The sequence below is a fragment of the Ixodes scapularis genome, unplaced genomic scaffold (assembly GCF_016920785.2).
Source record: "Ixodes scapularis isolate PalLabHiFi unplaced genomic scaffold, ASM1692078v2 PGA_scaffold7__128_contigs__length_106722199, whole genome shotgun sequence".
Taxonomy (NCBI): Eukaryota; Metazoa; Arthropoda; class Arachnida; order Ixodida; family Ixodidae; genus Ixodes; species Ixodes scapularis.
The window spans coordinates 5810127-5934348 of record NW_024609882.1 but is presented as its reverse complement, the minus strand read 5'-3'; the positions used below and the strand labels follow the sequence as shown (position 1 = coordinate 5934348).

Here is a 124222-nt window from a genome sequence, read left to right as displayed (position 1 = left end):
ACCGCCCTCACGGCCCTCACGGCCCTCACCGCCCTCACAGCCCTCACGGCCCTCACCGCCCTCACAGCCCTCACTCACCTTCACACTCATGAATTTTCCTGGTTCAGAAACTCACTCACCGTCACCTCACCTGTGAAGATGAGGGTGAGTGAGGGTGAGTGAGGGCCCTCATGAGTGAGGTTTGCCGAGGTATGGTTACGAGTAACTGATTGCGAACGAGGGAAACTAACTGACGAGAACTTCGAACGACAACTGCTGTTGAAGCTTAACAAACCACTTTGAACATATGTATGTATTTCTTTTTTAAATTTCGTAATAAGAAGTTAGAAAAACTAGCGTGAAAAATAATCAATCACTTGCTGGTATTTTTTTCAATTACTTTTGTGATGCAGTAATTAATTACTCTAATCAGTAACATTTTTCAATAAAATAACTGTAATCGGTTACTTTTTTTCTTTCACTAACGCGTACAAGACTGGTTATGGGCTGTTTCTTTATGAAAGAATTTACACGAATGAGCGACACGCTGGAAACCTTACACGACATAAAAAATAAATAAGAAAATAAAACATGAGACGACCCGGCGGTGCTCGAACCTGGGTCGGTGCGTAGCCCAGCAGCTCTGGGAGCATTGCATTTTCGGAAAAAATTATACAGTGGCGCATGGAAGAACGTGCCGGCAAAAGCAGTGTAATGTCAAGCCATGTGGTGGAATGTTCGACACATTCTGAGGTCCCTGGTCTTTGTCAGCATGATCAAGGTTGTGTATCTTTTGTTTCTTTTTTTCGTTTAGAAAGAAATATAGAACTTTACAAACGTGTTATTATAGGGTGATTACTATTTATCTTGCTGTAGTGATGAGCATAACTAAGTGTAAGGTATGGTCAAGTTGTCAGTGACGTGATTGCCTCGCAAACCTTTTCCTAGGCTATCCCCGTCCGCAAACTGATACATTTAATCAAAATGGGAGAAATGTCCACAAACAAACACCGAGCCAAAAGTTATTATCTCTCCAATAACGAATCTAGTAACTCTTCCCCCGGGTACAATGCTGGATCTTACAGTGCAAGTTTAAGATTTGCCGTTATAAATTCCGCCAATGCACTTTTAGATTGCACCTCCGTTTAAAACCCTGACAGCACTCGGGTTCCACAATATTCCTCATTTGTTCGAGATCTCCTTGGGCGGGTTAGGAAGCTCTGTTAAGTGCGCTTTTCCCCGCTCTCCCGTGCACTGCGGAGCAGTGCAAGGGAGCGCATGGAAGCTTGGAGTCATCGCGTTCTTAAAACATCCCCGTCAATATTGACAACCTGACATTACTCTTATTTCGGTTGATGAAACGAGAAGCAATCCTAGTCTAACTAATCTTGGAAAGCCGACCACACCGACGCTTTTGCTAGCCTACGTGGCCAATAGTCATTAATTAGAAAAGCAGTGAAATAATTTCATCTCTTCGATGGGGGAACAACTGCCCGGAGGCGAAATTTGCCCGAAAGCGGACAACGCTACTCGGCTGGTTCTGACCTAGCCACGTCAGGCTACACATTGATTATATTCAAAAGGCCGGGAGAAATGAAAAGGACAGCAGGGACTTTTTGCAGAAAATTCTGTTTTATCGGCGGAGATGAGAACGATATCAGACTGTCAACTTCGACGGTGTTGATTTTAAAATGCCATTATCCCAACCCTAGCTCCGCCGTGCTTTTTAGAGACTATCAGACCTGTTGGTATCAGCTGATAATCATTCTCGTGATGTCACACTTATGAACCTCGGTTGTCTTTGCGCGCTCTCTCGTGCTGTACTTGTTCCGTGCCTAGAGAGTGATAGGGATTTTTTGCCCCTTTAATGTAAAATATCACGACGATAAAGAGATCTGCAGGTTGGTGAGAAAAGAAAACTTCGCGGAAATCTTTCGGCTCCTCCCCCCACTATGTCATAAGAATCTTTGTGTTTGACGAGTTTAGCGGCCCAAGAACGACAGGTTGGAATGCGCCTGCGCACGCTTATGTGCGCACACCTAACATGCAGTGATGGCGGCCAAAATAGGACAGCACTGAATCACGACGTCATGTAAACAGGGTCGTGATTCCGGTTTCGTGCGTCTGTCGCTGCATCTTTGTGTTGTCCTCTTGCATGTGACAACTGTGCGTGTTGCTTGTAAACTTGTTGCTCGTAGAAATATATCTAGTATGCTGAGAGGATCGCTAGCACTCCGGTTTAAGGATGTTCACCAAGCCCCAATGGCATGGCTGTGTAAACCTTCAGGGCACTGTAGCAACACTAAGGGTCAAATTAATTCACACCTGTAAACGCCTTTTAGCCTGGGATCAACATGCTTCACAGATCCTAAATGCACCAGGTATCCGCACGCGCACATCGCTTTTATATGGAAAGCGCAATAATGATTCCCTTCATCAAGTTCTCCCAGACCCCAAGTAAAAAACAACTCTGTGTACCTTCAAGACTGTTTGGTGTTGGTCTGCAAGTAATCCATTCCCCGACTGATCTCAAGGGATGCAGAGAAGCAGAAGTGGGCGCATCTCGAGCGCTGACCTCGTTTTATTGGTCGCATTCTCGGTACATCAACAAAACCGTTCCTCGGGACCGCTGCCCGTCCCGCGAACGGGACCATACAGGGGGCTCTGGCAGCCGCTAGTCGATTGAACGACCAGGCAACAGTAACAGCGTCAATGAGAGCATGAAATGGATGGACTTGAAGGCCAGTGGGCCTTGGTGGCTTTAACAAGGAACAGAAGCAGCAGAGCTACACTCAGGACGGAACCACTCGCAGATGCAGACCAACTTCAGAGTTACAAACGACCATCAGCTTGACTCAATGAAAGACCTTCGCACACACTGGTGTACCGCGCGTGCTGGGGTCCCTGGCAAACGTGCGACTTGCCGGCCGTTCCCGCGTCATGAACGCTAAGCTTACTTCGCTTTACACTCATTTTGTGAGCCGTCGTTGATGTATTTGAGCTCGCCAAGTTACCATCTAAAGATATGTGTGTGAGAAACTGCGCGTCGGTCCATTCATCCAATGGCAGTTCCCTGTCCGGGTTGCAGAGACCAGTGGCGTAGCCAGGGGGAAGGCTTATGGGGCTTCAGCCCGCACCCCCCCTCCCCCCCGCCCAAACATCCAGCCAACCCTATATTAATTATACACGTGCATTTTTAACCCCCTCCCCACTCCAAGTCATGAACATATCCCAGTCCCTTTAACCCTTCCCCCCCCCCCCTCCCCTTCCCCCACCCCCCAAAAAATGGCTACGCTATTGGCAGAGACTGCAGATGGAGGCACAAGTCCCGAACAGCTACTACTATTACTTCGTTCATCCAGTTATCGAAGTTGAGAAGCAGGACGATTTCTTACCGATTGGAACAATGAAGTTGGTCTACAGACACAGTAAACGTGCCATCAGCCACTGCATATCCATAATCTTGGGAAAGATGCCTCGAGCTGGTAAGTTTGGGTAAGCGCGGAAAATTAAAAAGAAAGGAAGCTAGTCCTAATGAAAATTGTACTAATCAGAATTTAAAAACAGATTGACGACTGATTTCTAAACACGTGACATAATCACATTTTTAACGCACCAACCTATTTGGTTCATATACACTATTCAATAGGATTACAGGCTCGGGGCTGTTTTTCCCTAAAAACTTTGGTGCAGGGCTATGTGTTGACAAAAGACGCACACTGTGTCGAGTGAACAGAAAGCTCACACAACAAAGAATCAAAAGTGGAGAAAGATGTGCTTACTTTGTGCTAGCCCCTCACTCCTCCACTCGCAGAAATCAACAAAGGTTCTTTCACTCAAAGAAATGAGCAGTACAAGACTTTTTTTTTTTTTTTCATGAGCTCCTAGTCAAGTGGGCGGCTTCTTTGCTTTGGAGATCGACACTACAGAGCAAATATGCGGTGAACAATAAACAAACTTCATCGCAGAACGAAAGCGGCCGGGTGAAATTCGTCACTCGTTCACAGCATACTTGCCCCACAGAATCCAGTGGCTTGCGACGACTGTAGTCAAACCAAGTTCTCGATGGCTATCAATCACCGTATTAACGCGTTGTCGGACCCAACGGCCTCGTTTGGGGGACATATTTGTATACTTTGATTCACCAGGCAATGCCAGCCTCCAGAAATGCTAGTAAGCACAGGCGCTCTTTGTGTGGCACGCTGTCGCAAGCAGGTACGCAGCGTCCTAAATAAAGGTTTATATGTTGGCCCAGACTTTCTGTGCCATCTCAGAAACATTCTACCAGTTTCAAACCTAGCCATCAAACTTGCACATACAATTGTGCCTCTGTGATGCAATATCAGCCAATGGCAATGGGGTTGTTTTGTTCATGGCATCAGAGCACTCAATATATTTAGTGACAAATAAATGGAGGGGGGGCTTGCGATGGCTGTGTGCCAAAAGGTTCTAGCAGCTCTCTGTACCAAAGTACCTGGTGACAATCCTAGTACAAGTATTTGACTAACTAGGAGTACTATAAAAAAAAACGTCGAGTACTCAAAATTTTTGCTTTTAATATTATCATACTGTTATCTTGCTGTCAATGAGGAAGCAATTAAAATCAGAGTGAAAGTAGCATGGAATGACATTTGTGATTAAAATTCTGGAACAAAAAGCTGTTATATCTACTTACTATGCAGCTTTACCAAAAGTCACGGAGTACTGCCCACTTTGTTCATTTAACTGCGTAGGGGTGCATATATGAAGTAGTTAAAGACTGCTGTGCTATGCAGCATGACAAAAGGTCACATATGTATCAGCATTCCCCAGGGACACAGGATAGCATCAAGTCGTCTCATGCACTAAATGACACTTGACAATAACAGCCTTATGCAATACATCAACTTATAGACCAGTAACAGTGCTATCATTCTGCCATTTCTTCCAGGAGTTTCAGAATTTAAAAGGAGCTATTAAAAATTTTCCAGACAAAAAGCTAATCTGGCAGCAGCGGGTATGCCACTAGAAAATAATAGAGGTTGCATGTGAAAACGAGGCAATGACATGAGCATCCCGATGTTGCAATGCAGAACAGTTTAACTGAAGCAACCTGCAATACTGACATTTCTAAAGTGCACAGATTGAAGAAACAAATAATTTTGGGTAGATGCAAATCTAGATCTCTCACACAAACCGCCTGAGCCTTTTGAGGCAATTTGAGGCGGCATTCAAGCTGTCCTTGTTGCTCATGCTTTCAGAAATTGAAAACATTAGCTGCGGTATGAAAAAAGGTCTCGGTTCGTGGCGTTTAAATGCTCTTCTATGCCCTTATCTTTGATTAAAATAGATACAACAGTTGTGACTGTTACTTAAACCAGAATTTTAAGTTCTGCAAAAGTCAATTTAGGTGTTCAAGCACTGCAACCCATTTCAAGTGCCTGTTCAAACAAATCATTGAGCTAATCTTTTAAGCTCTAGTAGAACGAGAGCTTCATTTTAAGGTTGACCCTGCCGGTCATAAATTCATGTTGATTTTCCTTGGTAGCAAACGTCCCATTGCTTTTCCAATTGAAAAAAGAAAAGAAAAAAAAAAGAAGCTACCAGCAACAATGTCAATTAAAATGGTGCAAAGTAACAAGTGACAAACTTAACCAAACCGTCTGGCATCCAGTGCCAGTTAATGTAGCCTGGCTTTACACTTTCTACAAACACAAAAATGGTCACTGCTGGCAGAGTACAGAGAAGTTGTTAACAAGACTGTTGAGCTCCATAATTTAGTTTGACTAATCAAGGATTAGAAGTAACCAGAAATAGCACTGTTAAGGTTGATGATAGAAGCAATATATGTGGCACGGTCTGTAAAGTCAATCTGGCATTTACAAAAAAACACAGAAGCAGCATGCTTTCACTTCCAGTCGAAACCCTCTTAATTTTGTAATCTACCACGTTGAAGGTACCCCACACGAATGACCAATACTGTTACCCCGCGATGTCCACTGAGGAATGCTGTCAAACAAAACAAGCAACGTGATGCTGCATGCACTTTCGAAACAACCAGGTGGATAGCTAACAACGTTAACAGCAGAGTACTTCACTTGCACGCTTGACCCGTTATTGCAAACAACTTCCTAGCCAAGACCCTCACATTCGAAATGCTGCTACTTTGGCACTATGGGAGGGCCGAGCAATCCACAACTGCGCTCGGGTCGGCGAGCCTCCGTCCGAACCGGCAGGGGATAACGGGGCTAGCAAAAAATACATATTGGCAATGAGACGGTGCCTCTCGCGGGGTGCTTATAGAGTTGCATAATAGTGCCGACATGTTCCCGCTGTCCCGCACTTCTAGGCAACGACGAAACTTTTTCGTCGCATTGCTGCGCTCTTCTATAGTCACCGACGAATTTCGGATAGGAACGTCAATTGGCTGTCCCGCCCACCCTCAGTAATACTCCGACCTCGAGTGTGCTTCCTGCAAAAGCCTTGTCCACGAAGGCAAGACAATTAGAAAATGTCGCTCCGAACCTGTCGGCAACTCCTGCATTCAGCTATCGCAACAAACCTCGAAACGTTTGCACAGAAGTGCGGGACACCGCGAACAAGTCGGATGGCAGGAATTTACTCTGAGCTGTCGCCAGGGACGATGCGTCGAACCGGCGTTCCCTGATATGCAAAACCTTCAGACGGGGGAAAACACACTTGCACGGGAGGAGATATGTCAGAACACGAGGAGTGGCACGTGCACGTCGGACACTCCGTGGGGTTGTGGCGCACGACACGCCTCGGGGCAAAAACGCAAACATGGCCGTCGGTTCTGGTCCTGTCTTTCAGCGGCACAAAAATAGCCTTGTGACGACGCTCGAAGTGGTGCGACGATTTGCAACGGAGTTTCGCCTCGACTTTTACAACCTTTCTTTGTTCACTTTGAAAGTGCATTTTCAAGCACAACCGGAGCAGGTATTCTTGAGAGTGGCAGAGTGAAACGAGGTGAGAAAACATAGTTTTCGTACGTGCCGGCCTAGTGCCGACGTCGGGCCGGCCAAGTAGCGATACTGGAAAGTACTCGTAGGCGTACGGACGGGCTGAGCAGAAAATGGCGCTCGGCAGCGATTGGCACATAGGATTTAGGTTGGGGCTATTGTTTCTAAGGTAAGAACAATGCAGACATCTCTCCAAGAAGAGTATTGCTGCAGTAGATTTCTGTTTGGCAGCTGTCAGAAAGCGTGAGCAAATATGTCCAATAAATAACTGGCCGTCCTTTTTGCAACCTTCCTTTACTAACAACTACTGGTTCTGCAAGCTTTTCCCCTTAAAAACTTGTCACTGTTGGAACGAGAGAGGCCAACCTCGAAGCTGCAAGGACTGGAAGCGATGGAACCTTCACTCTAACAATAGAACAGATATTGCATCCACCGGACCAGCCTTGCAAAATAATGCCAAAACATTTTTTTTTTTTTCTGGAAATCTACACTGATATCCATCTCTAACACGTGAAAACTCAGCCCAAACACTTTTAGAAAGCAGAACTTACCCGGCCATGTAGTTACTGCCTTGTCAGGAAAGAAAAGGCAACATAAATGTTGCCCATCAGCATCCAGTAGAAAACGCAAGCAACTCTACTTGCTTAAAGAAGCCGCAGTGAAACAAGGCAAAACCAACAGGAATGCTGGTGTCGACGACAGCAAGTAGATCCTTTACATTCTAGATGCACGAAACCATTCAACGGTGAGCTAGCTGATATGTTCTGCCGACAAAGGCTCACTTTGATATGGACAAAAACAGGCGTCGTAGCAATGCAAACAACCAGCACCCCAACGATCAAAGAGCTACAATGGGCAAGGTTAGCTTCTTAAAGAGAAAAGTTGCTTAAAACTTGACTGCTTCGAATATGAGCTACTGCTTCACAGTATGAAATCAGTGCAAACAGGTGACAGGGTAAGACTGGAACAGGTGTTCTTTCTGTGCCAGAAAAAAAGTCAGAGACTTTGCCTCCATTTCTGCTAAGCTTGTGTATATGGAGGATACCTGCACTTCGAAGAAAGGATGCCAGTATGACAAGTCTGTATGGTCTGCTGCATTAGCAGTATAACAATTCCTAGCTGTTGGAAGCCCCCAGGTAACCACATTTCCATAAAACGGGCAATAACAAAGCCCAATTTGCAACACAATATACATAAAAAGGCTGTCAATCGTTTTCACTCGTCGACACGGCGCGATAAAATGATGCTGAGCGAGAACTAAAATTTGCTATCATACATAATATGGCAATGTAAGAAAATGATGATACATCAAATAAGAAAGTCCCATTGCTTACATTTCCTCGTAGGATCCTGAATTCAATCGGGAAGCAAACTGCGAGGAAGTTTTCTCGCCAATAATGAAATCTACGGAACAGACACCATAATGAAATCTATGGAACAGACACGGAAAAGCTAAAATGGTAAAGCAAACGTTCGATCGAACTAACGATACCAAGAAAACGGAACTGTATCGACGATCCGTCTGTCCGGTAATAGCCAAGCATCCCTGCAAGATCGCCCGAGGAATCACGGACTATTTCCACCTTCCTCCCCCTCGTAGCGTCTAGCGCCCACGAAACTCGCGGAAGAGGCGTGGCAGGTCATCTTCCTACACAACTACAATCGCCGACGAAATCCAGATTTCGGCCAGACGACACTTTGTCGTCCCAAAGAGCTTCGCATCCTTTCGCTCCGCAGCGTTGAACGAGAATGTGCGGCAGTGGCACGTAGATTCGTCTCGCTACGTCGACGCCCTCCGTGCTCCTTCGGCGGCCGGCGGCGGCGAACTCACTTCCGCGTAGGGCGGGAGCAAGCACTCCGCCTCGTCGTCCTCTCGCCGGGTCGACACGGGTGAAGCCTCCCCAAACGACGGCGGTTCCTCGACCGGCCGGCGTCGGCCCGGCTTGGCCGAGAGGTCGTCGGTGCTGCGGTAGGGGGGCGGCGGGCCCTCGGCCAGGGGCGAGTACTTGGGCGGCCGGGGCGGCAGGTGCGGGAAGAAGTGCACCTTGGCCTCTCCCGGGGCCCCCGTGCTGTACGAGGCCACCACGTAGCTGCCGTGGGCGCACGTCACCGTTCGCAGGTCGGGGCCGCTCCCGGACAGGTGCGGGCAGGGCAGCTGCGGGAGGGGGGGTTGGCCGCCTGGGAAGCCCACCTGCGCGGAAAAGCCGGCGTGTTTACCGCATCTAAAAAAAAAAAAAGTGGTCCCTCGATTTCTGCTTTACGACCTCGTAAAAACGTCACGCTGTAGGTGATTGCAATCCTGGCAGTGTCGCAACAGCGTTTGTGGATGTGGTGGACGCCCGTTCTGCTGTAGGTCGCCGTCCAGCTCGACAGTCTACGGAAGCTTCGGCACCGTGACGACGGCGACGCTTGCTCGTGCTTTTTGGTGGAACTTCTATGACCAACCGCCAGGATCGCGACATCCGGCAGCGTGACACTCCGGTTTTTGTGACGTCATTTGTAGCCACTTTGGGACCACTTCCGAGGGATGGGCAGAATAGGACGTGAAACACGCCAGTCAGAGTCGTGTTCCAGGCACATCGCTACGACTGCAGCAATAGAGCAACCATCGGAAAAAGGCAATTTCCAATATTGTTTTTCCCTTTCAGTCAGGAGCACTGACAAGTGGCTAATGGGGGTTTCGGAACGACATATCCAAGTTAGGGGCACGTTGGTGCTAAACTTAGCGTGTACGTTTGCGGATGTTACCGGAGAGTTTCGGAACAGCATTCCTCCGCAGCAACTTTGAACACAAATTTTTTTTTTTAATTACTTCACATTTTCATTCATAAGCATGCACGTATGATTGTTGAAACCACACACCTGTTTTGAGCTAACCAAAAATTACAATAGCGAAGAAACTTTATTTTCTGAGGTTCGACTGTATCTCAATAGTTAGGTTTGACCTTTTGTACCAGGTCCTGTAGCAGACAAAATATTGGTTTGGAGCAGCCACTGACGCTTTTGAAGCAGATGCCAACATCTGTTAGCACATCACTTGAAAGTGAAAAAGTGACTGCGCCTCTAAATGAGTTCATTTAGGATAGTGATCGAGGGTTCCTCTTCGATACTTGAGCATACTTATTACCGTTTGTGATAAGAATAAATAGGGCATGAAGGAAACACAGTCGTCCTAAATAAGGTTGTAGTCTGAGTAAGTTTCTTTTACAATGGGTATAAAAAAAATGGTTGAAAAGCGAATCATAGTGCAACACTTTCTTAACATAAATCCCCATTTTACACTCGGCAGTTTGCTTACCCCGTAAATATAATTTCTGTAAAATGCCAGCAAGAACCAGCACGTCCACTAGCACATCTACCAATAAAAACGTGTCCCGTAAGTTTAATGAACCTGCCAAGCTCGAGACTCTAATATGATAGACTGCAAAAACCACCACCCAAAAATATTATGAAAGCCTACACTTGTGTTTTAAAGGTGACACTGCACTTTAACGGCGTGGAAACTAGAGTTACGTCTATGTTTGCTGCTCTTTCGATAGGAGCACGAGCAATGTCACAAAGAGACAATGGTGTAGCGTTATCTGTTTCCATACAAAACCCAGCCCTAGGCACCGCCCGGACAAAGGGCACCACCCACTCTATAAAGCTACCAAATTTAAAAGCATTTGGCAGAATGACCAAACAAGCAGCCAATTCATTACTTCGCATTTAGAGCGCCTTTCGGATGACGTCACAGTTTCACGTGACACTGATATCATCGAAGCTACATGCTACGAACACAAAATCCCCAAGGCTGACCCCAGAAATGTTACGCATTTAAAAAGCGGCAAAATCGTGCCGAGGCGAAGCCACTCACAGTGGTGGCGGGCGGGTGCAGCTGCCGGCACCAGGGCAGGCAGCGGGGAGGGCGGAAGGCAGTGGCCATGACGGAGCGGCGCATGTGGATGCGGCAGATGGCAGCCACCATGACAGTGGCCACCAGGATGAAGACCACGGCGCAGCTCACCACCGTGTACACCGAAGACTGCAGGTACTCCACGCCCGGTCCGAAGTGCTGATGTGGGACCAGCACGATCCCCACCGACGCGTTAGCTGCACGGAGGGGTCCAGGGGTGTGAGTCGTCCGCCCCGGTGACCGCTGGCGAAAGCGTCGGCGCTTCACTCGCGCCTCGACGAAATTTAGGAATTAAGGGGCCTCCGACGAGGCAGCTACGCAAGCCTGAGCTCGACGAACGAGAAAAAAATATTTACGACCCAACCTTGTTTTATACAATATGTGGATTTGGCACTTCTCACGGTTTCTCTTCCTCGGTCACACGCTACGATGGTGACATAGAGCTCGGTCTGTTGCAAAGTAACGAGCCAACTCAGGTGCATGTTTGCCAATCAAATTGATCGAACCTAACAAACATTATTTTGGCGACTGCAGCAAATGTCTCGCTTGAGAGAGACACAACCCGAGCGACGTCCAGAGTCTCGCAAGTCGGGTCCCTCTGTGCCGATCCTTTGAGTTCGGTCCCACTTTGTCCATCCTCCCCGGGAAATACGAGACTGCACTGAATGGCTAACTATGTGGTATTTTCATAACCCTCCACAGTTTTGTAAAAAAAATATTAATTTCTCGCTGGCCCTCAACGACTTTTCTGCCATTGCCATAAGAGGGGCGGAGGCCAGGCGTACTGCACCATGACGAGTGGCGACGACAACGGGTGCCCGCAGTCCGCATCTTTCGTGGCCCGAGCCGCACTCACCCACACTGGCCAGGTACTTCCTGCAACAGGGCAGCATGTAGGTGAGCCTGCAGCCCAGCTGGGTGGCCGGGTCGCAGCACGTCGCCCGGGGAAGGCAGCGGCCGTCTTCACACAGCACCTTGTCCTCGCACGGGTCCGTCCCTGGGCAGACAAGGGCTCCGCTTGGTGGCTCACCCTTACGCCATCCGGGGACGTTCCGCCACGCTCGACGATGGAGACCGATTCGCGTGACGGACGCTCTGTCTCGTGGTTAATGTGTCGCGAGCTCCATGGTATTGCTAACGTTGAGGATTCGTGGGGTGAGGAATTGCCCATCCAGACCCAAAGTAAAGCGACGAAGAAGGAATTAGCATATGGGACAAACGGTACAACTCTTGCGGCAGTGTACCGTTGCACCACTGCATGAGCGTGTGGCTTCGCCTTGCACTTCTTTTGCGCTCACTCTGGTGCGAAGACGACGCGTCGCGGCGATAGGAAAACTACGGTAGCCTCGACGATATAGCGCAAAATGGCTGACGCCAAGTATAGCGAAGTCGCAAAAACAGCATCCATTGTTCCCGTCCAAACGAATGATTCAAGAAAGTTTTTGCCCGTACCTAGAACTGTTCCTTACGAGGATTCTAGTCCCATGAAATCGTGTATTCCATGGACTTCCCTTAAAATTAAACCTTGCTGCTGGTTGCCGTTCTATCTGTCCCCTACTCTTTTTTCGTAACTTACCATTAGCAACAGGCTCTTTAGTTCATTTGATCGCAACTTGGCTTAGAATTGCCTGGCATACTTCTGCAAAACATCTTAATTACAAAATGAAACCTCAAGATTAACTCCAGTATTCTCATAATGAAGCACTGCACTCTCAGAAAACATTTTTTCAACTGCCCAGATAGGATATGCACATCCCAAATTGCACTTTCCTCGAAAAAAAAAAAGGAGCTCATTAATACATTTAAGCGGCAAAATGCATTTTACGTTCACCGCGATTTCATTTACTCATGTGTGTTTATTCGAAAATGCCTTCCATTTCAAGGCCAATGCTACGGTGACTTCAAAATGCAAGTCATTTTGTGAGCCTCCCATCGGCTAAAAGGAGCACAGAGGAAAGCTGGCCGAATTGCTTCATCTTGAATTAAATTACATTACTAATTACTTTGATAAACACTATTTACATGAAATTAAATTACATTACAAATTATCAAAACCATAAAAATAATTAATTACAGCTACAAATTACCTCAAAAAAGTAGTGACATTGCTTTCAGATTACTTTTTTCATAGTCGAAACATTTGTGAACTCTCATCCTGCACTTACCTAATCATCTCTTGACAAGTGAAGAGAGTGCGGAGTTTGCTTGTAGTACTTAGGAGTACGACCCGCTCCTGCCCTATTGTCTAGCTCTACTAAAGCCTCTTCCGATTCTATGGCTCCTTTAAATAGCCGACAACATCCTCTTCCTATATTGTACCAATATCTGCATCCTGATTTCTTGGACAGTTCCTAACTTGTGCTCTAGGAGCAATGACAAAACTCATGGCAGGAGCCCCCCCATAAAATAACTTCATAATGGTTTCGGGAGCAAAGATTCGGTCTCTGCACCCTTTCCTGCGTATTAATTTCTAATTTGTAATTAAATTGGATTGTAATTAAAATTACTGCCCAGAGTAATTCATTGAATGACTAAATTACCTACAGAAAAATATAATTAACTACATTACTCATTACTGCCAAATGTAATTAGATCACTGTAATTATATTACACTATTTTCATTACTGCTACCTTTTGGTATGTACACCCCATGCCTCCTCCTTTGCGCCTTTGGACTCTGCAAGCTGGGAGAAGGAAAGTGGAGGTAGGATGGTTCGTATGTCGAATCCGCAGTCCCCTCTAAATCACGTCTCGTGGCGAAAATCATGCTGGTAAATATTTTCTTTTTTTTTTTTGCCAGGGAAGAATGAAAGCCGTTTACAACTCCCTGCAACGCCGAATTGGAGCGCAGCTCTTGAGGAGGAGGAGGGAAGGGTACTGAGGGGAGGGTACTGAGGGGAACGGTACTGAGGGGTCACGTGACCTTAGGGTTACGCCGACGGCGCCGCCGTTCAAGCCGGAAAAAGGCGCCTAAGAGCAGCGCTCTAAAAGCACATTTTGTGATTTGCATTATAACTGGCCAGTTCAAAAGAAACCTGTTTTGGGAGTCTTTGGACATCCACAAAGAGAGTGTGGCCAAGGTGTGCTGATGGCCACACTGGCAGAGGGTGCTCACCACAGGTGCCCGGCGCCTCATCGGTCCCGTCGGGGCAGTCCATGCGGCCATCACACGTGTACCGCCGAGGGATGCACAGGCCATTGCCGCACACAAACGAGTGCTCGAAGCAGGGCAGCTTCCGACCAGGGGACACCGCTGACGGAGAAAGGGTTGGCAAGGTGAGCCCATTGCTTGATTATGCACATGCACAAGCTGCGTTCATGTCACATTTATCCTAACATTTCTGCATCCAGCCCAGACTGTTTACACGCCAAAATAATCTGGTAAACGAGTCAAGTACGAAAAACTGTCCTTTTGTAACTGTTCAATTATTGTAGAATAACCGGGACTTTTCTACTATATCTTTTTGCAAGTCTTTTCCGCTTTTTATTTCGTCGTTGTAACCTCAAAATATTGTTTTTCTTCTTTTTCTTTTTTTAATAAATCACTTTTTTTTATCAAAGCAAGCGTCTACCAGAGGGAAAACTGGTGACAAATATGTGTGACGACCCCCATGTTTGTGGAGAGACATAAAAGTAGAGATTGCTTCGTTCAGCTTATCTCACGTTAATGCTAGCCGTATAAAGCAGTGCACTTCCCGATCTTGGCCAATCAATTTCTAATAATCTGACTACACCGCAGTGTCGTTCTTAACCCATACTGTACCGTTCTTGAACAGGAGCGAATGCAGGTGTTTCAAGGGTGAAGGGGGGAGGGGGGGTTAGGACATTTGGACCCCCTTCTAAATCAGCCACTGCTCTTGGACCTGTGAAACTGCAACTGGAGAACTCGAAGGGGGTAGGAAAATGGTGTGAACACTCACGCTGCACTGACACGGAGACAAAGACCCTCTTTTTGAAGACAGTGTCGCGGTGTTGGGCGACGCACGTGTACACCCCAGTGTCGGCCTCTTCCAGGTGGTAGATGGTGACTGACTGCTCGTTGGGGCGGTCCTCCTTCTTGATGCGGTGCACCTGCAGCTCCGGGTCTTGGGGCATCATCCACATCATCGAGAACCTGATCGGGGAGACCAGTAAATTCGCTGCAAGGGCATTTTCGAAGTTTTGGGTGCTTTCTTAACAATGATGTAGTAGACAGCAAATTTAACCACCAAAGTATTATAATGTTTTTGTGTCTCCTCTCCAGCCGACGAAAAAGACCGACTGGGAGTGACTAATAAAAAGAACTTGCGTTTTGTCGGATGCAATCTTGCACGTCAGGTTCAAATCCTCGCCAACTCGGCGGGTCACCCTGCCGGACGGGACGGTTATGACTTGCTGATTCCCTGAAATTCAACGACGATAGAACCGTTATCAGTGCACTGACGAAGTAATGCGTTCAAAGCGCCCCTAGTTTGTTTCGCTTTCCGTGCGAGCAAAGTCGAAGCTACAAGCACGAGCATGTTGCTTGCACTGTAGGAGGGACGCTGAAACTCCTAAGCGTGCTCTTATAGCTCCTGCTACGCTCGCACTCGAAGTGAAATGGAGCACAGTCGTTCGTTTTGATCGGCAACCTTTCCTAATGTTCCGCCGAGAGTGCAGAGTTGCGACTTACCTTCGGACTCGGCGGACTCTCGGAGAACACCCAAAAAGACAAAAAGCGCGAGAAACTCGCGGAAACTAGAGAAAACATCCATTTGTGCAAACGCATTAAGGCAACGCTCGAAGGAACGGCAGGATCCGAGAGAATTATCAACTTAGGCTTCTTGCGAGCCAGCGATTCGGTCGGCGGCGCCCGTCGTCCAACATGGAGGCAGGTCACTGTGCGCGAGTAAAGCGCAATCACCGAACGCCGCGCTCACTGTTTACAAGGCGGATGATCGTAGGAAACATGGTTTGTTTCGAATCCTTCCTTCTTTTTTTAAAGGCATCTACCACAACAACGAGCTAATAAAAACACGTAACTGGCCGGAACGTAAACATTTCTTTGGCGCGAAAGTTGCCAGCATGCAGATCTGAAATGCAACCTAGGAAAAGCAGGAAAAGCGCGGCAAGCAGCAGAGCAAGTCAGTGAAATTATTAACTCTACTTGTAACGCTGGTTCTTTAAAAAAAACTATATATATAATAATAATTACAAGTTAGTATGGCTATTTTGTTATGCTTTGAAGTGTAGGCTTGAGGGACTCCCTAAAGCCTTGGAGCAAGGACTTGAAGTTGGAGGCTTGGATTGGAGTCAGATCAACTTTGTAAATTTACCATCTTATTCGTTTTTTATATGTTTACTTTATTCTTCCCCCCAGTCCAGTAAGTTTGGTGAACTGGTTCATTTGGTGCAGTCCAGTCGTCCAGTGGCTGCCAGTGAAGGCATCACCATCATCATCATTACCAACATGGCCGACGTGCGCGCGCGTACGTAAACCTCCTTGGCGTAAACAGCGTCAACAGAAGATTCGGTGAGGGGTGAAGCAAGGGCTAAAGCATAAACACTAGCCCACTAGCCTTAATAGCTTGTTTAACTTGAAGTTGGGAACCGATCTGGTACGAGCCCACGCCTTCGTCCACTGCAGAGTCCTGCCTGAACTGCACCTGAACAGAGACCGGCGGACCTCGCGCTCGGGCTGCCATGGACCCCCAGTGGGCACGCGACGACGAGGAGAACAGCGATGAGGAGGGGTCCACCGAGGTAAGAAAGGCTCACTCCCCGATGACATAACGCGCTGCATGAAACGTCGAGGCGGGATCATTAAAGGGAAGCTGAAGGGGTCCTTGAATTCGAAAGAAGGGAAAGTCTTAAAGGGCAACTCCGCTTCTTTTCCAGTAGTGCAAAACTATACAGTTCTCTTTGTTATCATCTACAAAACCCCCATGGCAAATATTACGACGGAATTCCGCCTAGAAGTTCATTAAAATCGCTGTCAAAATTTGACAAGCACGAATCCGCTGGTTTTGGATGAGACGTGCGGGCCAGACAACACTGCCCGGCTGCATTTCCGCTTCCTCCAAATTCCTTCTCCCGGTACATCCGTGACGTCATCAAGCATGTACAGCTTCTTTTTTTTTTTTTTTTTTTCCAATTTTGTTTTCTTTCCCGGGGAGAGCACGGGTGGCGCCAGCGCTGTGCTCTCCCCGAAGAGGGAAGCTGCTTTTGTAAGAATTTTGAGTGACAGGTTAATCCTTTATAATCTTCTGGGGGGAAAATAGCGACGCCTGTGCTAATCCAGGAGGCACAAAGGAGGATCCTGATAAGAGGGGAGCTCCTTCTTCCCCTTGTATATCACGTGGGTGTACATGCTTAGTGATACCGGTTTGTGATGTTTTCGGTTTGTGATCATGGCTAGAGTAAAATTACACGAAAAATATTTTATTTTTCGCGAAACAAAGGATTGGGAATTGTTTCTGGGTGCTTCAAAAAGCAAAATCGGCCACTATCTCAAAATTTTTGAAATTAAGCGGAGTTGCCCTTTAAGCACCTTAAGAACGGTATCTTAAGTTTTTTTTCCATGTCATTAGTAGGAGCGCCGTAATTGCCAATTAAAAATTCGACGTAGCTCCACCCGTTGCGGCGCGCCGAGTCAACCCCCCCCCCCCCCCCCGTCGTACGATGCGCCACTGTTTCAAGGATGGCAGGTTCATTTGTCTCGCATGTGTTTGCTTTTCTGTAGTTGAATGGTTTATCAATGCCGTCGTCAAATGGTACATCTTATTAGCTGTCCTGCTGTCAGATAGTTGTTTCATCAAATATATTGTGCTCACTTCGAGTTTTAATCTCGGTGTTCTGCTTCAACAGGACTACAAACAGGCAGTAGATGGCGTCATCTTCCTGATCGACGCCACCAAAAACATGTTTATTGCGACAGATGAAGAGGATGCATTTACCCAATGCCTGAAGGTGAGTCTTTGGCAGGTTGTGGAAAATGAACCTCGCCTGTCTAGAGACACCCCAGCAGTTACGAACTCCCGTTTTATCTCGCCTGATCCCACAATGAACTAAAGCCAGGGCAACTGGCTTCAAGGTCCTATCATGAGCCAGTTAAAAACCATGCGGCATGTTGCTGTGATGTGCGTACTACTCCATTGTGTCCATCTGGTTTGTGGTTGAACCCAAGAACTGATTAGCTTTGACTGTAGACCAGCATAGAGTGAGACGAAGTACAGTATGCTTGCCATGATTCAAACTGATATTTCATACTTCTGGTTTATTCAAACAAATTTCAAATTTTTTATTGTCCCACTATGTTTTCATCAATGTATTTATATGCTGCTTATTTCAAACGGCGTTTTCGTGCAATTCCTACTTTTTGTTCTCACGGCCCTGCTGAGCGCACCTCTTACCGAGCACCGGTGCACCACAGGGAAGCATCATTCGCAGAGCTCGTTTTCGTGGCTGTGGCTTCTCCACAGTGCACAGGTGCTCGCTAAGAAACATGCTCAGCGGGGCTGATAGTCTGCAGTAGACAACTTTTTTTGCTTAAAGGGGCCCTGCAAGGACTTTTTAACTGGTATTTAATTTGCAGCGAACCTGAGCGCACTGAAGTAGTAACTTGATTAAACTTTTCTTTTTTCGAATATCGCTTTATTTTAAAAGTTATAGGCAAATTAAAATTACAAGAACAAGCAAAAAATAACCTCCTTCATGACGTCCTTGGTTGCTTGAGTGGCCGTGAACTAGAGGACGGGTAGTGAGCTCAGCGAGTGCTCACGGCTGCCGCACTCCGTGTCGACAGCTCGAGAGGGCGCCACTAGAGCATGTTCTGGATAGGCTGTAGGAAGTGAACAGCCAGGGCAGCTCGCATTGCATTTGCTGCACAATTAAACACTAATTCGGCATGATACTTCATTGGCGACGTACGACAGCATACACGGGGTAAAGATCAGTTCAAAACGGGAGCCACTTCGCACTGCCATACCACCAAACCGCAAGCCAAACCTTCGTGCCGAAGGCCTCCGGAACGCTCGGATCCTCGAGCCCATACGACCGCAGCACTGCCGCGTACATCCGGGACCTTTCTACGCTCGCTGCTCGTCGGTGCCTGATCCCACCACTCCTTTCTAGTATGCGCCGCCTTTTACACCGCTTGGTGGTGGGTATGTCGATGGGTCATTTCTCGTTTCCGTACTTTATAAACTGCATTTGTTTCTTTTCTGATCTATAATTCTGAACAAAAACTATTTTTATACATAATTGAAATGGTTCGCGCCACTTATATCTTGTATTTAGACTAAAAAGAAGCTTTTAGTGGCTCTGACCAGTAGTAAGTCCAGGACCAAAGGTTTCACATTTCGCACGCTTTCAGCTCCGCGGGTTGCTCCTGTAGGTGGAGGAGGTTTCCGCATCCTTTGTTATAAATATGACGCACTGATAGTTGTTTATGCTTTTAATGCCCGCTGGCTTGCCCGAACCCCAAGAGACGTGGAAACCGCAAAAAGGGTAGATGCTTAAATATGATTGCAGGGCCCCTTTAATGAACACTTCGTTTTGTTTTGAGGTGTCATGTGCTGTCTAAACAGTCCACGATAGACAACATTTTTGGAGGGATGAACGAACTTATCTCGTACATTTTACCAGTGTTTCATGTGTGGCACACCTGCTTATGATTAGTAGGCCAGTAATGTTTCACCCTCGGGTTTCGGTTGTTCATCCTCGGTTTGTGGACGCCTCCCTAGGAGTCTCGATCAGGACCAGTCGATCCTGTTAACTGCGCCAGTAATGTGTCCCCCTCGGGTTTCGGTTGCTCATTCCCGGTCCGTGGAGTCTCGATCAGGACTAGTCGATTGTGAGTTGAGATGGGTTTGCGGATTGCTACATTTGTCTCCCGCAGTCCGAGGGCCACATACATTTGTCGTGCGCGACGGAGGAGTTTGCCCACACCGTGCGCAGTCGGGGACTTGGCACCAAGGCGCATCAACATTGACCTAGGCTATCGTGAGCGACAGTATGCAGCAGCCAGAGCGACCCTCCAGCCATTACAGCACCCCACAATCGACCGGTCCTGGTTGAGAATGCAAGGGAAGCGTCCACAAAGCAAGAATAAACAACCGAAACATGAGGGGAAAACATTACTAGGCTCATATGCTAGAGTAAATCATCAAATATCTGCTTTGTAGCCATCTATATAACAGGGTATAATTTTATCTTGCATCATAGTATTTAGGTGAATTCCTAGTAATTCAAACAAAATTTGTGGTTTTACGGAGTTTGAATTAGTAAGAGTATAATGCCCACTTCAGCATCTTTGGATGATGGGACATGTGTGACCTATTTGTCTTAATCAAACTGGATACGGTAATAATGTTGTCAAAATAAAGAGTGAGCTGGATGGTGGCAAGACTATCTTTTAGGTAATCTTTGTAGTTACTGGAGTTGTCAAATAGATATCTGCTAAGGCTGCACCTCACTCCAGTGTATAGTGATAGCTTCACCTGCTTTTGGTGAACAGTTTATGCTGTGCTTTTACCTCAGGCTGCCAAGAGTACCATGTTGAACAAGATCACCAGCAGCCCCAAGGATAAAGTGGGGGTAGTACTCTTCGGAACGGTAAGAAAGGCTCGTCTTTGTGACTGTAAGCACAATTTTAATGCCTTCCTGTTGATATGAGCCACTGGTTTTTCCGACAAGAAAGACTCGGCATTTATTTCACTTGCATAAAATTGCCGCTAATCAGTATTTGCTATATGTACATGGCTCAAGCAAGTAAATTCTGTGAAAACTCGACAGAAGGAAGCAAACGATAGTGGACTTATTAAGCAAAATGCAACAACTTGAATATAAGATACGCAAATTTGATTATGATTGAGCCTTTTTGATCACATACCTTAGGTAGTTTTAACTTGCAAGATATCAGAAATAATGTAAAAGCTGGATTTTTTTAATCTGTGTCTTTTGGTGATTACTGGAAACTCTGTATGTAATGCTTGAGGTAGAAAATTGAGGTTGTACAAAAAAAAAACACTTTTAAGTCACATCAACATTTGGTGATAAATGTCGAATTTTATGCCGAATATTAACAGTTACACATTACATGCACACGAGTTGCACATTGAACAGCATGACTTTCCTACAATGCAGTTGAGTAGTGCCGATCATGCCACAACCGACTGGTAGTTCATTGCCCAGAACTGTGGCAGTGTTCCGAATGTGGAGACCTCTCTGGGCAGTGGACTGTACAGTCGGCACGGAATGAAACGCGAACATGGAGCACATGGTTTTCGACCCACGCTGAGTCACCTAGAGACGCAACACCGAAGGTTTGGATGCACTGAGCAAGAGTCTAACACATCGAAGGAGGAGCCATCTTCTTGCAGCTCCCATCTGGTTCAGGTGGTGCAGCATCTAGTGAAAACCATGCACCCACTGTTCGCGTTTCATTCCGTGCCGACTGTATACTCGCACACATGCCAGAGTTCCCGTTGGTGCCTGAACTTGCGAATGAACTAACTGCCAGGTCTGCCACTCCCAGGAGAAAGACAGCAACCCCAGTCGCTTCAAGAATGTGTACGTCATACAAGCCCTGGAGTGTCCGGGAGCCACAACGGTGCTCAATCTGGAGTCGCTCATCAAAGGTAATTCCACAACCTCCAGGCCGGCGAATCTGCAGCGACAAATGTGCTTTGCTACACAAAAATCTGGGCAGCTCTTTGAAAGTGTTTTGCGGAGCTTGTAGACTCCTTGGCATTGTAGAGGTGTCGACTCAAGCGATTTTGCGTGTGCTCGTTCGAATGCCACCGAACTCGCAGCAGTTCATGGCCTACGGGCTATTTAGGTTGCACTCATGCAGCCGAAGCATTGCCGACGCCCGCCAGTCGGCGCTGAACGTGGCATCCCTGGCAGCGAAACGTCCTTTATTTTCCAGCCTATCGTCGGTTGTGATAAATGTATGCTATTGTTGCATCGGCCATGTCCAAATTGAAGCAGGAATTGTTTGGGATGGCTGTTCTGCTTTCAGACAAGAAGTCTCGAGAGCAGTACGGGCACGGCAACGTTTGCCTCGCGGATGCCCTCTGGACTTGCGCCCTCATGTTCTCCCAGTGGTGAGTGCCGGTGGCGTGGTGATCCTGTCCCAGCGCCATTTAAGCTTTCCGGGGGCGACCACTGATGGAAAGTAATTCGTGCTACTGAAATTAGTCGGACACTTCTTACGTTACAATGAAACCTCGCTAACTGTAACTCCAACCTTGGGATCAACTTGTAATTTTGTTGAGTTACCTTTACTTGTCAAAATTATTCTGCCAAATGCAAAAACTGGCATGGAATTTGTCTGAACATCCATGCTGCTGCATGTTGTCACACCTGCAAACACTACAGCGAGCTGGGTGCCGAATTGACATCTTTTCTACATTGAAAAATAAACTCCTAGTGTGTACTTGCACCACGCCTCAGATATTTTCGATGTAAGTGAAGCCTAACTTAGTTACTTTTTCTTAACTTTCTAAATGCATGCAGAACATAACTATATATTTTTGACTTAATTACATATCCGTTCAGTGAACTGTAACTTAATTACTTTAAAGGGGCACTCCCTCAAAAAAAAAAAAAAAAAAGTCTTAAAAATTGCCTGGATGGGCCGCGTACGTCACACGGTGTTCTTTCCTCAAAAAAGCAATATCACCATCGCAATATTTCCCTCGTAAGACACATTCTTATTTCGGAGCGATTTCATTCGCCCGCGTGGGCAAAACAAACATGCCTAACCTTTCGTCTGCTTTCTTTCTATGCTTTTCTGTCGCTCTCTCTTCCTCATTCCTTTATTCTGGACCACCGATGCTAGCGCTCAGGATTCGCTGCATTCTGACCCGTCTTTACCCCGCTGATAATATAATAATAATAATATAATCGTCTATTTTCACTCTAAAGGAGTGTGGAGAGCAGGGAAAAAAGCTGCAGTTGCAGCTTGACAGGCCCCTGCCCCCCAGCACTTGACATAGAGTACACTATAAAATTCGAACTAAATAATTACTCGAAGCATAGCAGAACATTTAAAGTCTAACTGACGAAGAGGTGGAGTGACAATAATACAGACATAAACGCGCAAAAATATATATATCGGGTCAAGTAATAATCAAGTAATGATAACACAAATATTATAACTGGTGAATCAGCAGAAATAACACACTATACATGCAACACGCCATACATACACGCATACATACATCACATGCATGCCTATATACCTAGTCAAGTAAAACATAAGGTGATGAAATTGCAGACATCATGATGCACAAAAAAAAACATACGTACATACTATACAATAAGGTCACATAAGAAAAATACTACAGCGAGAAACCATATAAGCATAAAGGAAAATTCGAAAACGTCGCATCAGTAAAATATGAAATGGGACTTCAGCGACTGTTTCGTTGATGTTTCGGGTGTAATGTGTTTTGCAAGGTTGTTAAGAAGAACAGGCAAGGTATGTCCCTCTTGTTCCCCCTGTCCTGGGATTATTTTCGTCAGGTAAGGTATGAAGTATAGATTGATGTCCATATGAGGTTCTGACAGTTGGTATTTTCCATATTTCGGGCGATTAAATAATTGTAGCAGTGGTGCGTTGTTTATTGTTACTGCATTTTGGTAAAAGAAACTAGTCTGAAATCATACCTTTTTAACACATTTATAATATTTAATTCATTAAAATACTTACGAGTTGATGTAAACCATGGAACGTTTGTTAGAATACGTAGAGCCCTTTTTTGTGCGACGAGTAACTTCAGCATGTTCTGATTTGTAGTTGTTCCCCATATGACATGACAGTAAGTAAGAGTCTGCAGGAGCAAAGAATTATATAGAAGTTTTTTTGTGTTTTGTAGCAAAATATGTCTATGTTTATTCATCAAGCCATTAAGTTTGTTTAATTTCATGCCAACGTGGTTTATGTGTTGGTCCCACGTGAAATGTTCCGAGAAGAAAACACCCAGAGCTTTAATTTCCTGAACGAATTCTATATTATTTCCGCCGAAGTTAAGATTTGTAGACACACATGCTATTTTATTTCTGGGTCTAAACAATAAGGCCTTTGTTTTATTGGCGTTAATTTTTAAGCAGTTCAAGTCAGCCCATATTTTTAAGAAAGAGAGAAAATTGTTAGCAGAATCTATAAGTTTGTCGGGTTCCTTGCCAGTAAAAAGCAAGGTTATATCATCAGCATATGCTATTGACTGTACTTCGGTATTGATATTGAAAAGTCATTTATATAAATAATAAATAATAAAGGCCCCAAGATGCTGCCTTGTGGGACGCCTGATTAAATGTCCTCAGTAGATGATAGGAATGAATTATGAGATACGCACTGCTTACGGTTTAGGAGATACTATTTAATTAGTGATAACATTCTTCCACGAACACCATACATGTCAAGCTTAGCAATTAAGATGTTATGATTCAAGTGGTCAAACGCCTTAGAAATATCTATAAAAATGCCGAGTGAAACCAGTTTTTTTTCAAAAGCTTCAATAATGATCTCTTCCTGCTTTATGAGCGCAATCTCAGTCGACATATTTTTCCGGAAACCAAACTGAATTAGACAACAACGTATGCTTGTTAAAAAAGTTAGTTAAAGGGGGGGTGCAACAATTTTTGGACTTTGGTCAAAGATTTCTGGAAGTTGCCCCCTGACGCTTCTGGAGTAAAGAACAGAAAACCGATTTCGCCTGCGTGTCCTAGTTGTTGCGTAAAAAAAAGATAAATATTGGCATTTCGGGCACCCCTCAACTCACTCCCAGTCTTCAGGGTCACACCTGGTCACACTCCCAGTGACATCATTCGGAGTGCCGTGTAGCTTCCCGTGTGCTATCTCGGAGGATGCTTCCCCTCCCTCTCCCTGCGTACATTAGTGGGCACCATGCTGCAGCTTAGAGCCGAGCGAGGTCACATAATCTTTCCGCCGTAGTTCCTTCGGCTGCCACTTGCGGCTGCAGGTGGGGGAAAAAGCTCAAGTTTTGCTTTGCGATTATGCAGCGGAATTGCAACATTTTTAATGAAGGAAGTGTTTTCTCTATCCTCCGGGACACGATAAACAACGTAAAAATGACGAGATGCAAATTCTTTTAATCATAAAATCGTTGCACCGCCCCTTTAAGCATGAATGAATGATTTTCTCAAGTCCCTTGGAAAATACAGGAAGAATAGAAATAGGCCTATACAGTGTAGACCGCATATAACGTATGTCGCGGGAGTCGCGAAAATCCGCACTATAAGCGGTACTGCGTTATAACCAAAACATCAATTTTTCAGGCCAAAATACATGCCATCAGACAACTTACCTTTGTAAAAGAATTTATTTTATGTTAGATGAAAAATAAAGCTTAGTTTGAGGAAAGTCTTTATTTCACCAGACTAGTACACTTCTCTCTTAAGTGTGTCACACATTTTGAAAGAAATGAGCGACTTTTGCCTGGCGCAGCCTTTTAACGGCGTCGCGGGTTGCGGACGGACGTTGCGAGCGTTCAGGATTGCTAACCCTAATCACTTTTCTCCGGTGATGAAAACGCATGAAAATTTGCATCTTTTATACGTTACACGCCAGTAATACCTTCAACTTGAGCACAAATGCTCCAAATAAGAAATCCGGGTGATGTTCGAAAACACAAATGCTTAGAAAGCACCACTGTAGTCGAAGTAAATAAACACGACGATGCGGGCGTTTCTGCCGTCTTGAGAGTGCCGCCACGACATCGCCACACGAGTAGGTGGATCTTCTCTTCTAGTACGTGCTGGGTTATCATAGCGACACACAACAGAAATTCACAGTCAAGGATAGCACTTTTACGCGGAACGATGAGCTTCCACCACGCCGTCTACGTCGACGATCACAACCGACGCTATGTTTGCGGATAGAAAAAGCCGGTCCCCGACTGGCATGCAACGCGCGCGAACGGAGCGGAGGAACGCATGCACGTGAACGACACATGCATGCGTCTCTCTGTCGCTATGGCAACTGAAGCCTCTCTCTTTACTTCTCCCCGCTTCTCCGAGCAACCTCCTTGCCCCGCGAGTGCCGCTTGCGGCTAGCCAGGCTCAGCGCCGTTATCTACTGTCGCACAGGGAAGCGTGCTCGCTGCGCTGGTCGGTCGGCGTGCTGTTCCAGAAACCGCACTATAACCGGTATTTCCCTTCGCGCGCCTGCATTTTAGGCGGTATGTAATTACATGGAGTTCTATGGGAGGCGAACCGGTGGTTTAAAAAAGTCGCGTTATACCCGTTCCTGCACTATAAGCGGTTACGTTGTAAGTGGTCTATACTGTAGTTGGAGAGATTATTTATATCGCCTCCTTTATGAATCACGGTTACTTTAGTGGTTTACATTGGTAAAGGAAATGTACCTGTTTCTAACACTAGGTTAAATATGTGTGTGAGTATAGGGGCAAGTAAATCTAATACATATTTTATTGGCTTTATTTGTAAATCATCTATGTCACGAGATTTACTGTTTTTTAAGCTAAGAAAGGTATTGACAACCTCGTTTTCGCTTGTGGGAAAAGAGAATGAAGAGTCACTTACATGAGCATGAGTGGTTATGTAATTTCCTGTCAACACAGTATTGCTAGCGGGGACCAAATTCACAAAGTAGTTATTAAAATCACTGGCTAAACTCTCCCCATCGTAGTCTGTTCCATTCAGAATTATTTTTTCGATGGTTGACTCAGCAACTGGGTGCAAAACGTTTCTGAGTCGCTTCTACAAAATATCTCCCTGTATAGTTTCGTTAAACTGTTTATGATAGTAGTTCCTTTTTGCATGTTTTAACTGTGAATTTAATTTATTTCTGTAACGTTCATAATTTTCCAATGATTTTATGTCCTTTGTTCTAATAAAAGTGCTAAATATCTTGTTTCTGATATTTATTTTTTTGCAGTAATTCCGCGGTAATCCACGGCTTACGGGATTTTTTATTTTTTTACTTTTTTGTAAAGTTGTTTTAGTTTTTAGAGTAAAATCCGGAAAGTTGTTTTCAGTTCAGAAGTTTTCAGAAGTTCCATACCCGGCGACTTTCACAGCTCTTAGCCAGAGTAGAGCATCTTGCAGGACTCTAACATCTCGAGACGTCGCATTGTAGGGGAAAAAATATGGCAAATTGCTAAGCAATTGCTTTGCATAGATGAAACATTCTAGGCTCACAAATGTTTATATTATCATTTAGCAGCACGTCCACCCTATTCGGCCAGGCGCCTACGTTCACGGCACTCTTCATCACATAATTTAACACGTGGCACTTGCACACTTGAAATGATCAACCTGGTGATCTTCCAGAACTGTCTAACCCACCTCTCCTCACTCCACCCCTGGTCACATGACGAGGGGTGGAGTCAACCAATCAGCGTTGAGCACTTCGCACCTCCTCTCCCATCCATCAACCAATCAGTGTCGATCCTCGCGTCCACGCTTTTATCCAGGCTTCGCTTTTGAGCTTCACAAAATGCCGAACACCTTGCCATAGGTTGTTTAACATTGAAAGGAATGAAAGGCCGCTCGGTGTACGGAAACTAGGCAAGGGTTAATCGTCTTGTGGGGGGACAGCCCCGTGGGCCAGCGGCGGCTGCTGGTGCTGACCAACCAGGACGACCCGCACGCGGGTTCGGCCCAACTGGACCAGCGGGCACGCACCAAGGCCAAGGACCTGCACCAGTCCGGGGTAGAGGTGGACCTTGTCCACCTGCAGCCACCCGGGGGAGGGGCCTTCCGTCCAAAGCTGCTCTACCAGGTGAGCTGGGCAGGGGACCACTCCCACTTTCGTTGCCTGTCTCATTTTTTTTTGTGCACGCACCATCACGGAGGTGTCTTCGCGGTGGCACGTATATCCGGGGCGAGCTGCCTGGGCTCGGGCGCTGTTACTATGGTGCGCGTCTTCGATTTGTGCGTCTAGCGTGCACATTGAAAGTGGTCCCCCAAGCTTCGGAATTAAAAATAGCGCGGAAAGACGAGGACCAGACAAAGAAGTGACACAGACGTAGCGCTGTCTGGTCCTCGTCTTTCCGCGCTGTTTTTAATTCCGAAGTATGTACCAACTCGCCGAAGCCTCAACTTTAGCGTCCCCCAAGCACCAACAAATGGCGTCGCAGGAGGTATCGTGTCATGCTGCCGTATGTCGCAATCCTGGCAGTTGGGCGTGGATGTCTTGGCAAAAAGTAGGAGGAAATGTGAATGTCGCCGCGGCGTCCAAACCGGTGGCTGCCGAAGTTTCTGTAGACTGTCAAGATGGTAAGAGACCTGCGGCAGCGTCTATCAGATCCACCACCGCTGCTGCGACACCGCCAGGGTCGACTACGTGAGAGCTCTACATCATCGGGCGGAAATTGGGGACCACCTTTTTAGACACGGTTAACGCACCAGCCGGAGACATGTTCCAGGCACCGTACTGTAACCCTCAAGAGTGGGGACGGACAGAACGGACTCGAACACACTGGTCTGTGTCCACCCATCCAACCCCAGGCTCCAGAGTTTGAGTGCGTGATGTGAATGATACGAATTGAATAGCTCGACGTCGGAGGGCACTTTGGGAGCAATGTCTGAAAACGCTCTTTTTTTGAAGAAGTACTACGATTTAGTTTCATTAATACTCATTGTAGGCTCGAGAATCTCTCGGACGGGTTTATACTTAATTTTGTGTCATGGGCCATTATTTCTAGTGCAATCAACAGGTGCAGAAACTATCGGGTCGATGGAGAGTCTTGAGCTCTGCCCGACGTGCGCCGTTCTGTGTTGCGTCGGACTAAGCAGTTGGCCTGTTTTACCTCACGCGTTCCAGGATCTGGTGAGCAAGGACGAAGTCTATGGCGACGAATTCCCTGAGGCCTCGGACAAGCTGGAGGAATTGTTGCAGAGGTATGCTACGGTTCTTGGTCAGCTTGTGTGCGGTGACCATGTGCAGTGGAAGCTCGAAAGACTGCAACCCATGCTCGGAACAAGCCTCCTCATTTGTGTACCCTCGAGTATGAATGGGGTGTAAGCTACGAGAGCAACCGCCAAGCTTTGAGTATGGCGTACTGGACGTGTGTGCTTCTGCAGTGCAAACGCCGTTCGAGGCAACGGGCTTGCAAAATGGCTTCAGCTTGGCTCATACTTATGGTGGAACAAACTGTAGTTACTCCCCTGTTGTAGGTAATCACATTTTGTCCCGGAACGAGCACAACAACCATAATCGGATCTCACTACACGACATACTCTAACGTTTTTCAAAACGTCTCTGTTGTGTCGGTAATTTTCTAGTATAAGTGGGTTAGCACAACTGACCGGCCAATTGAAGCTTGAATGGTTTCTCCTGGTGTGTCCCCTATGTGTCCCCTACAGTAACTGGAGTTTGTTACAAGCTAGCATATTTGTCCCTGCAAAAATGTATTGTTACCCAGAAACGAAGAAAGGAGTTAGACAGGCAATCTCTATATAGTATTTGGTGAACCTTGGCAGAGACGCAATGTGACCAGCGCCGTGCGGTAGACAACTATCATGTCACTGCAAACCTTTATGGGATGCTGGTCAAAGGGGATGCATTGGTTTTAGTATCCTTACTCGCCGCACTGCACTTAGATCTGAGCGGAGCTACTCTTGCCGGTCCCTAGGGTGCGCCTGAAGGACCACAAGAAGCGGCGCCTGGCGTCGCTGCCCTTCTGCCTGGGCCCTGGACTGCAGCTGTCCCTGTCCCTGTACAACCTGGTGCGCCCCACGAGCAAACCCTTCCCTGTCCGCCTCGCCAAGGACACCAACGAGGAGCTGCTCAGCCGCAGGCTAACCTACGCCCAGGTGGGGTTGCGCCCTGTCTCGCTACGCTGCCTAGACCAACTGGCATCTTTAGTGTCTCATTCATCCAAAGTTGCCCCAAAGTGGCAGCAAATGACGTCGCAAAAGCCGTCGCAAAAGCCGTCGCGCTGTCGGATGTTGTCATCCTGGTGGTTGGTCGTACAAGTTCCGTCAAAAAGCATGAGCAAACACGAGCATCGCTGTTGTCGGGGTGTCCCGACTCCTGGCTGCCAAAGCTTTTGTGGGCTGCCAAGCTGGAGACTGACCCGCAGTGGAATGGGCGTCTGCAATATCTGCCATTGCTGCTGTGACACTGCCAGAATCGCGGCCAACGACAGCGCGAAACTTCTATGATGTTGTGAAACAGAAATTGAGGGGTTAGTTTTTTTGGACGCGGTAAACGCACTAGCCAGATGCGTTCTGCCGAGCGGCATTCGTTCGACGCTCGATTACTTTCTAGAGTTGTGGAAACAACACCTGTATAATGAACTTCCACTGGCGCTTGCATCAATAAATTGTGAGAGGGCCTCGCTTCGCTTGCCATTAATATGCTACTCGTCACGCCGACGCAGGTACAAAGATTTTGTTACTCTTGGCTTCCAGAGAGGCTTGGCTCCCGTTTTCATACAAACAATTACCTGTTGAAAATTATCTCTGGTCTCTGCCACCTACAGAATTGTCTTCTGCCAGGCAGAAATCCCTTTCCCAGCGTCCTCTCCATTGCCCTCGCACTCTTTTTTCCTCTCCCAAAACGAATGGACTTATGCAATGCCTTCTAGATAGCGAGGCCATATCGTGCTGAATTTTCTTTATTACCTACAAGAGGCGAGCACGGAGCACAGATTGGGCACGAGTACTCCGTCGGTGTTCGGCTGGGACTCGAGTTCCATCAACGAGAATGTAAATCCCTGCCAAATGTTGGCGTGGCGCTCATCTCTTGTAGGCGACGTAGAAAATTCAGTGCTACGGCAGTGGTGCCTGATTCCGAGTTGCTCCCTGCAGAAAAGAGGGCTTCCCTCTTTCTCAAATGGAAAGAAGAAATGAACCCCCTTTTCTGGCTGCTCTAGAAAGTAATACCATTCACGAGTCGCTTTGTTAAAAGTCTTCCGTGGCTGTGCCTAAAGCGCCTAAGCGGGACTTTCTTTGCCGTTGCACTTGAGGCGTCGTGCCAACTTTGGCATCCTTTGTGCAGGACAACGGGGAAGTTCTGATGCCCGGGGACATTGCCAAGTGCCAGGAATACGGGGGCAAGAAGGCCCTCTTTGACCTCTCCGAACTGAAGCAGATGAAGGCCATGGCACCCCCAGGTGAGGTCGGGCATGCTGTCCGAGCGCTCTATTCCTGGCCGTACATTCTCCTTTACATTTGTTCGACGCACCATTACATGCAACTGAACTAGTAACTCAAATATTATGTGAAGCTAACATTTTGTGCATACCGTAGAATATTGTGCGTCCGCTCGTTCCGCACCAAGCACCCACCCCCAAAATATGAAACATCTGAAAAAATATGCAGAGTAGATATATATATGTAAAATTGATGACCCCACATGCACCCATCCCCTATTTTTTCGTGATTAGTATCTTCAATCTTTGAGTGGACGCTTGCTCGGTGTTTTACGGTAGTTATTCAGTTTTAAATTTTGGTCCTCACAGTTTTTTTGTTTTTTCAGACGAAAACTCTCTTTTGGCGAAAGTGATGCTAGCAGCAGGCACGGTTCGCTGTTTGGGTGGTAGAACCCGTTTCCAAGTGATTACAAGACGTTTGATGGTGTAACACCACCATCAAACAATGATGGACGTTTGATGGTGATGGCTCACTTCAGCACTGGCTCGACAGCACTGAACAAAAATGAGCGAGATGCTCCATTTTCCGGATGCCCGCTCATGCCTGCCAGCAACGTCGCATCACTGGAAAGTCTGGGAAAATTTGAATGCTTGGTTTTTGGCATCACCTTCATCTGCCATTTTCTCGATAGCTAGTCCGAATTTGGAGATAGCACTAGTAGCGTGCCGAAAAGAGCAAAGGCACGGCTTTCGGAAAATGGAGCTTGTTTGCACAGTTCATACAACTGTGGAGTCTCTTTAATATAAAATGTGGGATGATGTGTGTCGAGCGGTGTTATAGGCGTTATCAAATAAAATTATTGAAATATGCTACTCATTTGTGCACATAAAAGAAACGCATTACTGACTTGGGTTACCTAAAAATAAAAGAAATATGCTACCGTTTTCGATAAAAAGTAACGCACGTGACATTTTCATTACTTTTTATGGACTAAAATATTTTACTGTTTCGACGTTCCAGGTATGTAGAAACCCCAAACCTTAAGAAGTCCATGCAGAAATTAACATAATTACCTTACCTTTTTTTTTGGTTCTGATTTTGAAGGAATGTAGGACGAGCTCAAGAATACATGACTTGGGGCCTAAAACACTAAAATTGAAGCTTAATTTTTTTAGCTCTTGGGAAGAAGATACGATGAGTAACTGCGTAAAATTCCGTAAGAACGCCCACCGAAAATGAAGAGATAAATAATGAAAAACATGGAATGGGCTATTTTTGGGATGGCGATAGCAAAACTTTATCAAAAATTAAATATAAACATTGGGGCATCCGCTACAAACCATATGATGCGGGAACTGATACCGCAGATTGCGGACGCGGCAAATTCGCGTTTCACGATGCGATAAACATGTGCGAATTCGCTACGAACTCCTGTATCCCAGGAAGGGGTAGCGCAGGTTGTGGACGCAACAGATTCGCGTTTCACAGTGCAAAGAACCTGCGGAAATTCGCCGAAAACTAGCATCTTACAAGAACGGATACCGCAGATCGCTGACGCAGCAGATTCAAGTTCCGTGGTGCAATAAACACGCGGGAACCCGCTACAAACTTGCCAGTCATGAGAACCGATATCGCGCATGCAGATTTCATACAAAAACGCGGGAATCCGCTACAAACTCGCATGTCACGGGAATGAATACCCCAGATCGCGGACACAGCAGAATCGCATTTCACGATGCATGTGAGGATGGCAGCTTGGGTGAGTTGGTGCTATAACACTGTCGGAATTGAGGGTGTGAGGCTGGCTTTACTATGCGGGATCTTTGAGGCAGAAAGGATTGCACGGCTTAAAGATTCATGTGTCAGTGCCCCGTCCTTGACGTTATTAAACAAAGAGCAAGAATTTTCGGCGCGTGGGGAGATGAGACGCCAGTGAGATTCGGAAAATATTGTTGCGCCTCTTGCGAAGACAAAGAATGTAAAGCAATTTTGCAATCCTCGTTCCTTGCACATTAACCCAAAAATACAATTGAGTTGCAAGGCAACGCTGTGTGTCTCTTGGGTGTGTGTCCTGTTTATTTATTTATTTATTTATTTATTTATTTATTTTACCCTCAGGGCATGAGCATTACAGAGGGGGAAGTGGTTGCATGAGTTAAAAAAAAAACACAGACACAGATACACAGGAAAATACAATCAGTGAAGATCAGAAAAAAATGCGTTCCAAGGCTTTTTTAAAAAGAACATGATCTATGATGGAGACTACGGGTGCAGCCAGGTGGTTCCAGTCAAAGGATGTAGACGGTATGAAGGAATGGTGAAAGACGTTGGTGCGAGCATATGGGATGCCAACTTTGTGTTGATGGTCAAGTCTAGGTGAAACGTAAAGAGGAGGTATAATTAAATTATTACGCAGCGTGTCATTAGTGAAATAAATTTTATGAAACAAACTGAGACGGGCTACTTTTCTACGGGTTGATAATTCAGGGAGAGAAAGATTAGATTTCATAGTGCTTACGCTGGCAGTCCGATGGTAATTTGAAAATATAAATCTAACTGAACGATTTTGGACGGCTTCAATCAGATCAATTAGTACAGACTGACCAGGGTCCCAAACAGAACATGCATATTCAAGCTTTGATCGTACGAGGGTTTTATGAAGAATTAGCTTCAAAGACTGGGGTGCTAAAAAAAAATTCCTTTTAAGAAAACCTAGCATGCGATTAGCGTTGTTAATGATGTAGTTAATATGAGTCCTTCATGATAAATCAGATGTAATATGAACTCCTAAATACTTATAGACCGTAACTAATTCAAGGGGATGGTTATTTAGCGTATAATGGGGCTGAGATGAAGTACAACGGGACACTCTCATAACCTTACATTTGCTGGAATTTAGTACCATAGACCATGAGTCGCACCAGTTTGTAACAGAGTTAATATCGTTTTGTAGTATGTTAGAGTCAGAATCATTAGTAATTTCTCGATAAATAACGCAATCATCAGCAAATAAAGACATTTTTGAGGATACATGAGAGGGTAGCTCGTTAATGTATATAAGGAATAATAACGGACCGAGCACAGAACCTTGAGGAACACCTGATGTTACTGATACCATAGCAGAGCTTCTGTTATTTACGCTGACAAATTGTTTACGATTCGTTAGAAATGATTGTATCCACGTGAGAACCGCCTGATCAATATTTAGTTTACTAAGCTTGGACAAGAGCAAGGTATGAGGCACTTTATCAAAGGCCTTAGAGAAGTCTAGAAATACGCAATCTACTTTGGAGCAAACGTCAACGATGGAATGAAGGTCGTGCGTGAATGATACAAGTTGTGTTTCGCATGAGAATGTCTTTCGAAAGCCGTGCTGGAAGGGGCAAAAAAACTTATTTGATTCTAGAAAATTGACTATGTTAGAATAAATGATATGCTCTAAAATTTTGCTTGGGACACTGGTCAATGAAATCGGGCGAAAGTTTCGAGGGTTGAATTTATCACCTCCTTTGTGAACTGGGACCACCTTGGCTACCCTCCAGTCGTCTGGCAAAATACCTTGCTCTAAAGACTGGGAAAATATGCTCGCAAGAAGAATGGAGGAGTACATTCTAGTATTCTTCAAAAACTTGGAGTTTATACAGTCTATACCACATGATGAGGATAGTTTAAGGGAATCGATTATGTTCACAATGCCTTCAGGACTAATTGATATGGGGTACATTGGGAGGTAGTCATAGGACATGTATGTTTGATCATTATTTATAGGGAGGTCAGAAAAACAGCTGATAAAAATAGCATTGAGTTCATTGGCACACTCTTCACAAGAAATAGGGCTACCATCATCGGCTCTGAGCTCTACAACTGTACTACTTTTCTCTTTCGTGGTGTTCCAGAATTGACGGGGGTTATTAATTAGCATAGACGGTAATGTAGAATTAAAGTAAGTACTTTTCGCACTACACACAGCTGCCCTGTACAAATCAGCAGAGGCATGGTATGCGTCCCATCGGTCAGCTGTGGGTTTGCGCTTAGCGGCGCGGAAAAAACACTTTTTCTTGTTTCCAAGTCTCCCGATTGTTCTAGTGAACCATGGTGCATTTGAGTTCGAGTAAATTCTTTTGAGTGGGATGTGCGACTCAAGGAGCTCATTTACTTTTAGTTTGAATATATTCCAATTTTCGTTAACAGAACGCCTGAAAAAACCACTTAGAAAAGTGTCTAAAAACAATGCCAATTCACAGTTAATAGCATTGAAGTTTGCTTTACTATAATCCCGTATTGTTTTAATAGTATTGGAAGTAGCTTGTAAAGGTATATTTAAATCAATATGTAGCAAGCAGTGGTCGCTCAAACCAGGCAGGTACAAAATAGATGATACTAAGTCTGGACATGTTGTCAACACAAGATCTAAAATATTTGCGGAGGTAGAAGTAATTCGTGTAGGTTGATCAACTAGTTGAGAAAAATTGAACTCGGAACATAAGTTAATGAAATCATTCCCTTCTGATGAAAATGGGTGGACAGTAGGTGGCGTAGTAGACCACTTAATGCTAGGATAATTAAAATCACCGAGGAGAATAATTTGTGACGTAGGAAACCGACTAACGATTGCATTAACCGAATCATGTAATTGTTCACAAAAGGAAGACGAAGCGTTGGGTGGTCGATAGCACACACCCAAAATTAATTGCTTGTAGTTTACAGTTACGCTGACCCAAAGCATTTCCAAGTCAGTTAAAACATCGACAACGTTTGAGACTATACCATCGGCCACAGCTATAAGAACTCCACCACCCATTCTTTCACCTCGATCCTGCCGATATACGTTAAATTTCTTACCGCACGTAAATATTTCACTGCTCGAAATTCTACTAGATAGCCATGTTTCAGTTAACAAAATAATTTCGCAGTCAGAAGAATCAATAATTGAACTAAGATCGTCTCGGCAGCGCATGACGCTCCGAATATTGCAAAAGAGTAAAGGAACATCACGTGCCTTGAGGCAGCGGCTTGAACCAATCCCCCCAAAATCCTATCTGGACGTCGCCCCGGTCGATGCTGAAGCCCCGCTGTTTTCGGCTTCGTCACGAACTGGCCGCACGGCGCCAGCGGTAACGACCTCGTAAACGTTGTCCTTAGCGAAGTCGTAAGCGTATATCTTTTTGTTGATGTGCAATTTGTTATATTTTAGTTTAAACGCAGCTTTTTTTGATTTTCCGAAATCAATTAGTTTAGATCTAGCTTGGCGTGTCGCCGGTGAAAAATCTTCACTGACCGATAAACCGCTACCTTTGATAGCAGCTCTCGACTGAAGGACACTATCTTTTGTTTTGAATGACTCGAATTTGACGATAACAGGCCGACATTTATCTTTACAAAAAGAGCCTAATCTGTGGGCGCGGGCAATGTTTTCGCAAGGAATTCCCAGATCGGAAAGAACATTGACAACCTTTCTTTCAGTAAGCGACCAAGTTTCAGCGGGAGAATCAGCAATGCCGTGAAATATCAAGTTGTCACGACGTGACCGGTCTTCTATTTTATCAAGACGAGAGCGGAAAACAACAGCTTCATCCTGAAGGTGCTCGATGTTCTGGCGCGTGGCGCTTAGCTCCCGCTGAACTTCGTTAATCGTCAGTGCTCCAGACTTGACTGCCGCTAGCCTTTCGTCAATAGAGCTTAGTCTACTTTCAATCTTTGTCTGGTTTGCCTTTAATTCGTTCACTGTACTTATTATGCCGGCCTGTCCTTCCTCAAATTTGATAGAACGAGTGTTTAGCTCTTGTAATAAACAAAACATTTCATTGAATTGCTTAGCCTGGGCATCCGACATAGGACCTGGATTCATTTCCACATCCCCAGATAGCAACAGTAGCTTCAAAACATCAAAACACTGACATGTCAGAACCAGTAACGTTTGTGGGCATGGGAACAGAATAAGTAACACGTCGTCTGACTTCTTACAATGTAAAGAAGGAACAGAACCAACCTGCATGAGCAAGAACGGAGGGGTGTTATCCATCCGCATGGTGCAGCTGTTCCCATGCCCACTACGAAGGTGAACGCTCTCCCAAGCGCTTTTGTTGAAGATCGGAGACGTTGTCGATGTCGATGAAGATGCCCTGACGATGCGATGCAAACTGAAGAGGCCCAAAGTGCTGACCGGTGCATCGCTGAAATCCTTGGGCGTTACCGCGGGCGACGTAGCAAAGACGTTTGCTGCCGGACACTGATATGTCGCCCCGCCAGCCAGGGGAAGGAAAGCGAGTATCTGCATGAGCAAGAACGGAGGGGTGTTATCCATCCGCATGGTGCAGCTGTTCCCATGCCCACTACGAAGGTGAACGCTCTCCCAAGCGCTTTTGTTGAAGATCGGAGACGTTGTCGATGTCGATGAAGATGCCCTGACGATGCGATGCAAACTGAAGAGGCCCAAAGTGCTGACCGGCCCATCGCTGAAATCCTTGGGCGTTACCGCGGGCGACGTAGCAAAGACGTTTGCTGCCGGACACTGATATGTCGCCCCGCCAGCCAGGGGAAGGAAAGCGAGTATCTGCATGAGCAAGAACGGAGGGGTGTTATCCATCCGCATGGTGCAGCTGTTCCCATGCCCACTACGAAGGTGAACGCTCTCCCAAGCGCTTTTGTTGAAGATCGGAGACGTTGTCGATGTCGATGAAGATGCCCTGACGATGCGATGCAAACTGAAGAGGCCCAAAGTGCTGACCGGCCCATCGCTGAAATCCTTGGGCGTTACCGCGGGCGACGTAGCAAAGACGTTTGCTGCCGGACACTGATATGTCGCCCCGCCAGCCAGGGGAAGGAAAGCGAGTATCTGCATGAGCAAGAACGGAGGGGTGTTATCCATCCGCATGGTGCAGCTGTTCCCATGCCCACTGTTGTTGTTACTATGCTTCACGCGGGAACAACTCTTGTGGTACGGGAATCGATATTGCATGTGCAGATCGCAGACGAAAACGCAGGAATCCGCTATGAACTCTCACGTTACAGGAACGTATATTGCAAATAGCAGGCACAGCAGATTCGCATTTTATGGTTAAATATACTACACGCGGGAACAACTGGCGTGTTATGGGAGCCGGTATGGTGCACGCAGATTGCGACAAAAACGTGGGAATCCGCTATGAACTTGCCTGTCAGACATACCAATATTGCAGATAGCGCAATTGATGCAATTCCCGTCAGACATTGCATGACGTCCGACGGGAATGGGGGGTAGGCAATGTTTTGGAAGTTTAGAGCACAGCTCTTATGCACCCGTTTCCGGGTTGAGCAGCATCGGCGTAACCGCGCTAAATTTAGTAGGAAGATTGACATCACGTGAAATCAACACCAATTCAATTCCCCGCTATATTTAGCGGGGAAATTCAGTTTCCCTGCTAGAGTTAGCGGACAAGTTCAGTTTTTCCGCTAGAGTTAGCAGACAAATTCAGTTTCTCCACTAGATTTAGCAGGAAAATTGACGCCACGTTACCTCAACACCAATTCAATTCTCCGCTAAATTTATCGGGGAAATTCAGTTTCTCCGCTGGATTTAGTGGACAAATTCAGTTTCTGATTTAGCAGGAAAATTGATGTCACAAAACCTCAACACCGATTCAATTCCCCGCTATATTTAGCGGGGAAATTCAGTTTCCCTGCTAGAGTTAGCGGACAAGTTCAGTTTTTCCACTAGAGTTAGCAGACAAATTCAGTTTCTCCACTAGATTTAGCAGGAAAATTGACGCCACGTTACCTCAACACCAATTCAATTCTCCGCTAAATTTATCGGGGAAATTCAGTTTCTCCGCTGGATTTAGCGGACAAATTCAGTTTCTGATTTAGCAGGAAAATTGATGTCACAAAACCTCAACACCGATTCAATTCCCCGCTATATTTAGCGGGGAAATTCAGTTTCCCTGCTAGAGTTAGCAGACAAGTGCAGTTTTTCCACTAGAGTTAGCAGACAAATTCAGTTTCTCCACTAGATTTAGCAGGAAAATTGATGCCACGTGACCTCAACACCAATTCAATTCTCCGCTAAATTTATCAGGGAAATTCAGTTTCTCCGCTGGATTTAGCCGACAAATTCAGTTTCTGACTTAGCAGGAAAATTGATGTCACAAAACCTCAACACCGATTCAATTCCCCGCTATATTTAGCGGGGAAATTCAGTTTCCCTGCTAGAGTTAGCGGACAAGTTCAGTTTTTCCACTAGAGTTAGCAGACAAATTCAGTTTCTCCACTAGATTTAGCAGGAAAATTGACGCCACGTGACCTCAACACCAATTCGATTCTCCGCTAAATTTATCAGGGAAATTCAGTTTCTCCGCTGGATTTAGCCGACAAATTCAGTTTCTGATTTAGCAGGAAAATTGATGTCACAAAACCTCAACACCGATTCAATTCCCCGCTATATTTAGGGGGGAAATTCAGTTTCCCTGCTAGAGTTAGCGGACAAGTTCAGTTTTTCCACTAGAGTTAGCAGACAAATTCAGTTTCTCCACTAGATTTAGCAGGAAAATTGACGCCACGTGACCTCAACACCAATTCAATTCTCCGCTAAATTTATCAGGGAAATTCAGTTTCTCCGCTGGATTTAGCCGACAAATTCAGTTTCTGACTTAGCAGGAAAATTGATGTCACAAAACCTCAACACCGATTCAATGCCCCGCTATATTTAGCGGGGAAATTCAGTTTCCCTGCTAGAGTTAGCGGACAAGTTCAGTTTTTCCACTAGAGTTAGCAGACAAATTCAGTTTCTCCACTAGATTTAGCAGGAAAATTGACGCCACGTGACCTCAACACCAATTCAATTCTCCGCTAAATTTATCAGGGAAATTCAGTTTCTCCGCTGGATTTAGCCGACAAATTCAGTTTCTGATTTAGCAGGAAAATTGATGTCACAAAACCTCAACACCGATTCAATTCCCCGCTATATTTAGGGGGGAAATTCAGTTTCCCTGCTAGAGTTAGCGGACAAGTTCAGTTTTTCCACTAGAGTTAGCAGACAAATTCAGTTTCTCCACTAGATTTAGCAGGAAAATTGACGCCACGTTACCTCAACACCAATTCAATTCTCCGCTAAATTTATCAGGGAAATTCAGTTTCTCCGCTGGATTTAGCCGACAAATTCAGTTTCTGACTTAGCAGGAAAATTGATGTCACAAAACCTCAACACCAATTCAATTCCCCGCTATATTTAGCGGGGAAATTCAGTTTTCCTGCTAGAGTTAGCGGACAAGTTCAGTTTTTCCACTAGAGTTAGCAGACAAATTCAGTTTCTCCACTAGATTTAGCAGGAAAATTGACGCCACGTGACCTCAACACCAATTCAATTCTCCGCTAAATTTATCAGGGAAATTCAGTTTCTCCGCTGGATTTAGCCGACAAATTCAGTTTCTGATTTAGCAGGAAAATTGATGTCACAAAACCTCAACACCGATTCAATTCCCCGCTATATTTAGGGGGGAAAATTCAGTTTCCCTGCTAGAGTTAGCGGACAAGTTCAGTTTTTCCACTAGAGTTAGCAGACAAATTCAGTTTCTCCACTAGATTTAGCAGGAAAATTGACGCCACGTGACCTCAACACCAATTCGATTCTCCGCTAAATTTATCAGGGAAATTCAGTTTCTCCGCTGGATTTAGCCGACAAATTCAGTTTCTGACTTAGCAGGAAAATTGATGTCACAAAACCTCAACACCGATTCAATTCCCCGCTATATTTAGCGGGGAAATTCAGTTTCCCTGCTAGAGTTAGCGGACAAGTTCAGTTTTTCCACTAGAGTTAGCAGACAAATTCAGTTTCTCCACTAGATTTAGCAGGAAAATTGACGCCACGTGACCTCAACACCAATTCAATTCTCCGCTAAATTTATCAGGGAAATTCAGTTTCTCCGCTGGATTTAGCCGACAAATTCAGTTTCTGATTTAGCAGGAAAATTGATGTCACAAAACCTCAACACCGATTCAATTCCCCGCTATATTTAGGGGGGAAATTCAGTTTCCCTGCTAGAGTTAGCGGACAAGTTCAGTTTTTCCACTAGAGTTAGCAGACAAATTCAGTTTCTCCACTAGATTTAGCAGGAAAATTGACGCCACGTTACCTCAACACCAATTCAATTCTCCGCTAAATTTATCGGGGAAATTCAGTTTCTCCGCTGGATTTAGCCGACAAATTCAGTTTCTGACTTAGCAGGAAAATTGATGTCACAAAACCTCAACACCGATTCAATTCCCCGCTATATTTAGCGGGGAAATTCAGTTTCCCTGCTAGAGTTAGCGGACAAGTTCAGTTTTTCCACTAGAGTTAGCAGACAAATTCAGTTTCTCCACTAGATTTAGCAGGAAAATTGACGCCACGTGACCTCAACACCAATTCAATTCTCCGCTAAATTTATCAGGGAAATTCAGTTTCTCCGCTGGATTTAGCCGACAAATTCAGTTTCTGATTTAGCAGGAAAATTGATGTCACAAAACCTCAACACCGATTCAATTCCCCGCTATATTTAGGGGGGAAATTCAGTTTCCCTGCTAGAGTTAGCGGACAAGTTCAGTTTTTCCACTAGAGTTAGCAGACAAATTCAGTTTCTCCACTAGATTTAGCAGGAAAATTGACGCCACGTTACCTCAACACCAATTCAATTCTCCGCTAAATTTATCGGGGAAATTCAGTTTCTCCGCTGGATTTAGCGGACAAATTCAGTTTCTGATTTAGCAGGAAAATTGATGTCACAAAACCTCAACACCGATTCAATTCCCCGCTATATTTAGCGGGGAAATTCAGTTTCCCTGCTAGAGTTAGCGGACAAGTTCAGTTTTTCCACTAGAGTTAGCAGACAAATTCAGTTTCTCCACTAGATTTAGCAGGAAAATTGACGCCACGTGACCTCAACACCAATTCAATTCTCCGCTAAATTTATCAGGGAAATTCAGTTTCTCCGCTGGATTTAGCCGACAAATTCAGTTTCTGATTTAGCAGGAAAATTGATGTCACAAAACCTCAACACCGATTCAATTCCCCGCTATATTTAGCGGGGAAATTCAGTTTCCCTGCTAGAGTTAGCGGACAAGTTCAGTTTTTCCACTAGAGTTAGCAGACAAATTCAGTTTCTCCACTAGATTTAGCAGGAAAATTGACGCCACGTGACTTCAACACCAATTCAATTCTCCGCTAAATTTATCAGGGAAATTCAGTTTCTCCGCTGGATTTAGCCGACAAATTCAGTTTCTGATTTAGCAGGAAAATTGATGTCACAAAACCTCAACACCGATTCAATTCCCCGCTATATTTAGGGGGGAAATTCAGTTTCCCTGCTAGAGTTAGTGGACAAGTTCAGTTTTTCCACTAGAGTTAGCAGACAAATTCAGTTTCTCCACTAGATTTAGCAGGAAAATTGACGCCACGTGACCTCAACACCAATTCAATTCTCCGCTAAATTTATCAGGGAAATTCAGTTTCTCCGCTGGATTTAGCGGACAAATTCAGTTTCTGATTTAGCAGGAAAATTGATGTCACAAAACCTCAACACCGATTCAATTCCCCGCTATATTTAGCGGGGAAATTCAGTTTCTCTGCTAGAGTTAGCGGACAAGTTCAGTTTTTCCACTAGAGTTAGCAGACAAATTCAGTTTCTCCACTAGATTTAGCAGGAAAATTGACGCCACGTGACCTCAACACCAATTCAATTGTCCGCTAAATTTATCAGGGAAATTCAGTTTCTCGCTGGATTTAGCGGACAAATTCAGTTTCTGATTTAGCAGGAAAATTGATGTCACAAAACCTCAACACCGATTCAATTCCCCGCTATATTTAGGGGGGAAATTCAGTTTCCCTACTAGAGTTAGCGGACAAGTTCAGTTTTTCCACTAGAGTTAGCAGACAAATTCAGTTTCTCCACTAGATTTAGCAGGAAAATTGACGCCACGTGACCTCAACACCAATTCAATTCTCCGCTAAATTTATCAGGGAAATTCAGTTTCTCCGCTGGATTTAGCGGACAAATTCAGTTTCTGATTTAGCAGGAAAATTGATGTCACAAAACCTCAACACCGATTCAATTCCCCGCTATATTTAGGGGGGAAATTCAGTTTCCCTACTAGAGTTAGCGGACAAGTTCAGTTTTTCCACTAGAGTTAGCAGACAAATTCAGTTTCTCCACTAGATTTAGCAGGAAAATTGACGCCACGTGACCTCAACACCAATTCAATTCTCCGCTAAATTTATCAGGGAAATTCAGTTTCTCCGCTGGATTTAGCGGACAAATTCAGTTTCTGATTTACCAGGAAAATTGATGTCACAAAACCTCAACACCGATTCAATTCCCCGCTGTATTTTGCGGGGAAATTCAGTTTCCCTGCTAGAGTTAGCGGACAAGTTCAGTTTTTCCACTAGAGTTAGCAGACAAATTCAGTTTCTCCACTGCATTTAGCAGGAAAATTGGCGCCACGTTACCTCAACACCAATTCAATTCTCCGCTAAATTTATCAGGGAAATTCAGTTTCTCCACTGGATTTAGCGGGCAAATTCAGTTTCTGATTTAGCAGGAAAATTGATGTCACAAAACCTCAACACCGATTCAATTCCCCGCTATATTTAGCGGGGAAATTCAGTTTCCCTGCTGGAGTTAGCGGACAAGTTCAGTTTTTCCACTAGAGTTAACAGACAAATTCAGTTTATCCACTAGATTTAGCAGGAAAATTGACGCCACGTTACCTCAACACCAATTCAATTCTCCGCTAAATTTATCAGGGAAATTCAGTTTCTCCGCTGGATTTAGCGGACAAATTCAGTTTCTGATTTAGCAGGAAAATTGATGTCACAAAACCTCAACACCGATTCAATTCCCCGCTATATTTAGCGGGGAAATTCAGTTTCCCTGCTAGAGTTAGCGGATAAGTTCAGTTTTTCCACTAGAGTTAACAGACAAATTCAGTTTCTCCACTAGATTTAGCAGGAAAATTGACGCCACGTTACCTCAACACCAATTCAATTCTCCGCTAAATTTATCAGGGAAATTTAGTTTCTCCGCTGGATTTAGCGGACAAATTCAGTTTCTGATTTAGCAGGAAAATTGATGTCACAAAACCTCAACACCGATTCAATTCCCCGCTATATTTAGCGGGGAAATTCAGTTTTCCTGCTAGAGTTAACGGACAAGTTCAGTTTTTCCACTAGAGTTAGCAGACAAATTCAGTTTCTCCACTAGATTTAGCAGGAAAATTGACGCCACGTTACCTCAACACCAATTCAATTCTCCGCTAAATTTATCAGGGAAATTCAGTTTCCCCGCTGGATTTAGCGGACAAATTCAGTTTCTGATTTAGCAGGAAAATTGATGTCACAAAACCTCAACACCGATTCAATTCCCCGCTATATTTAGCGGGGAAATTCAGTTTCCCTGCTAGAGTTAGCGGACAAGTTCAGTTTTTCCACTAGAGTTAGCAGACAAATTCAGTTTCTCCACTAGATTTAGCAGGAAAATTGACGCCACGTGACCTCAACACCAATTCGATTCTCCGCTAAATTTATCAGGGAAATTCAGTTTCTCCGCTGGATTTAGCCGACAAATTCAGTTTCTGATTTAGCAGGAAAATTGATGTCACAAAACCTCAACACCGATTCAATTCCCCGCTATATTTAGGGGGGAAATTCAGTTTCCCTGCTAGAGTTAGCGGACAAGTTCAGTTTTTCCACTAGAGTTAGCAGACAAATTCAGTTTCTCCACTAGATTTAGCAGGAAAATTGACGCCACGTGACCTCAACACCAATTCAATTCTCCGCTAAATTTATCAGGGAAATTCAGTTTCTCCGCTGGATTTAGCCGACAAATTCAGTTTCTGACTTAGCAGGAAAATTGATGTCACAAAACCTCAACACCGATTCAATGCCCCGCTATATTTAGCGGGGAAATTCAGTTTCCCTGCTAGAGTTAGCGGACAAGTTCAGTTTTTCCACTAGAGTTAGCAGACAAATTCAGTTTCTCCACTAGATTTAGCAGGAAAATTGACGCCACGTGACCTCAACACCAATTCAATTCTCCGCTAAATTTATCAGGGAAATTCAGTTTCTCCGCTGGATTTAGCCGACAAATTCAGTTTCTGATTTAGCAGGAAAATTGATGTCACAAAACCTCAACACCGATTCAATTCCCCGCTATATTTAGGGGGGAAATTCAGTTTCCCTGCTAGAGTTAGCGGACAAGTTCAGTTTTTCCACTAGAGTTAGCAGACAAATTCAGTTTCTCCACTAGATTTAGCAGGAAAATTGACGCCACGTTACCTCAACACCAATTCAATTCTCCGCTAAATTTATCAGGGAAATTCAGTTTCTCCGCTGGATTTAGCCGACAAATTCAGTTTCTGACTTAGCAGGAAAATTGATGTCACAAAACCTCAACACCAATTCAATTCCCCGCTATATTTAGCGGGGAAATTCAGTTTTCCTGCTAGAGTTAGCGGACAAGTTCAGTTTTTCCACTAGAGTTAGCAGACAAATTCAGTTTCTCCACTAGATTTAGCAGGAAAATTGACGCCACGTGACCTCAACACCAATTCAATTCTCCGCTAAATTTATCAGGGAAATTCAGTTTCTCTGCTGGATTTAGCCGACAAATTCAGTTTCTGATTTAGCAGGAAAATTGATGTCACAAAACCTCAACACCGATTCAATTCCCCGCTATATTTAGGGGGGAAAATTCAGTTTCCCTGCTAGAGTTAGCGGACAAGTTCAGTTTTTCCACTAGAGTTAGCAGACAAATTCAGTTTCTCCACTAGATTTAGCAGGAAAATTGACGCCACGTGACCTCAACACCAATTCGATTCTCCGCTAAATTTATCAGGGAAATTCAGTTTCTCCGCTGGATTTAGCCGACAAATTCAGTTTCTGACTTAGCAGGAAAATTGATGTCACAAAACCTCAACACCGATTCAATTCCCCGCTATATTTAGCGGGGAAATTCAGTTTCCCTGCTAGAGTTAGCGGACAAGTTCAGTTTTTCCACTAGAGTTAGCAGACAAATTCAGTTTGTCCACTAGATTTAGCAGGAAAATTGACGCCACGTGACCTCAACACCAATTCAATTCTCCGCTAAATTTATCAGGGAAATTCAGTTTCTCCGCTGGATTTAGCGGACAAATTCAGTTTCTGATTTAGCAGGAAAATTGATGTCACAAAACCTCAACACCGATTCAATTCCCCGCTATATTTAGCGGGGAAATTCAGTTTCTCTGCTAGAGTTAGCGGACAAGTTCAGTTTTTCCACTAGAGTTAGCAGACAAATTAAGTTTCTCCACTAGATTTAGCAGGAAAATTGACGCCACGTGACCTCAACACCAATTCAATTCTCCGCTAAATTTATCAGGGAAATTCAGTTTCTCCGCTGGATTTAGCGGACAAATTCAGTTTCTGATTTAGCAGGAAAATTGATGTCACAAAACCTCAACACCGATTCAATTCCCCGCTATATTTAGGGGGGAAATTCAGTTTCCCTGCTAGAGTTAGCGGACAAGTTCAGTTTTTCCACTAGAGTTAGCAGACAAATTCAGTTTCTCCACTAGATTTAGCAGGAAAATTGACGCCACGTGACCTCAACACCAATTCGATTCTCCGCTAAATTTATCAGGGAAATTCAATTTCTCCGCTGGATTTAGCGGACAAATTCAGTTTCTGATTTACCAGGAAAATTGATGTCACAAAACCTCAACACCGATTCAATTCCCCGCTGTATTTTGCGGGGAAATTCAGTTTCCCTGCTAGAGTTAGCGGACAAGTTCAGTTTTTCCACTAGAGTTAGCAGACAAATTCAGTTTCTCCACTGCATTTAGCAGGAAAATTGGCGCCACGTTACCTCAACACCAATTCAATTCTCCGCTAAATTTATCAGGGAAATTCAGTTTCTCCACTGGATTTAGCGGGCAAATTCAGTTTCTGATTTAGCAGGAAAATTGATGTCACAAAACCTCAACACCGATTCAATTCCCCGCTATATTTAGCGGGGAAATTCAGTTTCCCTGCTAGAGTTAGCGGACAAGTTCAGTTTTTTCACTAGAGTTAACAGACAAATTCAGTTTATCCACTAGATTTAGCAGGAAAATTGACGCCACGTTACCTCAACACCAATTCAATTCTCCGCTAAATTTATCAGGGAAATTCAGTTTCTCCGCTGGATTTAGCGGACAAATTCAGTTTCTGATTTAGCAGGAAAATTGATGTCACAAAACCTCAACACCGATTCAATTCCCCGCTATATTTAGCGGGGAAATTCAGTTTCCCTGCTAGAGTTAGCGGACAAGTTCAGTTTTTCCACTAGAGTTAACAGACAAATTCAGTTTCTCCACTAGATTTAGCAGGAAAATTGACGCCACGTTACCTCAACACCAATTCAATTCTCCGCTAAATTTATCAGGGAAATTCAGTTTCTCTGCTGGATTTAGCGGACAAATTCAGTTTCTGATTTAGCAGGAAAATTGATGTCACAAAACCTCAACACCGATTCAATTCCCCGCTATATTTAGCGGGGAAATTCAGTTTTCCTGCTAGAGTTAACGGACAAGTTCAGTTTTTCCACTAGAGTTAGCAGACAAATTCAGTTTCTCCACTAGATTTAGCAGGAAAATTGACGCCACGTTACCTCAATACCAATTCAATTCTCCGCTAAATTTATCAGGGAAATTCAGTTTCCCCGCTGGATTTAGCGGACAAATTCAGTTTCTGATTTAGCAGGAAAATTGATGTCACAAAACCTCAACACCGATTCAATTCCCCGCTATATTTAGCGGGGAAATTCAGTTTCCCTGCTAGAGTTAGCGGACAAGTTCAGTTTTTCCACTAGAATTAGCAGACAAATTCAGTTTCTCCACTAGATTTAGCAGGAAAATTGACGCCACGTGACCTCAACACCAATTCAATTCTCCGCTAAATTTATCAGGGAAATTCAGTTTCTCCGCTGGATTTAGCGGACAAATTCAGTTTCTGATTTAGCAGGAAAATTGATGTCACAAAACCTCAACACCAATTCAATTCCCCGCTATATTTTGCGGGGAAATTCAGTTTCCCTGCTATAGTTAGCGGACAAGTTCAGTTTTTCCACTAGAGTTAGCAGACAAATTCAGTTTGTCCACTAGATTTAGCAGGAAAATTGACGCCACGTTACCTAAACACCAATTCAATTCTCCGCTAAATTTATCAGGGAAATTCAGTTTCCCCGCTGGATTTAGCGGACAAATTCAGTTTTTGATTTAGCAGGAAAATTGATGTCACAAAACCTCAACACCTATTCAATTCCCCGCTATATTTAGCGGGGAAATTCAGTTTGCCTGCTAGAGTTAGCGGACAAGTTCAGTTTTTCCACTAGAGTTAGCAGACAAATTCAGTTTCTCCACTAGATTTAGCAGGAAAATTGACGCCACGTGACCTCAACACCAATTCAATTCTCCGCTAAATTTATCAGGGAAATTCAGTTTCTCCGCTGGATTTAGCGGACAAATTCAGTTTCTGATTTAGCAGAAAAATTGATGTCACAAAACCTCAACACCAATTCAATTCCCCGCTATATTTTGCGGAAAATTCAGTTTCCCTGCTATAGTTAGCGGACAAGTTCAGTTTTTCCACTAGAGTTAGCAGACAAATTCAGTTTGTCCACTAGATTTAGCAGGAAAATTGACGCCACGTTACCTAAACACCAATTCAATTCTCCGCTAAATTTATCAGGGAAATTCAGTTTCCCCGCTGGATTTAGCGGACAAATTCAGTTTCTGATTTAGCAGGAAAATTGATGTCACAAAACCTCAACACCTATTCAAGTCCCCGCTATATTTTGCGGGGAAATTCAGTTTCCCTGCTATAGTTAGCGGACAAGTTCAGTTTTTCCACTAGAGTTAGCAGACAAATTCAGTTTGTCCACTAGATTTAGCAGGAAAATTGACGCCACGTTACCTAAACACCAATTCAATTCTCCGCTAAATTTATCAGGGAAATTCAGTTTCCCCGCTGGATTTAGCGGACAAATTCAGTTTCTGATTTAGCAGGAAAATTGATGTCACAAAACCTCAACACCTATTCAATTCCCCGCTATATTTAGCGGGGAAATTCAGTTTGCCTGCTAGAGTTAGCGGACAAGTTCAGTTTTTTCACTAGAGTTAGCAGGCAAATTCAGTTTCTCCACTAGATTTAGCAGGAAAATTGACGCCACGTGACCTCAACACCAATTCAATTCTCCGCTAAATTTATCAGGGAAATTCAGTTTCCCCGCTGGATTTAGCGGACAAATTCAGTTTCTGATTTAGCAGGAAAATTGATGTCACAAAACCTCAACACCTATTCAATTCCCCGCTATATTTAGCGGGGAAATTCTGTTTGCCTGCTAGAGTTAGCGGACAAGTTCAGTTTTTTCACTAGAGTTAGCAGGCAAATTCAGTTTCTCCACTAGATTTAGCAGGAAAATTGACGCCACGTGACCTCAACACCAATTCAATTCTCCGCTAAATTTATCAGGGAAATTCAGTTTCCCCACTGGATTTAGCGGACAAATTCAGTTTCTGATTTAGCAGGAAAATTGATGTCACAAAACCTCAACACCTATTCAATTCCCCGCTATATTTAGCGGGGAAATTCAGTTTGCCTGCTAGAGTTAGCGGACAAGTTCAGTTTTCTCACTAGAGTTAGCAGGCAAATTCAGTTTCTCCACTAGATTTAGCAGGAAAATTGACGCCACGTGACCTCAACACCAATTCAATTCTCCGCTAAATTTATCAGGGAAATTCAGTTTCCCCGCTGGATTTAGCGGACAAATTCAGTTTCTGATTTAGCAGAAAAATTGATGTCACAAAACCTCAACACCTATTCAATTCCCCGCTATATTTAGCGGGGAAATTCAGTTTGCCTGCTAGAGTTAGCGGACAAGTTCAGTTTTTCCACTAGAGTTAGCAGACAAATTCAGTTTCTCCACTAGATTTAGCAGGAAAATTGACGCCACGTGACCTCAACACCAATTCAATTCTCCGCTAAATTTATCAGGGAAATTCAGTTTCCCCGCTGGATTTAGCGGACAAATTCAGTTTCTGATTTAGCAGAAAAATTGATGTCACAAAACCTCAACACCAATTCAATTCCCCGCTATATTTTGCGGAAAAATTCAGTTTCCCTGCTATAGTTAGCGGACAAGTTCAGTTTTTCCACTAGAGTTAGCAGACAAATTCAGTTTCTCCACTAGATTTAGCAGGAAAATTGACGCCACGTGACCTCAACACCAATTCAATTCTCCGCTAAATTTATCAGGGAAATTCAGTTTCCCCGCTGGATTTAGCGGACAAATTCAGTTTCTGATTTAGCAGGAAAATTGATGTCACAAAACCTCAACACCTATTCAATTCCCCGCTATATTTAGTGGGGAAATTCAGTTTGCCTGCTAGAGTTAGCGGACAAGTTCAGTTTTTTCACTAGAGTTAGCAGGCAAATTCAGTTTCTCCACTAGATTTAGCAGGAAAATTGACGCCACGTTACCTCAACACCAATTCAATTCTCCGCTAAATTTATCAGGGAAATTCAGTTTCTCCGCTGGATTTAGCGGACAAATTCAGTTTCTGATTTAGCTGGAAAATTGATGTCACAAAACCTCAACACCGATTCAATTCCCCGCTATATTTAGCGGGGAAATTCAGTTTCCCTGGTATAGTTAGCGGACAAGTTCAGTTTTTCCACTAGAGTTAGCAGACAAATTCAGTTTCTCCACTAGATTTAGCAGGAAAATTGACGCCACGTTACCTCAACACCAATTCAATTCTCCGCTAAATTTATCAGGGAAATTCAGTTTCCCCGCTGGATTTAGCGGACAAATTCAGTTTCTGATTTAGCAGAAAAATTGATGTCACAAAACCTCAACACCAATTCAATTCCCCGCTATATTTAGCGGGGAAATTCAGTTTCCCTGCTGGAGTTAGCGGACAAGTTCAGTTTTTCCTCTAGAGTTAGCAGACAAATTCAGTTTCTCCACTAGATTTAGCAGGAAAATTGACGCCACGTTACCTCAACACCAATTCAATTTCTGCTAAATTTATCAGGGAAATTCAGTTTCTCTGCTGGATTTAGCGGACAAATTCCGTTTCTGATTTAGCAGGAAAATTTATGTCACAAAACCTCAACACCGATTCAATTCCCCGCTATATTTAGCAGGGAAATTCAGTTTCCCTGCTAGAGTTAGCGGACAAGTTCAGTTTTTCCTCTAGAGTTAGCAGACAAATTCAGTTTCTCCACTAGATTTAGCAGGAAAATTGACGCCACATGACCTCAACACCAATTCAATTCTCCGCTAAATTTATCAAGGAAATTCAGTTTCTCCGCTGGATTTAGCAGACAAATTCAGTTTCTGATTTAGCAGGAAAATTGATGTCACGTGACCTCAACACCGATTCAATTACCTGCAGAGAAACTGAATTTGTTCATTGGTGACGTGACACCAAGTAACCTTTATTTTGAGAAGAAATCTGTTATTGCTGCCTGCTTTCTGGACGACATTTAGGGGAAGACGGCAACTTTTTTTAGCGCGGTCGAGTGCATAACCGCACTCGCAAATGTCAGAGAGAGCTACGCATCCCGTGCGCTGACAATTTAGCACAGCAAGGCCTCTTCTACTTTCGGGTACACCACCTTCCACAGCCGCTCTCTTTTCGCGTTGAACTTCTCGCTCTCGAAAGCCTGTAAGATCTCGGCCTCAATTTTCACGTCTGTGGCCAAAGTGCTTCTTTTGAGGTCGTAACTTTCCATCACTTGTTAACGAGAGACGCTGTCCTTCAAGGCCCTCAGTATTCCCACTTTCGTCGCTAAATTCTTGGCCTGGTACGGCTGCAATGGAAAACAAGTAGCACAACTGACCGATGATCGGAGCGGCAAAATCGCGACACCCGGCGCTATTTTTCCCAAGCGCGCCGATAGCGAGAGAGCCAGTCACGTTGCATGTTTCAACGTGGGGGTGGCCGGCGAAAAATTGAGAGATAAGATAGCTCTTCAAATGCGGGCTTTCGGATGGGCTGCTTTCACCCCGCGTTGAGGCATGAAACGTGACTGTCACTCTCGCTATTGGCACGCTCGGGAACAATAGCACCGCGTGTCGCGATTTTGCCACTCCGGTCATCGATCACTTGTGCTACTCTTTTTCCGTTGCAGCTATGCTTCTGCCAATTCCATGCCAGGAGAGTAGCGCGCTGATGCACGGCAGTGCAGAGGAAAACTGATGCGAAACACGGAGAACCAGAAGAGCAAAGAATCATGGGAAAACCGGAAAAACCACGTGTGCACCTCGAATGGATAGCGGTCATACCCTTTGGAACTGACGGTAGCTAGCAGCACCTGCCGAATTCCTCCGCATTCCCTCCGAATTATTGAGCGTTTAGTGCCGTTTGACGGGACCGGATCGGCAGTTGAAATTATCCGAATTTCCGAATTAGCGGGGTTGAATTAACAAAGTTTTACTGTACTATGTTACCGAATAAAGGAACATGTTACCAGTAACGCCGGTAACATGTTACCACCAACATTGGTGTCGAGGCAAACCATGCGTGATGCCTGCCGTTCCAGGACTGCAGCTACTGGGCTTCAAGCCCCTGGAGCGGCTGAGGGCCCAGCACCACGTGCGGCCGTCCCACTTCGTGTACCCAGACGAGGGCACCATCCGGGGCAGCACGCGCCTCTTTGCGGCGCTACTGCAGAGCTGCCTGCGCCACAAAGTGGCACCGGTCTGCTACTGGGTCTCTCGAGGAGCCCAGGCACCCAAGCTGGTCTACCTGCTTGCACAGGTGAGCCACTGTGCAACCTCTAGGAGGAATCTAGAAGGCAAGTCCTGCGCACGACGTCGTCGTTGGTGGATTCCCGATTCGCCCCGAGCGGCAAACACGCTCAAGCTCGACGAGAGTCGCTGCACGGCGGCAGGCGTTCCGCCTTGGCGTCGCATACGTTGCGAGACGCTGCAAGGCGCGTGGGCAGCGATGCTGTCGCAAGCGAGGCGGCACTGCGTGGATCCACTAGCGATGACGTTTGAGGAGGAAAGGTGCGGGCCTCGTCTTCTGGGTGGTATTGGGCAGGTGCACGCGTCGCTCGTAGCCCAGAGTGACTCCCGTTGTGGACGCGCCGAGAAGGAGGTTTGCTCTGAAAAAAACCCTCGTGGCAGCCAATACGCGAGAGGGTCTCGCAGTGTTCGAGTCTGCGGTGCGAGCTTCTGCTCCAAGTGCTGCCAAATTGTTTCGCACGTGGCCATGCATATTCACGAATAAATTATTGCAGCCATTGCTCAGATTGAATAAGTAACTGTTTATCCACACTGTGGACAATGAGGGTCAGATTTTATCGCCATTGAAAAGAAACGGAGGCATACCAGACAATGTCGACCCAGCTCTTGTCCTAATACAATCCTTCACCGTGCTACTGGATCGGATGAACGGTCGGTGAACAACCTACCAGCAAAAAAATAGGCTTCTAGGGGAAATGCTTGCCCGCCAAGTTTCCCGTATTACCCGAGAGACTCCAGAGTTTTTACCATTTTGTAGGGTTGACGAAAAAATCTCCCAAAAAGCTCAAATTAACCCCCCTCCTTGCACTTAAACAATAAGTTTTTGCCGTTGCAACAGACGGCAACAATGATAGCGATGCCCAGCTGTCTCTCACTATCGTGAGCAGTGTAATACAGGTGTAATGAAGTCGTCTTCATGTAAATTCATTGTCAATATTTTTTTTTATTTTTTTTAAACTACGCTATATGTCTTTTTTGGCTTAGAAAACCTTCCCCGGATTTGGTTTCTCCAAACTTGGCAGGTATGGAAGTGTGTCATCTTTAGTGTCCCTTAGAAAGTTCCTAATATGCCAATAAATACCCACTGGTGCATACTTACCAGTGGCTGCCCGCCAGTCTATACTATATCTGCCAGTGTAGTCTTTTGCAACACGGTATCCGCAGGTATAGGTTCGTCTCCAGCAATTGCTCATTGCCTTCAGGCATGCTTGCGAGACGTCGAAGCATTGTCGAAGCTGGAAAGACCCTTGCCAAAAACGGAGCTTCTCCCGCAGACCTTAGATTACGACGGACAAACGTAGCGTCCGGCGGGTCGACCAGCGTTTCCCAGTACCGAGGGCGAAACGGTCGCAGGAGGAGGAGAGGGACTCCCACGGCCTGCAGCAGATGCCACCGGGCTTCCACGTGGTCCAGCTGCCGTTCAGCGACGACCGACGCCGCCTGCAGGGGCTGGACTGCCGCTCCAGCTCGGCACCACGCTCCCTGGTGTCTCTGGCCAGCAAGCTGGTGCAGCAACTGCGCTTCCCCTACCACCCGGACAACTTCGAGAATCCTGGTCAGTCGGACATGTGGGACTACTCGTATCGAATTCGGAGACCCCGGGGTTCGTAGACCGCCGGTCTAATCGTCACGCTAGGGTGTCCTCCGCTTTGATTAATTTACATACAAAATGTAAGAGTACAAACAAGCTGGTACAGGTTGAACGTAAGGAACGGAAACTAGACATTCTGGACGTAAAAATGACAACACGCGTCATCCCGTTTATGTCCTCGTTCTGAAATCTGGTCGTGAAGCGTCAGTTCGTTTTACGGCGGCAGCTGTTAGTGGCCCGTCCCCCAGTTTCGCGAGGGCGTGAGCGTGAATAAAAATGAACAGTTCCCCCGCTAAATTTGGCGGGCAAATTAATGTCACGGGACCTACAGACAAATTCAGGTTCCCTGCCAAAACTTAGTGGAAAAATTGACGTCATGCGACCCATGCACCAGTTTCCCCACTAAATTTGGCGAGAAAACACATCACAACCTTAAATTTATTTGTTCATCAATGACGTATCGACGTTAAATCAATGCAATCTCATTTCTATATCAGATAACCAAATGAATCACGATCGGCGCAATGTCTATCGATTGTCAACGTCGCATTGTCGAATAAGCAGAACAGCTGCTGCTGTCTAGACGCATCACGTCGTGGGATCGTTGTGCAATTTTACAGCGAAGCTGTTTATGGTTAGGATTCCGTGAATTTTTCGTGTGCGTCTACAAAAACTCGGAAAGGGCTCTCTTGGTCGTCAATTCAAGCGCTTGCGTCCCTAGTTTCCTTTCCTTCTAACGGGTGGCAATCCCATCGCACGTGTCTAGTTTCCTTAAACTCCTCGGGGCGGCGATAATTTTCGCCATGTGAATGCGTAGCTTTCGTCATGACGACCACCGATCAAGACAAGAAATGTTTGTACCTTTGTTCGAAATTTTGTGTCATGTGTGTCGTGTGCTAAACAACTTTGCTAGTTGTCCACCTTCACGAAGTGGATTGGCTCACGATTTTGTTTCTGTCTCGGACACTGAATACAAAGCCAGTTGCACTTTCTATTAGAGCAGTGGTTCTTACTTACTGATGTTTCGGAGATCTTTTGTGGTTCAGCGGAAGTGATGGGGTAGCCCGTACTCCAGGGGGGTGGAGCGGTATTGAACGAGTACATCAGTATTGAACAAGTAGAATGACAGCCGGGTAAATGAAGAAAACAATACATGCAAACCAACTTCTGGGCTGTGAAATGGAAAATAATCAGTCCTGCTCACCCGGCGTGTGTGGTTTACTCTCCTACTTAGCTCTGCAAGACAGCCAAAATCTATTAGAATGGACATGTGGGTGAGTTGGTAGGAGTTAATAGTGAAAAACAGTGCCACAGGGATGAGGACAAAGAAGAGAGATACTGAAAAGACTGAGTGCGCAGGTGAGCTGGTGGCTGCTAATCATGTTGTCCACCCGAGAGTGTGGTGCAGAAAAGGAAATCTTTTAATCAAAGGTTCTCTTCTGTGTCTGTTTTTTCGACTAAAAGTTTTTCCTTTTTTCCACCACAGTCTCGGGTGTTAAACGACATGATAAGAGAGATACACTGGACAAGCGCTGACTAGCAACGGAAATCTTATTAGAACAGAAACACGAATTGACGCCGATTCTCGTGCAAGCACAGGCACGACGTGATCTTCAAACACTTCTTTCTTCACATCTTAGAAAAGAAACACGAAATTAACGTCGAAGCACTGGCACTCGCACTGGCCAGTACGCATGCGCTGGCCAGAATCAATAAAAGGAAAGTTTAAATGCTCAACTTGACCAATAATCGAGGCCTTTGGGGACCCTAAAGAAGGCTTTCAGGGACCCCAAAAGGTCTGCAGAGCCCCATTCGAGAACCACCGTATTAGAGTGTCGTCCACTCCAGTGTCTAGGGTTATTGTTCGGTTGACCCACGTCAATAGCAGACGGGTTAATGGGAGTTGGCTGCAGGCGCATTGCCTTGGAGATGAACGTCCTTGTGCCGTGCCTTGCAGAGCTCCAGAGGTTCTGGCGCTGCCTCGAGGCCCTGGCTCTGGATCGGGACGTCGTGGAGACTTCCGTCGACTACACCCGTGAGTCTGCCAACTCTGTTTGCAGCAATGGTACCCGTACGTGAGCCGCAAGGGTGCTTTGAGCGTCGTCCCACCTCACCGCCTTCTCAACTGGGACCAGCCAAAAGGGTGACGCGGCAGAAAACCGCAAGACCACAGCATCGTGGGTTGCCCATGACAAGCGGTTTAGAGACGTAGAAGGGCTTACCTTTCTCATTTGTGATGCGTTTACCACTATTTTGGGGGACCACCTTAGATTGGTGCAGCCGATACGGCTAATCCGGGTGCATCTTCTCAGGGCCAAACCACGACAAGATGAAGCAAAAGGCAGAGAAGGATCTGGAGGCCTTCACCAAGGCTGCCTTTCCGGACGGATGTGCCCCTCCCACGGCAGCGAGGAAACGAAGCGTATGTGGCCTCGCGTCTCTTAAAACACCGAATCATTGGGTCTGTTTCTAGAATGGTTTGTGGGGCAGGATGTTCACCCAGCCGCCGACGTATTGATCAGTCAAGCAGTCCCAGACCCAACGAGATAAAAAAAAAAAAAAAATATTTGTGCGCAACTTTTGTTTTTTATTGGTCACTTTCAATTTGTTCAATAATTGCGGCTTAATCCTCCATTGTCATGATGTTGTATTCTTTGCATTTTGTCATGAACCTTCTACCGACCGAGATCGCTTCGCTACTAGGCCCCAAGTCTCTCACTGGGAGGGGCTTTAACGCCCATTTAAAGGCACTTTAGTGGGTACTCCGCGCATTGATTGGAGAAATTATTTTGCCATTCGTGATCCCGAAGGTCTAATGGAAATGATTTGATTGTTTCTTTTTTGTCAAATGTGCAGCCACTTCAGTGTCTCTCTAGACCGGGGGTCTCCAAACCCCGGCCCGTTCCGGCAGGCCCGCTATGGTGCATAAAGAAGTCAATGTGACGAAATGGCACCGCAACGCGCTCCAAATGTGCAAACAAAAAAACCAGAAAGAACAAAAAAAAAAAAAAAAATGCATCGTAATGAGGGTCCTTTTTCCATATTATGCGCCAGGGATCTGTTCCAAGCAGTATTTGCGCAAAGTACAAAAATCGTTGCATGGCCCTTATAGATGAACATTGTAATCACGAGCATTACCATTCTTAGTCTCCCGTTTTGTGTCTGTGTAACTATAAAAAAAAGAAATTCCAGTTGCGTTCTCACGTATATTGTGCTTAGTGTCCTGTGTCACCATGTCAGTTTTATTCTCATGTCTTTTTTTTACTGCACAAATGTGTTGAAGTTTCCATGCGCTTTGATTTATGCCTGGCGAGTTTTCTTGGTCACAAGAGTTGTGTAATGTCATAATTAGCTAAAGATTACATTTAAAATCAAAGTATATGTATTCATCCACCTTAGAGGTTTTTTTACTTAATCGCGAACATTCATTTCTGTGTTTAAATGGTTATCTATGCTTATTGATTTTGTTTTTCTTTGTTTTTTATTTACTCCTTCTCTATAAGGCCGCATTAGCGACAAGTCGCTAATGCGGCCCCGTAGCTGAAACATTTGGAGACCCCCGACCTAGACCATAACATTGTGCACATTAAAGACACTTCCAAACTTATGAGCACCCGTGACCTCTGAGCAAGGTGACTGGCTGTCGGAAATTTCTCGTTAATGTTTAGTCGTGGGGCGGATGCGTTGAAGTATACCCTCTCGCAAGGGCAACCCAACCGCACATTCCGTTCAGGCCGGTCCCGGGGAGGCGGCTGCGAAGAAGGCTCGGCCAGACAGCCGTACCGGGGCGGTGGACGTGGAGGAAGAGGCCAGACGTCGCAAGGTATGCGCACCATTGCCTCGAGAGTCCAGGTCGTTCCATGGCACAAGCCAACCAGGAGTGCTTTGTGGAAGGGCGCCCACCAACCGCCATGATCTCTCGCAGCTCTTCAGTCTGACGGTGAATGTGCTGAAGGAGTATTGCAAGCGCAAGGGCCTCCGGTGCCCGGCCAAGAAGGCCGAGCTCATCGAGTGCATCAACGAACACCTCGACCTCTGAGGGGCACTCCGCCACCGACCCCATCGCGTTTCGTAAGCTGCGGCTAGCTTTGCAGAATTCCTGGGTGCAAGCTCCCACGGCGTTTCTAAAACTACCGTTCTTTGTAAGCTATATCCTCCGCAAACTTGGAGTCATGAAATAGAGTGCAAACTGAAAAGTGGCCATGTTGGTAACCTGACGACTTGAACCTAAATAATGAGAACATCTCTAGTGCATGCGACTACCGCGATATTCTCAGAGTTTACCTGCCCTAGAAGGCAGCCCACCGTAGTAGTACAGTGTTTGGCTTACTGTTCGAAAAATTACACTTTGCGTCGTTTTGTTGCTGTAAATTGGCCCACACTACCCACCTATTGTCTCTCGGGCTCCTACTGTACATCTTTTTTTCTCGTTGGTGTATGTGTCATTTTAATTACGGCTGCCATTTTAATTACGGCAGGTGTCTCTTAACCTCTTTGTTGAGTTCCAAGTAATGAGTTATGTACTACGTTCTCCAGCTGCTCAAAACATGGTCGTGTTATGTTCTCCTCACAAACTTGTTCACTGTCACTTTTCTCGGTTTATGTACTTACTTGTGTCTATAGTCCATTGCAGATCAAGAAGGTAGGGCGAGGGTAAGATGGGCTGGGGAGGAGAAAGCAGACGGAACGCTGTAGAAGAATGGGAAACCTTCTCTCTTTAGTGTTCCGTCTGCTTCCTCCTCCCCGACCCCTCTTACCCTCGCCCTACCTTCTTGAGTTGCAACAGACTATAGCAGATTGCACCAGGGTGAGCATCAGATGTTGCCACAGCCTGTGGGTCTCACATTTTGCTAGCACGCCTTTGGGCTCCGTGGCTTTGCATTTTTGTTGTGTGCGGGACACACTGATATTTTCAGAAGAGTAACTAGCATGTTTTGTGCGCTTAATAAAAGACCTATTGCATTCAGTTTTAAGTTGTAGAAATTTTGTTTGCACTTACTGAAGCATACAGTCCCTCTGTAGGTGCTGGCATTCCTGGCATGGCGTGGCAAAATGTTTCAGGTGTTCCTAAATTGCACAGCAAACAGAGCAGCGCTCTATTCCTGTGGGAGTTATCAAAGACTTCCTGTGGGGCACACTTTAGTATGATGTTCCAGCACTCCAAGCCACAGTGGGGGCCAAATATACAATTCAAGCAGAGTAGTGGTGGTGTTGTTTTTAATTCTTATTTCCATTTTTTTGTCTATTAAGAATACCGCATACAATATGAAAAATTTTGTCACAAAAATATGGCTTTGACCTTATGTGTGTGTGGATGATATTGCTTTTAGCATTTAAAAGCCACTTTATAATTTTCCAAGCAGCGGTACTACTATGGCGAACTGAACACACTTGTAAGGACAACTTAAAAGGGCACTGACAGGGTATTTATGCTCACCAAGGTTTTTATTTGAACATGACCTATAAAAGCCTAGCTACCCAGAACACAATTTGCGGCACAAATATAGTTCTCTTTACTTGAAAACAGCCGGTCGAGAATTAACTGGTTTCAGTCGCCCTCACTCTTTTCCATGGTCATGTAGTGTTCAAACTATGTACATGTACCAAATATATTCAATGTCGTGGGTCATCTAAGGCACACATTCAATATTAAAAATAGAAACCCCATTATTTGTGGCTTTCAAGAAGCTGCAAATACGTTGATTGAAGATAATTATCGCGCAGATCACAGGAAGTAATGTACACGTCACTTTCAATATGGTGACGTACCGCAGGCTGGACAATGCTATGGCGGCGCACGACGGGCCAACGTTGCGACAGACATGGGGCCGCTACTTCGGAACTGTCGGTCGTAGTGCCGGCCAACTGATCTATGTCAAGCGCAGAACATCGAGCGGAACAGATATAAGTGCAAAACAATCGCACGACAAACGGTGCACAAAGATTCGTCGTCATCTGCTTCACATGCCAGAGAAGCACAGAAAAAAAATGTGGTCAGGTGTAGCCACGCGATTTCCGTGCGTCCGGTTTCAAGCAGTAGAGATTTTAGAGCGCAGCTCTTAGGCGCTCAATTCCGGGTTGCGGCATCACCGTCGGCGTAACCATGCGTTGCATTATGGGATGTTTCCTATAGTGACGTCACGAGGGTAAAATTTTCCCGCTAAATTTAGCAGGAAACTTTTTCCGCTAAACTTACCAGGAAAATTTTCCTGCTATATTTAGCGGAGAAATTTGCCACCAAATTTAGTGGAAAATTTTTATTGTCGTGATGTCACATGTGGTGCCCCTCAATCCGGGAAAGTTTTTCTGCTGAATTTAGTGGGAAAATTAATCCACTACATTTAGCGGGGAAATGTTTCCACTAAATTGAGCGGAAAATTTTTACCTGCTAAAGTTAGCTTAAATATTCCCACGTTAAATTTAGCGGGGAAATCGACCTCTACACCAATTCAGCTTTTTTGCTAAATTTAGCGGGGAAATTTTCACTAAATTTCTTGCTAAGTGGGAGGGGAGCAAGAGAAAGCCTACCCTCTCCTCCTCAAGAGCTGCACTCTAATTTGGCATTACAAAGAATTGTTAGCTTCTTTCATTTTTGGCTTTATTAAAGATATAGGTGACTCTGCAGCAAAATATTTATTGGGCAATCTCTTGACACCATATTAAATTGCCTGGCAAAACATTAAAAAAAATTATTTTAAAAATTGGAAGGCGTCAGTATTTTTTTAATGGCAAGAATGTTTTTTTTTTTTTTTAATGCAGCACATATTTTATGTAGTAAAAGAAAAGTAATTGATTGCTGCCAATCGTTGCTTGAAGGAATTCATGGTTCATTAGCATGCACCCTAACTATTGCTAGGTATACAGGCTCATTTATGTGAGCAGTCCACCAACTTGTCACAAAAACAAGTTGGGCGACCCGTCTGAAGACGTTGGCAAGCAGCCGGGGAACGTCGTCTGCTGCACTCTAGAGGTCCAGATGGGCTACCACACTGCCGCCGATAGTTACTAAAATGCAGTGGGGAAGCAGTTTTGCCCAAACAAGTAAAAAAAGAAATCTTTTTTTTTTTTTTTTTTCTAGGCTTGGTGGCACAAGTTGCATTGCCTTGCATTGCCTTGCATTGTTATAAAGGGTATATAGCCATCACCACCCATCCATCCAACTGGTATTCTTGTTTTTCATCCGACTGAGCCTCATGTGGAGAGCTAGGAGAAAGTCTTCTAAGGCAGCTCTTTGGCTTCATTGTCGATGCAGCTGTCGTGTTGTGGCCACCGGTCGTGCTCTGTACACAGGAATAATAATGCATAGCAAGGTATCAGGACACTCGTTGCCAGAGCAAAAAGTACCTCCCATATGACATCAGACTTTTTGTCTCTCTGTACTATACAGATCAGATAAGGCAATCTCTCAAGTTGCCTTCTGTGCTAACAAAAGCATATGAATTCGTCGATGTTCTGAAGAATGCGTCGTTAGCACAGACAATCGCACGGGGAAGGTGCTTTTGAAAGCCACAGGTTCACGCTTGTACATTTACTAGCACTGAAGACATCACATTGAAGGAAGTAACAGAAAAAAGAGGCACAAAGTTTGTGTCTGCCAGAACTTCTTTCTTTCTGTCAGCTTCCTCAATATGTGATTTCTACCAACTTCAATGGAAGACAACTTGTGAGGCAGAGTACAGTTTGTGCAGTAGCGTGCATACACGGCATATCCTGCTCGCGTATTCAGGGTTGCCACAGCAGGTACCACCAAGCAGTGCTGTTTTCGTTAAATCACCAAACAAGGAAGCCTCTTTTCATGACACTTCACTATGAGTTCTGTTCAAACAATCAATCAGTTTTTTTTTCTCCGAGATTGGGAAAAAAAAAGTTGCAAGTGCAGCTTGCAAAGCCTTAGCACCAGGATGACAGTGCAGCGATACATCCGCCTTTACAGTGGTCAAATACAGAAAGTTGACGCACCAGAAACCAAATGTAGCCATGATCCGTGCACTAAGATTATTGTCGAGTCATGCAGGAAAGCTACTTGACAGCAGTCATTGCCACCTGCACTGTCTGCCCTGCAACGCCAAAGGTATAGTGCATTTGCGGAAACTAAACTAGTCAAGTGGCGCAACATGGAACGGCCCGCTCAAGGGGTGTCCTGCCCACTATCAGCTGGCGGCGAACGCAGAAGGCTGCTTGCACGCTTTTTACAAACATCATTGCTCGAACCATAAACAAACTAAAGCATAAAGGCGTATCAACCATGTCATCAAAAAACAAAAATATATCATAAAGCACTTTTATCACTTATCAAGCTGATAGAGTGGGCAGGACACCCCTCGAGCGGGCTGTTCGATGTTGCGCCACTTGACTAGCCAAGTTTTCGCGAATGCCACCAGTTGCGCTCCCTGGAGAAAGCCGTTATAGACAAGTGTGATTAGCACTGTACATGCTCTCACGGTTTCTAGGGCTTACCTGGAACTTCGAACATGAGTCCCGGGTGCAGTCTGCTGGCTGCATCCACAAAGAGCGTTGTGCCAGACACGTAGGACGCACCCGGCGACAGTAGGAAGCAGACGGCAGAAGACACCTGAGCGCGTGATTTAATGCCTCCAGTCATGTCACCATACGACTACAGAGGCAGGGTTCAGTGCAAACCAGTGTGCGAACACCATCTGCTGAAAGAACTTTCGGTCTCCTCTTCCTGCCCAACATCAATATATAATTATTTTGAAGTATTGAGAAGCCACCACACTTGCCACAGGGGAAAATCGCGAAAGCGAATGCGCCATGTTTCAAACAAAGGCAAAAATACTTTGCTTACTCAATTTTACCACCTTTTTTCGTTTGGCTACTCAATTCCATCCTACACTATCTGGGTTTTAAAATAGTACTTCTAGCTCAAGACCGAACATTAGTGCAAACTGAAAACAGACCTCCTGTGGTGTGCCCGTCCTTTTGGCAGCGAGGCGCGGCCTCACAAGATCAAAAATATCGACTGCATAGTTTTTGGCCGCCGTAGCCGAGTAGATGCTGCCCTGCAGGAACAAAGAAAGTGCATTGGTGGAATCCCCAAAGTGCCAACATGGGCAACACCAGGGTGTAAGATAGACAGGTGGTGAAACGAGAGCCAAATGAGCGACCGGATTGTGTCCCCCTCGGTTTTCTCTTTTTTTGTGGCGCCATCTATGTGGAGCACCGCAAACTCTCACTCCAGGTGGGCGAACGCTGGCGACCGGTTAAACTGACGGAGAAGGTTTCTCGTGGATTTTCAATGGAGGACTGTCGTGTTCTGTTTATTTTGCACACTCTCCTATAGAGCTCCATGCAAATTCGATTCCAATTTCTTTCTTCTCGCCGCAGCGCCGTTCTGTCGCAAATCGGGGGTACCCGCAAGCCACCCGCAAGCAGACGAGTACACAATCCGGTCACGGCGCTGCGGTAGGTTTCTATGGGCCGTTTCCCCAACTGTCTATCTTACACCCTGGGCAACACTCACCGGAGTAACCGCATTGACCCGAACTCCACTTTCTGCCCACTCAATGGCCAGGGAACGCGTCAGGTTTTCCACACCGGCTCTCGCAGCTCCTGAATGCCTGCGAGGGGACCGTTGCTTCAGCTTCGTCTCGCGTTGCAAAGAAAAAGGGACGACCACTCACGCCGCCATGGGAAAGCCACGCACATTCTCCATGATGATGTTGACAATCGATCCCCCATGCTCTTTCATCCATTGGCTGTAAGCTGGTTGCAACATGCGCCAGAAGAATCGGCAGGCAACTACATAGCGGCACAACCTTGACTGGTCTACTTGCTTTTGTAAAGGCACAGAACTGGACGCGACAGAGAATGATTCGGTGTCTTGCAACCCCGTTATCTATCCTGTCTAGCAGGCCTTAACACTAAAGGTGCTCATCGAGCAAGTGGAGAACATGCAGTAGGGAAGAGCACGGTGATGTGCATGGCATCACGTGTCGAGGAAGCCACGCGCAGCACTCGTAGCGAACCTCTAAAGGGGTGTCTAAACAGGGCACTTAAGAACGCGTGAGGCGACACCACTTTTCCGCCATACGAAGTGGAAGTTGACATCCGGCAGTCCGTTTTCCGTTCGGACACCACCAGGCAAACGTTGCGGCTTTCCTCCTCCCCTCCTGCCGCACCCTCGCTTCCCTTTCCCATTTCCGCTGTGTTGGCTGTCAGTCAAGTCGCCTTGAGCGATTGACTGACAGCCAACAGAGCGGGTGAATGGCTGTCCAGACCCACGTGAGGGCATGCTCTCGGCCTTGGTGAAGAACACAAGTGGACTTCGACAAAAGCTTTCCCCTGGCTTTTTAAAAAAACAAAACTGACGGAAGCGGATTGTTACACCTTATATGGAAGAGAAGTCTCGCTTCACGCGTTCTTGAACTGTCCTGTTTAAACAGGATTGCCAAGAACCTTGTACGGCGAGCCAGTCGATCATGACATGGCTTTCCACGCACAGGAGAGATGGCACAGAACAAGGTGTGAAGAAGTGATCAGATATGTGACTAAGTTGTGTCTCAGTATAAGTAATTCTCTTTAGCGGATAAAAAAACATCTCGGCCACGACTTCTGTTTATTGTAGTGCCTCGGGTGGTCATCAAGTGACGAAAACGACGTAGCCTTCAAGGTATTCCCTCTTCCCTTTCTCGAAGGCACACCTCGTTTGCGAAGAGCCGGTGGATTTCCTATTATTGCGGAAAATATGAGGCTGCCATTGCTACAACTGGCAGATGCCAGCGCTGTTGTCTGCCCACTGCAGTAGTGCCACAGCTCGCTGGCACCTGTCCGGAGAGACACTCCAGTCGGAGCTCGGCAGTGGGACGTCGCCGTAACCTTTTGTGCGAGAAGCGGACGAACCTGCTGGCTGTATTGAACTCCTCAATCCCCTCAAATATATGCGCAATTTATCTGCATTCCTTGGAAGGCTGAAGCCATAAGCTCCTAAGAAGCTTTTGCTCCAGTGGTAGAGGCATTCGCTCATATTCATAGCCTATTAGACCACTGAACGAAGCCACACATAGCCTAGATTTTCTATGCACCGAGAAAGTGAGGGAAAGGAGGGGACGAGAGAGTGCGGGGATGTCAAAATGCCAAGTTCAGATTCGAATTATTAGTGGATAAACCTAAAGCTAACTGCCTTTGACTCCACTGCACTCTTCAAATGAGAGAGCCAATCATCGGACCCCTGCGTTCCGCATTTCAACTTGTTCGACGAGTGCAGGGAAGACAAAAGCAGCTAGCTTTAGGTCTACCCACTAATCGTTCCAAACAAAACTCGGCACTCCGACGTCCCTGCACTCTCTCGTCTCGTCCTCTCCCTCACTTCCTCGGCGCATAGTCCTAGAAGTAGGGTGACCAGACGTCCCATCTTGGTCGGGACAGTTCCATTTTAAAGTTTCTTTATTGCCGTCCCGTCCTTTTGGCCTAACGAAGCCTCGTGTCCCGTTTTCGTGGGAACATCCATGGTAGTTACAAAATCACTACTAAGGGAATGGAAGAAAAGCAAAAGAATGTTTACTTGTTGCAGAATGTTATAAAAATAAACCTACAATGAAACATACTGTAGTTGCATTTGTTAATAGAATTTGTTCGCATAAATGTGTGTGCCTCTTCTATATTACTGAATGTGCCGTGCTTTGGATGGCAACATTGCTTCCTCATTGTTAAAAAATAGGGAAGAAAAGCACTTTTGTTCTCAAGGAAGTACTTTGGAGAAATGTGCGTGCTTATGTTTATATGTCAAGCACATTTTTATGGTCACCCTACCTAAAAGGGTTAACAAGAAGTGGCAAAGGCTACAGGTTTAAGGTCACACAGGAGTGCTTGGGCAAACAAGGTGTGTACCACACAAAAGAAATGAGCTCGTGGCCTTTACAACACTACCACAGTTCAGGTACTGAGATGGAGCATGGCAGACATTTCTAAAAGAGCACTGCGGCCACTACTTGTCGAGAAACATATACATTGGAGAGCTCTCGTAAAGGAGTCCCTCTGGCCTTCTTTGGGGTGCTCTCGACAGGGCAGACCACTTGCACCCACCTTCTTTGCACGTAAGAAAGGTTCCAGTGAGGTTGGTCTCGACCACGGCGTTCCATCCCTTTAACGAGATGCCGTCTGCCTTCGATAAAAACTGGCCACCCCCGTTGTTGACCAGGAAGTCGAGGCGGCCATGGCTCTCTAGAGTCCTGCTGATTAGGTTCTTCACCTGGTGAAACCAGTGGGAATAAACGTGGGACTGTGTTGACTGTGTCTTGTATGCAGTCTGCATTAATTGGCGGTAAAAGGTATTCTGGTGCAGCGTATAATTTGACATCCCCAACTCCTCACTCCCCTTTCGGGATTGAAATGGTTTTCATAATTATTCCTAATCAGGTTCTGGACGATCCCTTGTACCCATGTGCAAGCGTTTGCGGTGTAATGAATGGGACCGTTGCACCAGCGAAGGGTAGCTGAACATAACTGTGGCATTTGTTGCAATCTTGATCCTTAGCTAAGCAGATGATGCGAAGGATAGTGGTCTTATTCTGTGGAGGACGTTTATGTTCCGTTCTCTTTTTCAACTCTTCGTTGACGTGTCGAATCAGCCTCGCAACTTGCTTCTATGAGGGTTCTAACCATATTTATTTATAACTGTGGACTGCTCAGATTGTGATTTGTTTGAGGAAGTTGGTGAAGAGCCCGTTTTTTCAGAAGAACCTGGTTATGAAACCATTTTTTTTTTAGCTTGAAAGCGTTTCACATTACAGTTATTCACATTGTTCCTCTTTTCATGAAAACTGCAGTATAGATGCCAAATTGTAATAAAAATGACATGCACAAAGCAGAGATTTGAGCTTTCCCTTCTTCCAGCTCCCCAGTTGCGAGGCATGAACCATGACTTTCTTTTCTCTACAGTTTCAAAAGCAAAGGCTCAGATATAGCCTATACCCTGTTTCATACGTATAATGTACTATGCTGTCAAAGCTGCTGGTGTGAACATGGGTTTTATAATCTTGCAGATCATTTGCATACATTGTCGCACAATCACAACTGTAGATAAAGCCATGCGCTCGTGCCAGTAGCTTTAACAGCGTTTTATATTCAGTATGAAACGGAGTATTGTCAACTTATTTGCAATGGTCTGCCACTAGCCCAGCCGTTGACGCAACCCCGGTGATGCTCGTACGAGTCTTGCTTTGAATAGAGCCTCGCCAGCCTGCTCACCCACCTGTTCCTCACTGCGGATGTTACATGGTGTGTACAAGATGCGAGGGCATCCCTCCTGGTTCGTCAATCGGCTCTGAAGCTCGTTGGCCGCACCTTTCAGGTTCTCTTCGTTCCTAGAGGCTATTGTGACACTGCAACCTGGGTTGGAACATTGCTTGTGTCTTAAGTATGTACCTGCATATGTATGACTTGAAATTACAACCATCTGCAGAAAAGCATATGTGACCGACAAGGTGCAGAGCTAACCCAGAGGTTAGCTATAGCATGCGGTAAAGTACAAGTAAAATATACTGTAACTGGAGGTTTTTCTACATTATCCAGTCAAATGATCCTATACATGGCTTGCACTGACACCACATCAGCCGTCATTGCTACATACCATGCTCACTTGCCCGTACCTTCGGCAGCATACATTTGGCACCATTGAATTTGTTTTCGCTGCAATTCATTCTTCTCGGCTTGCCGAGAAGAACAGATTCGATGGTGTGAAATGTATGCTGCGGAAGGTATGGACACAAGAGCATGGTACGGATAAATGGCAACTGGTATGGTGCCGAAGGACGTTGGAAATGGCAGCTGGTATGGTGCCGAAGTTGGAACAAGTATCATGGCAAATTTCAGGAAAGAACTTGGAAATCAATTCCTTAAACCACAAGCTTCTGGAATATCTTTGGAGCAGAACGCAAATACCGAAAAGCTCGAGGTACAGCTAAGCATTTCTTGCGAGCTGTGAATGCGAAAGCATGCAAGCCGCTTGTCCACTTCCTTTGTCGTCTGCTCGTTCGCTCCCTCTGCCATCTGCTGCATACTAGCGCTCGCGTGCTTCGGGATCTCGGAGGCGATGCAGCGGCCAATAGGAGCCCCGTCGACGCGCGCCAGCCAACGGAACCGAAGGCACGTGGAAACTAAGAGCCATTTTTGCGCTTCCAACTGATAACGCCAGCTCGCTCCATGAAACAGCTAATGCTTTCGCATTAAAACAAGTATGTCTAAATAAGCACTGAACACAAGAGCTATGTTTAAATGTCATGGGCAACTGTCAGAATTGCTCAGATGCGGTGCGGAGTTTCCTGTCTTTCCTCCGAATCGTTTACTATAAAAAGAGTGGCTATTCGGGATAGTTGGTTGGTGGTCATTTCATAAAACTTGCGAATGGGCAGCAAAGATTAGGATGAAGGGAGGACAGGACACAAACGAGGCACAACTTCCAACTGATTTTTATTGAAACTTGTTCGCTATTTGAAATCAACCCTTGTCACGAAACAAAACAACCGTCACGGCGCATGCACAAGGTACAGCATTACCTCGCCCTCAGGAAAGCAATCTCCTTCTCAGATAGCGTTAGTGAAGGCATAGCGACACACATATCGCCCAACTAGCTGATTACTTGGGTGATATGTTTGAGGCGTTGCCTTCGATAGAGCTATCTGAAAAGGAGCTTGCTTTCCATAGGGCAAAGTAATGCTGTACTTTGTGCATGCTCGGTGACGGTTGTTTTGTTACCAGGGTTGTTTACAATACCGGTACAAGTTTCAGTAAAAATCGGTTTGAAGTTGCACCTCATTTGTGTCCTGTCCTCCCTTCGTTCTCTTTGCTGCCCACGCACAAGTTTTATAAAATGTTTACTATACTCCATTCCACCTTACGTGCTACTGCAGCGGACGCTATGAGCCATTCCGGCTCTGTGAACGTAGCATGTGACACACTCTCTGCGCGTCACTACACCCAAGGTCACGTAACACTCAAACGGCCTTGGACCAGCTCATAGCATTCGCTTTGGCTAGGCATAAGGCAAGGGGGGGGGGGGGGGTGCTCCCCATGTTTACGCCACTGGTGATTGTGTCTCCTTCACATAGGATCATTGTTGTAGTCTTTCCTATTTGCCTGGAGACCCAGAATGAATTTAGGGGAAACATGCTCTTGTTTATCCACGGTTCTATGAGGTATGTGGTGATTCCCTTTGTCCACAATGCGGTGGAAAAACCTTCTGACATTTTGAAAAGAAGCTCAGACAGCGCGAGCACCAGTTGTGAGCGGGCGCAGGGGTATCCGTAGCTTTGCATTATTGCCAAGTTGTCCCAAGTACACAACAGCACAGAGCACGGGCAAGGGTACAAAGCACGAGCTCTTAACAGTCGATTCCAGTGCGCGAGCGCTGCACTGGCGCCTCCCGTGGCTTCGGCCTCGCGTTCGTAGCATTCGGTTTGATCCAAATTTACGCGAAGCAGAACAGCTGATGTTGCGCGCACGTTTATGCGGAGCGCATTTCGGCCCCAACTTCGTGTTCGAGGTGAGGTGGGAAGGAACGTCCGAATACCCAAATGAAGGAGCTCCTCCGCCACGGCCTTTCCGATCCCTGTCGCTCCCCCCGTCACCACGGCCACCTTGTGTTTGAAAAGTCCCGGTCGGAAGATGCTGCGCACGCACCGCACACCCTTGCTCATGTCGACGAGGACGAAGCGGAGGTAGCTTCGTGCACGGTTCAGACACCGCTCGGTCTGGTGTCGAGCGACGAACTAACCAACAGACTTGTTTCAGCAACTACTTTCTGCCTACGCTGGCGATGTGGCCAAACCACCGAAGCAGCCGACGCGGTCGAAGGGCCGAAGTTCCCAGCAAGCACACGAGCAACCTGTACGAGCGGGAGCCAAGGGCGGGGGCACCGTAAAATGGTAAAAGTGGTAAAAGCAGTAAAAGCGTAAAAGCTGGTAAAAGCCGTAAAAGCACTGGATGGATGGATAAATAACTACGGCTCTGATAACATATAAATAACAGACAGAGCCGTGTATAGGGTGTATAGATAACAGACAGCTCTGAATGCGGCTGACCCCATTTAATCTGGCGGCGGCTTGCGCCACCTGTCCACAGCTTCTAATGAAACACGCGAGTCACCACAGCAACAAGCGCGGCGCTTCAACAGCCGCGACGCCAGCAACGCTAGCACGCGGCGACGGCACGAGGGCACGACGCCGAAGCGGACTCGTCGGTTTTGCAGCGTACGTGGAGAAACCTTTGCACGAGCGTTTTTGGTGTCTGACCTTCATCCCCGCAACGTTGATCCAGTTGTCCTCGGAGCGATCAAATATCCCGTGATGAACGAACGTGCGTGAATCTGACTTGTGTACAACTGTGTTTCGTGCGTTCCCCGTTGGTGTCCCCAGCATCCCCAGTGTTTCTTGAAGCACCAGCACCAGCAGAAGCACCGCTTTTGCCGGGCTGTGCTGCTGTGCTTGCTGCAGAAAAAGAAATAATGGACAGCATCCTGAGTCCTGACTGGATCGTGAGACTCTATTAGCGGTACTGGCGGTACTCGTATCCACCTTTTTGGCGCGGTCTGGAGTGGCCGGCCGGAGTGATCCTGGAGCATGGGCACGTCTTCCGAAGACGTGCTTCTGATGGTGGGTAATGTGCGCTACAAGAAGAACAACGGCACGCTGTATCTGATGGCCGAGCGTATTGCTTGGATGCTGGAGGGAAAAGACACCTTTCCCGTGAGCCACAAGTACGCCGACGTCAAAAGTGAGTGGTTTCAAAGATTCTGCGCACCCTCAACAATTCGCACTTCAGACACATCTCGCTGACTGCTGTTCGGTAAAGAGAACATTTTATTTCGCGGAACAAACAAAAAATTGTCAAACTGGGAACCAGTATTCTCAAAAATCGCTCGGAAACAACTGCCAACCACGAGGATCTATTCGAAGCACAATAATGAATGGAAAACTTGAAGTTGGAAATGGTTGAAAGGGGCCCCCCCTTGATGACAATAATCCCTGCGGGCGAGCATGCCGGATTCCTGGACTTTACGTCGTATATCTCCAAACATCACTTCCGGGTCCACCCGAAAGTGTCCACTAGAGTCTGTCCACTCCCAAAGTTTGAACTAAAAGGGCATCTTCCCTCTCCTTTTAGCAAGCAGCAATGAGAGGGGAAAGGATTTTCAGCCTCGCGGATGTAAATTCCAGCCGTGCATGATTGCACGGGCAGATTCGGTAATAATAGCGAGTAACCTTCCGGCATAAACACAAGGGGCTTGTTGAGGATGCATACCCATCCTTGGGCCCTCCGCGGGCTAGAGCAATGGTGTGGATGGCACAGTGCAGAAGATCTCCCCGGAGGGCAAGGCAAAGGTGCAGCTCCAGGTGGTTCTGCACGGTGCCGAGGGCTCTGCCACCACGTTCCACTTTGTGAACCCGCTGGGGACCCGGGCCCAGCTGGACGACCGCAACAGCGTCAAGGAGCTGCTCCAGCAGCTGCTGCCCAAGTTCAAGCGCACCCTCAACTCGGACCTGGAGGAGAAGAACCGGTACTTCATCTCCTTTCACCCTCCGTCGGCACGAAGGAAGGGCACTCTTGTTGCACGTAAATGCAACGCGTGCGATCATCCTTTATAGTGCACCACTCACGTGCTATATGGAGCAGTCCATTCTGTTGCACAGTCAGTCTGCCGAACCGCGTACTACGGTGCTTGGAACGCGTCTCCAACTGGTGTGTTTACTGCGTCCAAAAGAGTGGTTCCTCGATTTCCTCCTTATGACGTCATAGAATATTTGTGCTGTCCCTCGCCGCGATCCTGGCAATGTCTCGGCGGCAGTGGTGTATGTGGCGGACGCCTCTTCTGCTGCGCGTTGCTCACCAGCTTGACAGTCCACGGAAGCTTCGGCAGCCAGGAGTTGGGATGCCACGATGACAGCGACACTCACACTTGCTCGTGCTTTTTGCCAGAACTTCTAGGCCCAACTGCCAGGATTGCGACATCTAACAGCGCGACACTCCGGCTTCTGTGACGTCATTGGTTGCCACTTTGGGACCACCTTGGGTGCATGGGAGGAATTGGACGCCGAACACACCAGGCGGCATAGCGCAACGGGACTTGAGTGGCCCTTAAATCGTCGGTGAATGTGCGGGACTCGTCTTTGCGCAGGATGCTCCAAGAAGACCCGCGCTTGTTCGAGCTGTACAGAAGTCTCGTGGTGAGCCGAGTGGTCACGCCAGAGGAGTTCTGGGCCAACCACGCACCGGTGAGTGACGCAAACGGAGAAGGCTCGCTTTGGGTCGAGAAAGGCCGCGACACAATCGAGAGCTCTGTGCGGCTGTCAAAGGTTCCCAGAGTGCTTTGTGCTTGAATAGATCGGGTAGAGTCTTACACAGAGTCACTCGTGCCCCACCCGGGCTCTCTTTTGTCTTATGCTCTCTTAGGGTTGGCAGGAATTGGGCTTCTTCGTTGTCTCGTTTGCAACTTGCCTGTACCATAAAGGCACGCAATTTCGGCAATTTCATTGAATTCGGATACAACTTGCGGGATGAAAAAAGTAACTCTTAAATTGCAGATATTAAAGGAATGCTGCACCAAACATTTCAGTGTCTATAATAAGTGGCGCACAATCTTTCCACGAGCCAGCAGCCACCGGTATGTGCGAGCACATGCAACGAAATTGACGTCATAGTCCCCCATTCATGCTTAAGATGACAGTGAAATGTGTGGGCTCCTGAGAAAGGGAGAATAAAGACAAGCTTTTCATCTCCATATTGCGGTCTGGTGTAAAGGGTAAGCGATTGATTGCTGTAACAAGCACGTAGCTTTCACTTGTATAGATGAAAAGCCTGTCTTTATTCTCTTTTGTCCCGTAGCCTATACATTTCACTGTCACCTCAAGCGCGAATGGGAGACTGTGATGTCAATTTCATTGTTTGTGCTCAAACACATTGGCAGCTGCTGGCTCGTGGAAAGAATGTGCGCCACTTATTATGGACACTAAATTGTTTGGTTGAGTATCCCTTTAAGTCAGTGCATGACTGCACAGCTCTGATATGACAGTTTGGGGAATTGAAGACAGCCCAAAGACTTAAACTTCACCTCAAATATGGCATCCTACATTAGCTAGGTAAGTTAAAAAAAAATCCTTCAAATTTGGTCTCGGTTAGGTTTGTCTTCCGCAACAACACCAAAAGTGATTTGTCGTCAAAATGACGTTGGAGCGCGCTTTTCTTGGCTCCAGGCTCGGTCAGGACGCCGTAAGTGTTGGTGGTGTACGTGAGGCACATTTTATCTCGGGCGTGCCCAGAAGCGGCCAGGGGCTCCTGTGGGACCACAGCCGGCCCAGCCCGTGGGCGTCTCGGCAGCCTTCCTGGTGGACGTGCAGCCGCAGACGGACGGCTCCGAGGGCCTCAAGTACAACCTGACGGCTGACATCATCGACTCAGTCTTCCGGACTTATCCCGCAGGCACGTGCGTTTGGCCTTCGCCGGGTTCCCAATTCTGGGGCCTTTGTGGGTGGAGAAAATCTGCTGATATTTTGCGGTGTTTGCTCGCTTTGAGCAGCCCTATTCTCCGTTCACCCGTAAGCTGACGGTGTGGTGGAAGCTACGCGCTTACAGGATTATTCGGCTGCCTTCCTTTTGTCACCTGATTTCACTCGTGGCTCGTGGGTGTGGGCGAGGGCATGATGACGTAGCAAAAGATAGACGTACGATTGATCCAATGGCCACGTAGCTTGCGCTGAACTGTCAGCTTAGGGGTGAACGTAGTATAGGGTAAGACAAATTTAACTTGTTCCCTCGCTACAAAGCCATTTTTATTGACTACAGCAGAGCGGTCTTCAGTTGCTATTTCGAGACAAAGCAAATCGTGTTTTGTGTCTGGTCGCCACGTTGCACGTGCGCTCGGCAAATGCCTATGATATTCTTTTTTCTAGGTCACGGTCAATAGCAGAAATGTAATGGGGAACTCGGCTTCTAAAGTTAGGGGGGGATCGAAGTCTTTGTCATTGCCCTTCCTCGACGTGGTACGCACGTAGGCAAAAGGGTGCCGCAGGCGTGACTTGAGTGCTCGGCTTCTCTCGCGATGCAGTGAAGCGGAAACACCTGGAGAACGTTCCGGAGCGGATGACGGAGGCGGAGTTTTGGACGCGCTTCTTCCAGTCGCACTACTTCCACCGGGATCGGCTGCACACGGCTACGCGGGACCTGTTCTCAGACTGCGCACGCAGCGACGATCAGGGTGGGTGCACGCATGACCATTTACTTGCGTCTGGAGCTGCACGTGCGGCGAAAGGCAAGCATACTCTTAAGATGACGAACCATGCGTGTCGGTGGGCAACCATGCCTGGGAAACTCGCCTGGCCACACCCTCCGGGGGTGCCACTGCACTCCCGTCTCTTTTTTTTCCTGTCTACACGCGTGTCTGTTGGCCGTCTGCAAGGCATCGCAAATCATGGGTATGAACCTGTGACCTTCTGCAGTGACCGGACTCCAGAGGTAAAGAATATCGATGCTTGAAAATTGATGGGGCGACCTGTTTTTGAGAACGTTTACTCGCGACTCTGGCGAAATCAATGTCGTCAGGCGCAAAAGCTGCGGAAGTGGGTTCGGTGGCGTCTGCGGTAGCTAAGTGGTGTCTGTTCCAGTGACTCTTCCTGCTTGGGGCATCCTGGCTGTTACCCCTTTGCAAGTCACTACTTCTGCATTTGAGAGACCTCGAGTGGTGTGGGATAAGCTCGGGGTGTTGAAGTAGTTTTGTACCATCCAGGGTGTTGAACTGGTCCAGTTTCGGGTTTGGTTCAACTTTAATCAGGCATGTGATATTTTGGTTTAGTCACTGGTTCCATTAAGCGTAAACCGGTTCACACCGGTTCATAACTCTGCGTTAGACTGTGGCTGCCCAAACATTTTCTGCACTAAACAGAAAGAAAACTTCGTAGCTTCCAGTTGCTAAGAAAAACTGTCTTCAACTTGCATTACCTGTATTAAAATATTCCATAAAAAACTGGTCATCAGAAGCTGTGCCATGCAAACGGGGACATCTGAACAAATGCATGCTTAATTTAATTGTGTGATCTTGACTTTTTATTGATTTTATGCAAATTGCGTGGTCGTACTGGCGCTCAGGAACAGTATCAATAAAGTACGGAACTTACATGCAAGGTCAGTCAGTCAGCATGCTGTACTCACAAACTACCCATCTCAAATGACTTAGTTGAAGATGAGAAAGACAGTGCAAGGCAGTCAAAAGACAATTCAGACAAACGGGGGAAGAACAGGTGAATCCCTGTGTTTGACAAACGGAAAAAGCGAACTTCTTTTTTTTTTTTGTTCTCTTTTTTTTTTTCTGCATTCCTGAGCAGCGTTCAAAACTCTAGGTTATTAGTGTCCCAGCACCCAAGGCCCCTGCGTTGTGCTACTCGTGGCTTTAGTTTGCCTTTCTAGACTTCTCAGTGGCGTCTTCAGTTTTTGCCACCGCAGAACAAGCACACACTGACAGCCCATCGAGCTCCTCCTTTCAGTTTTTATTTTCGCCATCCCTTTCCTTGAGGAGTATTGTTTGGCAGGAACAAATTAAACAAAATTGCTCTTTAGCCTCTTGGCATAATCACTTAGAAGTGTATGCTTCTGCGCCGGCTCCAAGTCGGGCTGCACATAGACGTGAAATTTATTTATTTATTTCATTATTATTTGGCCATCTTTACGTCGCTGCCTTTACTAGGCAAAACTGCTTCGCTTACGCCACTGCCGGAAATGTCAAAATTGGCTTCATGCCACAACCCGCAAAAACGTGCGTGGCCTAAGTTTTCATAATAATCATAACGATGATAATAGCAATTTTTTATGGCTCAGGAGAGCTTAGGCCCACAGTGCCGTGTCTAGTGGTGATGATTATGTGATATTGCCGCACGCGCAGCTGGCCAAATAGGCAGCGCGCGCGTGGCCTAACAGCTATCGTACCTGGCTCCCACGCGAAAGGCCAGGGTTCGATTTTTGGCAGCGCTACATCTTTTGTTATTTCTGCAATTCAGTTTTCTGGTAGATTCGAGAATCATGTTGCGTGTTCGAGGTCCGAATGTTCTACGCGTCGAACATTCTACGCTGATTATTCCAGAAGCTCACGCATGTACATAAGGGGCACCGCGTGGCGAACCGGACTCAGTTTCGCCCCAGCGCTCGATCCTGCGGTTTCGCCGACATCGACGCCCGATACGCCCTCCTGCTTTCTTCTGTTTCCTTTTCCTTTTATTAATTTGGGCACAAGTTCACCCCCATTGAACGTTTAGTTTACTTCAGTTTTCGTCGCCTCATCACTTGTCATCTGTTACAATATACAAGAGAACAACACAGTCTTCTGATCACCGCAAAAACCGTTGCAAAAACTGCAAAAATGTGGTACCATTTTATTATGAACCGCTAACCGCCACATGAGAATGTGGTCTCATTTAGGTTCAGCTTCAATATCAAGTGTTTGATTTCTGTTTTCATTTTGTTCCAGTTAGGGGAAAAGTAACGGCTTTGAGCCGGTTCTCTCATTTAAAATGGAAACTTTAATAACTGCAGCGGGTGACGACTGCCCAGCTGAAGAAAGTTTACTGCCCAGAAGTACTACTTCCTGGCTGTGACATCAATTACAGGGCCCAGCTCGTCAGAGCGCATAAAGACTAGTCGTTCGATGTTGCTTGCTTGGAGCTCGCACTACAATGGAGAGAAGCCTTGCAATTTCTCGCCACAGACTCCCTGGTAGTCCCTTTTGTCGGCAGGGGGGTGCAAGGTTCCTTTTGCAACCCCCTGTCGATACCCATGTGCGCGGGAGGAAAACAAGCAAACTGTCGGGTTGATGCTGCTACTCGTATATTGTACCACATATGCTTAAATCTGCTTTAAGGTGTTAATCCTGAAGAGACTTTCAAGTTTTTGCACCCTGTGGTGCCATACGTAAGTAGCAGCATCAATATTTCCTTCTGTACATATTGCACATATTCCCTCATAGATGGCGCCAATGCATTTTTTTGTCGTAACACATCACAAGAGCTCGGTCCTAGGCTGCCCTAAGCAAACGCGGGTGTGTGAACAGGCTTTAAAGGAGCTGTGCAACAATTTCAGTGGTTTGCTTAAATTATTTGGAAGTTGGTGTCTTAACCTTTCTGAAGTAAAGAACAAAAAACCGCTTTTGCCTGCATGTCCTAGTTTCTATTTTAAAAATGGACAAAGATTAAGGTTTTCGGCACCTCTCAACTCCTTCACCATCTTCCGAGTCACGTGCGCTGTGACGTCAATGGGGGATGCGCAGGGTTACAGTGAAGCTCTCTCTCTAGTCTAGAGCCATCAGTGAGCAGGGAGAACTCACCCGCTCGCGACCACGTGACCACGTCCTTGTGCAGCGCAATCAGCATGGTGAAAGGAGGAAAGCCCCATCCGGGACCGACCATCCTTGTCTGGCACTGCCCCCGTTCCCCTCCGGCTTCTGGCAGCTGTTTGCGGTAGCAGACAGAGTCGACGATTTTGTTGACCTTGGATAGATGGCGCCACTAAAACTCCGTATAATAAAATTTTTGTCGATGATACCATGTTTTTGACGCATTTATATTTATGTTGGAACGACAAGATTTAGAAAAAAATTACCTTTTATCGAGCAGGGTATTCGCACAATTTCCTATCTTTTTACAAGTCCCCCATTGACGACATGCCGCGTGGTTTTCATGGCCGCCGCTCGCGGCTGCAGGTCGGGAAATATTCTAATTTGTGCCTCGCGATTACACAGTAGAACCGCAACATTTCGAAGGAAGAAGATGTGCTTTCTGTCCTTTGTGACAAGATAAACAATGTCAACAGTAGAAGATGCAAATTCTTTCAACGTTAAAATCGTTGCACAGCTTCTTTAACGGTGTGCAGGTGGCATTGGCTAGCAGAGCGATCGCGCCTTCTGCGACGCATCCGAAGCGCAGTGACGTTGGCTGACTTTCGCTCCCGTTGGTTGCAGATGTGAGGGAGGCCCTTGCAGCTGGCTTGGGGGACCCCTTGGTGGACATCTCCTCTTTCCAAGACGTCAACTCGTCCAGCGTAAGCTTGTCCCTCTCAAGGGGGACCACTCTACCTCGGAGGGGCCTCGGAGCTTTCAAGGAAAAGGCTTGCGCCATGCCCGCATGTTGGTGGCAAAAAGACTGAGTCTTTATTGCTATAATGAGCTTGCGGTAATTATTACGTAGCAATTAGTATTGGCAGTGGGCACTGATAACGAAAGGTACCCGATTAACTGCTACCCTTTAATTTATTACAGTTAGAGGTTGATGTAACAAGCTTCAACATAAAAGATTTAACAAAGTATCACTCTTTTTATAACTTCTTTTCCATAAAGCTTGTGTATTTTTTTTTTTTTTTGCCATAGTCAATTCCTATTTCAATATTGCGAGGTGTTGGCTCCTTAGAAGAAAAAGATATAGGCTCCAAGGGAGTATTTCGCGATTGAATGAAGGTATTCAAGAAAATTTTCTACAACCGCAAGTGCTGGTAATTTTTTGTATAATTATTTGCACATAACCCTTAATCCAATACACTATTAAGCTAGCATCACCACACAGCTCCATTTTTCCTAATTAAAATTGTCATTAATCTTACATGAACACACTGCAGAAAACACACGTAAAGCATAAAGTATTAAAAAAAAAAAATTTTAAGGAGACAAAAAGGAATATAAGTTCTGATGTTCCTATTGGCTATTCACAGAAGATTGGGGTTGTTAAAGTGTTTTTCGTATTTACCAGTTGTGAAGAGTGATAATATTCTGCTGAGAGGTAGTTTGATTTATCAGAAGTGGTCATTTCCTCAGAACCGATGCATTTAAACTTTCTTACCATTTAAGACTCACAAGTTCCTGGAAAGGACACATAAGGCAGGTTCACAGATTTGTGTCGGTTGCGTTTGCAGCACCCGATGCGACAGCGACGACAAAGTCACCGGGACAAGTGTATGCCATGCGAACGTGGCAAGCGAAGCAAATGTTAGCTTCGCAAAGCAATCTTGAGTCACGGCTGTTCCAGTGTTCAGGTTGTTTCTGTCGTTTTGGGTATTGTGAGCGTGAACGTCACGAATGTGTGAACCAGCCTTTATTGTCACAAAACTCTCCCTTAAAAAAATAACTAAAAAATATTTTGAAACATGCGAGACATCTTTTTTTAAATGGAAGCATTTTTAAAATCACTCAAATGAGTGTCGGTATATGAATATTGCACATTTTTTCTTTTCTTTTTTTTTTTTAGAGGGGAGGGGGCTGGGGGTTATTTTTTGGCATACGTGCTGCTCTTTTAGAAAATATGTATTTTGGAAGTTTAGCATCGATGCTGAGCCTTGGGTTTGTGCACCAATGATAGGGAGCCAAACTCCTGCACATTTGTGCCTGAACTTTCTCCGCAATACAAAGCCTGCTGACCGCCCATGACCGCCACGTGTTCCTGACTTCGGACATCGACAATCGTACACAATAGACCGATTTCGCCAGCAAGTTTGACTACGCCACTGCTGCCGCAATGCATCGAGGGAACTTTAGTCTTTCTGCACGTGCGACTACCTCGCTGGAGCTCTGCAGGTGTAGAGCACGAGACGGCACGAGCCGCCTCATGCACTGCAACTTGCCTCCTGTGAGCTAAAGTTATGGCGGCGTCATGCATGCGCTGAATGCTTGGTGAGACCGGTGTATTAGTTTATTTTAGTTTTAGATTTGTTATCCCCCAGCTTTTTACAGTTGTCCCGTCTTCTTACACACACCACCAAGACTCCTGAACCTTGACTTTTTTTTTTAATTTTAATACCCCAACTATTTTTTATGACCTTTAAATCTTCTCCCCCCTCGCCTGTGCAAGTCTTGCTCCCTACTAGGTGTTTGAGAGCACGAACAGGCGTTTACCTTCGTGTTCTGCTCCCCACCTGAGTAGATGCATGCAATTCGGTCATAGTCGCCACAATGCCCCGAGAGAAGACTTGCGAGGTAGCTTACAACTCGTGCGGCAGTCATGTTTCTAATGCGACGACACGCGCGACCAAAAGAGTCCAAAGATTTGCGAGTTCACATTCTCACGTTCGAGTCGAGGCCGGAGTACCCAAGGTCTTCGCCATCATGACCGGAGACTCTTGTTTCGGTAGCTTTGGTAGGGGTACGTCGTTGCTGACGCAAAAGCTCGTTGGCCCAGTTTTTTTACGCTTCCGAAGCCGCGAAGCCCCTCTCGAAGGAACACCTTCGTCGGCGCTTCAAAAAAGGTGCCGTCTATGCGTAACCGTCGGGTTACAGCGCCTGGAACCTGTCTCCGACTGGCGCGCTTACTGCGTCCAAAGAAAGCGGTCCCTCGATTTCCGCTCGACGACGTCTCAGAAATGTCACGTTGTCACCGGCCACAGTCCTGGTGGTGTCGCAGCAGCGGTGGTGTAGGTAGCAGACGCCTGTTCTGCTGCAGGTCGCTCTCCAGCTTGACACCACGACGACACCGACGCTCACATTCCCTTACGCTTTTTTTTCACAACTTGTACAGCCAACTGCCAGGGTCGCAACTTCCGACATCACGACACCCCGGCTTTCGTGAGGTCATTCGTTGCCTCTTCAAAACCACTTTCAGGGAATGGGAGGTTAAACGCGCCGGTTGGAGACGCGTTTTAGGCACCGTAGTTGCATTGAGCGCCACCCAAAAGTGTGATCGAGCGTGCGCGTAACGACGGGATTGAGGACCACAGCCGTGCCCGGTCGGGGTGCAGGGTCGGGAGTCCCCCAACTGGCAGGGCGCTGCGGGTGCCACGGCCAACCAGTCGATGATCCGGCGCTTCAACCACCACTCCATGATGGTGCTCCGGGCGTGCGGACGGGAGGGTGCCCTCGGCTGTGCGGCCGACCCTGCTGCCAAGAAGGTGGGTCCCCTCCTCGCTCGACGTTGCCAGTGTCCGTGTCGTCGTCTTTGTGCCCCAGTTTTCTTGCTCTCGAGCTCGTAGAGGATTGCCCGTACGTATCCTGTTCTGCGTGTCGGCTAAAGCTTTGCATGCCAGGCCGTAGGTCTCCAAGAAGCTTTGGCTGAGCCCGTGCACGGCCAAACCTTCTTGGTACAATCGTGCTTCGTTAATGCAGAAACCCCACCATACGGACGGAAATGTTGGGGACAAACTGGGGAAATGCGTGTGTTTCTTTTTTATTTAAGAATAAACTCTCGTTTATGATTGATTTTGGGGGGAACAGAGATGTCAGTACTAACAAAACATGGCCGTAGTAATATTTAAAAAATACCGACACCCCCCAAAAACATTTTTTTTGCTAGGCAATTTAATATAATGGCAGGACATAACCCAATCAGTATTTTGGTGCATTCACGTACCTAAACCATGGGAATACAAAGTCTGCAGATGCGGTTACAATTATTTAAAAACATTGCGGATGCAGTCCGGATACAGATGTGAAGTCTGCGGATGCCGATCAGATGTGGATAATCAAACTGTTATCCGCGCAGGGCTCTTACTACCATTTCAATGTTGACTGCCACGCCACACATTGCCTGATGCGCCTGTGTTTGTCAGTGTCTGAACCGAGCTGAACAGTACTGTTCCGGTATGATGTTGCCTTTCGAGCCTTGTACAAGTTTAAGCCCTTTCTCATTTTGCTGAAGATTCCAGGAAAGTACCTGTACAAAAGCATCTTCTCATGGTTACAAGTTACTAAAAATTATGCCCAAGATACATTTACTGAAAAAACGTTCGAGGACACCTAAGCACTTCTTATGAGTTATGAATGCGAAAGCATGAATGTTATTCTTCTGCTCCCTTAGTTCGTCTGTGGTGTAGTGGCGTGGACGGCCGAGTCCGCGCTCTTGTGAAGTGGCCGCGCCACAATGAGCTCGGCTGTGCAACCTCTTTGGAGTTTTCCCAAGCAGGCTGTGTTGCCAGGCCCGCACTGCCGCACCTCTTACTGGTGACCGGGTTGCCGCGCGCTCTGTGCCGCCATGGAGAGGGCTTCTCTGGTGGCGTCCCTTGGAACTACGCCGCGTGAGAGCTAATGGCAGCCTCATTCCTTGATGACGCGCGTCAGCCATCAGATTTTTGCTACAGACGACAGGTTTCGCTCCATTGTGTGGGAAATCGCCTACCGCCGCCGATACGCCAGATCCTATGTGGTCCGTCAAACAACCCGAGTCCAGCCTGGTTCTTTCACGGGAGCGGGATACCGCTCCCTTTTATTGGTTCACAAGACACAACGCTCAAAACACTTAGTTTCAACTACAAAGACATGCAACATTACACCAATATTCACACTCGCACGTAAAATAAGCTAAACACAAAGAGGGCCCCCAGGCCTCGTGTCCCGCGATTACCTGAGATCGATCGCACACACTTGCCTGTTCTCGGTACCATTCGGAGTCCCAAGAGGCTGTTCACCTTTTGGTCCACCGTCTATATCTCGTGTGCGAGAAGGTTTCTCCTCGCCCGCCCTGGGCGCCTGCAGCTCCATCCAGTAGCTAGGAGAGAAAGCGGCACGTCGGTAGCCGAATTCGAGATCCCGATCGACCCCGCGGCGACACTACCACGTGATCGTGTCTGAAGCGAGGCAATTGCATAGCTGCCTCGCGGCAACGATGCCAGAGTGGTTTGATGGGCGCTCTCGTGAATGCACGGTGCGCCATAATTGGGACAGGGGAAGGTGCCGTTTGGTGTGGCTTCAAAGCTGATGACGTTGGTTTGCTCCATGGGACCAGTTAATGCTTTCGCATTAATAAAAGTAACTAGATTTTCACCTCAGATACATGAAAGGTATCTAGCCCATTTTCACCTCAAGAAAAAAGGAAGTTTCGCAGATTGTTCATACGCTGCACAAAGTAGTTCTTGCAAGATTTAATTATCGGAGGAAGAAGCTATGCTTTTGGCGGCTGAAACGTGTACATCTTGATAAGATAGCACTTATCTAATCTAAAATGCACCTATTCCTCTTTATTCTCATCATAAAAGGGTAATTTAGTTATGCTCCGCGAGGAGCCGGACTTTTCTTGCTACAACTCTTAAGGTGAAAACGAGTATAGTTACTGCAGGTTTATTCTAAGCCTAGTGGGCTGGCAGTAGGCCTCACGGTATGAACTTCATGCGAGCCCATCCAGAGAGCCACGGGTCAGACAAAGACTGCAGCTGACAAGCAACGACATTGTTTTACTCGTGCCAAGGAGCTGCAATTTATTTGAGCCAAGAGGATGCCTTTTGCTGCCCAACATAGCAGTCACACAGCCAGTGACCTCTGCACTCACCAAGGTGCGCTTACTTGTACCTATTGTAGTATACCGTGCAAGCGCGTCAAAAATAATCGCTAACAAAAATGGTGGATGGTGGATGGATGGGTGGATGGTGGATGGGTACGAGAGCAGAAAAAAACCTAGAAGTTTTAAAGCAGCCACGCAGCTCAAGTTAGCCTGCTCTACTTCAAGCTTTGCCCCTTTACGCTTCCGTGCACCCTTAAAGTTTCACTGTTCTGCACTGGTGCACATGTTCAAAGCTTCTGTGTTTGTAACTCGTCTGATCAGAGAAGTGACTCGCGTGAAGGAGCATGTCGACTAACTCGGTGGTCTTGGAAGTTTGCTAAGGTGGGTGCTTGATATGTCCTTCGCTTATATTTCGAACGTTTAAAAGGCAGAAGTGCGGAATCGCAATTTGGCGCGAGGACGCGTGTTTGACTACAGTGTCGGTGCGTGGCTTTACCGACCGGAGACGGTTTCCTGAGGACTCTGCGTCGACTTTTAAACTGACGAATCTCGGACTTACGGTGCCTGGAATGTGTCTCCAACTGGTGTGTTTAATGTCCTACTCCGCCCATGCATCGAAAGTAGTCCCTTTGTAGCAGCAAATCACTTCATCAAAGCTGGAGTGTCGTGCAATCGGACATCGCAGTCCTGACGGTTCATCGTAGAAGTTCTGACCTTCCACTCTAGCGGCATTTCTCCGCAAACAGATTTAGCAAACCAGTACTGGGCATTCAATTGCTAGGGCGCAAGGGAGTAAGCACTCTCCACATGCAGTGCCTGTGGATTCGGCGCTTTCCTGGATGTGTCACACAAGTCGCAGCTGCATATCCGACACTTCAATGTTGTCCGCCTCTCTCACTCTTTTGTTTGTTCAGTCTCGGGATTTCATAGGACCTGTACCAGCTCGTGCATCTCATTACGTCTACGTTCTATCCAATCCTCAGCTTCCGTACGGAAGTGGGCCTCACAACTACTGTACCTGGAACGCTTCTCCAGCTGGTGCGTTTGGCGTCTTACGCCCATGCGTCAAAAGTGGTCCTAAAGTGGCAACAAATAACCCCACAAAAGCCGGAGTGTCACGCTGTCGGATGCCGCGGTCCCGGCGATTGAGTGTAAAAGTTCCGGGAAAATGACACGAAAGAAAGCGATTGTCGCCATTGTTGCGGCATTTTAAGTCCGAGCTGCGAGAGCTCCCGTGGACCGTCAAGCTGGAGAGCAACCTGCAGCAGAACGAACATCTGCTACACCTACCACCGCCGCTGCGACACCGGCAGAATCGCGGCCGGCGACAGCAGGACGCTTGTGTGACGTTATCAGGTGAAGGTGGAGGTACCACTTTTTTGGATGCAGTAGACGTACCAATCGGTGACGCGTTCCAGGCAACATACCGGCGTGGCGGGGCCCATGTTTGAGTGAGGCGTCCGACTTCCTGCAGGCCCGACTGTGGGACAGGGCGCGCCTGGAGGACCTGGAGGGTGTCACCAGCTCCACGGGGGGCGCCACCGTGCGGTTGGGGCACGGCGAGAGGCACCAGCGGGGTCCCACCCCGGGCAGCAATGGCCCTCCGTGCGACGGCCAGGCGTCCGCCCAGGCCCTTCGCAGGCAGTTGGCCCAGTGGATCCCCTCAGGACGCTCGGTGAGCTGCTTCCAGTTTCGCTCACACGTGTACATCTGCTCGAAGTTCATTTCATTTTCTATTACCCTTAAATCACTAATTTCTGGGCTTTGCATAAAGGAAGGGGGTTGAAGTTAAAGAGAAGCAGTTACACACACAGATTACAGTTCAGCGTCTGGCCAGGTCATATGTTTTAAGCGCGTCTCTGAAATCGTCTGTGTTGGATACGGGGGGATTGATGGCCGAGTGGACTAGTGCAGTGAAGATCGAAGCACATGGATGAAAAGATCACACTGTAGAACCCAGGGATCCTGGGTTCAATCCCCACCCCTGCTCGTTTCTATTTGGATGAGCATTGTACCGGCGTGCAATCGTGAATCACTACTGTGTGATGCACACTAAAGACCTTAGGCTAGCAGTGGTTCCGCTCTGGCTAAATTTCTCTTCTACAGCATAAACGAATGTCGCTGCACCTCAAAGGCAGGCTGACCTTATGTTGTAAAAACACAGATGTTAAATTTAGTTTTGATGGTGCTAGGTATACCTAGTACCAATGCTATCGGATAGCCTATTCCACAATGCGGCTCTTTCGTCGGCACTTTTGTGGGTTGCCTGGAAGGAGCATGCTCCACTCTTCCAAACTCCCACAAAATCTTTTTTAAGCGGCTGGATAAAACGCTGGTGCTGAATTTAGGTTGCAAGACTGGTTTGGAGCAATTCTGAAAGGTGCATTTATTTTGGGACGTTGTATTAATCGACATTGTCCGTACCACAGTTTAATGCTCATATACCAGTAATACCTGAAAGACAGTGTGCAGGCTAGCTGGTGTCAGACACAGGAGGAGGAGGACACTGCCTGTGGCACAGTTAAGATTCGAATCAAAAATGGAAGCTTTTGACAGGCACAGTACTCTCAACCAACACCTGAAAAATTCGCGCCGAAGCCGATCCTCTGAAGTGTTAATGACATGGAGACAAAAGCAACACCCCGCAGCTTGCCTGCAATGCCGTTTGCACCTGCTGTCGGGAGTACTCCTTCTGTACTAAAGACTGTTGGTGAGCTCCTTTCCCGAAAAGGCCATTTGAGGGGAAAGGGCATTTACGGTGCTGTGTGGCACGCTCTTCCCCTTTTGGGAGGAGGGCCATTCTATCGAAGGATCTTAGGTCTGACAAGAGTGTAACGATTTTGACGGAACATACTTTGTTTCCTGTGTTCATCGGAGAGAGCAGTTGCACTCAAACTCATTCGAGACACTCGACGCAAACCCGCTAACTACGCACATTGCCCCTTCGAATTCAAGTATCTCGCGTGACCTACCACCAGCCATGCTCTACAATCAGATTAAAAGAAAGAGCTTTAGCTGTAGGGTACTTTCAGTCCTTTTATTCATAACATGCCAATTAATCGCAACCACGGTAGTTGTATCCACCTCGTCCACTAACCTGCAGCGTCCAGAGAGCTGCCGTGACAGGTTGGCACAAGATGTTGCTCAATTTTAGGGGTAGCCGTATTCGTCTGTCGCTCCAGTGCATAACCGCCAACACGTCATGTGCACCGTACATGCACATAGATCAACGTTACTGGAACAACTCAGTTGGGAAACCACCATAGGAGCCTGCTTTGAAAAAGTGACTCCGATCCGTATTCCAGAACCGAAATAAAGGCAATTGCAACGCCGCCATTGCTCCCTCAGTAAGCACTTCGAGAACTGGACAGTTGCATGTATTGGTTCAGGTCCAGTCGCACAAGGGCTAGGGGTGCCATCGCGCAGTGCCATTTCACAGTAGCTATATAAATCAGCTGCCATGTTTTGACTCGTTGCTGAAGAGCAGCGCCGTTATCAAATCCAGTTTGGTCTCGGCGAATGTGAGCGGTCTGGGTGTCAAAGGTGAGTTTCCCAATCGAGTGTTTTAGTAATGTTGACGTAGATGGATGAATAGATGGATGGGGCAAGCGAGTGAGTGAACGGGTGGACGCATTGTTTAGGTGCACCTCGGTTTGTCATTACCACGTGGTCATTAATGCCGCTTTATAAGTGCTCTTCACTCTATACCACCTGCACTGTTTTGGAAAAGAAATGTGCTAACAATTTTTAAGGTAAGCAGTGTTTTAATATTTGCATTCATTTCAGATTTGACAGTTTGGCCCCTATTCGGCACTATTTTGTTCAAATTCAATTCAATCGAAATTTTCACTTTTTGCATGCCCCCTAAATTCTTAAAAAAACTGCCTTCCAGTGTTTGAGAGAAGTTGTCTCTTCCGCTCATACGATTTCAGTAGGGGCATTTGGGGTCCGCATGCTCATTTGGTCATGCTTTGCAGATGCTCCCGGCGTCTGCCGCCTTGTCCGTTCTCGGTGAGCTCTCGCCCGGCGGCTCTCTGATGAAGAACGCCCAGCAGATGCCCCTGAAAGGCAAGTGCTTCTAGAGAGAGGCCCACTGGAAGCCGTCCCTGCTGAGATGGTCGTTCCTTTGCCGTCGGCTGGGCTTCAAATCTTAGAATTCGCAACTGTTGGCTGTCTTGCTCAACTTTCCAATCCCTCCAAACTACGTCATCTATTACCTTTCTCACTCTACTCGCCAATTCGACTCCCGTGTCTCGATCGGACTGCTCTAAGCAGCCAGTTTCGTACGCCAGTTTAGCGGTTGCTGTATGGTGCAGAGCACGCGGGCACTTTTAGTTTTACTCGTTTGAGAACACATCATTCTTAGGGCTCCCGTTAGGTGCCAACGGCAGTCACCGTACATTAGTGCTTCCTTTGCACATTTGCCTCAATTGGTGTTCTTGTTCTTATTTGTCGCATTTGCAGGTGTTTGTGCGGGTTATCTCAATAGTTTGTAAGGGTAGCGGGTAACCGTCTCCATCTACAGCTGTGGCGGGACCTTTATAATGTGAAATGTTAGTCAGTCTTTCTCGCACAAAACGAGAACATTTAAACGGATGTCAATTTGGGTCGCCGTATTCGATTGAGAACTGGGTGACCCGACCTCACCTGCTTGCCGCGTGAATGGCCGGTCACTGGATTCTACGGAGACGACATGATGCGGGCAACGCCAGGCCTTGAAACGGCTGTCTGTGCTGCAATGCCTGGAACACAGAGACGGGTGCGTTCAGCATCCTAATCCGCCCATGCATCCGAAGTGGTCCCAAAGTGGCAACAAATGACGTCACAGAAGTTGGAGTGTCACGCTGTCGGATGTCGCGATCCTGGCAGTTGGGCGTAGAAGTTCTGGCAAAAATCACGAGTAAATGCGAGTCTCGCCGTCGTCGCGGCATCTCAACCCCCGGCTGCCGAAGCGTTCGTGGACTGTCAAGCTAGGGGGAGATCTGCAGCAGAACGGGCGTTTGCCATACCCACCACTGCTGCTGTGACACTGCGAGGGTCGTGGCTGGTGACGGCGTGACACCTCTACGATGTCATCGGGTGGAAATTTAAGGCCACGTTTCGCATACGGTAAACACACCGTTCGGAGACATGTTCCAGGCATGATACGAGCATTTGGGCACAATGTCAGGATGCTCAAAAATCTGGGGCAGGCTGCATTATCAGCGCCCGGCAAAGTCGGTGCTTCGTCACCAACCGGTTGCCCTTTATGCGCTGCGACGACTGATTACACGCCGGCGGCGTGAAGGGCACATGTAGAGACCTCGGTAGTAAAAGGGCTGTCTCACTTGCGCCCGATTTCAGTGTGCAGCCAGCGACATCGTTTGACTTTGGAAATGTTTTTCCAGACACTGTGAGCGTGGAGCTGCAGCGGGACCTGCGACGCATATACGTGGCCCAGTACGAGCTGCTGCGGCACTTCTGGACCTGCTTCCCCACCACCAGCGCCCAGCTCGAGGACAAGGTAGCCGGGGCCGTCCCGTGGCCGGAGACGAGAAACGGTTGGGTAGAAGATTCCGCGCCAAGAGAGGCGTCGAAAAGAGTGCAACGGCGTTATTGCAAAACATGTGGCGACGTCCCCGGTATAAACGGCGGTGTGAACGAGCGAACGAAAATCGGCGGCGTTGGCATGCCCACCTTGCAGTTAAAACACGCGTCGAGTGACAAACAATTGTCACGCGACACCTTGCCTCGCAACGTACCGAGTGCACTCGGAGCTTTGGATGTTCTCGGCGACGTCTCCTCGCAGTTCAGTCGTGCTCCCATTAGACGGGAGCCCAAATGGTGCTTCCGTCGGGCCAGGCAGAGAAGTCAATTTTTTCTAACCGGCGACTCGACAGGTGGACCCTCGCGTCATTGGTAAATGCGGCGTAGAGTTTGTGACGTTAGACCTCGGGAGTTGTTTCCCAGTCCACTCAATTTTAGAGACGAGTAATTGCACAACACTAAAGTTCTTTAAAGCTCTAATTATAATTTCCTCGCTGTTGACCTTCCGATCCATTATATGCGGAATATGTTTAGTATCGAGATGAAGCGTTGCAGTCGTTCTTGCACAAATGTTTTCCCCGATCGGCGATGGTTACAACATTGTTTTGTTGCAGTAGACGTACTGCACCGACTGTAGTCACCCAGTGAGAGTATACAATATCTAGGAAAAATACTTACGCCATTCATAACCTCATATTTGTGGACTTTGTCGACCACCATTTTCCCACTGATAATTTCCAAACATCGCTTATAACCTTTAGCTCGGATAATGGGAAACTTGGAAACTTTGCCATTTGGTCCGAACCGCTAGCTCTTTATTTGGCAGAGACCGAGTTTATGGCGATACAAACGTTTATTTGTGTAGTGTAAGAAACATACCTGGAGTTGTCAAATAGCGCCTGGTTTCGAGCACACCCACCGAGTGTGCCGGTGCGAGTCTAAACTCGTGCTGCCTGGCGTGTTTCTCTGGTGCAGGTGGTGAGCATGCGAGCCACCCTGGAGCGCTTTCAGTATGCCCAACTCCAGCCGTTTCGGGACCGCTTGCTCCGAGAACACCACTGTCCCGACGTAAGTTACCACCCAAATTCGGCGGACAACCCCCACGTACAAATGGGGCACAGGTGGCGTGCAAACGCGGTCGAATTGTGCCGTCAATTGTGGCCAAGGCCGTTGCTGTGGCGTTGTCTCGTCACAGGATGAATCTCGATTTGTGTTGTTACTGTCCAAAGGTTGAAAGCTGGGCTAGTTGGTGATCGTTGTACATAATGGAATAAAACAGCGCGAAGATAGAAATAGGAAGAGACACACCAGACAGGACAGAGCGCTGACTCGCAACTACGGCTTCTTTACTCAACGACAAAGAGAAAGAAAAAAGATAAAATTATACAGGAAAAGAAGAAGAAAAAAGAAGAAAAAAAGTCATTACTGTACGCAATCACACGCGCACCTTTCACCCATGGTAGCTGACTACGGCACGTGCTGGACCCTCATTGTCAACTTCAGGAATTCCAGCTCCTTGCCTGACAACGCCACTGATGCTGCGCTGATACACTTTTTTCCTTGACTCTGGATGTGGAAGGCCTCCAGCACCTCGCGTGTCACTTTGTCCCTGTGTCGTCCTAAGATGGTGGTGGCACTAAAAAACGGCTCGCACAGGCACTCTTTGCAGTGAACCGATAGGTGTCCTCCCACTGTCGCTCCGAGGGAGTACCTGTGCTCGCGGAGCCTGTCATTCAGGCACCGTCCCGTTTGTCCCACGTAGGTGGAGCCGCACGAGAGGGGGATACTGTAGACTACTCCCATGGCACATGGGACGAACGGCCTGGCGTGCTTCTTGCTACACTTGTTTCTGGCGATTCCCTCTGCCTTCGCATGAACTCTGGGGCAGATCTGGCTCATTTTTTCTGGTGCGGAGAAAACCACTGGGATTCCATATCTTTTTCCAACATTTTTTAAATTGTGAGAGATCCTGTGCAAGTACGGGATAACTACAGGCCGCTTGCGTTCCACATCTCGTTGTGTAGACTGGCTACCCTTTACTTTCTTCAGCAGTTTGCTTGCGACGTCTGAAAGTAGTGCCGTCGGATAGCCAGCTTTCCTCAGTCTTTCTTTCTGTATCCTAAAGCTCTCCCCCAGAGTGTGGAGGCAAGATTTTTTGAGCGCTGAGAGACAAGATGTAACGATGCCCCTCTTCACAACCTTCGAGTGGGCCGACCTGCAGTCGAGGATGCCTTTCTTGGATCGTGGACGATAGGTCCAGCAGACACGCGAGTCTCCTATGCGCAGGGAAAGGTCCAGGTACTGGAGTATCCCTTCTTTTGGGACCTCAAAGGTAAACCTAAGGCCTCCCCCACACTTCTCGAATACCGCCACCACTGTGTCAACCAACGCTTCCAATGTTCCAGATCTTCTGAAAAACACCAAAAAGTCATCCACATAGCGAATTATCTTGATAATACTCGTGCCGCCTAGCTCTCTTTCAATGCCACAGTCCGCTTCACCGAGGTAAATGTCACTTAAGACGGGGGCTACACAAGAGCCGATGCACACACCCGACTTTTGTCGGTAGCACCCTTCCTGCCACCCGACTACCATTGACTGCAGATAGAATAACAACAACTCCAAAAAGCTTTCCAGGGATACTCCACCAGAACTCCTAAAAGCCAGTTCTCCATTGGCTTCGATGCACCCTTTCACTGCTTCCAGCAATCTGTCGTGCGGCAAGGAGTAAAAAAGATCTTCCACGTCTATACTACAAGCGTGCCTCATCTATGGACCCTCTGCTTCGAGGTACTCTACAAGCTCCAATGAATTGAAAACCCTAAAATGGTCATTGATATTCAATGCTGATAACTGTTTTTGTAGGTAGGAGGCCACCTGCCTTTGCCACGATCCCTTTTCCGTGACAATGGCTCGAAACGGGCACCCTTCTTTATGGGTTTTGGCGCTGAAAAACGCTTGCAGGTGTACATTCTCCGCTTTTCCTACTCTCACCGCCAGCTGGGTTAACGCCAGGCGATCACAAAGTCCTTTTGCCCTGTCTCGAAGTTTCTTCAGATCCACATTGACCGGTCTGAAATTTTTCTCAATGGCCGCGTTTGTTACTGTCACCAACATGACTAGGCCAGCATGATGGCCTAGCTCTTTTGGCATTTGCATCCTGCAAAAGGACTTGGGTGAGGGAACGGGGGAAGGGGGGGGGGGGGAGAGAGAGAGAGAGGGAGGGAGGGAGGGAGGGAGGGAGGGAAGGAAGGAAGGGGAGAATTTGAGCAAAACTACCCTGGTAAAATGGCCATTTCCGAGTATTTTGTACGCAATTCAAGTTCCCTACTGCCCAAGGTAAACAGATAAATATAGAAATAAAATATTTCCACCGCAGCAAAGGCGAGCTCACAGAAACAGCATCACTAACTCTGCATTGAATCGGCACAAGAGTGTGTTTCACTTTATGTGCGAGGGAAGCAGGTGCTACAGTGGCAAGCGTGCTGCCCAGAACACACTTATACGTCACTTAAATACTCTACCGAAATGACTCTATCATAGATTTGGAACTAACTTGGTGTCTTGCAAACACTCTCGTTGACCAGTGTAGTACTTACGAGCAATACAATAGTTTCTCAAAAGCTAGTTACGTTTTTTTTTTTTTTCAAGAGGAGAGTAGGTGGGGAGAAAATAAAAGAAAAGGTGAACTTCAATTGTTTAGGTTAAGCACTTTGCAAGGGTGCACGTTTGGACTCGGATAACCCGAGCACACCCACGGTTGTGCGGAGAGGGAGAGTCTGTCAAAGCAGGAGTCTCCGCTTCAGGGCTGGGGAATGCGCGTCTCCTAACAGTGCAGAACATGAAACGACTTCCGACCATTCATTTAGGACAATGTGCTGGCCAGACTGGGGTAGTTGGATTCTCTACCACATTTTGAAGAGGGGTCTGGGGATGAACGCAGGGTGTGTCTGCAAACCGAGGAGGATGCCGGGGAGGACAACAAAAGTGCAGTGGACAAAAGTCCACTGCTACCAGTCTTTCTGCAATCTTCATCCACAATCATGGGGGAGGTGGGAAGAGGCGGTAGCGAGGGAAGGAGAGTGGCAAGAGGGAGTCTTTTCTCTCGATTAGGGGGGAATTGCAAGTAGTAACAGCTGAGCTGTTTCCTCAAGTTGAAAAAGCTTCTTAACAATGGCGCTTTTTTTTTTTTTTTTTTATTATATAGTTTTGCCACTAGTTTAAGTGTGGTTTCGATAACAAATCGTAACTTGAAACTATTTTAAGGCTAATGAGCTATTTTTATTTTTTCAGTATTTAGTACTCTACTCAAACGCCTGTCAGAATTAGACATTCAGTACTTACTCAGTTACTTTTGTCCTGGTACTGCGTAACCTAAATACGGGTATTTTGTACAAGAGTGGCCCTGAATGATGCTTGCACTGTTCGAGCCCATGTGCTATGTAGAAATGTCGAAAGCCCGGAGCTCACTCTTGTAGCTTCTACCATGCTCATGCACGAAGTGAATCTAAACAGAGGACCAGGGTCGACTTAGCGTGACTCACACCAAAGCAGTAGTGTTTTCTCAGCAGTCCCATTATAGCACAGTGCCGCACTAAAATCAACACAGATTTTGCATCCCGCTATAAGTCCGAACGCGTCTTCACTGTCGTCTCGGGGTTATTCACACCCTTAGATCCTGGGGATATCTCCCTCATGTGAAGACTCCTAACGTCGGCTCTGCCGCTCGTTCAATCTCGTGATTCGTCATACGACACAAACTCAGTAGCTACGTTCAACACCGCGTGCGCAAAGTCCACAAGCATGGCCAAAGAAAGCGACAATGCACCCTTTTGTTGCATGCCTTCCCCTTTTCCCACCTTTATTTGAGTGAGTATGTTGTGCTGGAGTATTGCAAGTTGCAGTGTTAGCCAGTTGACTGCTTGCCCAGCCAGAAAGAAGCCTGCGGAGCGCTGCATGGCCGCCTTCCTTGCAGCTGGCAGACCACCTTGACGACCTGCTCCAGGCAGCCTACGCCAAGTACAGCAGCTGGCAGTCGCGGCGGCTGTCCCTGGGGCGCAAGTGAAGACCACCTCCGCAGCCAGACGGCCGAGCATCGCCTTTGTGCAGGGTCTGGCAAGCCGCCAAGGTGGCCCCTGTGCTCGAGAGAGCCGTGGTGTCTGCCCAAGAATACACAGAAATTCGACGAGTCAGCCTGGGTCTCAATAACTAACTAAGGGTGAAAAGTTTGTGGGGATGTCAAGGCCGGTTTACACACACGGCGCAAAGTCGGCGCTGCATCAGTGCTGCATTGCGCGTGTGAACTATACTCGTTTCCACCTCAAGAACCATTGTAAAAAAAAAAGTACAGCTTTTCGTGGAGCATTACTAATTTCCTTCTTTATGCTGAGAATTGAGGTATGTGTAGGTGCATTTTAGATTAGGTATGTTACCGTCTGCATTTCAAACGCCAAAAGCATCGTTCCCGCCTCCGACAACTAAATCTTGTAACAATTACTTCATGCGGCGTATGAACATGGAGCAAAACTTCCTTTTTTCTTGAGGTGAAAACAGGCATAGAAAAAGCAAATTCGCAAGCAGTCAAGTGCCGATACAGCGCAGGTGTAGTGTAAAGTCTGCGATGCATCTATAGTGCCAGATTACCGCTGTGCTGAACTCGCAAACAGGCCTTTGACAGCGCACGCAGCAAGATTAGTACCTATCCTTCGTATTCTTTGATGCAGTCATCGTTTCAGGGCCCCTAATAATTGGCGTCGGGGGCTGGCACACTGCATTTGCTAAGTGACCCACTCAAAATGCATAGGGTTACTCGTGCTTGCTGCTGCAAGGGCCCGGGGCCATTGATTGCGTGCCCTCCAACAATCCTGTTTAGAACTGTGCGACACAGGCTGTAACGAGTTTTTACGGAAGACACTCTGAACATTGCAAAACCTCGAGACATGGCCCTTTCTGTGTTTTGTCTCTTTCCCCACTTCTCCCCGTAATCTTTTCTTTCACTCTGCTAACCAGCACGGGGAATTTCAACATGTCGCCGAGGTGAGTAGACATTGCATTCAACTGAACACATGGGCAGTTCCTGCGCAACGCTTGCCAAGACCTGAGGCTGCCCAGCGGAACGACGTACCCGAGCGGCGGAGCGGTCAGTACGCAGCCCGCACGGAAGGCTTGAGCAGTCGCATGACGAAGCGCACGATCTTCTCGTAGGCGACGAACATGAGGGCCGCCGTGAGCACCGTCTGCCACAGCTTAGCCTCCAGGCCCCGGTACAAGCCGGCGGGACCCTGTGTGCGCGCGATGTGCAGCAGCAGGCCCGCGAGGCCCTTGTCGGCCTCGGGGCAGCCGTAGCGCAGCTTGGCCTGGACCAGCTGCAGCGGGTAGGTGGCCACGGTCGAGATGACCTTGGAGAGGGCGCCGATGGCAAACACCACGGCCCCGCTGAGCGGCAACTGCGCGTCGGCCGCGCGTCGCTTGAGCGCTTCGTACACCATGAACTGGACGGCAGGGCTGGACACGAGCACCAGCGACGGCAGAGTGCTTGCCCAGAGCGCGGCCAGGCCCTCGGTTCGCGCGATGTGACGCAGCCCGTGCCAAAGGCCCTCGTAGCGGGGGTGCCTGCGGAGGCTGTCTCCCGCCAGGACCTTGGCGCCCTGCATCTTTATGCGGGTGTTGACCACCCACAGGGGCGTCGTGGCCAGCACGTTCACGACGCCCGCCACCGATGCCAGGAAGAGATCCGAGAGAGCGCTGTGGCCGCCGGCGGCCGTTACGCTCCGCAGACCGTGGAAGCTGTAGAAGTACACGAAGTTGGAGCACCAGAGCGACGTGAGCACTGGACCCAGGCCGCGGTACACGCTGCCGGGGCCCTCGTCGGCGACCAGTTCGCGCAGCAAGACCAGCGTGCCTTTGGGCTCGCGGCGTTCCTCGACTTGCAGGCGCGACCGGACAGTGTCCAGGGGGAAGAAGACGGTCATGGCGACGGCACTGCCGGCTGCACCGGCCACGGCGTGCACCAAGGTATCGTACGTGAGCAGGTTCTCCCAGCGGATGAGCTTCGCCATGCTGACTCCTCCAAGTCTGTTGAATTGCTGGCCTGATCAAAGCTGAGCTGTTGGCGTTGCTGACTCGTACGTACTCTACCTCGTACTCTAGGCGTTGATGAGCGGCTTTACCGGCTCCACTCTCCAGCTAGGATCCAGCTAACATTGCCTCCAGCGTAGGCCAAGGTTTCCTCTACCAGCTTTGCCTAGGAGGAAGCGGTAAATTTCCGGCGGCTTGAAGAATTTTGCCTGGCACTGATCCGATTGAGCCTGCTGAGCCGACGAATACCGACGAAGGCCACCGACGACAGCGCAACAGCTGCGACAGGGCCGGAGCAGCCTCACGCGATCAAGACTATTGTGTCAATAATATTACGAAGTACACCTAAACCTATACTAGATTATGTTTACAATTAAATTAATATTTTATAACAAATAAATTGAAAGAAGCAAAAATTCCTCACAATTTTATTTTTGGTGCATGTATGGCGGCTACTGCTGGGCTACTGCAACGAGTTGAGCGGCTCTTTCCATTGAATCGGGCGGTGGCTTGCGCCATCTATCACAATTTCTTTAACTCAAGTTAAATTTATGCTTGCTGATCTTTAGGGGTGTCGCGAACCGGCCGAGGTTCGAGGTCGACCAGGTTCGACTTTTTCGACCTTTTAGTGGAAATTTCGACGAACCTTGTGGTGAGGATCGACTAGTGTGCGCATGCGCGACAGGCTGGCCAGTTGGATACAGATTGGATGGTGATGGCTAAGGGATGACTTAAGGGCACCGCTGATCGGTTATTTCAGTTAATACAGTACAAACAAAAATTAAGTTATTAACTTCTTCAGTGATTAGAATTGGTTTCTTTTAATTGCAACTGTTCATAAAATAAAATAACCCTTTGCATAAAAAAATATCTCCAAACCCAGACATACTTATATCAAGGTATGGCCACACTTTCCACAAAGTCGAACCAGTCGATTCTGGTGAAAAGGTCGAAGGTTCGTCGATCGGTTAGACCCAGTCGAACCCCGAAAGTTCGATCTAAAATTCTGGTCAGACAGAAGTTCGCGACACCCCCACTGATCTTTTCCAAACTCCGCGAGTGCGGCCACCGGACGGCCATCTTGCATGTAGCAAAATCGCGTTTTTGGAGCGCTGGAGAGGCTAGCGGGCAGCGTGCCAAGACACGTTTTCTACTCGTTCGTCGTTATTCGCCGAAGAAGTTTTTTTAAAACCTCGTGTAAACGGTCGTTGAGAAGTTGAGAACACCTAAAATTTTATGAAAGCGCAATGCCGTAGGAAAAAGGAACAGCCTCGCTTTTCCTTGGTCTTGGTACGCCGAAGTGCTACGTCTTTGTTAGGGGTGTCGCGAACTTTTGTCGACCGGATTTTGAGGTCGAACTTTCGGGGTTCGACTGGGTCGAACCGGTTCGACGAACCTCCGAACTTTTCACCAGATTCGACCGGTTCGACTTTGTGGACACTGTGGCCAGACCTTGATACAAGCATGTCTAGGTTTAGAGAATTTTTTTTTTTTATGCAATGGGTTATTTTATGTTATGAACAGCTGCAATTAAAATAAATAAATTCTTATCACTGAAGAAGTTCATAACTTAATTTTTTTGTACTGAATTAACTGAAAGAACCAATCAGCGCTGCCCTTGATTCATCCCTTAGCCATCACCATCCAATCCGAAGCCAACTGGCTTGCCTGTCGCTCATGCGCACACGAGTCGAACCTCAACACAAGCTTCGCCGAACTTTTCACTAAAAGTTCGAAAAAGTCGAACCTGGTCGAACTCGAACCGCGGCCGGTTCGCGACACCCCTAGACTTTGTGCCTTCGCATGCTTGGATACCGATCAAGAATCGACGCCACGGCAAAGTTTTGAAGGTGTGTCGCGCGTAGATGTCTTTGCATCATATATCGGCCACGGAGTTCTGGATCGTCCAGCTGTTCCGGCGAGTTAAGCAGAGCAACGCTGTGGAGCAAGGAAGGTTTTCAAAGGCAAAAGTACGAGACCAAAAAAAAAAGTAATTTATTTTTAACAATAAAAAAAAACATTCTTACTTTTTTTTTTTTGGGGGGGGGGGGGGGGATATTTTGCACGTATTTGAACCACAATGCAAGGTAATGCACAATATACAACATATATATTTAAAAGAAACGATGAAAAACTAGATTGGGCGATTAATAAAATATTATTAGTAAGTCACAGGTCATATGAGAAAATGGCCTAATGAATTCACGAATGAATCTACAGACGGGAAGTGAACAACCAACATTTCTATTAAAACACTGCACGCAAAAAAATAGTATTAAAAATTATTTCGATATTGTTAGCAGTGTGTCGTGGTTACTTGTGGCTCTGGATGTGTGCTGACTGAGGTAAGTTAGTTTTATCGATGAGGGTTTGGTCAATGATAATTTCGAATAAATATTGCAATCTTATAGCCCTTTTGTCAAGTGATGATAGATCAGCTAATTTACTTAGTTATGATAAGAAATCTGTGTAGCGAAATTCATTAAAAAAAATATAAACCTTGCAACAACACGTTGCACCCTTTCTATTTTAGCGACATTTGTTTTGTAGTGGAGGAACTTGATTACATCAGCGCGCTCTACTATGAGAGGCTCCAATGTTTTATATACTAGTAGTTGTGTGTCATTAGATGTTGTTTTTAATACTCTTCTTATGTACTTGAGCTTGTTAGTTGCGTTACTAGTAATGGCCGCAATGTGGGTTTTCTAGTGTTGGGAAGATCTTACAATGTACTTAAAGTACTACTTCAAATAGGTTTTGAAAACTTCTAATTTACTTGAAGTACATTCTCTGAGTATGTACCTGTAACTATTTTATTGCTACTATCTGAGAAATGGACAACTCCTTCAAATTACATTCCCCAAAATTAAAAAAGAAAATGGCGTAGCATGTGCAATTGACTTCATCCGATATTCTCTGCTATTTCTAAAAATAGCATGCACCAACGGTTACCCCTGAGCACACCGTGCCCCTGGTGCAATGTATACCAATTAAAAAAAAATAAAGAAAATCCGCCCGAGGACATCTAAACACTTATGAGTTGTGAACGCAAAATCATGAATATCGTTCTTCCGCTCCGTTAGTTCGTCTGCGGCGTAGTGGCGTGGACGGCCACACTTCCCCGTGAAGTGGCCGCACTGCGCTGAGTTCGGCCTAGCGCCCTCCCCGAAGTTTGCCCGAGCAAGCCCTGCCGCCAGGTCCGCACCGCTGTTACCGGCGGCCGGGCCGCTGCGTGCGCTGCGCCGCCATGGAGGGGGCTTCTTTTTTTTTTTTTTTTGGAACTACGCCGCACGAGAGCCAATGGGAGCCTCGTTCCCTGATGACGCGCGCCAGCCAATGGGAGCATAATTCATCAGAAATCGGCTTCACTTGGGAAAGGAGATTTCAGGTGCCGTTTGGCCAACGTTTGGCGTGGTTTTAAAGCTGATGACGTCGGTTCGCTCCATAGGAGTCTTGCCCTAAATAGTACGTGTATAACGCTCTTCATCAATGGAAAAAAAAAGGTTTAGTAGACGTTTACGTAACGACATATATATACTATTTTAAAACTTTCGGAGATACCTTTAAAAAAATTGCGTCGCAAAAAAAAAAAAAAAAAGAAAGACCGGTGTCGGTGTGGACGGAAAAATCCCGACTGGTTGATAGGGTCATGACGTCACAGACACATGAACTCGCGTGGGAACTTCAAAGAACCCACAACGCTCATGCGAAACGTGATGTCACGCGTGGAATGAAAGTGATTAAAACATAACATGTAATACGAATTAAAACTCGCCGCAAATCTCAAATGATTTTACTTCATACATTCATTCATTTACCTTAAAGAAAGATTCCGAAGAAGTTTAGGCGGAGGCGGGATTCGAACCCAAAACCCTTCGGTTACGAACCAGACACGCGACCCACTGGCCCACGCAGACAGTTTTTTTTTTCTTCTTTATTGCATTGAAAATTGAGCTCATCATGTATAGTTACAATGTTACATGGTGAAAAAATGATTATACGCAGAGTTACAGTAATGAGGTGAGAAGTTTAGAGGACTGCTTTTCCTGAGCCACAGTCCAGGAGCACATATTCACTCACGGCACATCACATATGCACACACTGCGTTTCTAAGCACGCAACAATCTCGACTGTTTTTAAATATTAAAAATCTGGTAGTCCTGCATCAGAAAGGGGAGACCATTCAGGCACTGGTGGATGAGCTTCGTAAACACTTCTTACTTTCGAAATTTCTTCTATAAAAATGGAATTAGTGGTGCGTGGTGTGTCGGCATTCCTGTCAATCATCCTGCATTTCCAAAGGCTACGGAGGCCTATCAGCACGAATAAATGATATGGAATGTGTGTTTCGGTAGGGATGTGTAAAAAACGAATATTATGGATGGTAATATTTATATTCCCTTTAAGAATTCGTTGGAGGACATCCCAGAAGAAAACGGCATCTGTACAGTAGATAAAGCAGTGTTCTATTGTTTCTGGCCAGTGGCATAAGCAAAAGTCAACTAAACATGGTAAAAAAAAATATGCACGTTCTTGGACCCACCATTTCAATGGTTGCGTTGATGTGTGCAACTTAAAGAAAAATATTTTAGCACCTGGAGATATGCACATTCGCTTTACGCATTTTAAAACACCGTGTCCTTCATAGTCACTAAACCGTGCCCTATATAACGGAACTGGGAGTCTTCTTCGTGGTAACTCAAACAGATATTGTAAGGAGAAGCGCACTTTTAGGAACATAAAGGTGCGGAGTCGACTACCTGTTTCCAAAAGCCCCAGAGTTTGTCTGGGGTAGAATCTGTCGTTAAAATGATCACGAAAGTCAAGTTATGTGCTAGCTTTTTTTGAACGACCGTAAGCAGAAAAGGGTAGGATAAATTCCTAAAGAAAAACAGTCTGGAAACGTGCTGGCGGACGAATAGATGTGCCAGAGCCAAGCCGCCAATTTTTTAGCCGAAGGCATAAGTTATCGCACTTTATCCGTTCACAAGAAGAGCTCCAGATAAAGCTCGCAGAGGTCCTATGGAATGCTTTTCCCTTTGGACGGCCACACTAGAATACTTGTTAGACATACATTAATTAATACATTAAAAAATGCTACACACTGCTGCTTTTGCGAAGATTGAAATTTTTCGCGCTCTCTATGATAATGATTTTTCCCTTAATACGACAGAATTCCAATATTGTTTGTTAGATCGTGTTTGATCCAGAGGACCGGCAAGGTTATTTGAAAGGACAACAACTCCACGGTAGCTGAACAAAATGTCTTGGCATGGTTGCCCACGCACATATACAGAACCAGAAGCCATTATTATATATTTTTTTTTTTCGGTATTTAACCTTGTTCCAGCTACTTTGCAATACGTCTGTGTTACATGAAGGCCTTTCTTCACACTTTTCTTATTCGGACAGAACAAGGCCACGTCATCCCCGTATGCATGCTAGTAATGTTACCTCTGTGAAGCAAAGGCTATAGACATGAATATTATTATTTGTAATAATGCTGAGGCAGATAGGTTCAAGTTATAGAGCAAAACAAGTGATGACTGTGGGCTGCCCTGCCTATAACTGAAGATTTTATATTGATGGACTCTGAAAGGAGAGCTGTTTACTATAAGTCTCGTGCTGCTGTTTCTGTAACAAAGCCAAATCCCCTCTAACAGCATGGTTCCAAGATTTTCACGAGAAAGTAGTTTGAATACGAAAGAATGAATTACCCTATCGAACGCTTTAGACAAGTCAAGTTGAGCTATACCCACTTGATCTTGCTCATCGGATACAGAGTCAATTACAGATCTTGCTCCGTGTATATTCGTTTGAATGTTTCGTTCTCGTATGTTCGATGTTCCCTTATTAGATTATGTATTACGAGGTGTAATCGCTCGTTTAAAGCTTCTTCGAATATTGTACAGCCCACCTTACAAAGTGATATGGGTCTATAAGCCCCAACCTTCCTTAAAGCTAATATCTCTTCTGTTTTAGTAATTAGTACTGTGTGACCATAATCAAGAGTTGGCGGTAGTGTTTGGTGTTTGTATGCGGTTTTAAGGACATCAAGTAGTAATAGTCTCAACAGATCAGAACATTTCCTGTAAAATTTAGCACCAAGGCAATCGGGTCCAGGTGTCTTGCTTGAAGGAAGAGCCTTCATGACACTTCGAATTTCTTGCAAGGTCACATCACCATCGACTATTTCCCTTTCCTCGTCCGATAAGGAGGACACGAGGTGAACTAGCTTATCTATATCTGAACTTTCTTCGACTGTATTACTCTTGCCAAAAATATTAGTGTAATAATCTACAAAAGCCTGTGAAATATTTGTTGTATCTATTTTTGTACTTCCTCTATATTCAGTTTAAACTATTTCTTTTGTTAAAGCATACTTTTGCTCATCCTCTAAAGACCTGCGTGTGGTAACGTGTTGATAGCACAATCAAGAGATTCTCAAGTTCTCCGCTTTCTTCAAATGCAATAGTGCTCGCGCGTTGGATTGCCACATTTTTAAGCTCTTGTTTCAACACGTCCTATTTGCCAAATAAGTGTTGTAAGCGTATCTGTTGTACGCGCAAAAAAATTTCGGGGATACGATCGGTAAATGTTTCTTCAGTTAGAAGAGTTGTGTTCAGTTTCCATAGGCTCCATTCAGGACGTAATGAATGCCGTTTCTTTTCGCCAATGGCAACAGATACAAGACGTGGTCTGAGAAAAATACAGGTTTCACTGTGTACTTTGAAATAGCCCCGTAGAGATGACCGGAGACGTACATTCGATCTAGCCGTGCGTGAGAGAAGGGTTGAAATTGTGTTAAGTGTACTCTGCTTCCCTTCTGTTCTCCTGTGTCCGTTAAGTTTTCACTACCAAGGGATTGCAGTAAAACAGCACTAGAGTCAAATCTGGCCGTGAATTGGGAACGATCATTCAAATTTAACACGCAGTTGAAATCCTCAAGTAATTTTTTATTGGTGCTAATATATGGTTCTATACGTGAAAAGAAGTCATTACGTGCATTTATGGAGTTGGGAGCATACATACACATTACATGACATTTGTCAGTGCCACAAGTAAGATGGTACACGATAAAGCGCCCCTCCTGGTAGGTGGTAAAAACATTAGCAATCACACCCGTTCCCTTTTTCAGAAAAACACCAGCCGAGGTGCCAGTTGCATGGGTGGTACACATTTCAAAGTCATTTAGAAAAGGTTTCAACGCAATTACGGTTTCTTTCTTGCCGCACAATTTTCTCTCTGGTACAGTTAATACATCTACCTGCTGTAGGGATATAAGCTGAAGAAGCTGACACTGCTTTTGCTTAAGTTTGAGACCTCTCACATTTCAGGTAGCTATAAATGGAGTTCAGGGGCGCTGGACATGCGATCGCTTATGGTTGAGCGTTATCGCTCGCGTTTTCTTCGGCAAACTTAGAGCCAGAAGGTGGTTTTGAATACAACGTGTGCCGCGTTCCAGCCTGCCTTTTGTCGGACAATTTTGATATAGTTAAGGGGCCCCCGTTTAACGTTGAATTTGTAAGTGCTTCAATTGCGAGTGTGGAATCGCCTGCGTCATCGTTCTGTTGTTCCGATCCTCAGCCCGTTGGCGTAGGTCGCAGTCAGCAAGGCTGTGTCCGTATCTTTGGCAGTTCGTGCACCTCAAACTGCGACAGTGGCGGCAGATGTGGCCCACGTGGTTGCATCGTGGCACAAGGGAGGACGACCGGGGGTCAGTAGCAAGCTCTGACACTCGTGGATTGTCAGTAGATGGAGAATTTCGCTCACGCTTACACTCTCAAAAAAGGTGCATCTACTTTCACGCACACCACTCGGAGAGCCAATCACCGCAACTTATGGAGGCAGCTCAACGAATGACAATGCGGAAACGTATGTTTAGACCAAAAAACGCAGTCTGAGTTTTGACATTAAGCAATGCAAGGGGGACGTTTTGCATTGCTTAATGTCACAACTCAGACTGCGTTTTTTGGTCTAAACACATTCTTCCGCATCGTCATTCGCTGAGCTGTCTCTGTAAGTTCCGGTGATTGGCTCTCCGAGTGTTGTGCGTGAAAGTAGATTTACATACATTTTTTAGAGTGTATGTCGCCCCGGAGCGTCGGTTGCACCTCTCTGTTGAGGGTATCCGTGTCTCACATTCTTTCGCATTTCTATTTTCCCCGTACGATGGAGTGCACATACCGAAATATTCTAGCGCTTCTACAACTTTCCGGTTTTCCATATGAGGGGTTGGCCACAGAAGCTTGAGCTTCACTTCTTTTGACTCTGGGTCAATGACGACGCATTTTCGGCCTTCGACTTTGAGCTTTTCGCAGGCGAAGCTTGGTTTTCGCGAGGGAAGTTGAGCATTAGACCGTCCAGACGTGAGGCATCTGGTATTGTCCCATGGCGATGATGTCCTTTCAGTCAATGATGCCACTGAGGTCGCCTCGAAAGTCCGGAGCTTGATAGGATTGAGCAGAGAGATCTCCATGCAGGAACACTGAATTAAGAACGAGGTTAGCACTAAGACGTGGCATCAGCACTCGGTAGTCATCCATCGGAGTGACGGTAGTAGCAGCAGCAGCAGTATACGTAGTACCTCGACCTGTGGCCGATTTTTCTTATGCGGAGAACATGAAAACGCAGCCGTTTTAAACGGCGCCTTCTTTCTCCCCACTCAGACACGCTTGCACGGATTAGGAACGAGCGAGGGTTTCTACTTAGCTATCGCGTCCGAGCTTTGAAGGCAAAGCTTAAGCGTCCTCCTGAAATTTTCTTTAATAATATTTAGGGCATGAGCGTCGATTTTGTTGTCCATCAGACCGCCAAGAAAGTTAATTTATCTCGATCTAACGCATACTCAGAAGAAGAGTGTAAATGCAAAAGTCATAAAACACATTTCAAAGGGGCTGTTTTATACTTGCGTGAAAGTGAAAGAAAAAAATAGGGCTAATCTGGCGGTAGAGATTACATTTTACTATAATATATTACCGATTTTGTGTGCGCTCTGCAAACGTCTCTGGTAGTTGAAGATCCCTCCTCGAGGTTTCACTGTGTCGCTTATTTTTTCCATGGTTAAAGAAAAAATTACCGCACCGATTTAGTATATTGGTCACCGGTTAATTTTGAACAGTTGCGCTTCCAGTTAATGTCAAACAAAAGTATCAATTTCGCTCCGGTTACGATTACCGAAGCAGGTTCGCCTCTAAACTGTTTTTGGTTCGGGTTTGGTTACGGTTTGAGTTCCTGATTTTCCTTAGAGCACTTTATATCCATGTGAAGCCAATTTAGACTGACAACATGGTCAGATTCAATGGTATTCAGTGTGAAGTGTAGCACAATACAGCATCGGCAACATACACAACTTATAACTTGTTGATTGGTTCTCTTAGGAACGAGGCGGAGAAGCTGCAAATATGGAAAATATGCAGATTTTATGAGTGAGGTGAAGTCAACTTTGGGGGTAAGTCCTTATGGGCACCAATATGTATGATAACACCTAATAACACCATTGTGCACAACTGAACTTTTACCATTGATGCCTTAAAAAAAAACTGCAGAGAAGTTGAAATATTGGGCTTAAGTAGTTTTGCACGCGCGTCAAGCCAATTTTAGAAAGATCTTAAGCAATTTCATACTTCGAAAAGCGTCTTCATTACGACACGTTATAATAAAACTGTGCAGATTGAGCAGATTTTTTGGGTTTGCCTAAAGGGATAAGTTGAATATCATACAAAATTATCGAGGAGTGTGATTTAAACAGTAGCTGAACAAGGGTTTTAAAACCCCAGCGACTTACTCGGTGCAAGCTGTGCAAGTATTATAAAGCGTCAGTTTTAAATAGAGTAAACATTTTTTAGTGAGGGTCAATAACATGCTTTCTTTTGAATCTGGAGATGCACTTTATCTGTTCTAAAGCGGTATGTCAAAGCCAGGCACGTAGCCAGGATTTTGTTCCGGGGGGGGGGGGGGGGGGGGGGCGGGCGTTTATGACAAAATGCTGTATGAGGGAGAGGGGGGAGAGGAGGTCCCAGCAAAATTGAAGATTTCGGGGGAAGGGGGGGGCAGGGCGTCATGCCCCCCCCCCCCCTCCCCCCGCTACGTGCCTGGTCAAAGCGTTTATTAGGTTGTGCATATCCAGTACTCAGAATGTCTGGAGAACTACCTGGTCAGAAAGAACGATAGATGCCATCTGAATTGTACATGCATCCACAAATAAAGCCTCATAAATTGTCCAGAAAATATACCTTGGGCTTAGCGAGTCAGCGCTGATCTCTGGTTGTGCTCATTGGTGCGCACTGCATGTTGCACAAGCTGAACAGAATTGCTTATTCGTGCACTTTCTCTTCATGCACATTCAAACTAGCGTCGCTTTGTCAAAAACATTGCCGGTATGCGCTCGCACTTATACGCGGCATGATGATCATGGCGCCATGCCCGGTTTGCTAATAATGGCGAAAGAAAGGAGCCGGAGGCGCTTGGGATTCAAGAATCATAATTTGCGACGAGGGCAAGAGTAAGAAGCAGAATTCGCCAGAATTTATTTTCTTCACATTTCTCGATACATGTAAATACATACAAAAACAAACGTTCAACTGCATTTACGGTACCGCGTAACGTGTGTCACAGCGACCGCAGCTCGGTGCTTGCGTGAATCGCTATCATTGTGTCGCAGTTGTAGCTTCTGCTCCGCCTCCTGGGCACGATTCTAAAGATTTTCACATTTTCGCTTCCGTTTTCGATTCCGTTCGGACGCCTCATCCGTATACCACGCGTACGACGAGCCTCCTCCACGCTTCGTAACTTAAATTAACGCTCTTCTGAGGACTTTCCGAGGTCTAGCAATACGGCGTGCGAGTTCGTCTGCTCGGGCTGTCATGCGCGTGCACCAGCAAAACGGGGTGTCGATATACAGCCAACACCTGCCATTAGGCACTCGCGCCGCAGTGCTACACCCATGTAGAACCGTTTTGCGTGCAGTTTGTCGGATGACACAACCTCAAACTACCCCGAGAAATGATGGAGACGTACCACATAACAAAAACCGGATCCTTGTGTGTGAGCCAGCCCACAGTGACTTTGATGAAGAGCAAGATCGGCTTTTTGGATCTCGGATAACTTGGCCGGTTTGAGCATTGGGCCGCATTGAGTGAAAGAAGAAGCGCCAGGGCCACGGAGGGGCATGCCTGCACGAGCAGCAGCAGCATCACATGTCTTTTCTTTTCAATAGAATCAGTTGCTAGCTCAGCGCTTGTCTTGTGTTTTCTCCTGTCTGTCTGTCCTTGTCCCAGTCGCGCTGTAAATAATTATGAACTCGTCTTCGACTGGCGTGGCGCCTAATGACGTCACATAGTGTCACGTTGTCGCCGACCGCGATCCTGGCGGTGTCGCAGCTCCGGTGCACGGTGGATGTGGAAGGCGCCTGTTCTGCTGCGGGTCGCTCTGCAGCTTGACAGCCCACGGAATCTTCGGCAGTCGAGAGTTGGGACGCCGCGACGGCAGCGACACTCACGTCCTCGAGTGCTTTTTTTTTTTTTTCCAAGACTTCCACATTTAACCGCCAGGATCGCGACGTCCGACAGCATGACACTCCAGCTTTTGTGACGTCATTTATTGCCACATCGGGACCACTTTTGATAAGGGCTTGACAATTGATCGCTTAAACTACCGATTAATCAATGAATGCTTCTGTCGCGAGTAATAGTTTTTTTTTAACCGGTTAATCGGTAAAACATTAGTAACCCAAAAAAACGTAAAAAAAAAAAAAAAAAAAAAAACGCGTTCACCACGCAGAGGTGGACGAGTACACCTGTATGAAAGGCACGTTTTAGGTGAAAGTTTAGGTGAAAGTAAACTGTGGGGACAAGATTTGTAGCTACAGACAAATGCAGAAGGTTACACGCATCCCGGCTATTTCAACGCCGTGCGAGTGTCCGTTTAGCGAAGCAGAGACTATTGTGAACAATCAATCAAAGGAGGTCGCTCTTGCAGGAGAACACAAGCAAACCTTTTTGCCTCATGCAGCTGAAGTAATGATCTGTGAGTGTGAGTAACTTTGCCCTCAACTCTACATCAAGGTTAATTTACAATCCAAATTGTATATTGCGCTGTTTATCACATATTTATCACACACAAAAAAAAAATGAAAAAATGTAATTTTTATTTTTTTAGATCTATGCGTGGAAATGATCGAGACCGACTAATCGATTAAATAATCGATTAAAGATTGGTGATTAATCGGGTTAAGACCTTTAATTGACGCCCATTCCTACGAGCGGGCGTCGATTACGTCGGAGACGGGTTTCAGGCGGCGTCTAGTCAGGGTAAGCTGACGAAGTGCCCGACTCAGCGGGGGATCGGGTGGACGCTGCTCCGAGAGGAAGAGGGCGGATCCCCGAGAATACGAAGACTGGAAGAGTGCCGGCGTGCTGTCTGTGACTCGCCTCCTTCCTCGGGATCAGCGGACACACGCGGTTGCGGGCTCCACCAGCCGCTGGGCTTCTTCGCGTTGGCTCTGCGGCTGTTTACATCGTTTCTGCCTCTTCTTGCCGTCGCGCGTATTGCGAGAGGGGGATCGGTGGCCGAGTCTGTTAGCGCATAGCAGCTCGGAGCGCATGGAGCAAAAATCTCGCGCTGCCAGAAAATAGGGATCCTGGGCTCAATCGCCGTCCCCTGCCCGATTCGACATGGATGGTAATCGTACCGGCGTGCGGTCGTGTATCGCTCCGGCGGGATGCACGTTAAAGACCTCAGACTAGTAGTGTCACTGTATTGACTAAATTGCTCCTCTACAGCTGAGACGCCATGCGCCCATGGAAACTGACTAACGTCCGGGCTTCTAAAGATACACACCACACAATTTTACATCGCAAAGGAATCACGCGAGAGTCCTATTAAAAGTGCGTGCCCGCTCATGGGTCTTCAAACGCTCGCATTTACAAAGACCTTTCACCCAATTGAGCGAAGCGGTTCGGGCACGTGGTTATCATTCGCTTCACTAATCGTTTCGCGAACAGTACTATACTTAGCGTAGGTGTAGCGACGAAAACGAAGTACCGAATTTTTACCGAATGGTGATAACAAAATGCGACAGTTTTCAGTCACACCTGACAGAGAATCGTCATACGTGGAATACGTTACTGGCCTGGTAAATCTCGGTGCAGTCATTTATGCGCCGAGACTCGTACCGCGACTTAGAACGACAACGCCATCTGGGTGTCGTGGTCACACGATCGCTTACACCGGCCACTGGGGGTGAGGCGTCACCCGCCAAGGAGCCCCGTTGCGGCGATCACACCTGTGATGTTCCTGACATACGCACTCGTAAATAAAGAAGAAGTGTTGGGGGAGCTCGAGAGATGGAGGCAGGATCTCGGGGCACAACGCTTATGGAATGGCTATGGTTCTGGTCTCAGTCATTGACGTCCTAACATAACAAACTGGCGACGAGGTACTCCGTCTAGGATTGACTTCAAGGAAGCCGCTCAGCGCTACGACAAGGGCCATGTCAACGCTTGGAAGCATCGAACCCTTCGATGAAGCGGAAGGGGACTGGCCAACGTATGCCGAAAGAATCGGCCAATTCTTCATCGCCAACGACGTGAAGGAACCGAGACGAGTGGCGGCATTCCTGAGCATCATCGGCGGAAGGACCTACGCGCTACTCAAGAGCCTCGTAGCGCCGGATGCCCCATCAAGTAAGACCTATTTGGAACTTGTCGAGATACTTCGGGCGCATCTGTCACCGAAGCCGATTGTGATTGCTGAACGCTTCCGCTTTCACAAGAGGGACCAGAAGGACAGCGAAACCATCCTTGAGTATGTCGCATCACTGAAAAAGTTGGCTCAAACCTGCGAATTTGGAACAGCGCTGAGTGAAACTTTGCGAGACCGCTTTGTATGTGGCTTATGCAATGACAGCATACAAAAAAGGCTGCTTTCAGAAGAGGATTTGACTTTCAAGAGAGCGCTTGAAATGGCGGTAGCAATGCAAGCCGCATCCTCCAGTGCGAAAGTTCTACACGGCTCAGCGTCGTCCAGCGCGGAAGTTCTTAAGGTGGAAAGCAAACCTTTAGAAAAAGAAGGTTGTTCACACTGTGGTTACAAGAATCACGAGTCGGTCAATTGCCGCTGGAAGGGCCTGGAATGCAGAAGATGCGGAAAAGTAGGGCACCTGCAAAGAGTTTGTAAAGGATCAGCTCCAAAGTGGCAAGGACAAGCGTCTAAACCCTTCAGCAAGCGCAACGAAAAGAAAACGATGAAGGCTGTAACTGTGGAAGATTCCGACGAAGAGATAGAAATGCACGAGCTAAGAAGCGCGCGAAATGATCCGTTAGAAATAACGCTATCGGTCAGTGGAATTCCTTTGAGAATGGAAATAGACACAGGAGCAGCAGTATCTGTTTTGCCATTACAAGAGTACCAGGCTAAGTTTTCGCACCTCAAAAGGCAACGAAGTAATGTCGTTTTGAAGGCATTTAACGGAGCAAAGATTAAGCCGCTGTGGGAAGTACAAGTGAGGGTGATGCATGAAGACAAGGAGTCCAACCTGAAGATGCAAGTGGTCGATTTCAAGGGACCACCTCTTCTTGGACGTGACTGGCTAAGAGTCATGAAGTTGGACTGGGCAAACATCAAAGCGATACACTGTTCCGAAGAGATAGGAAGACAAGAGATTGAAGGTCTGATGAATGAATATAAGGAAATATTCTCAGATGAGCTGGGATGCGTAAAAGGAGTTGAAGCCAAACTCAAACTGAAACACGGAATGTCTCCACCATTTCAAAAGGCGAGGCCAGTACCACACGCATTAAGGGATGCTGTGGCCAAGGAACTGCTGGCTCTACAAGAAAGGGGCATCTTGACTTCGGTAGAAACAAGTGAGTTTGCTTCTCCAATTGTCCCAGTCGTCAAGAAGAACGGCGAGATCCGGATCTGCGGGGATTACAAGTCCACCGTGAATCCCGTGATCGACGTGGACAGTTATCCTTTGCCCAGAATTGAAGAGCTGTTTGCAACGCTGGCGGGAGGGCAGCTATTCACTAAACTAGACCTAGCCAAAGCGTACTTACAAGTTCAAATGCACGAAGATTCAAAGAGGTACTTAACCTTGAACACGCATTTGGGGCTTTTTCAAGTCAACAGGCTTCCTTTTGGAGTAGCCTCAGCTCCTGCAATATTTCAACGAACGATGGATCAGGTACTACAAGGCCTGACGCACACCACTTGTTACATTGACGATATCCTGGTAACAGGGAGAACAAAAGCGGAGCACCTGAAGAATCTGAAAGAGGTTCTCAAACGCCTTAAAAAGAACGGCATCCGACTTCAAAAGGAGAAGTGCGAGTTTTTCAAAAAAGAGGTGTCCTACCTAGGCCATGTCATCAGCAGCGAGGGACTACGGACACTGGATGACAAGGTGGCTGCTCTACGAGATGCACCCGAGCCAAAGAACGAAGCAGAGTTGCGCTCCTTTTTGGGGTTAGCTAACTACTATGGCAAGTTCATCCCAAACTTGGCAACCATCTTGAGTCCTCTGAACCTCCTGCTGCACAAGGAAGTCCAGTGGAGTTGGAACGAAGAATGTAGAAAGGCCTTCAAGACTATGAAAGAGAAGGTGACGTCAGCACCAGTGCTGATTTACTTTGACCCAACTCTTCCGATTGTGTTGGCATGCGACGCCTCAGCGTACGGCGTAGGAGCGGTGTTGTCCCACATCATGAAAGACGGGACAGAAAGACCCGTATCGTTCGTCTCACGAACACTGTCCACGCATGAGAAGAACTACTCGCAGCTTGAAAAAGAGGCCCTTGCCATTGTTTTTGGTGTAAAAAGGTTCCATTACTACCTGTATGGGTACCCCTTTACACTAATAACCGACCATGCTCCACTTCAAAAGATTTTGGGACCTACGACTGGAGTTCCGACGATGACGGCAGCACGCCTTCAGAGATGGGCTTGCAGACTGGCAGGACATCGATACAACATCGTTTATCGTTCGTCTAAAGAGAACGCCAACGCCGATTGCCTTTCAAGACTCCCGCAAGCTGCGAAGACTTCAGACGAATTCGTCGTAGATGAAACCTACGTGTTCTACTGCGACTATTTCAGCAACTTCCCAGTGAAGAGCACAGATATTGCAAAGGCTACGTCCCGTGATCCTGTCCTAAGCCAAGTCTTGGAGAAGGTGCTCAAGGGCTGGGGAAGTGAAAAATGCGCAGAAGAAATGATACCATTCTTCACACGTCGGTTGGAACTATCGGTTCATCAAGGCTGCCTAATGTGGGGCCTACGAGTAATTGTTCCCCTAACTTTGCAAGAGAGAGTCCTTAAAGAGCTGCACAGCGATCACTTCGGTATCGTTCGAACAAAGGAAATAGCTAGAAGCTATGTGTGGTGGACCACCATCGACAAAGACATTGAGGACGAAGTGGGAACCTGTAAGCAGTGTCAAATGCAACGAAATAACCCAGCACAGGCACCGTTACACCCGTGGAGTTGGCCAACACAACCGTGGGAAAGAGTCCACATAGACCTGGCTGGGCCGTTCATGAACAAGATGTTCTTCGTGCTAGTCGACGCACATTCTAAATGGCCAGAGGTATTCGTGTTGAACTCAACGACGTCCGAAGCCGTGATAAAATGCCTGCACCAGTGCTTCGCACGCTTTGGACTGCCTGTCAGCGTGGTATCAGACAATGGGCCACAGTTCGTGTCTCAAGAGTTCAAGACCTTTGTCAAGACAAACGGTATTGTGCACATTACGTCTGCACCGTATCACCCGTCGACTAACGGATTGGCAGAGCGATTCATCCAGACCATGAAGAACCACTTAAAGAAGACAACGTCTGAGGTGTCTATTGACACCAAGGTTTCAAGGTTTCTTCTATCCTACAGAAACACGACTCATCCAACAACCAAAGAGTCCCCGGCCAATCTAATGATGCGGAGAAAGCTGCGAACCAGACTAGATCTTCTGAAACCCAACATTTCGGACACAGTGGCGAGGTCTCAGTTCAAACAACAAAGGGCGAGGCCGGAACACGAATGCACGCTGACAGAGGGTGATGATGTCTACGCGAGGAACTATCGAGGATCGTCAAAGTGGACGCGTGGTACTGTCGTTTCCCAAACAGGACCGGTATCCTTTCAGGTACAGGTGTCCCCCGGCAGGATATGGAGACGCCATCAGGATCAGCTGATCCCGGCTCAGCCGCAACGAGAACAGTCACCAGACAGTACTCACATGTACAAACCGGTGTGTGTCCCGACATCATCGGAAGAGATTTCAGTGGCCAACAACCAACAAACGCGTCCTAATCCTGGAGCGTCAGCGGTCATTGTCGAGGCCGAGGACATCGAGACGCAGACTCCCACAACAAGGTCGGGGTCGAGCGACGTAACGGGAGACATGACGGATGAACATCTCAAAGTGGGGCGGTATCCTACTCGAATCCGACACCCACCAAAGCGTTTTGCAAACCAGTAACTACCTTTGGTGGTTGCTTAATTAAAGGGGGACGTTACTGAATCGAATTCGTCAGCTGTAAAGACCTAGATATTTATTCGTGTTTCATCGAGTACGTGAATCTCTTGACCTCTCGGAGAAATGGACCGCGAATCACCAGGAAAATATATATATTTAAACAAAAAATATAATTACAACTATTAGTGACACCTGCTACCAATGACGCTTAAGGCCGAGTGAAATTTTCAATTCCCAGGGAGCGCTCGCATCGGCAATACCAGTATACGTTGGGTGGGACGGTACCATTTCCTCCGAGATCGCTTCGAAAACCCAGCCGTTGATGCGAGAGTAATGGGCTATTGTCGACTTTGGCGATGTTTGGTCTTTCTGCGACTCATCTACGGAATGGTATCTACGAAATGATACTGGTCTAAATTTTATTATAATTCGCGTGCGGCGTACTGCCTACGAGTTGATCTCGAAAAATAGGCCTCATTGACGAATTTCCAAACGGCGAATGAGGAAGTCGGCTTCCCCTCAAGGACATTCGTTCTGCGGGAGAGCATTCTTGTCAGGCGCTTCCAGATGGCGGGATGATGCTTCACCTGGAAGCAAGGCACCCTATCCAGACTTGTGCCCGTTACCTGAAAAGTGTGATGGATTACAGTCACAAATTACCTAGCCCCAAATGTAATAGACTACTGTTACAAATTACTTTCGCTGAAAAGTAACGAATTGCTTTACTCGTTACGTTTCAAATTACTTTCACGTTAATTTTCCCGTGCACTCGTCAAGAAAACAATAAAAGCAATCTTGATGTTTTCAAAAAGATGTTCTGCCAATACTACTTTCCATTTCTCATATTCACGAGAAGAAAAACACGATGAAGGGCGATAGAAAGAGGTAAAGTTCCTCTGTGTTGTCTTCTTGATCTTTGTTTTTCGTATATTTGTATAGGCCTTGCACGTTTTTCAAGTAATTCTAGTAACCAATCATACAAAAATAAAAAAAAAGTTTTATTTTTGGTTGTAACCCTCTTCAAGACGTTATTTTATCTTTTTAAATTGCTTGGTCCTATGATGCTGAACCGCCTGCTCCGCTTCCTATATTATGTTCATATTAAAAAAAAAAGTAACGAGTAATTGAAGTAATCTGTTACCAATAATTGAAACGAAATTACTTTACAAATTACTGCCCCAGAAAAGGAACGTGACAACTACAAAATTACTTGAAAAAGTAACAGATTTACTCGTAACGGATTACTTCTTAAGTCTGGCTCAATCAATGCAGCTAGGAGGCAAGGCCTGAGCATTACGTCATCGTTAGTGGATCCAAAGACGTACCCCAAGCGGCAAACGCGAGGGACGTGAGGACGTAGGCGTCCGCTCCTCCCGTGAAGATCTCTGGTATGGTTCGCTTCGTCCCTCAAACCGGAGGCCGCTCGTTTCGTTCTTCGCTTCGTTTGTGCTCCGAGACACTTTCAGCACGCGTCAGATCAGAACCGCCCCACTGGGCTTTTTTCATCGAGATGCGGCTCTACCAAAACAGGCGTCGACGAGCCTACGAAGGGTCGAGTTTATGGGTCATGGGGAGGGTCTGTGCAGAAAGATGGATCCTCAGGGACAAATGTCGCGACAAAAACATACCTGACGTCGCCGGGCGAAGCGTACATTCTTTTCCCGATAAATTTAGAGGGGCACGTTTTTCCGCTAAATATAGCGGGAAATCTCCTACCGAAACTCACCGGAGAGGATCCTCTTTTCACAGGAGTTGACCGTGAGCGAGAGAAAGATTACGTAATATAACGACATAATTCAGAATGAAAACATAGGATTTTCATCTTCGAATCGCCTTCTAAAAAAGATTTCCACTAGTCAGACAGTTCTCCTCTCACCTCCGTTACGTGATAAGCTAGATCACTCATTACACGTAGCGTGTAACTGATCGGTTCGTAATCCTAAGGGTTCTCGCGATTGCTTTACTCCAGAGGGATTGCACCGGCGCGCCAACAAGAGAGCTAGTGATCAATAGACGCGGGGATAAAGGGTGAACAAAGCGAGGACGATCAATCTATACGCGTGTATCTTGACACTAAAATTACTCGTAAAAAAAAACAAAAACAAAAATCGTGCGTTGAAAAACAAAAGGAATAAATTTATTAGTTTATTGTTGCATTTTAAAGACGAATCCTCACTAATTTCGTAAGCGAATAAGTTCCACATGGTAAAGAAGAAAGAGCAAGCGCACAGGCGAACTTGTGAATTTAAACATAACGTAAATCAAACGGGAATAATTAAACACACGCGTACACGAACACAGGTACACACGTGCGCATACGCACAAGCGCACACGCACATGTACACACAAACACGGGAACACGCGCGGACACATACACGTGCACGCGCGCGTTCACACACACACACACGCACACAGACACACACTTCCCTTTCCATGCTGTTTGATTCATCCGATCGGTTGGAAGCGCCGGCTACGCTCTGACTTGAGTGAAACAAAGTTCTACCTCGAGGTTCTTCCATGCAGCCACCGGGTGACTATCCACATCCAAAGAACGTGGGCACTTGAGAAACAAAGTCCAAAGAGAACAAAAACAAAAATGGATTCGATTGCGAGGCGAACGTAAAAAGGCCGTGGGGGCTTAGTGATTCTATAGACGCTAGACGCCGATCGAAATGCCCCGAGGCTCGCGATGTTTTTCCGGTTGGCTCACTCTGAACAAGGTGCAAAGCTGAAGAATGCAGAGACCTTCGCGTCATCGCGCACTACGTTTTTATCGAAGCGTTTCGTATTTGCCGAACGGCTGGACTCGTTTCTCCACGATGAGAAGACCGAATCTTTACATCTTACTCAATTGGGTCGCAGATATCTATTTTGTCGGCCAAATAATTGCCATTTCGCGAAAAAAAAAAAAGGTTATATGTGTGTGCGTGTGTATGGGTGGGGGTTAATTTAGCACTTGGGACTTAGCACTTGCTCGTCGAGGTTATTTGCTCATTTAAAGCCCTCAAATTCTCATCTGGTGATATTAATTTTCAGCTGGAATGTGCGACTATAGCGCATGCACGCTTCTGTTCTAAGTTTTACAATAAATAAACGCTGCGTGGCTGTAAAAACTTTTAGACGGTGGCACAAAACAACCCCCCCCCCCCCCCCCCCAAAAAAAAAAAGAAAAAAAAAAGATCTGTTACAGTTTAAGATGAAGTATTTCTTGTTGTTCCCATGACTACAAGAGCTGTTTGTCACTCTACTGGAACCATATAAAGCCGGTCCTGACTGGGACGAGGCTCACGCCAGTGCTCGCTTTCAGACTGTCTCGAGATGTCTCGGCTCGTTTCGGCCGACCGGCCTACTGTCTAAAACGCATAATTTGGGTACGCGACACATCTTGCATCGGATAAAGAGATTTTCGTCGATGCCCGAGGAAATAACGATTCCTACGAAAACAAATCGCACATCTTGCATCGGATGAAAAGGTCTTCGTCGATGCCCGAGGAAATAACGATTCCTACGAAAACAGATTGATGCCCGGTCGGTCCGACCACCACCCTCCAAAAACGATCGTCCGACCCACGGGGCGGCGGCGTAAAGCGACCCGGACTCATTACTCGAGGCGCGCCTCCCAACAGCTCCGCAACCAGCCGCGCAACCGTTATCGCGCTCCAGTCAAGGAGGCCCACACCGACGGGTGCAGCAGTTTGACGCATGTTCTCACGCACGTGCACGCGCACGCACATTTGCCCCGCCGTAGAGACTCGCAGTAGACGCACCAACTTCGTGGCCGCCGCACACCGGCGGCGGCGGCGATGGCGACGCGAGCGTTCGCGACCGAATCCCACAGACCGAGCCACTGGTCCGTGCTCGAATTAATGGGACCCCGTAGCGGCTCGCAAAAGCACCGCGGGTCGGCCCCTCCGAAACCGAGGCGATGAAAGACGACCCCCCGCGGAAACCGCCTTCAATGGCGGCCGGAAGCCAGGGCAGCGGGACGCCATTGAGGCGTCAAGCAGCCGCCGCGGGGGGGCGCCTTCAACGAGCGCTCGCAGCGCCCCCCTTGCGGGGGGGGACGACGTTAACGAGACGCCAATTTGGCAGGCGCGCTAAAGAGGGACTCCCTGGGTGCCCCCCCTGTCGCCGTTCACGGATTTCTCGCTGACGGACAGCGGGGCGGCCATTGTGGTCCTGGCCTCGGAGATTCCGAGCGTCGTGCGCGCACACAATGTGCGCGAGGCTTTGGCAGACAAGTCGAGTGCGAGGGGGAAAACAAAAATACGGGAGGAAACGTTCGGAGCCGTCTTCATTTCTTCGAGCGCCAGTTCTTCCTTTTTGAGGGCGCGTTGTTGAATTTGTCGACGGAGTCGTGACGCGGAGTTTTTGGAGGAGAGGCGAAGAGCGGTCACGTGTTTGCGCGATTGTGCCCGGCCCCCATTATTGTCTGAAAAAAAAAAAAAAGTATGACTGCGTGTTTGCGTGCAAACAAAATAAAAAGAAGGGGAAAGCGCGACGTCAACCGAGACAGAATTTGTGACGCGTCGCGGTCCTCGTAAACGAAGTTAAGTGTCACTCGGTCCAATGCTCCCCGGTCTCGCCGCACTTGACGGCACAAAAGCGGATCGCATGCCTGAATCACTCAACGGAAATCTGTCGGAGCCATCAGCTGCTGCCGCGTCTAAGAAGCTGCTCGAACGACTCGAATGGGCCCGCCACACCGTGCGTGCTCTATATCGGCACCGCTAATTTGACGGGGCCATTTGCGGTGTTTGTCGAGATCACCAAGTGCCTTCCCGGACCAACAGTGATGGGCCGGTAAACCACACTTGCACGCAACGCCTTACTTGTACCTATTTCTTTTTTTTTTTTGTAGTGAAGAAACGATTAAGTTATTTTAAAGAGAATTATTTATTTTGATGAAGTGACGAGTAGCAGTGCTTAGTCACTTGTGGAGGGAAAGATGTACAAGTATACTTAACATATCGTTCTCCTCGAAGCCCGCTCCTCTATTTGCACGACTAGAAAAGAACTGATGGGTCGTAAAAGTGTACACAAGGTCTAGCCACAGTTGTCCACGAACGAACGGGTTAAAAAAAAGCGGGGATCAATTAACTGCGACAAATATTGGAAGTGGCGGCTTCGGAGGAACGACACAAATAATGCGCCATCTTTGAAGCCGAGGTAGCGCCTTCCTTTTGAATTGCAGTAGCGTTTAACGTAACGCGTTACTGTAACGTAACGTTACAGTAACGTGTACAGGTCCGGCCATGGCAGCAAGGGCTTGGGTTCGAGTCGCCAGCCTCCGAGTTCTCGGAAGAGGGGTCATTCGGTGTGCGGCCGTTGCTGCTGCTGAGACAGTGAAGAAGTGCGTATCCCCGCAGGATGACTCCCTGAGTGGAAACGTGGTAACGCTTTCGGGAAAACCTCGTTTTTCGTGTTTGCGCAAACGGGAACAAATACCGGCCCTCAGGCGGAATAGAGGGGCAAAGTTCAAACTATAGACAAGAGTGTCTCCTATAGTTTGGGGAACAACGACGGGAACAACAAATATTGGAAAACAATTAATTTTACAAAAGAATGCCGTTAGGTTCATCGACAACTTATATGGTATAAGTTTCAACGTACATCACCCTCGTTTTAAAAAATATATATATATATGCAGGGCACTATGCTGAATAATATTTTTGATGAAATAAAGTGGGGATGAAATATTGCGACGAGTGTGGTGTTAGAAATGTGCAGTGAACGAGACAGGAAGGAACAACAGCCAAGAGAATGAAATTACTGCAGAAAGGAGGGCAAAGAGGAGACTGTGACGGGCGTCGGGGTGAGCTAAGCTGAAACGAACACCAAGCGCTGCCGGCTGCGAGAGCACAGGTAAGCGATGATTGATATTTAGATACAAAAACCCCAAAAATCAGCCGAGCGGTTCTTCTATACCGAACCAGCGTTACGCGAGAGGACATGAACAAGAATTTGTCTTATGACCCGGGCGCCCTTAACTGCGGTTAAGGGCGCCCGCGGGTAACAATAGGGTATAGTCGGCAGCACCTGTTAACTACGCTTAAGCGTATAACCGCGGTTTAGCTAGGATACCCATCGGGAACCCTTAACCGCAGTTAAGCCTAACTAAGGTATTAATCGCGCGGCTGAGATAATCGTCGTAACCTATTCACCGATCTTCTTTTTTTTCTGTTTTTTTTTTTAATATCTTTTTTGTTTGACAGCCGAGGTCAGACCCGCACAATAACCTTACATATTCGTTTCCTTAACACTTACAGGCAAGCCTACACACCCTCTGACAGGTCTTTATGTTACACCGAATGTTAGAACGAACGATGGAACTCGGACACCGAGTTACCAAATTGCTGATTTACTAAATAAACGCTCAAACGTATATACATATAGTCGGAATAGCTCAGCAGAATATTCTCCACATTTTTAAATAAAGAAAAAAAAAAACTTATTTTCTGCTGTGACTAATCACTTTGTGCGATGTCTGAAAAAAAAAGTTTGCCTATAATAATAATAATTATAACAATAATAATAACAATATAATTTTTATTTAAAGTCAATTGTACGACGGAGGGACATAAAGGAACGCTGCACAAACGCAACTTAGCGAACACCCCCCCCCCCCCTTTTTTTTTCCTCCGCCCTTACAAACAGCAGCAGGGCACCTACGGAGACAAATAGGCAAATAATCAGAAATTACAGTGTTCATTTATTACATATTGTGAAAGAGCCTTTAGCATTGCTACTTAAAACGTTTATAAAATATATCTGCGCATTCAAAGAACGTTCAGAGTATTGTTCTATACAGAATTGTGTAACCGTTAATTGAGAGATGACATACGTATATATATAACTAATTGACAAAATTATATAGAAAAGTATAACTCAAAAAAGGCTAAAAATCAATCTAACTACAATTGCCAGGTTAAAAAAAATCTATTAAAAAATGCTTTCTTAAAGTACTGATTTGTTAAGCGCAAGGATCATTAAGGATTGTTTGTGTGTGTGTTTTGCTGATGTTTTGTATTTTCTGTACCACGTCGGACGACATTTTTGTCGCAGTTCATTCCTATATGTTCCGCCTATGCTAACGTGTTTTTTCTTCTTTTTTTTTATATCGTGACTGTTAGGTTGATGAATATATCAGAATATTTTGTGTCTTCTTTTTCCGCAGCCTCCCAGACCCATGTATGCGTGAAATAAAATTATATTATACACTAAGTAATAACTATCTCGTCAGTCTCTTTTTTCTTTCTGAACGTAATACTCGGGTGCATTGTGTCTAACGAAGGCATTGCTTTTTTATTTGCAAACTTTACGATGCCCCGAAACTGCCAGCAGTTCAACTCAGTGGGTTACCGGACCACCACCAAAAGCAGCGTAGCGGTCATCTATGAGATGCGGTAGTCTACGAAAAGTTTACGAAATAAATAGAAGATAAACCAGAATTTATTTTCAACGCGCCAAATGTACGATCTAAAAGAATAATGCGAAAGGTACTACAGGAAATACACCAACTCAACTCCGATGAAGCGTCTGCATGAGCAGGCGATTCATATATCGCGAATTTGGGGCATGCGCTGTTCACACACCTGGGAAACACGGGCTTTAGAATTGGTGCCTTCAAAACGGAACAGTTTTCGTACAAACAAAGCTAGCGCTAACGAGAGACGAGCAATGACTGACAAATCCCTCTGGCCAATTACATTCATTGCCAGGAGACAAGGTCGACCCATTGCAACACAATAGTCGAGGCGCCGTATCGTTAATTCCGCGAAAGCCTTCCACTCGGCGATGTCGTGACTGGGCGACAGCTTGAACGCTGATCGCTTCGAAACTTTCGAAGCATACACGATCGAGTGCACTCGCACGGGCCGCCCCGTCGCTGCCCCCGTTCTTCTCGAACAAATTCGATAAACAGCAGAGCCGGCTCCGGTGGAAACCGTGTTGTCACCCCCGCTTATGAGATCCCTCCTCCTCCCCCGACACGCACACGCGTGTGCACACGCGTCACAGCAGACGTATCTATCCGTAACCGAGGACGTCCAACAACCTCGGCTCCTAAAAAAAAAGAGAGGGGTCCCTCTCCGCCATTGTTTACACGACTCAACGCGCGCGCGCGCGAGCGGCGGCGACGCACCACGCGGTCGCCAGCTGGCGCTCGCCACGTCGAGTCCCGCCCCTTTCCAGGAGTGGGCGGAGCCCAGGTAAGTTAGGGGGCGGATCCCCACGCTGGAAAGGGCGGAGCCTCCGCGGCGGTGGGGCGGGGCTCCCGCTGCGGCGCGGGTGGGCGGGGCTTCCGGCGGCTTCGTCCGCGCGGCGGAGTGTGCACCCGCGCGCGAGGCAATGTCGCGACTCAAGATGGCAGCCAGGCGCCGACGCTGAACTGGGCCACCGGAAACAAGGCTCGGTTCGCGGACCCGGGGCTGCCATGCGACACTGGGACTGCCACAGTGACGGTGAGTGCACCGGGGTCGGGTGCCGCGCCCGGGGCACCGACACGGACGCCTCGAACGCGCCGACCGCGTCGCCCACCGTGCACGTGCACCGGTCGGCTCCGCGAGCCCGCTTTTTCAAGGCTCCCAAAACCTCCGGCCCGTGTCGCACCCTCGGCGAGAAACTACCACGCCGCTTTCGTATATACCGATCATCGGTGGACCGACTTACACGTGCGGTCACGTGGTGCTTCTTTCGACGCGCCCGGCAGGCGGCGGCTCTCCCTTGTTCTTCTTTCGGCCTCGATTAGTAGATGTTTGCTTCGTCTGCTCTTTTGTGCCGTGTTCGGCGACCGATTGCAAAAGTCTCGCAGCGGTGTGTCCCGAACGGCCAGCGTCACGCTTTGACTATGCCGATGATTTCACTTGTCCGGTGTAGAGGTGTACGTAGGCCATCATGCCCGGCTAGCGGGAGACATCCAGCCACACCTATTGCCGCTGCCTTTCGGTCACTGCCACAGCGTGTCTGAGAAAAAGAGATACGAGCCACGCGATCCATTCTGCTTTGATCACTCTTGTCTTTGCCAAGCAATTTGTATGCGGAGATCCGGAATACCTGTGCCCCTTGCAAGCACCTGCAGTGTTGGACGTGGAGAGAAGGAAATCGGGATGGATTGTTTGCCAACATCCACTCCGTAGCGTTTAGCGAACCTCCTCCGCGTGGGGGGAGATATATATGGAACGCGCGCATGGGGATTCGAACCATGGGCCATATATTGCGGCCTCAAAACGAAACGCGCCTATTTCCTGGAAAACCCGATGGATTGTTGCGAACTGCCGAGTCATTTCTCCGAACATTAGGATGAACATTAGGAGGAAAGAGGTGTTGTAACATCGTCTGCCGTATTCGCGTTCGGGAACTCCGGCCGCGTTTTGTCGCCGTGTAAGAGAATCGACGCGTTACAATGGATGTGCATATAGCAAGTATCTTCGTCCGTGACATTAGAAAGTTTTAGAAGATCGCTCTGATGGTGCCGATAATGAAACGATGCATGCGCAAAGGCGGCGGCGAATTTGATCGGGTGTCATTATCGCCTGAAGTCGTCCGAAACGGTCCACCAAAACTCTTTATATTCAAGGATCCGTGCAACGATCGCGGGTAGGAGTGTTTCTCACTTTACACGAGCTTGCTGTGGCACATTGTTGGGTCACAATAATCCTCGCAGCACGCAACGCCACTGTCCAAGAAGCATCTTTGTCGCCGCCTCTAGTTTTTGAGGATAAAAGCGAACGTTTTCATTCAGTCTCTCTTTCGCGAAACTTGATGACGAAGTTGGAGGGACTTTCATCGTTGGAGCTTTCGACAATGAGATCCCCAGAATCTGACCATCGAGGTTCGCGATCCCTGGGGTTACTATACATTTCGTCTGAGCTTCAGTCGATCTATAACTCGGCCATTGATGTATACAAGCGCAAGCATGTGGCCCCGAACAGTGCCTGCTGCAAGGCACGATCGCGCGTGCACGACTCGCGGGGACGCGGAAAGCTCGAAGCTCGCGCTTGTATGTATACAGCATCGGCTGCGTCTGGTCTTGAGCTGAAACCAAGTAATATATTTCAATGCGGCTTATGCAGTGAACACGCGCTCACTGCGTGAGCATACCATTTGGACTCGTGTCAATCGATACCTTGACATATATATCTTCGGGGCTCGTGCTATAGAACGCTGCGATGGCGAGGGAATAGTCGCGAACCTTTATGGTGTGGAACTCGGCGCGTGCCCATGCATGTGCTTGGCAAATCTGCAGATAAACATTGGTGGCGGTTCCAGATCACGTGGAGGTTCAATCTGACTGAGGCCGTGTTCCCAAAAATTTACTCGATCTTACTCTGCAGAGTAAAGGCCCGTTCACACTCTTGCGAGCGAGTAAGACCGAGAGAGACCAGACCGGTTTTGCGATCTCTTGCGATCTCTTATAGACCAGCTCCGCTGCAGCACATCCGGTTCTAAGGCGTCACAAAAGGATTAAAGACCTGTCTGGTCTCTCTCGGTCTTGCTCGGTCGCAAGAGTGTGAACGGCGCTTTAGGGTTTTGTACTTTTTGGCGTTACAAAATCGTATACCACCGCGTCCGTTTTTCGGTTTGTGTTGTCACGTGACACGACCCGCCGGAGTCACTCGGAGTCATTTGGGTAACAATCATGGAACACAGCCGGACAGTTCAGGGGGTGAACGCTGACCGTTTTTTTTATTATTTTTTTCTTCTGCGGCTG

The 124222-nt window shown here is 46.8% G+C and overlaps 6 protein-coding genes across 6 annotated transcripts in view; 3 read left to right on the top strand and 3 right to left on the bottom strand.

Annotated features, from left to right (window-relative positions):
• Window positions 1-2542: 2542 nt before the first annotated feature.
• On the bottom strand, window positions 2543-15886 carry LOC8035890. The gene is made up of 7 exons (XM_029967633.4): window positions 15485-15886; window positions 15122-15215; window positions 14754-14947; window positions 13949-14086; window positions 11690-11830; window positions 10795-11030; window positions 2543-9129 (listed from the first exon to the last, which is right to left on the bottom strand). Exons 1-7 carry the CDS (start codon window positions 15564-15566, stop codon window positions 8719-8721), a joined length of 1296 nt encoding a protein of 431 aa, XP_029823493.1. The 5' UTR covers window positions 15567-15886; the 3' UTR covers window positions 2543-8718.
• A 333-nt stretch (window positions 15887-16219) lies between these two features.
• On the top strand, window positions 16220-59228 carry LOC115318098 (ATP-dependent DNA helicase 2 subunit 1). Its single transcript, XM_029977814.4, has 16 exons — window positions 16220-16324; window positions 16439-16554; window positions 17659-17760; window positions 20332-20406; window positions 21329-21431; window positions 21815-21899; window positions 27382-27565; window positions 28610-28686; window positions 29421-29601; window positions 30791-30905; window positions 52457-52674; window positions 54018-54219; window positions 56213-56290; window positions 56568-56677; window positions 57989-58078; window positions 58181-59228. Exons 2-16 carry the CDS (start codon window positions 16495-16497, stop codon window positions 58292-58294), a joined length of 1794 nt encoding a protein of 597 aa, XP_029833674.2. The 5' UTR covers window positions 16220-16324; window positions 16439-16494; the 3' UTR covers window positions 58295-59228.
• A 238-nt stretch (window positions 59229-59466) lies between these two features.
• LOC8035892 (peroxisomal trans-2-enoyl-CoA reductase) lies at window positions 59467-69965 on the bottom strand. Its single transcript, XM_040207887.3, has 8 exons — window positions 69782-69965; window positions 67466-67602; window positions 66298-66463; window positions 63897-63978; window positions 63737-63833; window positions 63174-63275; window positions 62713-62827; window positions 59467-61535 (listed from the first exon to the last, which is right to left on the bottom strand). Exons 1-8 carry the CDS (start codon window positions 69906-69908, stop codon window positions 61474-61476), a joined length of 888 nt encoding a protein of 295 aa, XP_040063821.1. The 5' UTR covers window positions 69909-69965; the 3' UTR covers window positions 59467-61473.
• A 157-nt stretch (window positions 69966-70122) lies between these two features.
• Window positions 70123-94905, top strand: LOC8035893 (general transcription factor IIH subunit 1). Its single transcript, XM_029977816.4, has 12 exons — window positions 70123-70983; window positions 71560-71767; window positions 72386-72482; window positions 73527-73686; window positions 74312-74461; window positions 78206-78285; window positions 80965-81114; window positions 84910-85110; window positions 87413-87503; window positions 88823-88938; window positions 89937-90029; window positions 93937-94905. Exons 1-12 carry the CDS (start codon window positions 70830-70832, stop codon window positions 94024-94026), a joined length of 1590 nt encoding a protein of 529 aa, XP_029833676.2. The 5' UTR covers window positions 70123-70829; the 3' UTR covers window positions 94027-94905.
• Window positions 93792-96508, bottom strand: LOC8035894 (peroxisomal membrane protein PMP34). Its single transcript, XM_002411562.4, has 2 exons — window positions 95086-96508; window positions 93792-94120 (listed from the first exon to the last, which is right to left on the bottom strand). Exon 1 carries the CDS (start codon window positions 96017-96019, stop codon window positions 95102-95104), a length of 918 nt encoding a protein of 305 aa, XP_002411607.3. The 5' UTR covers window positions 96020-96508; the 3' UTR covers window positions 93792-94120; window positions 95086-95101.
• Window positions 96509-121841: 25333 nt separating this feature from the next.
• Window positions 121842-124222, top strand: part of LOC8035895 (paired box protein Pax-6) — a 73979-nt gene continuing 71598 nt past the window's right edge. The window contains exon 1 of the mRNA XM_042286358.1: window positions 121842-121973. Within this exon, the coding sequence (XP_042142292.1) occupies window positions 121946-121973 (28 nt within the window). The 5' untranslated portion in view covers window positions 121842-121945. The remainder of the gene's footprint in view (window positions 121974-124222) is intronic.

Bases quoted from the DNA above. Each gene is read 5' to 3' on its own strand.
- LOC8035893 (XM_029977816.4), top strand. From the start codon at position 70,830: ATGGGCACGTCTTCCGAAGACGTGCTTCTGATGGTGGGTAATGTGCGC. The intron at 74,462-78,205 runs GTGGGTGCACGC...CGTTGGTTGCAG, and splicing joins CGCACGCAGCGACGATCAGG to ATGTGAGGGAGGCCCTTGCA. The intron at 90,030-93,936 runs GTAAGTTACCAC...CCTTCCTTGCAG, and splicing joins GAGAACACCACTGTCCCGAC to CTGGCAGACCACCTTGACGA.
- LOC115318098 (XM_029977814.4), top strand. From the start codon at position 16,495: ATGGACCCCCAGTGGGCACGCGACGACGAGGAGAACAGCGATGAGGAG. The intron at 52,675-54,017 runs GTGAGCCACTGT...AAACGGTCGCAG, and splicing joins TGGTCTACCTGCTTGCACAG to GAGGAGGAGAGGGACTCCCA. The intron at 56,291-56,567 runs GTGAGTCTGCCA...GCATCTTCTCAG, and splicing joins GACTTCCGTCGACTACACCC to GGCCAAACCACGACAAGATG.
- LOC8035892 (XM_040207887.3), bottom strand. From the start codon at position 69,908: ATGAGCAAGGGTGTGCGGTGCGTGCGCAGCATCTTCCGACCGGGACTT. The intron at 63,276-63,736 runs GTGAGTGTTGCC...TTGTTCCTGCAG, and splicing joins GGGTCAATGCGGTTACTCCG to GGCAGCATCTACTCGGCTAC. The intron at 61,536-62,712 runs GTAAGCCCTAGA...TCCTGTGTACAG, and splicing joins ACTCATGTTCGAAGTTCCAG to AGCACGACCGGTGGCCACAA.
- LOC8035890 (XM_029967633.4), bottom strand. From the start codon at position 15,566: ATGGATGTTTTCTCTAGTTTCCGCGAGTTTCTCGCGCTTTTTGTCTTT. The intron at 11,831-13,948 runs GTGAGCACCCTC...TTGTCTGCCCAG, and splicing joins TGAGGCGCCGGGCACCTGTG to GGACGGACCCGTGCGAGGAC. The intron at 11,031-11,689 runs GTGAGTGCGGCT...CCCTCCGTGCAG, and splicing joins GAAGTACCTGGCCAGTGTGG to CTAACGCGTCGGTGGGGATC.
- LOC8035894 (XM_002411562.4), bottom strand. From the start codon at position 96,019: ATGGCGAAGCTCATCCGCTGGGAGAACCTGCTCACGTACGATACCTTG.